The sequence below is a fragment of the Chlamydomonas reinhardtii genome, chromosome 2 (genome assembly GCF_000002595.2).
Source record: "Chlamydomonas reinhardtii strain CC-503 cw92 mt+ chromosome 2, whole genome shotgun sequence".
NCBI lineage: Eukaryota > Viridiplantae > Chlorophyta > Chlorophyceae > Chlamydomonadales > Chlamydomonadaceae > Chlamydomonas > Chlamydomonas reinhardtii.
The window spans coordinates 1833478-1959238 of NC_057005.1; the positions used below are offsets into that span (position 1 = coordinate 1833478).

Genomic DNA, 125761 nt, shown 5'->3' on the forward strand with positions numbered 1-125761 from the left:
ATGGTGAACTCTGTATGGGACACGCGTGTTTGTGCGTGTGTTAGGAAAGCATAAGTGGACGTGGTCGAAACCCGTGTGTGTGCATGTGTAGCTGGCGTTGGGGCTGGACCCTGGGGTTGGACTGTGGGAGGGGCGGACGTGTGAGGCGGTGGGCCTGGAAGCAGGTGTGACAGAGCAACAGCGCGGGGCCAGGCCAAGGCGGCCGTGCCCTTCGTGACCACATGGCCAGCAGTGCAGCAGCGGCAGCACTGCACGGAAAGCTCCCGAGGGCGACTGGCGCCGGGACAGTGCGACCCAAGCACTTCCGCAAGCAGAGTAAGGTCACATGGTCTCGGAGCTGACGCAGCGACACGGCGACGCACCGGCATCGTAGCGCCTCCGTTGCTCTGTCTGTCCAGCATGAAGGTATGCCACTGGTCTCACGACAGCCATGCGAGCCCGCGAGACGGGGCGGGAGTTGCTGCATCTGTAGGTTGGGGTGCCGAGCGCGCGGTCACGCAAGCCGAGCTGGGCCTGCCAACGCAAACAGATCTTTACTTCACATAATGACTTATCGCATGTCAGCACGACCAGGGCAAGACAACCACGCGCGGCAAAGCCCGCGCTCGTCCGCGTCTGGCGCGGCCCTTGGGCACTACACCCACAGCGCACCGTGTGTTGCGCAACCTGGCGCCCGGGAACTTCGCTTGAATGCATGTGGTTGACATGTTGAAGTATAAAAGCTAAGCGGGCACTCCGGAACGAGAGCAACTCAAATTTGCTGACTCGTCGCGAAGCTGGTGTCAGTCCCGGTGGAGGCAGATATGAAAGTATAGGTAGATGTGAATATTGTTGTGCTAGCTCCCGTCCGCCGCCCATAGTTCAGTTCAGTCGGTGTGGCTCATCGGGACGCCACCCCCGCATTGGAGGACGGCCATCCGGGCCCGGACAAGTCGGGTCGCACCGAATTGCATACGGTGGACAGTCAGAGCGCACAGTGTGAGGTCGTCTGCGTAAAGTAGGCAGACAACACGCCTGCCACCAACCTGGTGCGAAGTCCAGCGTCGCAAGCTGCGAGCACCTGGACCACTTTTACTGTGATAGCACTTTTGGAGGAGTGGTAATACTGTAGTTGCAGGTGCTCCAGGTTTAGGAGCACCGCGAGACTCTCGACGGGCCAACGGTGTAGTCGTTGCCGCGCCCCGACTCCCGTAGCTCACAGGTAGAGGCACGCCCCTCCCTCTCACTCTGGAGTAATTTACATACGCATAAAGGCCCACATAAACAAGCATTGCCCGGACACAGTGTCGTGAAAAGCTAATTGTAGCTTCTAATTGTTGCCGATAGCACGAACACTGCACGTAGCTGCGACGAGGACAATTCGGCGTTGGCAGAAGGACTATGGTCTATGGACTGGGCCTTCGGCGGAGCTAGGGGGACGGCGGGCGGGGGAAACCTGCCCCTCGCAACGTACCGTCGCACCTCGAGCAGCGGGAGGGGGCGGGAGGCGGGGGCCCAGGGGCTCAACAAGCGCCTGTCCTCGTCCAAAGTCCCGGACTGGCTTTGTTCTACGCTAATAGAGCCATCTTGTTCATCACTGTGCTGCAGCCACGACAACTCGGCAGGCGGTCAAGCGTGCTTACCTCGGGAGTGATCAAAACTAAAAGCAATAAAACATTGTTGCTTTCCAAGCCCAAAGCTTGCAGTGCCACCATCGGATCGATCAGGGCTCGAGTGCGGATGGGCCCGCCCAAAACATGCCGGTGCTTGATTGTTTAGCACAGACCAGGTGCACGGCTTACCTTAGCTGAACTGCAAACATTGCCCAAACATCGATACAAAGGGCCTTGCGAAGAAACTTGCGCTGGTCAACTCAGTGGACTCGGCCCCAGGTGCGCGCAAGGCCAGGCTTGCTTCATGGTCTCCACCAAATTCAGAGCCGCTGAAGGGCGCGGGGTAGCCGAAAACAAATGCTTCCGGCCGAAAGCAGGTCGGATTTTGCGCGTTGAACAGACCGCTCTGGGGCCGGGCAGCAGTGCCTGTCAACTTTAGTGGCGCTGCAACGTTGCTAGGTAGCGGTTCTGGCCGCTCGCGGCCGCTGCTGGTCCTGCGGCGGTGCAGCACCCAGGCCCGCTTGTGCGCCGCTGCTTGTGCAAGAGCAGCGCAGGCCGCGACCGTGCTCAGACGGCATCATCCTTATATTCAGGCATGGCTATCCTGATATGTGAATGCTGACGCGCCCTGGTCGTGGTTTGTGTGTGCAGGTTTGCGGGCTCATTGGCGCTGGCTTGAGAGCAGCTGCAGCGCTGTACACTGGACCTCTCAGACATTTATTTGAATGCATCACTGTACAGCTCACTAGAGTAGGCGGGTCGAGCAGGTGCAGCCAGGATGCCCTGTGTTAACCGCAAAACGAGCGGAAACAGGGCGGTGTTCACCGTTCCGCCGCCGCCGCCTGTGCCAGGGCAGCTCATATATGATCATGAGGGCGCTGCCGCCGGCGATCTGCAGGGGCAGGAGCCCGGGAAGCCCCAACCGCCTGCCGCTACCTCGACAACAGTCCTGCCTTCGGGCAACATAGGCGGGCCACATGGCCCCAATCTAGGCGTCCCGCCGCATCGGCAGGCGCAGCAAGCAGCGGACGCAGGGTTGCAACCGACTGATCCGCATGCCGGGAGCGGGAGCAGTAGCAGCAGCTCCCGGGCGGGTGGGCACGCGCGGCAAGCTAGCTCGCCACACCAGCAACACCAGCTTGCGGCCAAGGCGGCGTCCGGCGCTCTGGTATGTCCGCAGCATCTAGAACTAGTCTCGACGGTGCCACAAGCACCCAAGTGCCTAGACCCAGGGCTCCAGAGCTACTGGTGCAGCCTCAGCTTGCAGCAGCGGCGGCAGATGCTGCGGCTGTCCAAAAAGGACCTCTTCACGCGCGTGCGGTCGCTGTACTGCTCGGGCTGCTTCGCATTGGTGCAGCTGCAGTACGAAGACCTCTGCACGTACGTCGCGGATCAGGCGGCGGCTGCGTCAGCAGCAAAGAACGGCTCATCCTCCTTGAGCGGAGGGCAGCGCAGCTGTGCAATCTGTGCGTCGGGGCACGCCTGCTTCTCGGGGCTATGGGTGTTGGAGGACGGGTCCGTCACGCTCACAGACGACCTGCTTTCGGCGCACCCGTTCGGCCGTTTCGAGCAGGCGCGGGACTGGGACCTTGAGCGCGAGCAGCACTTCTCGTCCGCCGAGGTGTGCGGTAGCGGCTGGTGCAAGCGGCCGGGCGTGAACAAGTGCAAGCTGCACACGGGGCCGGTCGCGCCGGACGAGCTTCTAGCTTATTGGGCCACGCTACCGCAGCAGCGGCGGGAGGCGCTCATGACGCTGGACGAGGAGACCTTTCTCGGCGAGCTCGACGTGAGCATGAAGCTGCAGCTGCGCATCTGTAAGGAGTGCCGCAGCAACGTGACGCGCGCATTCAAGGAGCTCAAGCCTGGCCGCGACGCGGCGGCAACAACGGTGGCAGCGGGAGCGGCGGCCCCAGCAGCAAACGGCGCACCGCCGGCGCCGCCGCCCGGGCCGACAGGGCTGCTGCTGTGCGACCGGCACGAGCTGCGCGCGAGCGATGGCCGCGTGCGCGTTGAGGGCCCGGGCGAGGCGTGCTTGTTTGAGAAGGCAGAGGAGGTGCAGGAGCAAAAGGTGCGGGAAGGGCGAACGAGGGCACGGTATCATGGTGTCACGAATATCAAGTCGGCTGGTGCATCCGATAGTAGGGCGCGTTAAACGACCAAGTTACGACGGGTTTAAACATGGCTGCCGCTGTCGTGCAGGCGTTCGACGCGTCTGCTGGGGACCAGGACAGCCCGGAGACGATACGGCATGCGGAAACGCCGGAGCTGGCGCGTGAGGCACTGCAGGATTCGGCGCTGCTGATCTTCAAGGCGCAGGTGCGTTCCTGGGTCGGCGCATGCGCTAGAATGGCCGCGGGCGTATGCGCAGGCGTGTGCGTTTGCCTGATCAGAGGGTGCTGCTGCGCGGGCACGTGTGGCGCGGGACACGAGTTGCAGGGGCACGAGGCATGAACATCATGCTTTGCCGCAGGTGGAGGTTGCGTTCCGCGACCAGACGGCATGCCGGAACGCGCTGCTGCTCTTCACCGTGCTTTGCCACGGCCTCCTGGAGCAGCAGCTGGCGAACGCGTACAAGGAGCTAGGTGCCAAGCGCGCGGAGGTGAATACGGGCGCAGAGCGGTGCCTCGCCGTGTGCACAAGGGTACACAGCATGGGCGCGGCCGGTTGGTATCTCCACCGAGCATACTTGACGTGCACATTGCGTTTGACCTGTGCACAGGCTGAGTTGCTACGGCTATTAGAGGAGGACGAGGCGAAGGAGGCGGCAAAGCGGGAGAAGAAGGCCACCAAGGCCGCCACCAAAGCCAAGAAGGCGCCTGCCGCATCTGCAGCCGTGGAGGAGCAGCGGCACCAGGAGTCGGACTCGGAGGAGCCAGAGCCGGAGCCGCCCGCACCGGCACCGGTGGTGGTTCCAGCCGCACCTGCTGCGGGAGCGGGCAAGGGCAAGGAGAAGGAGAAGGACCCGCACGGGGCGAGCAGCAAGCCGCGGGCGGACTCGGCACCCGCGACCGGCATCGCCAGCGCGAGCAGTAGCACGAGCGGCAAACCTGGCAAGCAGCACGCGGGCTCCGGCAAGCAGTCGCGGGCGGGCAGCTTAGATGAAAGCATGGCAGAGGCGGTGGCAGCCGCTGCTGCCACGAATACGTCAGCAACCACTCGCGGCGGCAAGCAGCCGTCGCATGCGCAGCAGAACGGCGGAGCGCCGCCACCGCCACCGGCGCCGTCTGGCAAGGCGGCACCGGCCAAGGGCACTAGCACGACCCCTGCCGCCTCGGCGGCATCAAAGGGCAAGGAGCATGACGCTGCAGGTGGAAAGGCGGGCAAGGGCAAGGACGCGGCGCCGCACGTGCTGATCGTGCCGGCCTCGATGACTGTGGCCAAGGGCGGGAAGGCAGGTGGTGCCGCATTATCCGCTCAGCAGCCGGCCGCAGCTAAGAGCGCAACAAAGGGTGGTGCAGATGCCACCGGCAAGGGCGCCACTGCTGCTGCTCAGCCTGGCTCTCACGCTGCAGCGCGCGGTGCAGCCCCTCCGGCTGGTTCAAAGCAGGCCGGCAAGCAGCACGCCGCGCCGCCGCCGCCGCCTCCCCCACCGCCGCCACCACCGCCGCCGCCTCCTCGGCAAGCAGCGGCAGCGGCACCGCCGTCGTCGTCGCAGCCGCCAGCGCCGCAGCTCAATCACAGCAACTTTCCGCCGCTGCGCCCCAGCGGGGGCAGCGGGACAGGCTTGGCGGGCGCGGCTGCGCCCGCTGCGGAAGCACCCTTGCCGGTGCCGCCGGCAGGAGGTCCGGGTGTTGTGGACCCGCTCGCAACTCAAGTGGCGCCGCAGCAGGGTGGCGCTGCGCACGCGGCTGTGGCCGGCACGGTGGACCAGGCCACTGATGTCGCAGCGCTGCAGCCGCACTTCGGCCGCCCGCCGCTGCCGCCGCCGCCGCCGCCTACGGAGGCGATGTTGCAGCCGCCGCTGCAGGCGGGCATGTCTCCGCTGCTAGGCCCCGGCGCCGACCTGGGCCCGGGTATCGGAACACTCGCGTCGAACGGGCTCGGGCAGCTGCAGCAGGCTGCGTCGCTTGACATGCAGTTCCGCGGGCCGTCGCCCGACTCGGCTATGCGGCAGCTGCAACTCGGCCAGGCGCCTTCGGGCCTGCTGCAACCGCACCAACTGCAGCAGCTAGGTGCAGGTGCTGCCGGCATGCTCGACAGCCAGCAGATGCAGGGACTCGGTGGCGGTGCGGGCGCTCAGGCCGGCGGTCTGCTGGGCTTGGGGTCGCAGCTGGATACAGCGCCGTCGGGTGCGGGCACGTTGCCGCTCACCAGCTCCGGCAGCCTACAGTCGCAGGGGTCCGGCCTGCTCGGCCTGAACGGCCCAGGTGTTCCCAACGGTTTGGCCGGCGGCCTTGCCGGTGGCCAGGCGGGCCAGGCCACTGCGGGTTTCGGGTGGCAGCTTCCGCTGTCCCCGCAGCAGCAGCCGCATGGACCGCAGGTACCGCTGCAGCAGCAGCAGCAGCAGCAGCCTCAGCAGCAGCAGGGCCTGATGCCGAAGCTGCACGCGCAGGCGCCCGTTCCCCAGCAGTTTGCGGGGCTGCACGGGCCGACGCCGAGCCCCTCGCCGCATGCGCCTCTGCAGCAGCAGGCGCAGATGCTGCAGGGTCAGCAGGCGGGCCTGTCCGGTCTTGGTTTGCAGCAGCACGCGGTCGCGGCGGCCGCGGCGGCGGCAGCCGCGGCGGCAGCGACCATGGGCCAGGGCGCCAGCCACCTGCCGCCAGCTCAGCAAGCAGCGCTACTTCAACAGCAGCAGCAGCCACGCGCCATGTTTGGACAGGGTGCTTCGCACCTGAACGCCAGCGGGCAGGTGCGGCCGCAGGGGCAGCAGGGCGGGCCGAACGCCAGCATGGTCGCACAGAACGCGGCACAGCTGCTTGCGCAGGCGCATGTGCAGGCGCAGGCACAGGCGCATATCCAGGCGCAAGCGCAGGCACAGGCGATGCTTCACGCGCATGCTCAGAACGCCTCCCAGCAGCAGCAACACCAACATCAACAGCAACAGTACCAGCAGCACCAGCAGCAGACGCTGGCAGCACTGGCAGCTGCGGCTGCTGCAGCTGCTGCGGAGGATGCGCTCGGTGGCAACGCCGGAGGACCTGGTGGCGGTGCGGGCCAGGGGACAGGCCAAAATGGGGTGGGCGCTTTCTCGCTGTTCGGCGGCAACTTCAACGGTGCAGGCATGGGTGGCAACGCTGCGGCGGCTGCAGCGGTTGCTGCGCGTGAGGCGGAGCTGCGCCAACAGCTGGAGCTCCAGCAGCAGCGCAACCTGCAGCAGCAACAGATGAAGGCGCAGCAGGCGGCAGCCGAGGAGCGGCAGCAGGTGCGCCAGGCCACGCTGCAGCAGCAGGTGCTGCAGGCGCAGGTGCAGCAGCACCAGCAGCAGGCGGTCGCCGCGGCCGCCGCGCTCCAGGCGCAGGGCTCCGGTCTTACCGCACAACAGGCGCAGCAGCTGACTAGCTACCTGCTGCAGCACCAGCAGCAGCAACAACAGCAGCAACAGGCGGTTCAGCAGCAGCGCCAGGCGCAGCAGCAGGCGCAGGTATTGCTGGCACGGCAGCAGTCCCTTGCGGCTCAGCAGGCGGCGCAAGCCCAAGCGCAAGCCCAGGCGCAGGCGCAGGCCAAACAAGACGCACTTGCTAACGCACAGTGGTCCGCCCTGGGACGCTCCCTGCAGCAACAGCAGCAACAGGCTGCCGCAGCGGCGGCTGCCGCGTCTGCATCAGCGGCCGGCAATGCGGGCGGCAACCCCGGTGCAGGCTCCCACCTGCTGTTCTCAGGCCTGTCGGCTGCCGGTGGCCCGACCGGTGCCGGCATGAATGGCCTCGGCGGCGGCGGCGCGGGCGGCATGGGTAATGCCGGCTTCGCAGGTGCGGGCGAGGCCCTGGGTGGCGGTGCGGTCGCGTCGTGGATGCGCGGCGGCCAGGCTGAGGCGCAGGCCGGTGGCGGCAACGGGCCTCTACACGCGCACATGCACGCCACTGCTGTCCAGCATGCGCAGCAGCAGCACCTGCGCCAGAGCATCAGCCTCAGCAATCTGACCTTGGGTGGCGGGCCGGGCGCGGGCGCCGGTCAGGGCGGCGCGGGCGCGGGCGCGGGCCAGGGTGCGCTCGGCAGTGGCAACAACCTGTCCGCCGTGACGTCGCTGGACAGCGGCAATAACTTCTTCGGCCACCACAACCAGCTGTCTGGCCTGAAGTCTGGTCTGGGCGCGGGCATGGGCGGCAGCACGCACGGCGCGTTCGGCAGCCAGGGCAGCCTGCTGGTTGCGGCCACACTTGGCGGCGGTGCAGGTGGCGGCGGTGCAGGCGGAGGTGGAGTGATGGGCACCGGTGGTCTCGGCGGCTTGAGCGGCCTGGGCATGGGCTCAGGCGCGCTGGGAGGTGGCCTGAGCGGCGGCGGCCTCTCGCTTGGCCTGGGCGGCGGTGGTGGAGGCGGCGGGCTGGGCGGCTTGGGCAACCTGGGTGGGGGTAACCTCAACAACACCACATCTGGCAGTGGCACCTACAGCCTGTTTGGCGCCTCGCCCTCGCCGTCGATTGCAACTAGCTTGACCGGCGGTCTTCTGGGCTGATTGGACAAATCACGAGCAGGGTACGAGCCTGCTGATTTCACGAATACCGTACAATGGCGTGCATGATCTTCATACAGAGAGAAGGGAGGAGCAATACTTGACTGTGAGCCGGAGTCCGCATTGTTGGAACACATTGGGCTACACACTGGGGCGTGCGAGCCCGCCCAAGAACACATGTTGGGCTGCTGGGGGTAAACGAAGAGCGCAGCATTAGGCGGTACAGTAGGATCTGGAAGTGCAGTGAGAGCATCTGTCCCATTCGCTTTCGATGGGTACCCGTCACTCTCGTAACGACCCATTGAAGCTGAAAGAGCACTTGGCAGGTGTAAGGGGCTTCCAAGCCGAGGTCAGTCCGCAAGCTGTCACTCGATTGCTCTTGCACACGAAACTAGTACGGCAGTGCTGTTCGCACTTTGCCTGTTTGCGGGCATTCGTTTCCGCGCTTTTGATGCTGTGTGTGTGGCACACCGACGTGTTCACATTCGAACTTTTGCAGTGTTCGAGTAACGGCTGCACATTTGTGCACGCACGGTTGGGTAGTGAAGTTGGCTGACGAAGGGTCCACGTTCAAGCTCCACAACTTGTGGAGCGTTTGGGGGAAGGATATCTGGTCCTGTATATCTACCGTCGTCCGTCGTACGACAAATGCGTGGGAGTGCAATGGCGCATGGTGCCAGTTGGGCTGGTCAATGGGTGGTCTTGTTCGGGGTGTGGCGTGAGAAGCCTAGAAGACGTACTGTGGGGCGCAAGACGAGACTGCAGCGCAACATTCCGTGCACAGACGCGTGCATGCCGGAGAGATTGTAAATGAATGCTGGCTGAAGCGCGCCTGCCCCCGGATGCAACCATGTTGCTGAAATCGAGCCGGCACACGCTGCCTGGCTGCATTCCAGGTGGGTTCAATTATGGATGCGGATGTTACAGAGGGGACAGTCCCAGCTCCCGAAGACGCCGAGCCATCACATGCTATCAGGGCCCAACCCCGACTTTGCTGCAAACTCTCCCGCGGGCAAAGTCCGTGTGACTCCGCGCACAGTGAGTCCTAGCCAAGCCTCAACCCGCCAGAGCCCCACCGCTGGGCCTCAACGCCACAAGCCTAGGCACAGGAGTGCCGGGAAACGTCTAGGCCGCAGGACACACGCACAGCGCACGCACTAACCAGGGCGCAAGCGTCCAGGTACTAGAACGGTCGCCCACACGTGCATCCTGCCCACACACAGAGCCACCAACCACGCACAACCTCTCACGGCGAGGGGGGCGGGGAATCAGCGTCATACGGCAAGCGCAAAACCATGCCGTCACCAACAGCCCGAGACATGAAGGGATGCGCAAACGGCACAGCGTCCCAACCCTTTGGCCTGATACCCAAAGTCACAAACGTCTGGAGACGACCCCAGAAGTCAGCTACGACGGCAAGTCCAATGCTCAGCACCCGGGCCGACGGCAGCTTCGCTCGCGCCGCCAACCCGGCCATAACCACACGCTGCCGACCAAAGTCCAGGGCAGACATAGCAGCGAGACACACCACATCCCACACAGGTGGCGCAAGCCCCGCAGGCGGGCGCACTAACCACAACTCCTCACGAGAGAAGGCACTTAGAGCCTCCTCCGGCATGAAGCCCATAGCCATCCCCATACTTTCCCGCAGTGACAGCGCAACAGTGCAGTCCCAAAACCAGTGACGCCGGTCCCCATCCTGCATGTCCACCCCACACGCCCAACACGGGTCAACAGTAACGCCTCGCGCCCGCTCGCTAGCATGCCGTGGAAACGCCCAGCAAGCGTTGGCGGCCACACGCCACAGCGCTTCCTTATGATGATTCTCCCATTTCAGCGACCACAAGCGGGCCAAGGTGCACACGAAGGCCCCCGCCGCCAGGGCAGCCCCCACCCCCGACACACCCGCATCGCACACATACTGCAAATGCTTAGCCTTCAGGGCGGCTAACTGTGGAGCCATTTGTAGCACGGTCCCCGCCTTCACCGTATAGGCAGTGAGCAGGATGGGCGGCCCCCCGCACTGCAACCATCCGAGTCCCCGCACCACCCGTTGCACCGACGCCGCCGTAGCACTCACGACGTCGGCCACCGGGAGCGGCAGCGCGGCGGCAGGCCCCCGAGCCAGCTGGGCCGCACGCGCGGCGGCAGCCCAGCCAGCGGGAAGAAGGGCCGCCGCCGTTCAATTATGGGGTTTAAGTTGTCGCGACGCATCGCAGCCTAGTTATCGACGTGCGTTGCGGAACCAATGCGTACGTAGACCAGAGCGGAAGGCGGAGTGGGCTTGCAGGCGGCACGAGAGCGGGCAGTCAGTAGCGCAAGGTGCGAATTCACATGTTACCTCGTAACCGACGGTAAACGCCGTGGACGGCCGGGCCCATGGCTGGCTGACGGAAGGAGGCTGCTGTATGGGGATGGCTGGGCTGGACGACGGCGGCCGGGCTGGCGTTGGGACTACCAGAAAATATGCGCCCGAACCCATATGCGCCCGAACCCAACCTGTGCCCGAACCCAAAATATGCGCCCGAACCCAACCAACGAGAACACCAGCACCACCGGTGCCCAGCACGACATGTACCATATGGGAGGGAGGGAGGGACAGGAGGTGTGATGCACTGCAGCGTAGAAGCTATGGCGCTAGGCGCGAGGCAAGCAACGCCAACCCCAAAACAACCTCGAGGACATGGTGCGCAAGCCGGGCTGCGGGCTGTGGCTGCGGGCTGCGTGGGGTGGCTGAACGAAGAACACTAGGTACAGAGAAGTGATGAATGCGGTTAAATGAGCAAGTGCGCCGGGTGGCCGAGGAAGTAACAACAGCGCGTGGCTCAACCCGGTCGCATTGCGGTCGGCATGGGCGTGTGCGGTGCATGCCGTGCGACACGAGGAAGCCACAAGCAGCAAACACAACCGAAGCCTCCAAAGTGCGGCAAGGGACGCAAACAAACGCAAACAACGAGGCAAGGGACGCAAACAGCAAGCAGGTGACGGATGCGGACTAGTTGTGGGCCAGTCCCCTCCTGCCCCGGCCGCAATGGCCGTCTTCAACAGCTGCGTGCCCTAAGCTTTGGGCCGCAACGACTGTCCCGAACGTCCCCCGTGTACCCCTGAACGCGCACAGCCCCCCCATTGACGTTCCATTGCCGCAACGCCTGTCGCGCTGTTATCCCGTCAAAGGCAGTAGTAACCGACGTCGTGCTCTTGCCTTCTCCAATACGCATTTTAGTTCTTCACTTACACGCTGCGTGCTGATGTTCCTGACTGACTGACCAGTTGGTCCTGATTATTGCCTTAGCAGCAGAGGGTACACCCTCCGCCATTCGGCTCATATGCGTACTGTATACACTTACACACCAAGTGCATACATGAGACAGAGAGCATTCAAGGCACTCAGCCATTTACATGCGAGACAGCGGGAGTAGGCGCCCTAGGACCGAAATCCGATGCCGGAAGCCCGGACTCGGGAACTCTCAAGGTGGTCCGCAACATCAGCCCGCATAAGCCATTGAGGTGCCTCACCCAGTCAAGGTGCCCTTCCATTCCCCAAAGTGAAGTCAGGCACACAACATCAACAACGTCAAAATTTCAAGCCGTGACTACCAGTGGCTGTGAGTACTGGCTCGCGTGTGTACATCCGCATGACAACTTGCGTGACACGCACCCTCGGCCGCGGCTGTGGCGCTGTCCTCCTGCCTATCCCATTTAAACGCCGGGCAGCTTGGTGCTTGGCGAGGTTTTGCACTTAAAGATTGCCTTGGGAAGCAGCTTCGCCTCGTCCTGTAGCAGCAGCAACGTGAGGGTACATGGGTGTCAGTGCCGTATGAGCCGGGGCCAAGGTCGGGGCATCCTCCGCTGTGACAAGGCCTGCAAGTTCCTGTGGCCCTTGCATGCTTTCATCCGTGCCGCCCGCTGGGGCCTGCGGCCGCGTGTGTGCTCGTACAGCACCTCTCGGATAAAACCCCAGGCGCCGTGTGAAACCCGTACGCACCGGCGTGTAGCAGCCGCCTCCCACAGCGGCACTGGTGCACCAGACGCAGGAGGGAGCTATGCACGTAGCCTCAGCCTTGCCGTCACACGTGCCCTGGACCGCCACCTCAGTCTGCTGCTGCTCCTTTGCTACCACAACAGCCTCAGAGCCGTTCAGGGGCTTGTCACACTCGATGCCCCACTCTGCGATGCGTGCGCGACGTGCGTTAGGAAAGCGGAAGGGGAGCGACAGCAGCATCAGCATCCACGCCTTTACAACACAACGGTGAAGGCCTGCCACCCTGACTTACTCTTGGGAAGCAGCTTGGCGGCGGAAATCGGGTAGCAACCAGTGCCGAGCTTGGAGTCTGGCTTGATGCACCAGACACACTGGCACAGCGTGGGCGCGGGTAGTTCAGTGCCAGGACAGGGGGAAACGGGGGGCGTGACACGCACAAGTGCACAGAAAATGCATATGCCGGGACTTAACTCATATGTCAAATCAATATCAACAAGGGGCAGTCTCGGGCCCAATGGAAAGGCTGTACTATGTCCCTTGTGCCATTGCCCACGCTCAGCCCCACGTCGCCCTTGGCAGCCCGTGCCTTTGGCGGTCTTCCCGCACCCCATGAGCCATATTCCATAGCTGTCATTGACTCACATCCGAGAGCAGGTCACAGTCGATAGCCGTCTTCTGTTTGACGCAGGTGAAAGGCGACGCGCGGACCGGGGCGTCCAGCGATGCGGATTGAGGCTTGACGCGGGCAGCTTCACCCGACGTCACAGCCAGCAGCACCACGAAGGCAGCGACTAGCATTGTGCGCATTGTGCTTGGTTATGGGCTGCCGTTTGGTGGTGAAGTCCCGCAGTCACGCGCTTGACACACAATGAATGGAACGCCGGAACAGCGAATATTGTAGTCAACTGGTTTGTATCCTGTTACTCGACGTCTCTGTGTGCAAATGTAAAGGAATAATCTATGGTTTGTTTTCGCGTGCAGGACGTCGCTGCGGACATCGAACCGATCATGGCGAAACGCATGCAGACAGTCTCGCGGCCGCGATTGTTTTAATTGAGACGTGCATGCATCAGTATCATCCGGGGCATCAATTACTGTACTAGACGGTTGCTCAAAGAGAGGGGCTGGGCGTGCACGAGGGGTTTCGCAGCACGTTTGGTCACGTCAGCCTCGGCTATAACCCTATGAAATACACACCGCAGCAATATAATTATAGCACTACGGTGCTGGGCCCATCTGCCTGCCCCCGTGCCAGCACAGAGCCACTGGCCCTTGCCACCACATTACTTCCCGCCACAAGCACCCGTATGCTTGGCGCCGCAGGCGGCTTTTGCGGCCGTCGATCCGTGGCTCAGGCTGTCCACGTTTCCAGTCGTTGCGTGTCCCGGCCACAGTTAGCGCACATGGCAAGTGCGTCTGCCCAGTTGCACCAAGCGCCGCCAGGCGCGCCCTCTGTCGCGGGCCCGGGGCAAGTGCTCCTACACTGCAGTAAGCGCAGGGGCGTCTAAGCGTAAATTGTGCATGCGCCAGGAATTTGTGGAGGGCCGCACGTTTGAGTACGTTTAGTTGCTGGTACCTCCAAACTATGGGCATGCCGGAACACATCCGCTTGCTCTTCTCTGAAGCGCGTTAGCGCGCGTCAACCCTGACGGTATACGGTGTGTCCTTCCCTGCCTTTCTCATAAAGATTGGCTCAATAAGCAGCTCTGGTTCGACCAACTCACGGCCGCGGGGATGCCGGTCGCCTGGCCTGAAGACATCCGTGACTGGTCATCTATACAGTGAGTCTGGCAGTACGGTAATGCCACACGAGCTTGATAGTTCTGCGGCTGCTTGCGTGCCATGAAGTGTCACTGTGCAATTGCCAAATGCACAAAGGGAGAAATTATGTGTTGTGGTGGCAGAAGCTCTACCGGTGTTGCGTTTACGGCTATCCGTGTCATCCCCGGTAAGCTGTGATTGTGCACAGGTACGCGGTGGGCTGGAATTTCACCCCCGAGGTCCTGGCCAAGGTGGGCAGGCGCTTTGAAGTGGCCCACACACGCTGACCAGGGCCCAGTTTGCATTGCCTGCTACATCCTTGGATCAGCAACTGTGCTAGGGACCATGTGGGAAAGGGATAGATAGGAGACGTGCGCACACACAGCTCAGCTGCACGCGGGAGCACCTGACCAACACTACGTTAGTCTCGTCCTTGCCCCAGTGCCCACGCGGGCCCACCCGCACACTTTACCGCCGCAGATGCCGGGGCTCCGCGCCATTGCGTCACTGGGCGCGGGCGTGGACCACGCCATGCGTCCGGGGCTCATCCCGCCCGGAGTGGAAATCCTGCGCATTGTGAGTTGAGTGTTTCGAGTGCGGGGGAAAAGGAGAGGCGTTGTGCCTGTGCTGCTGCTGCTGGCATTTTGCTGCAGCATACTAGCCGTGCATCAGCAGCGCGGGACAGCGGTAGGGGTTCCAGCTTCGCTGCCTCCGCAGCAGCTTTGCAGGCACGCCTTCCGCCGCGTGTGTTGGATGGGGCCGGCTTGGTGTGGACGCCGATCTGGGTCGACTTGGTGTCGACACCAAGCCCGCCCGGTCTAGCTTACAGATCGGCGTCCGCACGAAGCCCGCCCGGTCGCGCCTGCCACAAGTCCCAACCGCTTACACGCGTGTATGTTCAACCATTCCGCCGCGACAGGTTGACCCGCTCATGGCTCAGCGCATGGCCACCTGGGTCATGTGGGCCGTGGTCAACTTCCAACGCAAGATGGATTTGTACGCCCGCGCCCAGGCCGAGCGGAGGTATGCATTGGGCAGCTGGGGTTGTTGGCAGAAGATGGCATGCGCGCCGGTTTCACAAGGGCGGCCTGAGGCTTTGCCACCCTCTTGGCGCTCCAACTGAAACAGCAGTAACTCATTGCTGTGCACCCGTGTGTGTGTGTGTGTGTGTGTGTGCAGATGGGATAAGACCATTGAGAACCTGAAGCCATGGGACAATGGCGAGGTGCGACTACGGCGCCGAAATGTGAAGCTGAGGCTTCATGTCTTCTGGTTGTTTGCAACCTGTAGCTTTCCCTGCATGTCGCCTGGATGGGCTGCGGCCTTGCCGTGCTGTCTTGGCCTTATTAGAGCGCACCGTGTTAGAAGATGGTTATTCGGCGGCTGCGCACCTGACCTGGCAGGTGCGAGTGGGCATCATGGGCTATGGTGTCATGGGCCAGGCGGCGGCCGGGCTGCTGCGCGCCGCGGGATACGACGTGGCAGCTTGGGCGCGCAGCCCACATGACAGCGCCGACATCAAGGTGTGTGTGTGGCGACCTCCACGGGCGACCTGCCGACCTCTTTGCTCGGTGTTGATTTAGGAGCGAACGGGCACCACATGTCACACTGGTCACCAAAATGGTGCCAAAACAACACCCACTCGCTCACACGGCCTTCGCGTGACACCTAGCTTGCTCGCAACCAAAGCCACCACATCGGCCACGAGCGACACGCAGCCCGGTTGCCACAGGTGTTCTCGGGTCGTGAGTCGTTGCGCAGCTTTGTGGAGCGCACCGACGTGCTGGTGTGCCTGCTGCCGCTCACGGCCGAGACCGAAGGTGCGCGGCCACGTGCCACTGGCCTGTGTCACTTGCGCAGCTTCGCACAGCAACCCACACCATTTCTCCAACCTCATCCATGTCATTGATTATTCATTGCCGCCACCGCTTGGCGCGAGTGCCACCGCAGGCATCATCAGCGCCCAGCTGCTAACCTGGCTGCCGCGTGGCGCCGGGGTCGTCAACGCAGCACGTGGCAAACACCTGGATGAGGCAGCGCTGTTGGCGGCCATTGACTCGGGTGCGCAAACGACGTGGATTGTGTAGTGTGCCCTGATTAGCGACGCTCGACATTGCGCTTGGGTTGTGCCTTGCAAGGCCTTGGGTTGGCATGTTGTCACGTTTGAGAAGCAGGCGCGGGTCCCTCGCAAAACGCTCGTCACGCTCCCGGTTTACTGCAGGCCACGTGGCGGGTGCCGTGTTGGACGTGTTTGCGACCGAGCCCCTGCCGGCGGACTCGCCGCTGTGGGCGCATCCCAAAATACGCATCACGCCGCACGTGTCCTCGATTACGGACGTGCCGGTGAGCCCACTCTTGTTGGCTCGGCCTGTGCGTGGGCATGTCTTAGCTCTTATCCAGCGCGGCCGGCCTCTGCTGCAGTGTCCCTTCCGCCCGCAGACAGGAGCTAGCACAGCTGTGCGCTGGCGGGCCTGCGCGTGCGCCGTGCTACCGATGCCGTAATGACTTTCGGTGTGCAATTGTGCATGCAAATGTCCACCCGCAGAACGCCGTCGCACAGATCACCGAGAACTATCAGCGCCTGGTTGCCGGGGAGCCACTGCTGCGGGTCGCGAACAAGTCAGTCGGGTATTAGGTTTGAGGGTGAGGGCGTGGGCATGAGTGGACATTGCTACGGAGGGGTGCCCCTGTTGCCACAAGCATCCCAGCTCTTGATGTGGGGCCCAGTGTGACGTCAGCGGCCGACGTGTGCCCGCGTAATAATATGCGTGGCGAGTGTAGGGTAAAAAATAGTATCATGTATGTTCTGGGACGCCTGCGCCTGCGCATACATGGGCACCACCCACGTTAGCGCCCGACGATGGGGCGCTGGCACTGCGGCCTGCATCGGGTTGGGCCCAGGCCTTCAGGTTTGAGGAGTGGGTTGTAATAAGTAAAGCGGCGCTGCCGGGGCGGGCGGTGGTAGGGGCCCAGACGCCTGTGGCGGGTACCAACCGACGAAACCCCCGCAACATTGCGCACCCCGCTCCAGCACCTCTGACCCCCGACGTATGCGAGTAAGACATCCACGGTCGAAGGGGCAAGTGCCTTTTTTCCAGGCCCTTGCGCGTTGTCAAACGGCTGGCGGTGTCTAGGTAGCGGTCCGCGGTGGGGCTGACAGGGCATGCGTAACGGCATGACAAGTACGGTAGTGCGGCTGTTGACAACTGTGCCGCGTCTGGCTGCGGTTGGCTCTGCTGTGGCATCTCGATTGCTAGGCACCTGGTATGGCTATGTGCCTGTGGAAACCGACCCGGCTATGTCCGGGCGATGAGGTAGTTCGGCCTCAGACTGTGGAGGGGCTCAGCCCCTTTTTCCCGTGACCGGAACACTTGTGTCAGGCCCTTACGTGCAGCCTGTCGGGGCTGACATACTTCGCATCTGCCACGCTGCTGTCGAGCGAGGCCCTCTCTTTGCAGGCTGGGTTCGATGTCTGTTTATATGAACCATGATTGAGCAAGGGTGTCTGCGGAGCATGACTAAGTCCATTCCTCGTTCATGAACTGCAAATCCCATTCAGTCGGTGAACTGACTTCGAAAGCGGCATTCACACTACTGCTCAGTAATAACTGTCAGACGGTGCAGTCAATTGGCTTCGGGCCAGCTACACCAGCAAACCAGCAAAGCGATTCTCACAGCCCCTCGTTCCGTGGCCGTCCAATGGAAGCTGTTCTATGTCGTGAGCTGGTAGAGAAGGGCCTTGGCGAGGATGACCTGCGGCTCCTGCGAGACGCGGGGTATGTTAACCGAGAGCGATTGAATTTGGCATCGCGCGAGGGTCTGCGCGAGGCAAAGCTTTTGCCCGCCGTCGTGGATATCATCAAGAGTAAGTAGCACTGCATGGCCCGCAATCAGCGGTGGCAGGGTGACCGGCGGGGCACGGACGGGGCACAGCGGACGCCTGTATGAACGCAGTCTTGGAGGTTCGGCGAATAAGGGTCTTTTCTTGAACTTCTGATGTCTACGTGCCACAGACCCTGGCCCTGGCTCCGGCACCGGCTCGCGCACCAGCACCGGCCCCTCGCACCCAACGACAGCGCAGCTCAGTTGCAGCTCTCAGCGCCGCCGCCGCCGCCGCCACCGACCGGCGCCATCCTGCCTGTTTATGAGGTGTTCGCAAACGACTCCAAAGAGTTCCTGGGCACCCTCACAATCATCAGCGCCGACGGGATCGCCGCTACGGCGCGGCACGTGGTGGTGTGGGGCGACGGCCGCATGCATCCGCGGCGGCTGTTTGTTGGGGACGGCGACGTGCAGGCGCGCCACCTGGCCAGCTTTCCCGTGGTTGACGTGAACCTGCTTCGGCTGCTACGGACGACGGCCGGGCTGCTCGGCGTTGGTTCTGGCGACAGCGGGGGTGCTGTTGGTGGCCGCAGCAGCAGCAGCAGCAGCACAGGGTTCAAGCGGCGCGGCGCCCACCGCTGCTGGCGGCGTGACGGGGGCAGCGGCTCCGTTCCCGCACATGGAGATCGCCCCGGACGAGTCCTTTACGCCCGGTGCGTCGTGACTGCGCGTGACGTGGCGTGGGTAGCAAGAGCGTTCGGGCCCCGCCGCCACCCACCTCGTGCGGCAACTACTGTACACCGGCCCACCAGACTACCCGCGCACGCACTACAGCTTTTACCTGCCGTGAATGAAATGTGAACCTGCGTGAGAATGCACTCGCCACTCACATGCCGGCCTTCAGGTGTCCAGCTGACCGTGTACAGCTATCCGGCGATGGCGGTACGGCATAACCTCTTCAGATCCGGCCCGGCAGTGACCCATGGGCTGTTATCATCTTTCTCGCCGGGCCAACTGGTGGGCCTGGCCGACTACGCCGGGTTCCCAGGCTCCTCGGGCGGTGCCGTGACGTGCAGTGACAAGTTCATCGGCATCCATATTGAAGCGTGAGTGCCTGGGGCCGGGGCCAACAAGACGTACAAGGAGTTCTTGCACCAAGCTGCTGCGCTGCAATAGCACTGCACTGCATGCGCTGCTATGATTGCCGTCGCGGGCGCAATGCCCGGACCGGTCAGCCCATTTGTCTGTGCTCTTAACACGGGCGCCCTTCCACCTACTCCTGGGTAATGACCCCGCAGCATTTCGCACGACAGCAGTATTGGCGATACGACGCAGCCGCCGCCGGCCAACAGCTTCATCGCTGCCCCTCCCATCCCCGCTGCTTCCACCGCCGCACCGGCGGCACCTTCGGCGCAGGAGCTGGGTGAGGCGGTTGAGGTGATGTGGTGAGGTGACACATCCAGTGGTGCCTTCAGCGCTCTGACTCTGACTGACTCTCTCCCTCTCTCTCACCCTCTACCTGGATCTATATGCGACTCGCGTGCTGAGCCAATCCCCGCCCTCCCGGATATCGTCTCTGGAATCATCGCATCCCGCCGCCGCAGAGCGGCCAGGCGCGGGTGGTGCCGGCCCGGGAGCTGGCGACCGCGCTGGCGGCGCCGGCGAGGCGCCTGCCTGCTGGCAAAAGGCTGCGGCCATGCGATGATTCCAGAGACGATATCCGGGAGGGCGGGGATTGGCTCAGCACGCGAGTCGCATATAGATCCAGGTAGAGGGTGAGAGAGAGGGAGAGAGTCAGTCAGAGTTAGAGCGCTGAAGGCATCACTGGACGTGTGGCGAGAGACAACTACTAGGGACGCGGGTATGTCTGGTCCTCTCCCAGTCTTCGGCTTGTGGGATGGTTGCTGTCCGTGAGGTCTTGCGGCAAGGTCTGGGCGCTGAGTCCCGTTTCGCATGATTGCTGGCCAACACGGGGCGCTTACAAAGGCTGGACAACCAACCGAGGGGCAAGCGTGGGGCTGCAAGCGCTGCTGTTGCTCGGCCAGGCGGAAGGTGTACGCTTGGCTAGAGCTTCCGTTAGGTATGGGACACCAAGGCTACTAAGGCAAAGTGGCGCTTATATTGTTGCGCACGAGTTGACAAAGTCTATTGACGTAGCTTGCCCTTGTACGGCCGGCGGAGTTGGGTTGATAATGTAATGAGCCCGGCTGTTCAAGCCTGTCCATGCTACAGTCGTACTGAAAGGCTGCCTCTCGTAGGTGTCAAACCGTGTGGCAACAGCCAGCCACGCGCGCTCGACTGCAGCCCCCAGCACAGCTTCCCAGCCGTCCGTCCGTGCAAATACAAGCTCCCAAGCGCGCAGCCACCCAGCTCGCGTCAACCACCATGCTGGCCATGGCCGTCCCGCCCTGGCACGCAGCTTCCCAGCCGGCTGCTCTTACAACTGCCAGCTCCCACTCGCTCAACTGCCCAACTACCGGCCCGACTCCTGTACGGCTGAGGGGGCTGGGGGTGCCGTCAGGGGTCGTATCTTGTTTTGGGGGTAATGTCTAGCTCCAGACAAAAACGGCCGGGTGGCCGCCGTCTTTTGTCTGGGCACATGGCGGTTCGGCATCGTTAGCCACCTGCGCAATCATGCCCACCTAGTCCCACCCCCCCTCTGGAAACTCAGTAACTTCAGAATCGCCGAACTCGAACCAACCCCCCCATACACGTTCTTGGGGGCTTCTCCATAGGAATTGAGACAAAACCCGCCCCAAACCCGGGCCAACAAAGTCTCGCCCCAGACATTAGCCCCCGGGAGGAATGTCTAGGAAACGGCCAAAATGGACAATTAATGTCTGGAGACATTAAGATAGGAGCCCTGGGTGCCGTGTACAAGTTAGTCGGGCGTTAGTCGGAGCTGTCCTAGGACATACATTATACTATTATTTTACCCTACCGGTGCCGCCTGCAAGCCCACTCCGCCTTCCGCTCTGGTCTACGTACGCATTAGTTCCGCAACACTCGTCAATTACTGGTGAGCTTTAGGAGTATGTCCCGTGTCACTCCCGTCCCGCGCGACGTGGCGTGCTGTCACCACGTGGCGTGCTGTCACGTGTTTGGCCTACGGACAAAGCAGATCAGTAGAGCAGGTGCACGTGTGCGCCAAGCCAAGGCAAGGGTGAGCAAAGGACGTGATTTGTGCCGTGGCCCCAGTACGCCGCATGCACGTACGTCTTGGCTTTGGAGAGGGCGAGAGCTTTTGGTGCTATCATAAGGGCACACTCCATGGGGGCAGATGTCTGAATTTAGTGTGGGGGTTGGCGACCCGGAGCCCAGAGGTGGCAGGCACCCTAGCACTGGAACCTCCGGTTGCCGGTGGTCGCTCGAGGGTTCGAGCCGTGGACTGCAGTGGACAGCGTGCCCTCCCCTGCTGCCCATCAATCCGGCATTGCGAGTCCCCTTTGCAAGGACGTTCAGATGCATGGTGAATCAAGGGTCTCATGTAAACCCCGGATGCACCACATTGCTCAGGCCTGAGCCCTAGACTGAACGTGCCAACGAAGCTGCATGACATTCGTGCATGATGCATGACTGTCGCATTCGAAAGCCCGAAGCTGCGTAGCAGTCAACCCTACATTAAGCAATTCATGTCCACAGTAGATACTATGAACGCATGCGATGACAGATGCGACAAGTTGACCTCCTCAGTTTCTTTCCAGCCCCATAATTCCTGTCTACGTTTTCAATTCGAGGTCACCTTCGCAGTTACAGCTGCAAACTCTTATTGGTTATCTGATCATGTTTAGCACTAGAGATATTAGCGAGGGAGAGTTTTACAGAGAGTTTTAGGATTGCGGACCGTGCGGCAAAATGGGCTCATGTCTTTCGTCACCGGAGCAGGGAAAGCATCAATTAGTTAGTAAAGCTAGTGCTGTTCCAGAGCCCGGAGGCGAGGTCACTGTCAAGGTAAGTCGAGTCGATTGGTTTCTCTACCCTCAGCGTGCACATGACACGCAAGGGCTCCTTGGCATTTCTAAGTGCTCTACATGTATGTTGGTCTGGACAGGCGTACACGACGGGCTCCGCAGCAGTCGGGCATGGGCTGACAGCATCGACCAAGTCCCAGCCTTTCCCTGTGCCGGGGGGCGTCCTGTACACCGGTGGGTTGACAAGAGTACGAGAGAGGCGACTGCGTTTCCCCACCAAGAGCGCATAGTGTGAGGAAGCCAGTGCACTGCACCAACAGGCGCCCACACTCCTCGCCCTACTGTTTGACGTCGTTGTCCGTGTGGCGTGTCTTTATGCAGGCAATGGCAGCCGTGCTTCGCCAGAAGCTCGTGTGCACCAAGCAGCGGCTCCTCAGCAGGGAGGTGCTGCCGAGGACGCGCCCGCACTTTCTTCAGCGGTGCCGAACGCTGCAATGGAAGGGCCTCCCTCCACAGGCTCTCTCAAACCGCACTGTGCCCAGGCATCGCCATCAGCGGACGCCCCAGATCCTAACACAGCAGGCGCAGCCTCTTCCTTCCCGCGCGTGGCGTCCTCATCCCGCCGCCAGGGACCAAACGTGCCGCGGCAGCGCGGCTCAAGCACCTTACGGCGTGGCGGCGGCGCCGCCAGCCGTCGCAGTCCAAACGCGGGCACAGGTGACGGAGTAGCCCTGCCGCTGACGGCGGCGCAGATGAGCGATGCCGTGGAGGACATAGCGGGCGCGCTTCCTCCTCCTCCAATAGTCTTGGACAGTGCTGCCGGAGACAGCGCATCTTCAACGCCCACGGTGCGCAGCCGCAATGCCAGCTACACAGTGGGAGCGGCTGAAGGCGCGGCGGCCGGCGGCCCGAAGCCGCCGCTGGGAAGCGGCCTGTCGCGGCTCGGGTTCGGGGGCCCGACGGCGGCCACGGCGGCTGCAGCGGCGCTGAGTGACACCGGCCCGGGGTCGGGAACGGGGATGGGGTCAGGGGCGGCCGTGGAGGCAGGGCTCGGTAGCGGCGCCGCCAGCACCAGGGACGCCGGAGGCAACCGCGGCGGTGGGCCCGAGGGCGCGTCTGGCGGCGAGGAGAGTGACGCGGTGTCGGACCTAGCTGGCGCACGGCAGTACCGGCTGGGCGATCGCATCAGCGGCCGCGGCCCACCACCTGCCGACACGCCGCTGCCGACCAGCACCAGCGCGCCGCTACCGCCGAATGGCGGGCCGGCCCCAGGACTGCCGCTGTCAACATCCATGCCGCATGGGCCCCGAGCGCCCGGGCTGCTGCAGCCTGTCTCATCGGGGGCTCCGCCGCTGCCGCCAATGCAGCGCGACGCCTCCGCGTTTCGCTTCGACCCGGCACTCCTGGCCTCCCTGCGCCTGGCGCCCTCGGCCTCGGTCACAAACAGCATCACACACGTGGACGGCATCGGCCAGCCCGCCGAGCCGGGCGCGGCCGCTCCTGCTGACCACCCCAGGCCCGGCGCTGCACACCACCTGTCCTTCACGCAACACGCCGGCCGGCCCCAGGGCCATCCCAGCGGCGCCGTGACTTGCAGCGAGGACACGGACACGGACGGCCGGCCCTCTGGGTCGGGGCCGTCCTACACAGGCCCGGCTGGCGCCGGGCCGCGCAAGGCCAGCTTCACCAGCCACCCGCAGCCGGGGCCCAACTCGGGGCGGCGGCGTGGCGTGGAGGGGCCGCAGGCGCGGCCGGGCAGCGGCGCTCATCCGCTGGAGGCGGTGGCGACGGCCGCCGCCAACCAGGTGGCGGCGCTGCTGCAGCACCCGCTGCCGTCCATACCCAGCGGCGGGCTGGCGCCTGGCGCGGAGGACCCCGGCATCCAGACGCTGCTGTCGCTGGGGCTGGTGAACGCGGCTGCCTACCGCAGGGCACGGCAGCGCGCCTCAGAGGCCGGCGGCCCTGGCGCAGGCAACGCGGGGCCCGGCGGCGGCACCGGTAGTGGCGGCGGGGGCGGCGGGGGCACGGGCAGTGGGCCGCAGCACTTTGCGTACCAGCAGCAGGCGATGGCGCAGATGCAGGGCGGCTCGCCGCGCTCTGGCGTGCCGGGGCGCAAGATGCGGCGCAGTTCGTGTACAGAAGCGTATGGGCCGTATGCGCACCCGCAGGGCTATGGCTATGGTGGCCCCCAGAGCAGGCAGCTGCAGCTCCTCGGCACCATGCCTCGGGCGGAGGGGGGCAACAGCCCCGGCGCCAGGTCGCACCTGAATGCGGATGCCGCGTTCGGCATGGTCCGGCGGACGGCTAGCGTGGCAGTCCCCAAGGATGCGCAGGCGTCAATTACAGCAGCGGCAGCAGCAGCAGCAGCGGCTGTGGCGGCGGCGGCGGACGCACAGGGCGGAGGTGGCAACTCGAGCAGGGGCCAGCAGCGGCGGACGTCTTACGGCTGGGCGGGATAGTGTCTGGCGGACTGGCGCCCCCTGGTGTTGGGGGTACTGCACGTGGGTACTTGGGGGCTGAGGCATGGCTCTAGTGTGTTTGTATAGGCCAGGCAGTCGTGTAGGGGTTGCAGGTTGAGGATGATGACTTGTTCGGTGTGGCCAGCGGTGTCCTTTGGGGTTGCGCAGTGCACGTGTGGATGTGTACATGAGCCCGAGGTGACTTGCATGTCATAAACCCGGCTGCTGTAGAGCTCTTGCATCTCAAACTGACGACATTGCTGACCATGTTTTGTATATAAAGCTGGAGAGATCGTTACACAATGTGCATGTGTTGCTGACTGCGGAGGCATATCAGCAGTGGCAGATACTGAGGGTTGACACTCGTGCCGCAGCACCGTCGGCACTGAATTTAATGCTTTGCGGTGGCAGCGTAGTAGAGAAGCATTGCCGCCGATTGGCCCGCATGCAGTATAATTCAACAATGGCACGGAGAAACAGTAGAGTGCACGTGTGCTCGGGAAGTTAGGTGAAGCCGTGTGGCACTCAGGCTGGACCGCCATGCGCAAGGAGGGGTGCCACTCAGGTGTACAGGCGCCGATGGCCTGACCCGTCACACTAGCTAGGCTGTACAAGCGAATTCCGTGTAGTGGGTAGCTGCCATGCACCGTCCTGGGCGGTTGTCTCTTCGGGGTGCGCGTGCGCAAATTCGTTCCGCGTCACCGGTGGGCTGCCGCTGTGGTATGAGCACCCTTGTAGAAATGTAACGCGGGTTGACTAAGCCCTGCTGTCCACCACTCCACCAGCCCACAGGAAAGGTGCCGCCATGTCGTTCTGACATCAGAACCTTGCCAGATCTGCTGGTAAGGTGGAGGTGCATGCACGCTTGCGCGGTAGGCTGGCGGGCTATGTAAGGGTTCTGGTACGGCAGTCTGGCGGACCACAGACCGCACGGGTTGCCGACTTGCGGCCATGCAGGCATGCACGTTCGCCTGGGGCTGCACGTGTGACATGTGCGTGCACGTGAGAGCGGCACCTACCGACGCCCTATAGATTCGCATGTGGGCTGTACGGCAATGACTGTGCATCCACTTAACATCTGGGCTCTCTGAGAACGCATGCATACTTCAAGGCGTAGGCAACCTCCCAAGCCGACACTGGGTAGCGGCAGAGAAGCCTTCGAGATGGATTCTGTCCAAAGCTGAGTTCGACTGGCTTCCGAGGAACCCACATGCTTGAAACTCCCCACGACCCCACCCACCCACCCACCCATACTACATGCAAGCCGCAACCGCGTCTCTGTGCCTTCTTACTGGCTTACCCTCATGATCGCAACACCAAGTCCCTAGCCTTAAGCCATTGCATGCTCCGACCATGTCAGCCATGTGTAACTCTAGGTAAGATGCGCACACTGTTGCTATCAGTACTGCCCCACAGACAACACCAAATCCCACGCATTGCCACCCACACGACACGCCGCTCCAGACCTGGGGTCGCGCAGTCTCCATTAACCAGCGGCTGTCGTACACGTACGAGCACACCCAGTCTGGTTGTGAAATTCATCAGGGTCGTGCATGGATTAGGTACGCTAAGCCCCGCGAACACGCATAATAAACTGCAGGTCCCTGCCCTTGAACCCATTCCGCCACCGTGTACTCCCGTACTGGAGTGGTGTGACTGTCCAAGTGTCATGCTCCGGCAAGCTTGCGTCTGGCGCGGTTCCCCAAACGCCCCCAATCCCACCGATTGCGCCCGCACGTGCCCGGTCGCAGGCCGGCTACGGTTCCATATGAGTTGGCCCTGTCGTGGAGTCGCCAAGTTCTGTATACCCCCCCACGCTTCTGCAGTTCTGCTCCGGTCAAGCCGTCCAAAATTTAAGGTATGCGCGTCAGGCACATGCCTACCAGATGGAGGATGTTGCCAACCCCCAACTGTCACCACAAGCGAGCCTATCACGCCCCACAGCCTCTGCTCAACCTGCGCGCATGCGCACTGCGCAGCATGGCACCTGACACTGCCACCCCAACCCATTCCGTTCCTGCTCACGCAATAGTACGCCTCCTTGCATCGAAACTGAGCACGCGCGAGCATCATCAGACCCCGTCATCAAATGACCAGGCCGCTCTTCGCGTTGCGGACCTTCGCTAGAACACTATCGGCCTTGCCACGCAGCTGCGCATCCTCCACCGACATGCGCCGCTGCCGCCCGCCGCCAGGCGTGCGGCGGTGGTGGCTGTGGCGATCACTCTCCGACTCGTCCTCGTGATGGTGACCGTGGCGGTCATGATGGCCGTGGTGGCCATGCCTCTCGTGGTGGGCATGCCGCTCGTGATGGCCGTCGTGGGGGCTGTGCTTGCCTTGGCTCTGCTGGTCGTGATGGCCGTCGAAGCCATGGTGGGGGCTATGGCTGCGCCCGTGCCCGTGACCGTGGCTGTACCCGAGGCTGTTGTGTCGCTCCATGCTGCGGGCCTGGTGGCCGTGCCTGCCATCGTGCTCGCTGTGGCCGTCGCGGTGGCCATGCTTGCTGAAGTGATCCTCGTGGCCGTGGCCGTTGTCGTGGCTTTGGCTGTGGCCGTGACCGTGGCCGTGACCGTGAGTGGCCTGGCCTTCCATGCTCCGCCGAGAGTGGTGGTGGCCGTGCTTGCTGTGCAGCTCTAGCAGCTCGGGGTCAGGGCTGTGATTGCGGCCGTTGTCGTGGTGCTGGCCGTGGTGGCTGCTGTGGTAGCCGTGCTTTGCATGGTGGCCGTGGTGCTCGGAATGGTGCCCCTCAGAGTCAGAGGCGGCGCTGGGATGGCGGCGCAATTTCTCCATGTGCGCCGCCGCCATGTTGACACGCCCGGTCGCAAGCAGCACCGCCGCCGTCGCATCCATGCCGCCGGCGCCGGCGCCTGCGGCTGCGATGGCGCCCGCGGCTTGACCGTGGCCGCTTGCCGAGAGGCTGTGGTGGGGTTGTTGATGCAGCTCGCCGCGACTGCTGGAGTGGCCCAGCCGCTGCTGCTGCTGGCCGCTGGTCTGGTGGTGCAGGCTGCGAGAGCTGCTGGTGTGGTGGTGCAGGCTGCGAGAGCTGCTGGTGTGGTGGTGCAGGTTGGGCGACGCGCCGCTGTTGTCGCCGCCGTCGGCCTTGGGCGGGCCGCGGTTGGCAGCGCCGTTGGCTGAGGTGGCATTGGCGGCGTAGGAGCTGTCACCATTGTTGTCCGCGCGTTGCTTGCGAGGTGAGGCATCGCCGGCGGGATGCCCGCTGCTGCAGTGCGTGGCGCAACCAGCAGAGCCGGTGTCAGCAGCGTCGGCGGCCCCGGCGGCGGCGCCGGACCCGCTGCGCTTCACAGCCAGTGCCGACAGAGCCTTCATGTCACTGCCTTTTGGGCTGGAGAGGGTTCTGCCACGGTCGGATATGTAGCTGGGCGCGTTGGCGGCAAACGGGGTCGTGTCACTGCCGAGCGGCGCTGACAGATGGGTGACAAGGCGCTCACGCGTCTCTGACTTCCCAGGCGAGCTGGTCCGGGCCGCGCGCGCATCTTTAAAAGCGCCTGCAAGAGCAATGGGACGGAGGAACGGGGTTAAGTGAAGGGGAGAGAAGCACACGTTATCATGCAGGCGGCGAGACCCTAGGGCCAGGCACTGCGAAACCTCGCGCTGCTGCGAAGTGTGACTGCACATGCAGGAACTTGCGCTCGACGCTCACCTTGCGAAGCAGACGGCGCGCCATGTGTGGAAGATGATTGTTTCTGTACAGGCAAGTGGGAGCGCGAATGCGTGCGTTACGTCGGCGACGTCAGTACCCGATCCCTTTAGCTGGCATACCCTACCCCCGCGCTACCTCTGTTTACGGTTTATGCAGCATGCCAAGATAGTGCAGAGGTGCCGCATGCGCGTGACAGCGAGATAAATGGACTTTACCCGGCCAGCCCGCCTTACAGAGAGCGCCAACCCATGATGCAGCGACACTGCATAAGAAATGCAGACTCACGTGTTTGTATTTCGTGGTAGGGTCGGACCGCTGAGGCCCGCCGAAGCAGGAGAAGATGCCCATAGTTAATGGAGTCAGTTCGGCTTCTGCACGCGAACGGTACTGCAGCAATCACACTACAGCTTATAATGAAATTATGCGCGTGCAACGTATACAGACTTTACAGGCGAGCTGGTATCGCCTACGAGCGCGAGCACAAGTTGGGTTGAGAATGATGCGGGTTTATTTCCTCGTAACGCGTGCCTAAGTCGCGAATTGGGACGCCATTTATCGCGGTGTCTGTAGAATTAACACAGCTATGGCATCGTGCTAAGCGAGGCCACATGGTGGGCGTCGCGAGCCGGGCGCCCCACAGGCCATTGGCGAGCAGTGATGTTTCCAGGCGAGTGCACCGTTAGGAGCAGGAGTAGCAGTGCACAACCGAGCAGACGAGCTTGTACGGAGCTACGGAACGCCCTTCACCGGCCCAATGAAGTTCCGTCACGTCAGGTCACGTCCCCCCTCGTCCCCCAAGACCTACCAAGACCCACGGTATCAAAACACATGAGCCCCTTGCATTTGCGGGAGCACCAATCCACGACAACTTCTGGCCCAACGAGCAAACAGCCAGTGCTCAACAAGGGTGGTGGCAGGCTACAAAGGCAGCGTATGCCGTCGCCTACGCGGTGAACATCAATGTACGGTACCGTCGCACCTCACGCCACAAGCACAACCACACACACGGGCAAAGTCGCTCTTGTCTCTCGCTTCCTCTCCTCTCTGACAACCCCTCTTTAGCTGTGCAAGCAGCATCTAAGCTTCTCGGAGTCCTCGCTACAGTCCTAACACTCCTGCGCTTCACTCAGGCTGCTTGCCCACCACGCCGAAGAGGCCCAGCAGTTCGAACAGACCCACCACCACCTGTGAGATTGGGGATGCAGCGCAATGCATGTCGTAAATTGCAAACGGAAGCGGTCAAACGATGTCCGAGTCCAGGCTTGCATTCAATCACATCAACTAGGTGGCGTGCATTGACAGCCCGGGCAGTGCGGGGCGGTTGACAAAATCAGATGTGGTTGGGTAGGACCTCAAGTGCCAACCAACATGCCCCGTCGGCCGTCGGCCCGCCCGCTCACCTCCACAACGATGAGCCAGATGACGATCCACTCCAGGCGCACGCTGTGGTAGTTGTTCTGGTGATCTCGGAGCATGTCCAGCATTTCCTAGATTGGCAAGTTATGAGGTGTTGCATGGCAGCACGACAAGACGTAAAAAAAGGGAGGATCCGGTGTGCATACGGGTCCGGGTTGCGCGGGGGGAGGCCCAGGCGCCACGCCACGCCATGCAGGGCACCCGCTGACGCACAGCCGTCCAGACAAACACGTGGTGCAGGGCGCGAATGCGAGCAACGAAAAGTATACCGTGGATCGCTCCCGCAACCCCATCGCCACCACCCGCAACCAGCAGCACCCCCACGCGGCCCCCATCCACAGGCCCAGCCCTTTCACAAATCCCACACACGTACACACACACACGCACGCACACACACAAACACACACGCCCCGCCCGGCCCCCCACCCGCACTGCACCTGCAGCACTGCGAAGCGGCTGTTGAGCAGCTCCACGCGGCTGTCCAGCTCCAGGTACTCGGTCACACGCGTGTACAGCGCCTGGGGGCGTGTGAGGGTGTGTCACAAAACCACATTGGGAGAGCCCAAACACCGTGCGTGCAGAATACGCACCGTGTGTACGCACGTGTGTAAATGTGTGTGAGGCACGGCCATGAGGCGCACGGAGGTGAGGGCAGGCAGGAAGGCGGAGCGGGAGGCGAAACGACAGTGGGGAGCGACTTGGGCTATGCCTGGGGGCGTGTCCGGGGTCCACTGCACCACTCAAACCTCGCCAACCCCTCCCTCTCTCCCTCTCCCTTCCACACACACACTGGGGCAACATCGCCCACCGCAGAGCTCGGTAACCGGCGTAGGTATTGGTCCGTAACTGCGCACGCGTGTTTGGCGGCTTTGTTCCGTTTGTTTTGTGTTTAACACACACACACACACCTGTACACAACGTGTACACACACACACGCGCACCTGGAAGGAGTCGGGCGCGTGCCAGAAGAACTCGGGTGTGCCCAGCACACTGCCCAGCAGGTTGACGGCGCTCTTCTGCAGGAACACCTTGCCGATGAGCTTGGCGATGTCGAGGCCGCTGATGGCCACCTCGCCGTGCTCCGCCAGCGCCTGTGGCGTTTGGCCGTTTGGGTGTCGGGATGTCGCGAGAGGAGGTCGCGGGGTGTTGCTTTACGTGACCTGTGGGTGAGGCCTGCGCTGTATGCACACAGTGTAAACCCCTTCTCCCTTATGCTTCCAGAACACACACGATGCACACATTGACACAGTGTCGACCCTTTCCCTCTGTGCTCTCTCACACGCACACACACACACACACACACACACACACACACACACACACACACACACACACACACACACACACACACACACGCATACACACACACACACACACACCTCAGGCAAGTTCTTGGTCTCCAGCACAATGTCGGTGACGCGCTTCTCGTACACCGACAGCTTCGTGGATTGAGCCAGCGCGTAGCTGATGGCCAGCTTCATCTGTGTGAGCGGCAGTGTGCGCCGAGTGCGCGTGTTTATGGCAACACGTATGTCAGAGTATGCACGTGTGCTCACGCCCAGGGGCTGCGCGCTGTCAGCCACCGCACTCCCCCACCACATTCGAACCCCTCGTCTTCCCTCCACCCCAGCACACAGTCACGCACCTTGTAGTCCTGCGCGTACCGCCGGTGCAGCGTGACGGTGTCATTCTGCACGTGCTGCTGCTTCTCGTGGCCGAAGCAAAACTGGAACTCGTCCTGCGCGTGCAATACATTTGGATGTTGAGGGCGGCATCAGAACATGCTCCAGTACAGCGACGAGAGCGGCTTTAGCCCGTGCACCAGCATGTCGTGATGCGCACACAACATGCAATACACACAGTCCATGCACCCCACGCACCCGTCGTTACACTCACTGCCCGCCCATCGGCCACCCCGTGAGCAAACACGCACACACGCTGCCCACTCACCACCTCGGTCCACTGCTCCGGCAGCGGCGTCTCCATGCACTGCGTGGCAATGCCGCGCACGATGGTCATCTCCTGCGCCTTGGTCATGCCTGTGCGGCCATGCCGTGGCGTGCAGGGCCCTGCATTATTGTACTGCACTCGTGCCTACTCATGTGTTGCGCGTGCAGCAGACAGGCTGCCGCGTCCGCACATCAAGTACAAGCCAGGCGGCCGGGCGGGCACGCGGAGGCAGCTGACCGCTGACAGGCCACAGCCCAACTCAACATGTCACCGTCGTGCCAGCAGCTGCGCACGAGCCCTGTGTGTTTTGCACTTTTGCTGCCCCTCGTTATGCAAGCACCCCTGCTGTTGTTATCAACGCAAATGGAATGAGGCCTGCCAACACCCGTCGCCGCGTCAGCACCTGCCCCACGCACGCACCCCAGGTGGCAACCACGCCGTAGTCGAAGAAGAACACGTCTCCTCCCGGCCGCCCGTCCGCGCCCTTGATGTACTCCACATAGAACACGTCGGGGAAGGAGCGCACCTACGCCAGCAGAATGAGATTGTGCATGCGAGCTTGTGTGTGCGTGTGTATGTGTGTGCGTGTGTGTGATTGATGGCGGCAAGGTGCCTGTGCTGTGCGGTGCGCAGGCGACCACCGTTCTGAACGTGTGTGGGCGGCAGCGCAAAGTGAAGGCATGTAAGCAACGCATGTGGGGGCGCCGCCCTGTGGGTGGCCACACCGCTGTGCTGGGGCGCCGTGTCTATCGCCGTACCGCGATGTCACGCCAGTGCCCCCTACCGTGCCGGGCGGGTAGGTGAGTTTGAGCAGCTCCTCCAGCTTCTTGCGGTCAAAGCTCTCGGCCACGCAGTAGAACCTGGCGTGCGCGTGATTGCGTGCGTGCGTGTCAGAAGAGCCAACCCGACCAACCCAGGCTGGTCGCCGCCCAGGTCTCAAGCAGAAAGGAGCCGCACGCGGCCAAGTACCCCATCCACTACATGCGGGCTGGCCTAGTGCATCCACCCACATTGTGATCGCTGGTCCCCGCGCGTGCAGTCCAACCAGCCCCCCCCATTACGTCTTGCATGGACGGCTGTCCCCCCACTCTCTCCTCCTTGCTGGAGCTGGCGAATACGTGCCCTCGCCCCTGCCCGTGCCCCCGCCCCTGCTGCCTCACGTGATTCGGCCGCGCCAGGCGCTGTCCATTGCAATGTCCCGTGGCAGGTCCTCAAACAGCCGATGCCCCCCAGACACCGACAGCGAGCCCGCTAGCGCGCCCAGCTCGCCGTCCTCCGGCGATGGAATGGGCAGCACTGGCTCGGCCGGCTCCTCCACAAGCGGCAGCGAGTCATCCTCCTCCTCGGGCAGCGCCACAAACTTGTCTCTGAAATGGTGCGTTCGAAGAGAGGTGCGGAGGTGATGGTGGTGGGCAACGGTGAGCGGGCTGTTGTTTGGGGGTTCGGGTTGAGATTATGTGACCCGTCACAACTTACCGCTGGCGTCCGGGGCCGCCTAGAGCACTGACACCCATCGGTGCGCCGGGGCGGGGCCGAGTGCCGGAGGGGAAGCGCACACGTTCGCGGACCGGCGACGTCGGGCCGCCGATGCGCCGTCCATGTGGCCCCGCTATGAGTGCAGGATGTTCTCGCGGTATTGTGCCTGCAGCGCCAGACCTGCCCGCCTGATGGGCGAGGAGTGGGGCTTGAAAGCCGGGCGGCCCATACTGGTCTCGCTTGCGCCCGTGCATAGCTTGATTATGAATGAGATAGTGGCGTTCAGTTCGTGTTTCACATTCGCTTTTGAGGCATTGTCGGAAAGGTCACTATTTTGCGATGAAAGTTCCGAAAGGGAGTTTCCTGAAGCTTTCAAACACGTATGTCTACCCTACACCGTCTCTGTTGCATATAGGGCATGTAGGTTTTCTTACAGGGGAGCGCACTTGTAAGCCTTGTGTGCGCGGCATGAGCATCACGCCCCGGCACGCCGCCGGGCACGCCGTCTCAAATTCCCGCGGGTTCCGCACTCCTCTCTCTTGGCCATGCAGCGGTGCTGCTAGGGCGGTTCCGATCACTCACGATCACAACAACAGGCAGAAGTGCAATATCGATGTCTGAGCAGTGCAGCACGCACCAAGCACCTCTGGCTGCCCGCAGCCCGCGCAACATCTCGCACCTGGTTGTGTCTATGCCCCGCCAACCGAAGCACGAACACAGGCCACATATCTATTTGTCTAATGTACTATGATGCCGAATGTCACAATTCCACATTATTCATGTTTCCGTCAATCCACGAACGCTGCCGTATGAGTCATGCCCACCCCATTCCGCGACGCACGTCAATAACCTAACCGCGCCCCAAGCACCTCAGCCAGCGCGACCGTCGCTGCCGACACGCAGCGGTTGCAGTACCACACACCTTCAATGGAACCAGAACCTATTTGATCCGCTTAGGAAAGGACCTTGGGAAAGACATGACCTTACCAACCAGAGTGCTTGCGCAAGAATAATTGGCTTGCACAAGACACTCCACCAGTGCTGCATGCGCTGACTGTGCAAACCGTCCCACAACGTGTAAACCTTCGACAGTATCCGCTCGCATATGCCCCCAAACCCTCTTCTGATACCACCCTCGTACTAACCAGCTCAAACTACCGCTGCAGATGACGACCCTGATGCGCCCGCTGATTTCCGATGCGCCGTCAGCACATTGCTGGTGTTTGCTTGGAAGGCTGCTTTCTCCTCACGCCGCTCCCGAGCCTTCTCCGCCTTGCGCGCCTTCTTCAAGTGCCGCTCTGATAGCTGTTGGGAGAGGTGGGGGTAAACGGCGGCGGGGTCCACGGCTCCGGCCGAGGCATGAATTGCGCCCTCACCCACCGGCTGCGGAAGTCCTGCCACCCGGGCTGTCCTTGCCGCTGCAAGCCGCAACAGACAGGAAGGTTGGCAGGGTGGTAACGAAGATTAGGTTGAGACTTGAAAGGAAGGTCAGTCCAGAGGGCACCTGAAACGGTGCACCAAGGGGCTGGGAGGAAGGCGGCCCCCCAGCCGTGCGCCTGCGTGGTCCTCGGCCCGTGCCCCCCGCCCCTACCGGCCTACACATTTGCGCAGGGGCGCGCGCGCTGAGGCTTTGAAACTCACCCTTCTCTGAGTTCCACGAGCGCGTATACCATTTCGTGTTAGCTTGCGTACTGAGCTGTGGCACAGGCAAGCAAGGGCAACACAGGAAGTGAGACGAGGGGCATGTGATATGACAATTCTGGGCCAACGCTGTAGCGCACACCCTCGCCTCAGAGATACAAATCGATTATGCCTAGTCATTACATGCATTGAGCTCCACATGATCGAGAGTTGTCTGTACGTGGTAAACAACACGTTCGCTTACCGATGGCTTCAGCGCTGTGCGCGAGCTCTCGCCGGCAAACCCGAAGCACGCAAACATGTTATCGACTGGCGGAGCGTGCAGCGGAGTCAAGGTGCGACGATGGACGCAACGGGGAAAATGCACGCGCTTTGCCGCCTGTTGCTGCTCGGTGGCTTCACCTGCGCACTGCTTGAGCTCTCGCTGGAGTCTTTGTTGTATTTAGCTTTAAGAGTTACTCGAAATGCGAGACTGGAACCGAGCAACACAGGGCAATTCATGCACCTGACCTGCAGGTGTACGGGGAGCCGTACATGGCGGGCATGCGGGCGTTTTTTATTTTTTATCTTGGCAACTCTTAACATACAACTCGTGCTTTGGCACTGCCTGTCGCCTGCCTATTTCATCAAATCCAACTTTGTTTCTTTCTGGGTAGAGTGCACCGACTGCGTGTCGCGCTTGTCTCGCCTTCTGCACCCCTCGCTGAGCGTCGCACCTAGCCTTCGCCTGCGTCCCGGTGCTCCGCTAACCTCAGCCTTCCCTACCCTGCTCATTCCCTACACTACTTAGACACTCGTCCTTCCCGCTCCGCTCCACGCGACATGTATGCAATGACCAGCACTACAGCAGACTGTCTGCTATGTCGCCGCTGCCGGACTGTCGTATCGCGCTGCCCGGCGTCGCCGCCGCCACCTCCAGTCCCGCCAAGGGGTCAATGAAGACGGACCGTGCAGGCGGCGACGCCGGCGCATCCGCCAGCTGTGACGCCTGCGGCTTGCCGATGTCAACGCCAGGAGTCGCTGGCCCTAGGAAGTGCCCGTCCGCTGGGTGAGCAGGTGCCCGCACCCCAGCAACTGTGGAATTAATGGTGCCGCTGCCCCCGTCTACATTGGCAGCGTCTCCGCCAAAGCCACCGAGGAGGTCCACATGCGGCCCTGTCGCGTCCGCTGGCATCGTTGCTTTTGTCGCCGGCTGTGCGCCTGGTAGCGGTTGTGGCGAAAGCCCGGCATCACTGGAAGCCGCCGCGGGTGCGGGCCGCTCGCTCGAGCCTGAAGCCGCGGCCTCCAAGCTCTGCTCCTCCTGGCCCCAGCCTCCCAACAGGTCTGCGAGATCCACCTCACCAGCGGTTGCCGATGTAGGCTCCACTGTTTGCTGCTGCTCCGCTCGCCCCAGCACCTTGCCTTCCCGCCCCTCCGCCTCCTGCTCCGCCTCCTGCGCCCCCTCCGCTTCTTGCTCGTCGCCCTCACCCCAGCCCCAGCCCTGCTGCTGCCCCCATGCGTTGTTTGCATCCTGTGCCGAGCCTGTCGATCTAGGCTCCTCTGGCTGCTGCTCCTGCTGCTGCTGCCGCTGTGCGACAGCGCTCCCCGATGCAAGCTCCTGCTCCATGTCCGAGCCACCGGCGGCCGCCTCCGCCTCCGCTGCCTCCGCCGCCCGCTCGTTCCCAGACAGCGGAGGCAACGGGTGAAGCTCACCTCCATCCCACCCGCTCGCCCCACTAGCCGCCTCTGCTGATGCCGCTTCGTTTGTTGCTGCTGCGCCGCAAGCTTGCACGTCCGCCCGTGCCCCCGCTTGCTCCGCCTCGGCGCCTAGCCCTGCGCTTGTTGCCTCCTCTGGCGACTGCGGTTCTTGCACCTGACCCCTTGAGTCCGCGGGCGGCGCTGCTGCTGACCCCACCTCCGTCACGTCCACAAGAGAGGTACTTGGCCCGGCCTTCTCCTGCACCCCGGCAGCCACAACTCCTGCGGGTTCCCCAGAGTCGTCACCAGAGGCGGAAGCAACAAACGCCTCGCCCTGTTCTGCCCACAGCTCCGCCTCTGCGACTGCCGCTTCCGCTGCTGCCACCGTCTCGGCCTCAGCTGCAGCTTCCCGGGCGCCTGCAGCAGCAGCCTCAGCTGCAGCAGCCTCCGCCTCTGCAGCTTCTGCTTCCGCGGCCGCTTGATCCAACGCCTCAGCTGCTGTGGCCGCTGCAGCGACGGCCGCGGCTGCAGCCTCCGCCTCTGCCTGTGCTGCCGAAGCTGCTCCCGCAGCTGCAATTTCTGCTGCCGCTGCCGTCTCCGCTGCCGCAGCAGCGTCCTCCCTCGCCCGCGCCTCCGCCTGTGCAGCCGCCCCCGCCTCTGCCTGTGCGACAGTCGCTGCGACAGCCTCCACCTCCACCCGTGCCGCAGCCTCTGCCGCTGCCTGTGCGGCTGCGGCCTCGGCAGAGGCCGCTGCCTCCTCCGCTGCCGAAGCCGCCTCCGCCTGTGCCGAAGCCTCTGCCACTGCGGCCTCGGCTGCGGCCGCTGCCTCCGCGACAGTCGATGCTTTTGCTGCCGCTGCTGCCTCCGCTGCCGCAGCAGCCTCCTCCCTCGCCCGTGCCTCCGCCTGTTCAGCCGCCTCCGCCTCTGCCTCTGCAGCAGCCGCGGCAACAGCCTCCTCCTCGGCGGCTGCAGCTGCCTCTGCCTCTGCCACTGCCTGTGCTGCTGCCGCCTCCGCCTCCGCCGCAGCCTCCTCCCTCGCCCGCGCCTCCGCCTGTGCAGCCGCTTCCGCCTCTGCCTGTGCAGCAGCCGCGGCAACAGCCTTCGCCTCCGCGGCTGCAGCTGCCTCTGCCTGTGCTGCTGCCACTGCCGCCGCCGCAGCAGCCTCCTCCCTCGCCCGCGATTTCGCCAGTTCAGCCGCTTCCGCCTCTGCCTGTGCTGCAGCCGCTGCAACAGCTTCCGCCTCCGCCTGTGCCGCAGCCTCTGCCGCTGCCTGCGCTGCTGCGATCTCGGCAGCGGCTGCAGCCTCCGCAGCAGCCGTAGCAGCCTCCTCCCTCGCCCGCGCCTCCGCCTGTGCAGCCGCCTCCGCCTCTGCCTGTGCCGCGGCCGCTGCGACAGCCTCCACCTCCACCTGCGCCGCAGCCTCTGCCGCTGCCTGCGCTGCAGCCGCCTCCACAGCTGCCGCGGCTTCTGCTGCTGCGGCCGCCTCCGCTGCGACAGCCGCCTCCTCTCTCGCCCGGGCCTCAGCCACCTCTGCTGCCTCAGCCGCAGCAGCCGCCTCTGCCACCGCCGCGGCATGTGCAGCCGCCGCCTCGTCAGCCGCCGCCACTTCCACGGCAGCTCGTGCCTCGGCTGCTGCAGCCGCGTGCTCTGCCTCGGCCGCCGCCTCTGCTGCCGCCATCGCAGCATCCCTAGAGTCTACCGCATCGTCCGCTACAGACGGCGGTCCAGGCTCTAGTGTGGACCCCTGTGCGGCGGTCACACCACCACCCGCAACTCTCCCCTCCGGCGCCGTGTCTACCCCGCCTGGTATCGTCGACACCGCTTCCATTGCCGTACTGCGATCTCGCGTCGTCGCACCTGCAGCCGTCACCGCAGCCTCATCGGACGGCGGTTGCGGTGCAGCCTCCGCCGCGGCAGCCTCTGTCACCGAAGGCCCTATCGCCCGGTCTGCATCCGCTGGAGCTGCCGTCAATGCGCCTCCTTCGGGCACTGCTGCGTCCGTGGCCACACCCGAGGACGGCTCGGCATTCGCGACCGACCCTGCCGGCGCCACCGCTGCAAGTGTTAACGGGGCCGTGGCGGCGGCAGCCGCCGCCGTCGTTGCCGTTGCAGCTGCCGCTGCCATAGCGCGCGCCTGCGGCGTTTGCACCTGCGCGTCGGGCGGCAGCAGCCCGTAGTGCTTGGTGTAGAAGGTGGCCAGGCGCGTCACGTAGCTGGCGGCGCGCGAGGGGTCCAGCGGCAGCGCCACCAGCGTCTGCAGCACAAACAGCGCGTTGGCGCGCCGGCTGGCGTCCCAAGCCGCAAACGCGCCCGCAGCCGCTGCCTCCGCGGCGGCCGCCGCCGCGGCCGTGGCGGCGGCGGCGCCTGCGGCGCCGCCCGCGGCGGCTCCGCGCAGCCCTTGCAGGAGCCCGCCCCGCGCGGGCGGTGGCAGCGGCTCCGCCGCCACCGCCGCCGCGGCGGCGGCCGCCGTCGGCGGCAGCAGGCTGTCGAACATGGCCGCCATGGTCTCGCTGCATGCCGCCGCCACGCGCCCGAAGATGTAGGCGACCTCCTCGGGCTGCAGGATGGGCTGCAGCACCGAGCGCAGGGTGCCTAGCTGCCGCGCCAGCAGGCGCAGCGGCTCTGAAGGCGAGGGGCTGGCCGCCTGGTGAGCCTGTTGCGCGGCGCTGGCGCGCGGCCAGGCGTCCGCCTCCGCCGCCACTTGCCTGCGGAGCGTGCATACACAGTACGTGATTGGTGGTCGAGGACGTAGACAGAAACTCGCAACATCGCCAGCAGAAGGAATGTTACGTGTACAGAAGCCGGCGCACAGCCCGCACACCCGCACGCTCGGCCGCTCACAGACCCCGCGCCCGCTCGCGCTGCCGCACCTGCACACGGCGTGCACGCGTTCCTGCATGATTTGCACCAGCTTGGCGTGGATCTCCTCCACATGCAGGTTCAGGTCCTGAGGCGGAAGGAGCATGAATACGGCACATCTTGTCAGGATGGTGTGTGGCTTCATCGGTGTTCGTCAAGAGTCGCACGCAGCCTCGGTTACGTCCGGCACAAGCCATCCTCCACACCTTGGTGCTTGCCACTGCCGCCTCTCCAGGCCAGCAAAAATAGGCAAAGCAACCCCACACCCGCCCCAATCATCCAACACCCTAGAACGTCCTCACCTGCGCCAGGCGGTCGAATTCAGGCAGCAGCAGCGCCCGCCGCGGCCCGTCGCCCAGTACGCCCGCCAGCTGGCTCCGCAGCAGCGGCAGCGCCGCCAGCGCCGCCGCCAGCGACTGCGCCGCCAGCGCCAGGTGTTTGGCGGAGATGGACTTGAGGCCGGCGGTGCGCATGGCGCCGGCACCCAGCACCTGCGGGCGAGGTGGGGAAGGAGGGGTAGCCGTTCATGGAGACGGGGGGGAGGGCGGGAAGGGAGGAAGAGGACAGGGTGGTTGGGGGGTGGGGGTGCGGAGGGTGCGTGGGCAGGGCAGCACAGTCACCGGCACAGTCAAAGGTAGCAGACGGGGCCAGCTGCTGGCTGGTAGCTACTGTAGAAGCACCGGTGTTCCTCAAGACACACACACACACACACACACACACACACACACACACTGTCTTTGCGCTATGTTGTCCTTGTGCTTTTTAACACACACACACCTGCTGCGCGGTGACGGTGTTGAAGGTGCGGAGCAGCTCCAGGCAGCGCTGCGCCACGTCCGGCCCCAGCGTGGACAGCGCCGCACTGTGCCCGCCGCCGCCGCCGCCACCACCACTCAGGCCACTGCCGCCGCCAATGAAGCCCTGCTGGCCAGGCAACAGCAGCCCGCCCGCCGCCGCTGCGCTCGGCAGGCGTGGCCGGCCGCCCGGGGGCGCGGCTGTAGCGGCGCCGAAGCCGGTATTACTAATGGTGCTGGGCAGTAGCCCCAGGTAGTGCTCGTCCAGGAGCTTGAGCAGCATGAGTAATGCGTTGACGGGCCAGTAGTAGCGCCCGCCCAGCCGCAACAGGCCTGAGAGCACGAGTTGAGCAGGCGGCAGTGGGAGCAGCGAACGGCAAGCGTGAGAGGGGAGGTGCGCACGTTCTTCAAGCCAAACGCTGGTGGCTTCTAGGCAACCCGACATGGGCATGTCGTGTTACGTTCTCCCTTCCAGGCTCGACCACACCGCTCCCACGCCCGCTCCAGGCTCTACCCCTCCGTACCACCCCTGGTCTGCCAGCCCGGCCTCACCCTGCGTGGGCCGCTGTGCCGCGGCCGGCCCCAGGTCGAGCGGCGGCGGCGGCGGCGCCAGCAGGCCGGCACAGCGCTGCTCCATCTTGTCCACGATGGCCTGAGGGTGCGAGTGCGGCAAGAGCGTGTGGCGGTGTGGGCGTGTGGACGCGCGTTGTCACAGAAAGCGACAGAGAAAGGCGCGTTTGGCTTGAGAGAGCGGTGTTGTACGCGTGCGCATGCGCACATGTGTTAGGGGCTGGAGGAACGGCGCGGCGCAGCACCCTGATGCGCCAACACGCACCTGGAAGGACGCGTGCGCCTCCGCCGGCACCCACTGCTCCGCCTCCAGCATGTGCTGCATCTGCGCGCGACAGCAGTGCATTTGGTGTTGAGAGCCTGGCGTGCATTGTCATCTTGTCATACAGAACAGACACACCGCAAGCTTGGATGCGGCGCCAGTCTTCTGACTCCACACACACACACACACACACACACACACACACACACACACACACACACACACACACACACACACACACACACGCACACACGCACGCGGCCCGGCTCCGCAAACACACTCGCGCACCTGCATGGCGCAGCGCGAGTGTGTGGTCTCCAGGTGCGCGCGGCACAGCGCCGTGAGTGTGGGCCTCAGCGCCGCGCCCTGCCGCAGCCCGAACGCTTCAGGCAGGCCCGCGAAGGCCTCGCAGGCTGCCAGCAGCGAGCGGAACTCGTACACCCTAAGGCGGCTGCAGTGCCCAAGGGCGGGGGCGGGGGCGGGAGCAGGTGCGGGAGCAGGTGCGGGTGTGGTGGCAGGTGCCAGGTGGCAGTCAGGGGCGGTACAAGGTACAGGCCAGTAAGCACGCACGTTGTAGTCGTTGCAGTTGAACATGTATACTGGTGAGCGTGCTTTGAACCCATCCCTGCGACGCGTCACCGCCAACACACCGTACACGCCCTCCCGGCTCTGCCTGTGCTCCGCTAGTTTGGCTTGGTTTGGTTTAGTTTGGGTTGGTATTTACTACCCGCATACACACGCCCCACACACCTGTGCACGTCTGACCGCGCGGCCATGAGTTTGGCCCACCGCCCCGTCGCCACGTCCACCACAGCCTGCAGAGCCGCCGCCAGCTCCCGCCGCCAGCTGGCCGCGCCGGCGGCGGCGCCCGCCTTGCCGCTGCCGCTGGCACCACCCATGGTGCTGCTGCTGCTGCCGCCGCCGCCGCCGGCTCCTGCCGACCTCAGCACGTCCTCTATGATGCTGCCCACCAACACCGTATGCGCCAGATAAGCCTCCACCATACTGCATGGCGTGTGCAAATACAAAGTTAGCATGATGGAGCGTGTGTTGTACGTCATATATGTGGGAGCGCAACTGAAAGGAACACGCAGCGTGCATGTGGCATCACCACTGCAGTCCGCTTCCCGCATCCCGACCTCGCCGCACGCCCCACCTGCTAATGACCAGCAGCAGCTGCATGAAGGCCTGGTGCGGCAGGGCACACAGCTTCTCCGCGAGAGACATCTCGCCGCCGCCGCCCGGCCCGCCGTCCGCGCCGTCGCCGCTGCCGTCGGCGCCACCGCCGCCGCCGCCGCCGACGTCAATGCCCGCCGCCGCCAGCTGCACGGGCAGCAGTCGCTCCACCACTTCCCGGACAATCGTCTTCACCTCCGCCTGCGGGCCAAGGATGCATCGTCACACGCATAAACGTGGTTGTTGCCTCATGCTCTCGCAGGCACACACGCCTTGACGTCCGTGCTCTCTCGCCCCCCATCGGCGCCCGCGCGGGAACCTCCCAGCCCCGACCAGCCCCGACATTGCATCCACTGGACAAACCATGACGTTGACGACCAACATTCCTGCGCCCACATCCCCTTACGCGTGACACCGGCCAACACAGCACACGCGAGCCCCTCGCCCCACGCCTCACGCCTCACGCTCCACACCTCCCGCCGCGCACCTGTCTGTTGACCGCGAACTGTCGCAGCGCCACCTCCAGCCGCCCGCAGCGGCTCAGCCCCAGCACCACCGGCAGCAGCCGGTCGTGCAGCTGCTCCCGCGCCGCCGCCATCTCCGCCCCCAGCAGCGCCGCAGACGAGGAGGCGGAGGCGGAGCCGGCGCTCCAGGAGCGGGCGAGCTCGGCGGCGGCGGCGGAGGCGGCGGCGCGCGTGGCGCCGCCGGGGCTGAGGGGGCCGCCGCTGGAGGCGGAGCCGTTGCTGTCGACGGAGGCCAACGCGGCGGGCGGCGGCGTCATGCCCAGTGCCACCGCGGACTGCGGGGGAGGGGGGATACGGTGGCGGCGACGGCAGAGACGTTGGGGCAACGTGGTTGGAGCGCGGGATGAGCAGCGGCACACTGCAGCGCAATCCCGGCTGCACACGCGCGCTGTGCCCGCGACTACACATGTTACCATCGCCTGTTTCCCGCCCTGACACTCCCCACTAGCCCCCCCCCCCACCGCCGCCCCTCCTCCTCGACACCCTGCAGACTCCCCCCCCCCCGCCACCTACCTCCGCGATGGCCCTGTCCAGCACGCCTCCCGCCTCGCCGTACAGCGCCGCACCCAGCATCTCGCTCTGCAGCAGCCCCTCCACCACCTCGCGCTGCTCCGACAGCTGCGGCGGCAGGCCGCGGAACGCCGCCACGCCCGCCGCCGCCAGACCCGCGCTCGCGTGGCTCAGATTGTCCAGCAGCTCCAGAGCGCCTAAGAGCAGTGCCATGATTTGTTGTGTGTTGGATATCGAGCGCATGTGCGTGTTGTATGAGCATGCAAGGCGCGTTGCGTTTGCGTTGCGTTGTGGTTGTGCTTGGCTGGATCGCGTTGCATCTGCATCGTGCTCTCGCGCCTGCTCACAGAAGCCCACACAAGCCCGCACCCACCTGCGTAGTCTCCCGCCTCCAGCAGCAGCGGGATCGCCGCCTTGGCCGCAGCCACCTCTTCCAGGCTCTGCGGCAGGCGGAGCGGGCGCACGCGGGCGATTTGACAAGGGTTGCACATGCCGGCACGCAAGCAGTGAGGTTCCAATGCGAACTGCAGGTAAGACCCCCGTGCATCATGGAGCAACCTCCATGCAGCAAGAGCACGTGACCCGTACAGCCGCAGGCGCATTCAAGCCCACTCGTGAAGCCCTCCGAACCCCTCAGCACAGTGCTGCTCACTTACCACAACACCGTCGACCTCACGCCCAGTCTATCCCCCGCCTTCCGCTACAGCACCGTCCCGCTACAGCGCCCTCCCGCTACAGCGCCCTCACCTTGACCTGCTCAATGGCGGCGTTGAGGTGGTTGCGCCGCCGCTGCAACCGGTTGACCTTGACAGCCGCCGAGTAGCTGGCCGCATCCAACTCGCTCACCTGCACACACATGAGATGGAGTGGTGTAGGCCTTCACCCGATGTGCCTTTCCAACATACCGAGCGCAGGTACTTGTATTCACAACAACCTGAGTTGGTCTCTCGTGTGCGTGCACGCGCGTGCGCCCACCACACGCGTCCGCCCCTTTCCGCCCATCTCCGCCCACTTCCGCCCATTTCCGCACAGCCCTCCCCTCCAGTCACCATTCCTCCCATGCCCACCCACTCCCACCCACTCCCGCCCCGCTGCGCCGGCGCTCACATTCTCCCTCAGCCGGCGTATGTGCCCGAGCGTGCCGCTCAGGCGGTCATGCAGGTCGTGCACGCAGTTGCCCGCCGACACAATGGCGCGGCTGCGGCCGGCGATCTCGCGCATCAGCTGCGTCTCCACCACGTCCTGCGCCGGGGCGGGGCGAGGTAGGGCGCGATGAAGCGCGGTGCGTGCACAACCAAAGTTTGAAGCAGCTTCCCAAGCCGAAAAGCCAAACCGCCGCTGCCAAGCGGTCTCACATCTCCGGGCGCACACACACACACACACACACACACACACACACACACACACAGGCTTTCGTTTTCTGTTTAACACACACACACACACATACACATACACACGCACTACCACCCCGGACCCACCAGCGCCGCGCTGAGCTTCTCAATGCGGCTGTACACCTCGCCGTCGTCCTCGCAGCCGCCGCAGATGGCCTCAAACACATCCGGCCTGTGCGGGTCGGTGTCACGTTGTTTGTCACAAGTGGACGGGTGGTCCGTGCGGGGCAGCATGGGGGCCAGGGTGGATGTGGCTCCTCCAGTACCCACCCGGCAGGAAGCATAGCTAATCTGCCATGTGCCCATGGACCCCTGGCCACATGAGCACCCTGTCAAGCCGCCCCCCCGCCCCCATGTCCCTCCATCTCCACAGCACACGATCCTCCAGCGCTGTACGCACACACACACACACACACACACACACACACACACACACACAGCCTGCCAGCCGAGTCAGCCCGACCCAGCGTCTCTACAACCGCCGCCCGCCATGCGCCCCATGCAGCCGGGCGCTATTTGCAGCCGCGCGGCCCCAGACTCCTTCCCTTTCACGGGCATAGTTAGTGGGTGGGCTTTGGGATGCGTGTTAGGACATTAGATAGCTTGCTTGCTGCACGCCGCCCTCTTCCACCGCTGCCATTTCACATGTCCGTGACACTTCTGTGCTGCCGCCCAATGCCTTTCCATTCCCATGCTTATAGGTGAGCTCGACTACGACCAGCGGGCGGGAATACGGGAATTAGGCGTGCTGGGTAAACGTTGTTTAGCGCGCCCAGGGTGCGGAGCATGGACGCATACAGGTGCATCGCGGGGTCAGGCCGAATGGTCGCCCGTGGGGTTACAGGCTTATCGCGGGTAAGTATGACTACCTGGGTGACGACAACCACGCGACGCTCGGTAAATTGGTAGGTATCCGTAAGTAACTCCGGCGTCGTCTGGGCGGGCTTTCGTTTCGTTTTTTTAACACACACACACACACACACGTACACACGTACACACGCATACACACACACCTGCTGAGGGAGAAGTCCTCCGCGAAGAACAGCGGTGGTACCACCGCCAGAGCCGTCACCAGCCCATCGCCCTGCTTGATGCGAGCAGGCCGCCCGCCGCCGCCGCCGCCGCCCGCCGTGGAGCCCGCCGCCGGCCCTGCTCCCGCTGCCCCTGCGGCCGCCGCTGCCAGGCTGCTGCTGGCGGCGCCGAGGGAGCTGGTGGAGGCGGCAGACTGCAGGGGCAGCCGCGGCCCTGTGCCATCTGTCGAGAGGGCACAGCGGGAAACTCAGCTGTGTGCAGGTTCAGACAATGTATGCGAGGCAGCCTTGCCAGCACAGCCGCCCAGTTCCCATGCCCGCATGTGAGCATTAACACATACACAAGCACGCGCCGTGGACCCGTCGCACGTTGCCCGGAACTGTATCCTGCAGTCCGCCACGGCCTCAGTAACAAGGCCCCTGCTTCTGTTCAAGCTGCTGCTGCGGCTACTGCCGCCATTAGACCGTACACCCTCCACAACCACTCCGCCGCCTCACCCTCAAAGTCGTGGCGTGCCAACTGCTCCTCCCGCAGCCCGCCGTCGCCAGCGCCACCATGGCCACCGCCACTGGCCGCCGCCTCGTCGTACAGTTCCAGATCCAGGTCTGGATCTAGATCCGGGTCCGCGCCACCCTCCCCTGGGCCCGCCAGCATCATCATCTGCTGTGAAATGCCGCCCAGTGCCAGGCTGGAGCGAGCCTGTGCTGGCAACGAATCAAGGGCGTCGTAAAGGAGCAGGAGAGGAGCAGAACAAAGCTGCACGGGCGGTTGTGGCTGTGGCTGGAAGTTAGAGCGCGCGGAGCCAGTGGAAACGAATCGTGTCCAACCAGGTCACGTCGTAAGTTTTGCGACTCACATGCACGCACCGCAAAGCTCTGCAACTCTCCACGAACCCACTCGCCCCGTCCCACCACGTCTTTGCCTCTCTCGTGCCCTAGCGGTCGCCTGCAGGCCTCCCTGAACCCCTCGGCAGAGCCCTCAGCCCCTTCCCTGCTGGCTTCACACCTGCGCCCGCCCCCTCCCTCACTCCCTCCTCTTCTCTCGCCGCCTCTGAGCCCCTGCACTCCCCTGGCCCCGCTCTCCCGCCGCCCAGCCCTCCCCCGGCTCCCAGCTCCCCATCTCCCAGCCTCTTAACCTCTCTGACTCACCGCCTGGAAGGCCGCCCACTGGCCCTCCCCGACCAGCGACAGATACTTTGCCAGGTCCCGGCGTGTAACGGCCGGGTAGCGCATGCTGTCAATGGGCGGAGGCGGCTCCTGCCACGTCATGTCCGGCACCTTAAAGCCCAGCCCTAGCCAGGTGCCCCAGCCCTTGGAGGCGTCAGACACGCGCGGGTCGTTGACCTGCGTTGACCGGGCGTGGGTGGCGGGGGTCAGGAGGGAGGTTCAGGGGGTCAGGGCGTGGGGTCGGAGTGGACGTTGTTGGGGCGTGGGAGGCAGGGGCCGGGATAGGCGCGATTTGCCTGCGAGCTCCGATCGAGGTAAATGATGCAGAAATAATGTAGGCAGCAGGCACGCATGACAGGCGTGTGGGGCCGCGCAAAGTTGCGGGACAGCCGGGCCGCTGCCTAGTGCCGCGCCGGGCACCTACCACCGTGACCAGCGTTTGGCCGGCCGTGTAAGCCGACCGGTCGAAATCCGATCCCAGCCGTTTGCGAGACGTCCCATGACTGCTCAAGCCGGCCACGGAGCTCTGGCGTCGTATTGGCGGTCCGCCAGCTGCCTGTTGCTCGTTGGGCGTCATCCGTCCTCGCTCTCTCCGTCAAGCCGCAGACGTTTTACATTCTAGGTTTGCTAGCTGGAGCTTTTGTAATGTTTAGAAGCCAGGGATGCATCCTTTTATCGCAGAGAAGGACGATGGTCGGACGATCGTTAGCGAGTGCGCTTTGGTTCGCGACGGTTTGTCCAAATCCGGTTAGGGTAATACAAGTCTAGAACAAAAACACCATTCACATCATGAAGCTGGTGGTCTCTCGCAAATTCCAATCGGGCCCTGACTCTTCATCCTAGGCGTGTTGGCAGCAACTACCAGCACTGAATATCGTCCTACGAAACGTAGTTTTTGGCGAATGCAGGGCACAGGCAGGGTTTGAACTGGCAGACGCAGGACAAGCCCGACGGGGCAATGGGCGTGTGTGCTGCCGTGGCACGAGGTTCGGGGTTCTGACTTTCCTCCGTGTCCTGATAGTCACTTGAACTGGGGGCACAATTGCGCAGGAAGCCAGCTGTCCAAGCGCAGATGAGGGGCGCGGGGCTCATACACCGCCCCTCCGTTGACGGTGCGACACGTACATGGCCATGTCCCCGCACTGCTGCAGCTCCTGCTTGCTGCTCAGCTGTCAGCTCCTGCATATCGGGGATGCTGCCAGCTGTGCTGGCGGCGCGCTGGTGCATGAAGCGAGAATGCATGCCTGGTGCCGCCAAGGAGAAGAAGTAGAAATAAGTATCAAAGTCACGGTCTTGGGATGTGGGCCTCTACTCATTGTTTACATGGGCGCACTTGAAGCCAGCCTGACCGCGACAAACAGAGCCACTCGCAACAGCGCTTCCCCCCTCCGGCGTGACAAGATCGTGTGGAACACATATGTGTGCATGCGGCAGCCACTCAAGGCCACGCTCGCACCCGTCTGCCAACGCCTTTCGTCTTGAGCCAGCCCCGGAGCCCCTGCTTGCCGCCATATACCCTGCTTGCCGCCGACCAAGCCGCTGTCCGCGCCCATTCTGACAAGGTCCCAGGATTGCGTTTCCATGCGCATGCGCGCGTGTGTGGCCTCTCATAGCCCCGCAGCCCTTACCAGGCGCCTCGCACCTCTGCAGAGGGGCCAGCGAGCTGCAATGGCGAAGGCCATACACACGCACAAGCGCTGCGATGTGTGCAGACCCGCGACACAACCCTTCCGCACCCAGGCTGACAGGGGCAGCGCCCTAAATACCGCATAGATCTACTACACACAGGGCTAAAGCACGCAGTCTGCGCCAATGCTCAGCCCGCTCGCACTCACTCACAGCAAACGCACAACGGCCCCAGGCCGCGCGTCCTCTGCAAAGACGCACAATGTCGCAACCCGGCGCGCCCGAGTGGCGGCTGCAGATAACATGACGCGAAGGTGTACGGACTTGTGTGCGGACTGTAATGGACACAAACAAGCACACGTGCACACACGCGAGGCTACACAAGGCAGTCGAGAAAACGTTGTAATACCAACCACACAAACGATACGCACGCAAACACACTGCCCGTCGCGGTCACACGTCCCATCTCCAAAATCTTTTGTTTGCACGGCAAACACGCCGTCTGCTGCACCTTTGCCTGGCCGCTCCAGGACTGCTTCAAACTGCCATGGCTAACCAGGCACAAATCGGGCGCACTGTTTTTTGTTGGAGGCGAGTAGTAACATACTGGTCCTCAAGCGCACAATATCATGAACTCTGAACCAGCAAACACGTGCATCAGCATACCCACGTGCGCAGCGGCAGCAGCGCCGCCGCACTGCGCTGCTAGTTACGAACGATACTTGAGCATGTCGACTTCAGAATCATATGACTTTCACGGCGGCCGCCGCATCTGTGTTAACCCCGGTCGTAACCCTGGAAGAAGCAACAATCGCTTAATCCAGCCTCCAGCTCGTCAACAGACCTCACGTCACTGCCTGCCGGCCAACCACGCTTCCCAAAACCGCCGACACGCCACGTTCCCATCCCTTCCCATGCCCACTATCCTCGCGCTGCCGACTCGTCGCCGCAAAGCTGGCACCGACATCACCGATGGCTGACCTGGGTTCTCCCCACACTGTCTTCGCCACCAATCTCACGAACACGCAGCCCCGCGGTGCCCTCCAAAAAGCTAACGGGCCCACCGGCCCGCGCCACTAATACTTACGGGGACAGGATAGCACGCATGCTCGTGCACACCACCTTGTAACCAACAACAACCCGTTAACGGCTGCATGGCTTCAGCCGCTGCTTGCCCAGGTACACGCGCTTACTGCGGCACGCCCGGCATTCCCGGGATGCCCTGCTGCTGGTACTGCTGGTACTGCTGCTGCTGCTGGTACTGCTGCTGGTGCGACTGCACGCCCGGCATGCCCGGGATCGGCGCCATGCCTGCCACGCTCACGGCGCCTGGCATGCCTGGCACGCCGCCCATGGGCTGCTGCTGCTGTTGCTGCTGCTGCTGGTACTGCTGCTGTTGCTGGTACTGTTGCTGCTGCTGGTACTGCTGCTGCTGCTGTTGCTGCTGGTGGTGGTGATGGTGCTGCTGCTGCTGCTCGGCCGCAGCCGCGCCCCCGCCGCTGGTGCCCGCGCCCTGGCCGTGCCCGTCACCGCCAGCCGCCGCCGCCGCCGCCGCGGCGGCTGCTGCTGCTGCCGCTCCCGCGCCGTCCGAGGGCACCAGCAGCGCCGACAGGATCTCCGCCATGTGCCGGGCCTCAGCCGCCGACACGCCGCCTCGGCCGCGACCGCGGCCGCGGCCCCGGCCCGCGCCGCCTCCCTCCACCGCCACGTCGCCCAGCACGGCGTGGTCCAGAGCCAGCTTGCGCTCGGCGATGGCCTGAGGGCAGCAGGGAGGAAGAGAGACGGGCAGGTGACGGACTGCTTCGTAAGCTGGCGGGGGTCTCAATGGTTGGGAGAGCGACAGGGTCAAAGCGCATGATGACTGCGATACAGCTACGAGCCGATGCGACCAGTCAAAAGCGCCAGGAGCAGCGCCCGGTTCCCTCGACACGCACGCCAGCGCCCCCACTCTCCGTGAACGTAGGTACGTGACGCCACCTGCGGCCTGCAGCCTGCACGCCCCGCGCCTGCCCCGCCCACCTGGATGTTGCTGTCCACAGTGCCGCGGGTGATGAGGCGGTACACCGTCACCGTGCGGGTCTGGCCCAGGCTGCGGAGGGGGGGAACACAAAGAGGGAGCGGCAAGGCGCGACGGGATCAGGCGCGAGGATAGTAACAGCACACGGAACGCCATGCCCCGCACCGCCCGTCCGCTGCCACGTAGCCTTCGCCTGCTGGGCCCTCGCAGCGACGCCCCGTCCCCAATCCAGCGCCCCGCTCCGCGGCTCCCTGCCAAGCCCGTGCGCACTATACAGGCCCCCCCCCCCGCCCACACACACATGCACCCCAACGCACGCGCATACACGTCAGCACGCACCGATGCGCGCGGTCCTCCGCCTGGCGGTCGATCTGCGGGTTGAAGTCGACGTCGTGCAGGATGACCGTGTCGGCGCCCGTCAGGTTGAGGCCCTGGCCGCCGGCGCGCGTGGACAGCAGGAACACAAAGTAGGGCGAGTCGGAGGCGTTGAAGGCGTCCACCAGCTTGAGCCGCTCGTCCACCTGCGTGTGCGGTGTGTGTGCATGTTACGCGTCAGCAGTAGTGGGAGAGATCGTACAGGGAGGGTTTGTGGTGAAGGACACGGGCTGCGTGTGTGTAAGTGCGAGTGTGTGCATGTGTTCGCATGTTAGGATTCTGAGTAATGAGAGCGCCATAACAGGAAGGTACTGCATGTATAGTGATTGATGTGGCGCCTTAAAGGCTAGCAGCGCGTCAAGGCAAGCAGCTACGGACAGACAGACAGTCGCGCCGGCAGCAGGGCATCCCGGTGATTCGTGAGCGGCAGGACTCACGTTGGTGCTTCCGTCCAGGCGGCAGTAGGTATAGCCGCGCAGGCTGAGGTACCACTCCAGCAGGTCCAGCACCGTCGTCCATTGGCTGAGGGGGAGGAGGGAGGAGGGAGGGGAAGGAGAAGGGGGGAGAGGAGGGGGTTGCAGAGCGACCAGGAAAAATGGGCAGGCAAGCGCAGGGAAGAGGAGCCAGAGAGATCAGCGAGTGCAGGGAACCAGATCTGAGACTCGAGCCTCAAGCCAGGAGCCCCCCTGAACGCCCTCCCCTCCCCAACAACGGCTACGCCCCCCCCCCCACTCGCTTATGCAGCTGCAGTTCTCCTTGCCGCGCGACTGTTTCATTACGGGATTGGTTCAACGTTAACCCCTCCCCCCGACAGACACACACATACACACACACGCACCTGAACAGCAGCACGCGGCTGCCGTTCTCCTTGAGCTTGGGCAGCAGCTCGTCCAGCTGCTTCACCTGGGGGGCAGAGGGCGGATGAGGGGGGTTACATTCATGACTTAGGTAAGGGAGCGGTCGACGGGGGGCAGGGCTTGAAAGGATGAACGGCCAAGTCGGAGCGCGGGCGCCAGGGCAACGTCTGGTGGCGTAAATGCCAAGCGACATCGGGCGTTGCGACCACAGCCCTGCCTGCAGCCTTTCCACATAGCCCAATCCCGCACGACCCTCGCTTTCGCGGCCCTCCCTCCCCTTACTCCCCTGACAACCAGGCCCGTTCCTGCGCTCCCCGTGCTGCCTCCCCCCGCTCCCCTCCCCCCCCGCCCCACACACACCTTGGCCGACGACAGGATGCTGTCCTGCGGCAGGATGTACTTCTCCAGCAGCTTGTGGTGCGTGAGCGCGAAGCCGTGGATCTGGTGGTCACTGTAGCTGGACAGCTCCTGCAGGCAGCGCTCCACCGTGGGCGCGCCGCCGAACAGGCCGCGCGTGGCGGAGATGTGCGCCAGCTCCTGGATCTGTTGGGGCAGGGCAGGAGGGTGCGAGGTGAGGTGAGGGAGGGGTAAGGATGGGCTGGGAATGACGGCGGGGCAGGAGCAGGCAGGAGCTGGCACAAGATCGTGCAAAACAGCACTGCTGCCCTGCCCTGAGTGCACCAAAGCAGCCGCCGTTACCCGCAACCCCGGCCTACGCCCCTCACCCAGGTCCAAGGCCACCGCTCTCTCGCCCTCTCACACACACAAACACACGGTCGCTCACCTGCTCCTGGTTGTACTTGGCGCGCACCAGCAGCGGGTGCTGCGCGATCTTGCGCAGCTGCGTGAAGATGTGCTGCACGCGGCTGCTGCTCAGCCGGCTCATGTCCAGGTGCCCCTTGATCTGCGCCGGGCTCAGCATGCCCGGAGACGCCTCCGCCTCCGCCACCGCCTTGGCGGCGGCGCCGCGCCGCGGGCGGCCGCGGCCGCGGCCACGGCCGCCGCCGGCGGCTGCGGCTGCCGCCGCCTCCGTGACCTCCTTGTGCACCTCATCGCGCATGCTGGCGATGGTGGACTCGTACAGCGCGCGCTGGGCCGGCACCATGTCCTGTCATGGGCGGTGGGGGTGTCGTGGGTAAGGTTCTGAAGGTTTGGAGGATGTCGTTTGGTCGGGAGGGGAGAAGCTTGCTACGGCATATGCACTGCTGCCCCAAGACCACACACTCGGAGACTGCTTAATTGAACCCGAAGCAGCAGCGGCAGCAGCCACAGCCCCACCCCCGGCCCACCCACCAGCTGCAGGATGTGCTGCTGCTTGGCGACCAGCTGGTCGGCCACCTCGCTCTTCAGGCGGCTGTCCGGCGGGCCACAACAGAAGAGCACACGGCAGGATGCACAAGAATGAGGGAGTGTAGATACGGGGTAGACAACTCGACGGCGAAACGTTACCCCAATCGCCGCACTCTTCACGCGCCACGCCCAGCCCCCACCACCATGCCCGCATCTCCACGCGCCCCACCCACCGCAGGATGAAGGGCTGCAGCAGTGCCTTCATGCGCTCCACCAGCCGCGCCTGCGTCTCCAGGTCGCGGGGCGCACCGGGCCGCGCCGCGTCCGCCACCTGCTCCGCCAGCGCGTCGGCGCCGTCGCCCGTGGTGAAGATGGCGGGCAGCAGGAAGGCCAGCAGCGCGTGCAGCTCCTCCAGGTCGTTCTGGAGCGGCGTGCCTGAAGGAGGGGGAGGGCGTAGGGAGAGGGGGGACGTGGGGGAGGGAAGAAAGAGGCATGGTGGGGTGGGGTTCCAGGCACACGGTAGGCCGGAGAAAGACTTGGCAGCTGCCTAACCTTTCCCGGATGCACCGAAAGCCACCCAACAGCACGACTACCCACTCTCAGCAGACACACGCACACACAGTGTGGCGCGCCGCCGCCGCTCTCACCCGTGAGCATGATGCGCGTGGCCGCCAGCCCCGCCACCTTGCGCAGCTTCTTGGAGCGCGTGCTGCTGCTGTTCTTGAGCGCGTGGGCCTCGTCCATGACCACGTGGCTCCAGGGCCACTTGGACAGGAAGGAGCGGTCGATGGAGTAGTTGGCGCCCTCGCGCTCCCACAGCGTGTAGGTGGTCAGCATCACGTCGAACAGGCCGCCGCAGCCGCCGCCCTGTGCGTGAGGTTGTGTGTGCGAGTGGGGTTGCGTGAGTGGGATTGCGTGAGTGGGGTTATATGTCTTTGCGTTGCGTTGTTCGGGTCGTGTGTTTGCGTTTGCGTGGATGCGGTTTGGTGGGGACGGTACAGCGGTACCAAGAGCTTACGCACAGGAGCTGATTGTGGGTGCCGCTTGCCGGCCACCGCACAGCGCATCCAGGGGCGCCGTGTGCTCAGCTCCGAACCACCCCCTGGGTGACAGCCACGCCGCACACGCTGCTCCGCTTTCATACCGCCCTTCCTCACCCAACTCCTCAACCTCTCATGCGTGGCTTGACACCCCCTCCCCCCCCCACACACACCACCACCACCACCCACCCCACCCCAGCCGACCCTCCAGCACCCCCGCCGCACCCCTCCCGCTCCCGCTCCCACCTTGCCCTTCTGCCTGATGATGGGCGCGGCGCCGCCGTGGTCGTCGTCCTCGTCCACCTCCTCCTCCTCGGTGGGGTCGGCCGCCTCGTCGTCCTCGCGGTAGCCGTCGGCGCCGATGCGGATCTCGGGCACCGCCTCGTCGTCCTCGCTGTCGGGCCCGGGGTCCTGGCCGTTCAGGATGCGCTCCCACTTGCGCTTGATGCGGTGCCGCGTGCGCTCGCGGCTGGGGCCGTAGTAGGTCACCACCCTGGGCGGGGGAGCAGGAGCAGGAGGGGGCAGGGGTGACGGTCAGCGCCAGGTCGACTCGGACGGGTGAGGTGGAGTACCGCCTACATCGTTAGTCCGATGCCAGCCCCGCCAGACAGCCCTCGCCGCCCCGTCGCCTTGCCCCACGCCCGCGCGCCGCTCCCTAGCCGTGTCCCGCGGGTGCGCCTCCACAGCACACGTCCGCATCACACGACCACAGCCCACATCCGCATCACACGCCGATCCGCCGCTCGGCTCTCACTTGAGGTTGGGCGACCAGGACGCCAGCTCGCGCTGCCAGTTCTCCAGCAGTGAGGCCGGCACCACCACCAGGTGCGGGCCCGGGTCCTGCAGCAGCGTCTTCAGGCAGGCTGCGAGGGAGGGAGGGAGAGAGGGAGGAGGGGCGGGCAGGGGCGGAGAGGGAGGTTACAGAGGGCTCTTGGCAGTTCGGTATGTGGCCGAGCCCATATGGGATGGGGGGCAGACAGGCGCGAGAGGGAGCAGGGGCTTGGGTGTAAACGGCAGCGTGAGGAGAGGACGGGCGTGTACATGAAAGATTAGGACCCCTAGAATCAGGAACAGGAGCCAGGCGCGCTCATGGGCCCCGCTGCCCCCACGCACCCATGTACACGCAGGTCTGCGCGGTCTTGCCCAGTCCCATCTCATCGGCCAGAATGGCGCCGCCGACCTGCACCACAGGATGGCGACAATAGGAGGGCCGGGCGGTCAAGGTTTGGAGAGGGTGTGCAATATGGCACTGCCTTGCCGCGCAGTCCTCGGGCCACGCCCTGAGCACCCGCTGACGTGCCGCGCCTTGAGGGATGCCCCCCAGGGAGCACGGCCCTCACAGGCCCCTTCTCCGCCACCCCTCTTCCATCCAACCCAAACCCTTCTCCTCAAGCCTGCTTGGACAAGCCTACCACCCCTTGCCAATCCCACCCACCTTCCCATCCAACTCTCCGCCAACCTCCGCGGCCCCGGCCCCGGCCCCCCGCTCCGTCTTATATGCACGGCCTCCAGGCCTTCCCTGGCCGCCACCGCCCCTACTCCCCTCCTCCTCGCTCCTCCTCGCTCTTCCTCGTTTATTTTGTACCTGCAACCCTCTCCCCGGCTCCTCCTCCTCCACCCCCTCCCCCCTCCGCCCCTGCCCCCTCACCTCCTGGCTGGCCAGCTGCAGCAGGTAGTTGATGCCCACCAGCTGGTAGGGCTTGAGGCGGTTGGCCACCTCCTGGCTGTCAACCGCCACGGCGATGTCGGCGGTGGACACCAGCGGCCGCGAGGCGGCCTCGGCTACGAGCAGGGGGATCACATGCATGATCAGACCAGGAAACGGAAGAAGGTAGGGGAGGAGGGGGAGGGGAGAGGAGGGCGAAGCGGTCAGGGCAAGGGCGTGGTGGCTGGGGCTGTGGGCTGTGGGCGCGCGTGAAGGTAGGTAGGGCATGCAAGGCCAGCAAGGCGGATTCGGCGCTGCGCGAAGGACATGACAGACTCACGCATGCCGTCGGGGCCCAGGGTGGGCGCGATGCCCTGCATCCTCTGGTTGATCTTGCCCAGAGCGCCAGTCAGCTTGGCGCTGATCTTCTCAACCTGGGGCGGAGGGAGGGAGACGACATGGCGAGGCGGGTAGAGGGGCGGGCGGGCGTGAGTGCGGAAGGGCCGTGCGGATGCCTTGCCTTGAGCCGGCGTGCAACGGCCACCGCAAGCAGCGGTACGACATGGAGCATTCTTGCCGTGGCCTCAAGGACAACGCCCTCCGCCTTGCAGCCAGCCACCCACCTCTTCCGGCGCCCGCCAGCCTCGCCTCTTCTTCCTGCACTCCCATCCCACCCCTTCTCCCTTCTCTTTTCCCCTGCTCCTCCTGCCCCTCCCCTCCCCAACCCTCCCACTCCCGCTCCCGCACCGCACCTGCTGCAGCACCTCCTCCGCCGCGTCCTCGTCCTCGCCCTCCTCCTCCTCCTGCGTGGGCGCGCTCATCAGCACGCCCGGCCGCATGCCCGGGATGGCGCGGCGACCCAGCACGTCCTGGCTGCCGTCGCTGCCGCCGCCGTACATCATCATGCCGCCCCCGGGCAGGCCCGGGTGGTGCGCGGTGGCGCCGTGCATGCCCGGGATGCCGGGGTGGCCGTGGCCCGCCAGCTGTGGGTGACCGTGGGCCCCCAGCTGATGCTGCTGCGGCGCCATGCCGAAGCCGGGCGGCAGCAGGCCGCCGCCGTAGGGCCCCAGGCCGGGCTGGAGCATGGCCTGCACGTTGATGGGCGCGCCGCCGGGCGGAGGCGCGCCCATGTGCACGCCCGGCATGCCGCCGAGCTGCGGCTGGCCGTGGCCGTGGGCGGCGGCCAGCGCGGCCATGGTGTTGGGGCCGGCGCTGCCGCCGGCGCCCATGTGCGCGTGCGCGGGGTGGTGCGCGGTGGGCACGGGGTGCGCGTGGTGCGCGCCGGCGCCGATGGAGCGGAACTGGCCGCCGCCGGCGGGCGACGCGGCGGCGGCGCCACCGGCGTGCAGCACGACGGCGGGGCGCGACGGCGCCAGGCCGCCCAGGCGCATGGCGGGCCGCGCGCCGCCGTTGGCAGCGGCGTAGGCGTCGGCGGCGCCTGCCTGTTGCTGCTGTTGGGCGTACTGCTGTTGTTGCTGTTGCTGCTGTTGCTGTTGCTGCACAGCGGCGGCGTAGTCGCCGTGGCCGTTGTACATCATGGGAGGGGGCCCGGTGGGCGCGCCTGTCGTGAATGTTGCGAAGGGGGTTGCAGGCATGGGTGGGCAGAGTGGGCGGGGTCGGCAGGCTTCAGTGTCATTTCAATGAGCTGCAGGAGGGGCCTTGACAAGCTGGGACGAGGAACACATCCAAGAAGTTCGGGAGGGGGAACCGACCGGCCGTGGGCGTTGGAAGCCCCAGTTGGGTATGCAGCAGCTGCCCCGCAGCGCGTCCCTTTCCAGCGGCAAGCAAACATTTACTCTCAAGAGCGTGGAAGTTCACAATGGTGGGGCAACTGCAACCCCCACCCCCTTGCCCGACTTGGCCTCCACCCAACCACCACTCGGCGAAGACTCCTGAGCCAGTTCCCCCGAGCCCGCACGAAGCTGCCCGCTGCTAGCATATAAACATGTGCACCTCCCAGATCTATTGAACCCAAGCTGCTGCGTTATGAATTGCTGTGTGAGCGAAAGCGAACCCGCGAAAACCTTTAACTCACCGGCATCGTCCTCATCCGGTCCGTTTGACTTGTGCCGCTTGGCGTGCGGCTCTGTGTGAAGTTGCTCCATTGTTGCAGCGCTGCTTCCACGAGCTGCACTGCCTCCGATGGCCGCGCTGGAGTCAAATGCGGGTGCACGAACGCCTGCTGCGGACACTGCACCGGCCGCCGGTGCGCTAGGCTGAGCCGAGGAAGCTGACGTTACAGCACTTGCGTCAACCGACTTCGCGGCGACGTTGGTGGAGCGCGTAAACGGGTTCGCGGGCGGCTGCTGTGTGTGGGCAGCGTTCGCTGGCTTGTTGCTGGCGACTGCTTTGGAAAATAGACGCAGGTGAGAAGGCTCTTCACGACGAGGGGGTTCAGGGAGGGAGCTCCCGTCCATAAATCGGTTCCCCCCTTGGTTCTGAGCGCGGCAAGATTGGCGCTCCACCCACAGACACGTCTCCCAGGGTCCTTGCAAATGCCGTGGTTGAAGTACGCTGGTTGTGTTACCTATGTAAACGAGGCCAGGTGCTCCAGCTGCGGTCAAGCAGGACGAGACCAAAAGTTGGCTGATGCGTGCGTGAAACTTAACAGTGGCGAGCTCAGACGCCCCGCACTGGTCTTCTAGAGGAAGTAGTGCTCTAGGTATGTATATTCCATACTGCGGAGCGCTGAGTTCCTGAGAGGTGAGCCTGCAAATTCGCGGGGGGTTCAACCCCCGATTGACCCCCGAAGTCCGCGGGGAATTTACCCCTTCCAAAACCCCTGAGTAATACCTACTTGCATTTGAACCACAAATTCAGCTCACTTCGAGTAAATGCGGGGCCCTGCGCGGAGGCCCCCTAACCCGGCCGACCGGTGGCGCGCGTGTGTTTTGGGCGCGTTGCAACCGAAAGGGCGGTCAACTCTGCGCAAAGACGTCCTTTTGAATGAAAAGGACTCAACATGCGCCCGATACTCGACCAGGCTTGGACGGCCCCACTGACGGCCGCTTGAACCATCCTCCCGCCCGATCAGTCGCTCGCGACAGCCTACCCTCGTCCTCCTTCGCATCCAGTCATTGCAATGTGACAACGGGCATTCAGGTCACGCTGGCCCTGGCCCCTGCGACGCGGGAGCCGGCTGGCAGTCTGCTGCGGACGCAGCGGGTCCGACGACGCCACCGCTGCGCTGGTCCCCGCTCGCGCTTGCCCCTTCCTGCCCGACAACGGCGCCTCCCGAGCCGGCCGTCAGCTCGGCCGGGAGGGGGGCCACTGCCGCTGAATGCAGCAAGTCCTGGAGCGCGTTGCCGCCCTGAGGCCCCTGCTGCTGCTCGGGGTGCGGCTGAGGCTTCTTGGGAAGGCACACCACATCCTGCAGCGGCAGCGGCGACGGCGCGCAGGTGTACTATCATAGGGCCGTGCGCCGTTGGTGAAACCCGCAGCCAGCCCGGGTCCCAAACCCCGCCAACTGCCACCATGCTGCGGGCATGCGAGACACACCCCTGCTTTGCAACCCCACCTGCAGCGGCGTAACGCCCACCACGAAGGTGCTGCTGGAGGCGGCGCCGGTGCCAAACGCGCCGCCCGAGGCACGTGCCGCCGTGCTCTCCGTGCCGAAAACCGCCGCAGACGCCTCGGCTGAACCCCTGCAGGTCCCCGGGCGTGGTGCCGATGGGCGGCGTGCGCCAATGGGCCCAGTGGGGTCAGTCCCGTGGTCGTGTCATGATCACATATGTACATGTACGAGCACACGCAAGCATGCACACGCACGCACCTGGTCCAGCCGAACAGGTTGGTGGCTCCAAAGGTCTGCAGCAGTCCCGCGCTGTTGGTGAGCACGTTGCTGTTGAAGTTGGGCAGGTCGCGGTGGGCCACACGCACGAAGCCGGAGGCGCCGCCGCTGTTGCTGCGGGTGGTGGGTGCGAAGTAAGGAGCGCGGCAGTGAGGGCCGCATGGGGGTGCGATGGTCAGCACAGGGTAGGGAGAGATGGATCGATGGTACGGGTGACCTGGGGGAGGGCTTGACGCAGAGGTTCAGCGACGGGTGTGTGGTGCACCGGAAGACGTATGACGCCGGCGGCATGCATGAGCACGGTATAGGTACCGTGTGCCATGAAGCTGTGGGGGAGTATGTACGTACGGCCCGGCACACAAGGCACTCACGCTCTTTGCGGAGGCTGTTTGCGCTGCGGTCTTGAAGGACTTGCTCCAGTCCCTTGCGGGGGCCCTGGCTGCGCAGGAGGCTGCTGCGGCGGCGGCCCCTGCGCTGGCGGGCTGCTGCCGCCACCCTTGCCCTTGTTGCCGTCATTCTGCAGCGCAGCAAGCAAAGCCTGGGTCGCTCTGTTGCCGCCGCCGCCGCTGCCGCCATTGCCTCCATTTTGTTGATTCTGCTTCTGCTGTCGTTGCAGCTGCTGCCTCAGCTTCTGGCGCTGCAGCTCGGTGTGCAGGGAGTCTAGGGCGGCGGCCTGCTGCGTGGCCATATCCTGGGGGTGGCGGGGGGTGCGCGAGCGGGTGGGTGGGTGGCGGAGGGGTGGCGGAGGGGTGGTGGTGGTGGTGGTGGTGGTGGTGGCGGGGTGGGGTGGCGGAGGGGTGGTGGTGGTGGTGGTGGTTTAGCCTATTCCGTTCCCAAGTAAACCAAGGCCAAAGGGTGGTGGGCGCGGAGGATGGAGGTGGGGACAGGTGCGGGGGTGCATAAAGGGGAGGGGGGTACATTGTTACAAGAAGGTAGGGGCTCTGGAGGCATGCAACACGCCACCACTCCACCAGACCAGGTGTTATTTGGGCCACTCGTAGCCACTGACCTGCGCCATCTGTTGCTGGAGCGCCGCCTGCGACTGGTCCGCCGCCCGCTGCGCCGCCACGCCGCCGGCGCCGCCGAGCTGCTGCTTGGCGTAGGTGGCGAGGGAGGAGGAGATGACCGTCATGTCGGAGGCCTGGCCTGCAGGGGCGGCAGGGAGGGAGGGAGGGAGAGACCTGAAGGGATGCGGCTCACATGCCGGGGAGGCACCAGGGGACGCACCCCTGGGAGTCACACACATACACACACACCTGCGCGCTTCCTTCCCTGTGGCTCTCTTGACGCGCACGGATGCACGCACCTGTGCCCTCCACCGCGGCTCCATTCTGGCTGCTGGCGCCGGTGCGCCGGCCCCCGCTGAACACGTTGAGTACGGGGCCGATGGTGAAGGTGACACGGGTGGGAACCGCCTGTTCGCCTGAGTGTCGTGGGGGTGCACCAAGGTTGTGAAACCAGGGAGAGCTGCAGAGACAAGGGAATGGGGTCAGCACGCACTGGGGCGTAACAGTGTGGGAAGTGGGGAAGTGGGCCGCAGGGGGTGGGGCGCAGAACATGGATTGTGGGGGTGATGGGCCTACTCCTAAGTGTTTGGGGCACCGGTTGTGGAGGCACTGGTTGTGGTGGTGGTGGTGGTGGGTGCACACACACGCCTGTGGGTACGGACGGTGATGCGGGCGGGCGGGCGGGGGGCTGTGAGCGCGCACATCCGTACCTGCCAGCGTAAGGCCGCCGGTGAGCGCCCGCGCGCCCGTGTCGCCAGGTCCGGGGGTGCTGGTGTTGCCCACGGCTATGGTCTGACCCGCGGCACCGAAGCTGGCGGTGGGGGCGCCCGAGGCTGCAAACAGGGGGCGAAGCAGCGCCGCAAGATGCGTTCAAGCGCGTGATGAAGGGATGGCGGCGTCGTGGCCATGGCGTGTGCGAGAGTGGTGTCTTGCAAGCGAGCATGTGAAGTTGGTGCGTGCGTGCGGCGCAAATGCTACAGAGCACAGCACACACTGACGGTGCACCGCAGTCCTGCGGGGCTGCTTCCCTTGTGCTCTCTAACACTCACTGACGATGTCCTTGGCTACAGAAGCAGAGTAGCCGGACGCCAGGGCGGCGGCGAGGGTGGGGTCCACGGCCGCTGTGCCGGCAGTGTAGAAGCCGGCGGTGCGGTTGGGGTTGGTCTGCAGGGCGGTGGTCGTGTTGCGCCGCTGGGAGGTCGACAGGCCCAGAGCCGCGGTGGTGGCGTTGGCAATGGATCCCAGCTGCGGCACGGCTGCGGGCGTGAGGGAAGATGGGGAGCGATGGGGCGTGGGCCTTCAGCGAGCACCCCTGTGTCTCACAGCCCACCGCCCACAGCCCACAGCCCACAGCCCACAGCCCACAGCCCACAGCCCACCACCCACAGCCCACAGCCCACAGCCCACAGCCCACAGCCCACAGCCCACAGCCCACAGCCCACAGCCCACAGCCCACAGCCCACAGCCCACAGCCCACAGCCCACAGCCCACAGCCCACAGCCCACAGCCCAGGCTCCCAGACGCCCAGATGACGCACCCGCCGCCAGGCCGTTCACGAGCCCCAGCAGCTGCGCCGCCAGCCGACCGAAGAAGCCCTCCGGCGGCTCAGACCGCCGCGCCGCCACCGCCGCCACAGTGTCTGACAATCCGCCGCCGCGTCCGCCATTGCCGCCGGTGCTGCTGCTACTGCCAGTGCGGTATGGCACAGCGAAGGGCACCACGCCACCACCCACGTCCTCGGCAGTGCCGGTGATGGTGCCGCCATCGGCCGGGCCGTTAGTGCTGTCGCCGCTGCTACTGCCGTCACCATTGTCACCGCCAGAGGTGTCACCAGGGGGGCTACTGCCGTAGTCGTAACTGGATGCGCCACCGTAGTAGGCGTAATAGTCAGCTGCCGTCGCCAGTATGTGTGCTGCACTCGGAGGTAGCTCACTAGAATCGTTGATGGTTGCGCCAGATGTCGAGTCCTTGCCAGCGCCACCGCCGCTGCCGCCGCCACTGCCACTGCCGCCACCATCTGACGCCAGTGTTACCCGGCGGTTCCTGCCGCCGCCACTGCTACTGCTACTGCTACTGCCGCTGCTGCCGCCAGCCCCGTGTGCCTCGAAAGGATGCACGAAACGTGGCTGCGCGGGACGCTCGCTGCTACTGCTACTGCGACTGCTGCCTCCCCACCCACGCGGCACTAGCCGATCTGCAACGTCCCTGCAGGAACTAAATGCGGCACGTGCGAACGACTTGCGGGACACTGGCTGCTGATCACGACTTGGGCTGAAGCTCGTTGCGCTGGATAGCCGGGGATCACGTGTTTGTGCTTGGGCGTCACTGCTCCCGTCACCACCTGTTGCTACTGCTCCCACTGCTGCTATTGCTGCTGCTACTGCCCGCCTGATAGCCATGAGCCGCGCCCCAATGATAAAGCGCACGCGGTTGCTGGTCACTGTTGATCGCTGGCTCACGTTCCCTCGCACCAGTTCATGATCACCCCTTCCGGGCGCCTCCACTAGTCCCGCCGGTGGTGCTACAGCCACCGACTCCTTCACTGCTACTGCCGCCGTCGGCGCCGCCCCTCGGGCTGGCAAACACGCGTGTCTGTTGCGGCAGGGCCGGCGAGCCTGCCCATGCGTATGCTTTGCTGCAGCTGCAGCTGCAGTTGACGCGGCTGTGGCTGCACCTGCCGAGTGGCTGCCTGTTGTCCGTGGCAGTGGCGACACCGCCGGCAGTAGCAAGAGGGCCAGGCGGCTGCCGGCCGTGGTGATGCTGCGTGGCGGCATCACGGTCGCACCGGCGGCAAGCCGGGTGGCGGTGCCGTGAGCAGCTGCAGCTGACGTAGTGGCAGTGGAAGCCGCAAGGAACGAGCCCATGGCTGCGGCACGGGCGGTCGCGGCGATGAGCGCCAGCAGCAGCAGGAGCAGCAGGAGCTTTGCCGTCGCGGTCGCCGCTGCCGCCAGCACCCGCGGCGCGCCCGGCCGTGCCCGCGACATCTCGCTCCTGCCGGTCCTCAAAGGGGGAAATGCATTATGCTCAGGAAACCAAGGTAGCCAGGACCCGTCGCGAACAAGGGAAAACAAGGAAACCTGCCGCAGCGCAAGTTTTGAGCTTTTCATGCTGCCCGACTGGCGCGGTGTTTGACGGCTGTCAGCTGTCACTCCGCCTTGCCCGCTCCGCTTTCCAACGTAACGAGAGTGCGTAACGAGTCCCAACACCCTTCAGCAGCTGCTGGCACACTGAATTCCGACCCAGCGCCTCACCTCTCTCGCCCAGAACTGCAGCTCCCATACACGCGCGAGTCGCCTTCCTCGCGGGCGCCAGTACAGTCTCTCCCGCGGCCACCTATGGCCTGCTGTTGCAGCTCTGTGCGGCTGCCAATGCCCATGCAGCAACAACAAAGGCGGCAGCGGCAGCCGCCGGCAGCTGCAGCTACAGGGGCAGCCCTGGGCCGACTGCCTGCTGCTGCAGCGCTCGTCGTGGCCTGCGTGCTGCTGGCACTGGCGCAGCCAGGGTGAGCGAGCCCGCCTGGCCCCACACCAGCTGCTACTGCTAGTGCTGCCGCTTGCTGCTGCTTGCTACTGCTGCTTGAAACGGATGGGAGAAGCCTCCGACCACGATCCTGAAGTGCCACATGCCGTGGTCCTTCCTGCAGTGCCTTTGAATGACACGCACACATGTACAGCAGCCAGCTGTTATTGTCAAACTGTGACGCCACGCAACCTACCCACCGCGTGCACACACTCCCTCACTGACCCGCCCAGCGCACTCCTGCCCGTCTTCCTCACCTGCTCCTGCTCCTCTTGCTCCACACGCACCGCCTCCACACAGGCACTGCCAGCCGCAGCAGCTGGCGGGTGTGCCCTCCGTGTCCCAGGTCGCAAGTCAGGTGTCCTCATCAGGCTCCTCATTCATTGCGGAGGCCCTGGCGCGCCGCCGCGCCGGCATCGGCAGTAGCACGCCGGCGCCGACGCCTGTGCCGGACAGCACTACCGCCACCGCCGCAGCCGCGCCCGCAGCCGCACCCGCAGCCGCGCCCGCAGCTCCGGCGGCCACTCCGGCAGCAGCGCCCACAGTTGCTCCAGCGGCTGCTGCGCCTGCCGCCGCGGCTTCCCCCACCGCCGTCACCGATAAATCGACAGCGCCTGCTGCTGCGGCACCAAGCGCCGCGAACACCACGGCGTCCGGCGATGCAGGTGGGCATGGTTTTATACGGTGCGGCTGCAGCTGTGGGCCCAAGCAACATAACTACATAAGCAGGAGGGTCATACGCGGACCCCAGGGCACAGCGCGGTGGGACCCTTAGAGTACCGTATCCTTAGCAGCGACACTCCTTGGCAGCGACAGTGTCGCTACTCTTTGAAAAGGCACCCACCCCACACCCCAAACCCACCAACCTCACCTTCTCTTGTCCGCCATGCATCCAATCATACACGATCAGGTGCGGCCGGCGGGCGACAAGCCGCCGGTGCCGGCGACACCGCCGCCGTCACTACGCCCACGCCGGCGGCGACGCCAGCAGCAGCAGCAGCAGCCGTAGGCGCAGGCGCAGACGCCACCGCACCGTCCAATTCCACTGAGGCAACCGACACCACCACAGAGGAGGAGGAGGGATACCTGCTTGATGAGGGAGCGGCAGCGCCAGGCGCGGGCGATGCCACGGCCACAGCCATCCCCCAGCCTGACGGCGAGGGCGCCCCATCAGTCCCAGCCGCTACAGCTGCTGCTACAGCCCGTGGCAACGGCTCAGCTCCTGCAGATGCGTCCTCCCTCTTCCTAAAGCAGGCGGCGGCGGCAGCCGCCGCCGCCACCAACACCACCGCGCCTGTTGCCGCCGGCGCTGCCGCGGCCCCTGCGCCTGCAGGCAGTAGCAGTGGCAGCGGGGGTCAGGAGAACGTGATGGTCATGCTTTCCGGCAAGACGACAGAGGGCGGCAGTAGCAGCGGCAGCGACACCGCTGGCGGCAGTAGCTCGGGTCCGTTCGCGGACGCGGGGGTGACGGACGAGACGCCCGCGCCGGAGTCGGACTGCAGCCTGTCCCGGGACGTGGGCGTGTGCCGCGGCAGCTTCATTCGCTATCACTTCAACCTCGACACCAAGAGTGAGTACCGGTGTATAGAGTACCACATGGAGCGCACTACAGCAGCACCGACTACTTGCCACGATGCCACGAGAGTGTGTGTTCTGGGGGTTGGTCAGTGCAGTTTGGTGGACCCCCAGCACAACAGCTGCCGCCCACCCGCGTCCACCCGCCACCCGCGTGCATTCCAGTAGATAGGCAGCCCCGCCCACCATCTCGCGCTTGCACCTGTGCCCACGCACTCACCCGCTCATGTGTCACCCCGCCGCCGCAGCCTGCGAGAAGTTCGCCTACGGTGGCTGCGGTGGCAACGGCAACAACTACGCCTCGTTGCAGCGCTGCGAGGACGTGTGCGGTGCCGCCAAGACAAGTGCTGCCGGTGCGGGCACGGAGCCAGCGCCAAGCGTGCAGCAGCCTGACCTGCGGTCCTCTGCAGCCTCCGAGCCCCAGCCAGAGCCGGCCGCCGCGGCGCCTGCGGCGGCGGCGCCTGCGCCAGCCCCATCGTCTGCGCCTGCACCCGCGCCGGTTGCAGTTACGACCGAGGCCGCACCTGCGGACGCCAGTGCTGCACCGGCTGCCGCCGCCGCGCCCGCTGCGGCACCGGCCGCACCTGCACCGCCGCCACCGCCGCCTGCCGGCGGCTCCGCGGGCGCCAGCGTCCGCCCGGCGGCGATGGCGGCTGTCTACCCGGCTGTGCTTGCGACGCTCGGGGCACTGTGCTTGGGATTTCTCTAGGGCAATACCTAAATCACGGAGCACATGTTGTGCTGTAGAGGGGTGTACGTTGTCATAGTGGAAAGCAGAGGCCCGGGAGCAGTCAAGAAACGTAGATAGTTATGTTACATGCCCGCTCACACTGTGGCGTGGTAGGCGTGATGCGTGCAACTCAGCAGCATGTACAATCACGGCAGCGTGTTACGACCAGTATAATTGCATTCATATCCATACACAAGAGTTCAGAAGCACCCGGTATGATGATAAGGGTTCGCAACGTGGCTTCTGCCAGGCTTGACTCATCAGGCAGGACAGGGCACTCCATAATAGCAACTGCCACCCACTACACAACTTTCACTGCAATTGATAGTAATGTGCTCGCAAAGTTGCGTCCAGCAACCATGAGTCCAAGCTCGCGGGGGCCTGCTGGACAGCGAACTGCCTGGACCATGCAGAATGGCCATAACCAAACGTAGCCCACCGCCACACACACGTCTGAGACAGGACACATCTCGAAACCACCCCCAACCCATAAGTTACATAGCGCGCCCTGCTCCCCCGCAGCCCGAATTAGCTCTACAGCCACCCAGCTGCGGCACCAGATTGCAAACAACGTGGAGCGCCATGCCAGGCCGTTGCCGCTCAGTCCAGAGTAACGGGCGCGCCCTCCTCCCACTCCACTCCCAGCTCCGACAGCTTCTGGTGGCTGACGCAGTAGTCGGCGAAGAAGGCCGCCTGGTCGGCCGCGTACTTCTCAGCATAGGGGCTGCGAGGGCAAGGCAGGAAAAGGCACGTGGGGAGCAGCAGCATGTGAGCGGCGAAGCATGCGGGACGGGGCGGGCGGTCGCTTGCGATGCGGTTCGTGGTCAGCGGACGCGCAAGCTTGGCAGTGTTGCTTCAGGCGGGCGGGTGTCGCCGCTTTGCCCTTGTGCTGACCGCGCCGGTCCCCACGCACCGCGCAGCGAAGCTGCTGCTGGCACTCGTGCGCTCGTCCTACCTCAAACCCCAAACCTCCACAGCCGGAACACAAATCCCATCCTCCTCCTCCAGTCCTCCTCCTCCCCACTAACTCACCGGAACTGATCGTCCTCGAAGATGCATGCGTCTGTGGGCAGCACCAACAGGTCCGAGTCCCGCTTGGCCTTGATCTGTTGGGAAGGAGTGGGAAGGAGGGAAAGGAGGCGTCAAGGCGGTGTGGCGGAGAAGGCCTGGCGGCAGCCAGCCGGAGGGCCGCCCAAGATTACACCAAACGCCGCGCGCCTCCGCCCCCGCCTCACTTCCTGGACAGACCCACACAGAAACACGGTTTTCGGTTATAGGTCAGACTGGCTATGGACCGTGGACGAGCCCCAGGGGATTAGGCGTGCCCGGTAAACGTTGTAGCGCGTCGCCGACGCGGAGCATGGCAGCGCATGATGGTGCACCTTGGAGACGAGGCTGAATGCCAAACGCCCGGGTAGGGGGTTCCAGGCAACATGTGCAGGTGAGTATACTCAAGGTGACAACTGGGGCAACATCGACAAACGCGGGGCTCGGTTACTGGCGTAGGTATTTGTGGGTAACTGCGCGCGCGTGTATGGCGGAAATTGTTCCGTTTGGTTTTGTTTAACACACACGCACACATACACACAAAACACGTGTTCCACCCAGGTGTTCTGCAGGTGTATTTCACTGCAGGTGTATTTCACACGCCTGCCCACCCACGCACCTCCTTGAAGTAGGAGTTGTCGAACTCGAGCCAGTTGACGGTCCAGCTGGTGCCCTGCTGCCCAACCGGCTTGGGCGTGACGGGGCGGTCGGTGGCGCCGCTGGGCGAGGCGGTGGAGGTGCCCGGGCCCACGTCTGTGTACTTGGTCTTCTCAGCTCCTGCGGGGGAGATTTATTCGAGGACACGGAAACAGCGGGCGTAAGATGACGATTCTGGGGTACGGGAAGTGCGACAGTGGGCAGAAGGAATTGTACGCCGTTTGTAGTAGGAGAAGCAGTGTAGAAGGATGTCGGGGGAGCGCCTAATGGCCGGGCGGATCCGCAGGTGCTTGTGGGTTGGTTGCAAGGGGGAGAATGTTGCAAGCGGTGATGCAAACTCACCGAAGCCGGAGCGCTCAGGGCGGGCGCGGCCCAGGGTGTGGCCGCCACTCAGCACCACAATGTCCTGCGGAGTGGTGTATGCGAATGCCGGCATGTCGGGATGGGTCGTGGAGTTAACGACGTAGCATGCCTGGTGAGCGCACCCCTGCCCCATTATCGCACGGACGGTCTTGGCCCCCTCTACTCTGCACTGACCGGTTCCCGCCACACACCTGGTCGTTGAGACCCATGCGGTAGAACACCCGGCGCAGGTGCTCCGCAGGGCTGCCGCTGCCGTCAGCGAACGGGTGCGCGGCGCCTGCGGTGCGGATGCAAATCGCAAGAGATGCGTCGTTCCACAGCCCGCCTCACGCGCCATCACACCTCCCCTGCCAGTGGCAAACCGCGGCCCGCTTTTCGCGCTTCTCGGTGATGCTGGTCATGTTGTCCCACCCATTCAGCCTCCCACACAACAACCTCCGGCCAGCACTCCCCCAATTAGCCGAACCCAATCCCCACGCACCCGGCAGGCGGCCATCGGGCGAGCACTCCTCGGGACCCTTGGCATCCTTGCGGCCGTAGCGCATGGGGATCTTGGGGCCACCGGAGGCCTGAGGCGTGGTGGCGAAATGAAATGCGGTGGGGAGTGGCCGCGTGTGGGCGTTTGCGCGATGGCGGCTTGCATGAAGGCAGAAACGCCTTCCTCCCAGACAACAATGCAGTAGCGGTCCGCAGTACGGCACCAATGGGAAGCAATGAGCTCATGCGCCAGCTCCTTAGCCTTTCATCAGTCGTTCGCGTCGCACCACACTCCGCCGCACACACACCTCGATGGCGGTGGCTGATGCCATTTGGAACAGGTCGGCGTACGACACGTCCGGGTACTTCTTTTTGATGGGGTTCAGAATGGCCAGAGCAATAGCCAGACCTGAAAAGCATTAGCATCATTGACCAGGAGAAGCACATGCAAGTTTAGAGCTGAGCATGATGCTTCTACACTGCTGGTTGCGTGTGTCGCCTGCTGTGCTGTTTACTTGCTCGCTGCGGCCCCGCGCCTCCAGCGCCATTCAATAACAGCCCCTTCCGCACCCTTGTTGGCGCCATGGTCAATCTCCGGCTTGAAGCGAATGCTGCCGTTGGCGCCGCCACGGGCCGGGAACTCAGCGATGTTCTGCAGGTGACAAGGTCCGTTAACCCTTAAGTTGCCACCGCCGTTATCTACAGCTCACGTAGATTGCAGTGGGCTGCAGCTCTATGCGCCGTGTAATTCGCACGTGCGCACACACGTGTGCATGCAGGCACTGCGCGTCCTGAATGACGCGGGGCGAACACCCGAGTGCCGCACCTTGTCGTAGGTGCCGGAATCGTGCCAGCCCAGGCGCACAGAAATGGGGTTGCAGCCTGCGCATTCCAGTCGACAGACACAAAGCACATAGCGATAATTGGCCCAAGCTGCTGGCTGCGAGTGGCACCGTAGCACGGGAATGGAGGGGAGCTCTGGGGTTTGGGACTCCCGGGATAGCTTCAGAATTGACTGCAGGCTAAACGCATGCGAGGTAGGCAGGCCTAGAGCATGTGGAGCACTGTTCACTTGCATCATGCTACTCGAGAGCTTGCGTGGCTTTGTGCGAACAGTGCACCATGTCGATCCTACCCCGGCTGTTGATGTAGTTGTAGAGCTCCGCCTTCAGCGCCTTCAGCTGCTCAACATTGACCTTTGCACTAACACGCACGGCCACTGCCCGCTGGGGCCGGCAGCTCGGCCGGGTGTGGCGTGCAGTCCGCGAAACCCGAGCGCTCTGCATGCTTGAAAGCTGTTACTGGTGGCAAATATCTGATAATTAGAGTATCAGTATGACGCTTGTAACAACTGCCGACAACAATTGCTTCGTTAAAAGTCGCGCAAGCACTGATCGAATGCCTTCGGAATGGAATCTGTGTCGCCGCTGTGAGCGTTTGCGTTCGAGTGGTTGCATGCAAATGGTAGCAGTCCATGTAATGTAGGGATAATTGCAGATGATTACGAAGCGCTGCCCGATGATTACCCTGGCCTGACACGCGGGCCTCGCGAAGCTGCAGCTGGCAGCCGGAGGTCCGTGTCACGGAGATCAAAGCTTCACGATGGTCAGACGTGTTTCAGGTGCTAGAAGCAGGGCGACCTTTTGGGACAGCTCACTATCAACTGCCAACCTCGGCCGACCCCTGAGGCCGACCCGGCGGGCCACCTCTCCTGTAGCCCTTCACGCACTTGCGCACTCGCGTGCCTTAGGCCAGCAGTGCCAGGCAGCCCTGGGCGAGCAGTGCCAGGCAGCCAGGCACTAGAGGCTTGGGGCCGGTCGCACGGAAACCGGCGACGGCTAGTCAGCCAGGCACCAGCGTGCGATGGAGCAGGGTGCCCACACTGCCCACCGGCGGGTGACTGGCGTCGCGTGTCCGCAGCCAGCCCCAGCAGGCGTTTGTTCTCAGAACCCCTGTCTGTACTTGACAGAGCCATAGACATTCTTGCACACCGTTTAAGATCCCTGGTTGCAAGCGGACCGCTCGAGGACACCGGTTTGCAATTGCGTGAACATATGACTTACTCCTTAGTGCCACATCAAATGGCATCTGACCGCCGTGGCCGTCTTTGTGCACAGCTTATGATGTCCCCGGCCCCACGCTTGACAGTACGTGCCGCACATGTTGCAGGCACGAGTTATGGGTCTTCTCGATGCACCTTGTTCCGATGAAACATACCAATTGCCGCCGCACGCACACGCGCACCCACACACTAACATTCACACACGCACGCATCCGCATCAAACCGTGTCCTGCGTGTTTCCCTCCTTGTGCGCCCTAACACACACGTACACGCGCACACACGTACACGCGCGGACATGTACACTGTTTCCCTACTTTTGGGGATTGATACACAACCGCATATCTTGCCCTCGAGTTGGTGGTGGTGCGAACCGTTGGGGTCTAATTGGTGTTCATACATGCTAGCCCTGCCTCGCTTGTCCTCGTTGCGCATTTCGAGCACCAACATCCACGTCCCAGGTTCGTTCTCTGCAAACAGATACCAGCTTATAATTCTGACACTAACAACTATACACGGCCAGAGGGATGCCTCAAACGCCCACAGCCGTGCATAGTACAGCCCCGACCATATCCGGTCGTACACCTCCAATCCAAGCGCATGAAGCCTACCCATATTACGAACATGCACATGCTCTCACACGTGAATCCCACGAGATGTCCAAACTAATCTTCCCTTGCCCCCCGCTCTGCCATGCAACGCCCTGGCCACGCAACGGACCGACGGACATCTAGACCCAAGCGCTGTGCCTGGCGCAGGCCCTCGTGCGCATACAGGCGCCCAAGCCCTCTGGCAATGCCCCCAAAATGAATAGTGGGCACTGGGTCAGAACCAGGAGGCACAGCCTGCTGCGGCTGCATGCAGCCCGCACACTGGCCGCGCAATCACCGAACGGCTCGCGGCCACACACCGCCATGACTCACCAGCTGAGCCACAGCATGCCGGTGCCAGCACCTGCTGCGCTATAAAGTTCTTGATGCCTTCAAACGCAAGTGCACATGAAAGGAGTTGTATGCACCGAATTTTACGTCGAGCTCATGCAAACAGCACTGGAAGATGTACACGCACACCGCCACGCTGTGCTCGTCTTGCTCGCTCAAGTACTGCGAAATACCCCCCGCTTGCGAAATACTGTACGCAATACAAACCCTGCCAGACACGGAGAACAGTAGCCGCCCCTGCTTCCATGCACGCGTGCGGCCATGTGAGTTCGCCTTGTTTTCTGAAGCGCTAGAGCCCGCCACACGTCCAAGCGCGGGCTAGCCTCTGCAAATGCTTCAGCGTGTATAAGCCCAGGTCCCCCATTTTGCAGCAGACCGCTAGTGCAGCGGCCTCTGCCCCGAACCCGTGCCCGCCTTCACCCTTGGACAACGCCATGCTCCTCTATCTTTCTACACAGTCGGCTGCCTCAGGCTGCGCCACACCGCAGCCGGCTACGTAGCCGCTGTCATCTGGAACCCGCCGGCCGCGTTGCCCCGGCACACAGGCGGTGAAGCAGCTTCGCCAGCGCTTCCTCCACCTGCGCCGCGACCGGTCGGTTGGCCGGGTGCTTCTGAAGGCAGCCCATGGCTACATCGCGGTAGGCGGCGGGGCAGGTGGTGGGGAAGGCGGGGAACGTGGGCGCATAGCGAGGTCCCTCGGGCGTCTGCGTGCCCGCCAGGCGGCCTGCGACAGGAAGGGTGGCGGCAGGGCCAGGAGGAAAGCCGGGGAGGTCAGGAGGTACCCCTACAACAGCAACCGTGGTAGGTACTGCAAGGCGGGCCAGCTTGTTCCACCGGTACGCCTCGGCTGTCGAAAACGTCACCAGGCCACCGCGTCTTACCGTTGTACAGTTCCCAGAGCAGTACTCCAAGCGAGAAGACTGCACGGTAGCAAGGCAGACATGATGCAGGCCCAAATTAAGTACTAGGCCGGATCTTAGTACGGAATGCATGATTGCATCATGTGGGGAGCCGTCAACCACAACATGCAAGTACGAGCACCACAGCCGTCGATGCGGTCACTCACTGTCTGACGGCGGGCCCACTTGCGCCTGTTGCAGGGAGGGCAGCGGCAGCAAGACTCAGTTCCTGGCAACTGTGAAGCCATCTCCTTCAAGCATACAAGGATTCAAACAGGTGCGCATCAAGGAAGGCACTGCATTACCGTACATCACATGGCAAGCGAATTTGTCCAATCCTCACCTTCAGGACGACCGCTGGGCAGATGTAGAACTGCAGGTATCGCCGCACACGAGGGCAGGCAAAGGCGCAGCAGCGTCAATACATGGCACATGGCATAAACTGAACCGCATCAAGGCTGAGGCGGTGATTATTGCTGCGCTGTCTGCCATGCAATGTCGTCTATCACATTCCGAGTATGCAAAACCCCAGAAACTGCCGGGCGGCCTCACCATTGTGCCCATCCGTATGTTCGACAGGTGGCTCTGATGCTGAGGCAGCATGACACTCAGACCGAAGTCGCCGACCTTCGCTGCGTACCCAGACGGCTCGTTTACATCCTTCTTCAAGAGCACGTTATTCGGGTTGAGGTCTGCAGTGACATTCAGCATGGCATGATAAGCGGGGCCCAAGTTAGGAGGAATGGCGCGCTCCAGTGTGCCTGCTGGATGCCAAGCCCGGTGACGCAATGACTTGCGCGCCGACAAGGACCACTCACCTCCGTGCACGATGCGCTTGGAGTGCAAGTGGGTGAGCGCCCGTGCAACGCCCGCCGCCAAGGCCACCACGGACGGCTGGTGCATTGGAAGCGCGGGCAGCACACCACGGAATGAGAACGAGATATATATTCCAGCTCATATACTGGAAGATATACGGTACCAGTACAACGCTGTTGTCATGCCCGCATGATCCGGGATTGCGTTTCGGTTCGCTGGCTCGCGCCTGAAGCGCCAGTGCGCAACTATTGTTGGCAACAGGTCTGGCCTCCATCTTCAGGCTCGCATGTCTAGCCCTTCAAGACCCACTGAGTATGCAGCATGACGTACCAAGTGCACGTGCCCGGGCGCCTGCCAGATGGCCGGGTTGCCGTACAGCCCACTGAGCGGCCCGCCATCCGCATACTCCTGAATGATGTACAGCCGCCAGTCCTGTGCGGCGGGAGGTGAAGGCATATTGGAAGCTGCGCGTCAGCACCGCTGCGGAAGCGTGCCCAGCTGCTCGCCCTCCTCGTCCTCGCACGTACAATCACGCGGTATCAATTTGTCATTTTGGCCTCTGCCTTCTGAAGGCAGAAGGCTGCACCCCACCGCGTAGCGCCACTCACACACACATGCATTTTTTCACACACATGCACACACACACACACACACACACACACACTTACCTGGTGCGCCGACATGTTCGGGCTGCTGTCCTCGCCGTCGCCGCCGGGGCCGCTGCCGTCGGTGTGCAGGTGCAGGACGCCGCCCTGCTGCTGCCCGCTGTCGCCGCCACTGGTGCGCCCGATCATGCCAAGCTGCCCACCCAGCGGCTGCAGCTCGGTGCAGAAGGTGGCCTGTGCGGGGAAAGGAATGCGGCGGTGCAGTGTTGGTAGTGGTGGCGGTCACCGCGATGCTGGGCCGACGGAATGCACCACAGCTCGGGCTGATATGCATTACAGCAATTCGCGCGCCCTGCAGCGTGTGCCAGTTTGCACGGCATGACCGTTGCGCGCGATGCTTGAAGCCCGAGCTAACCTTAACTGTTCCCTAGCCACCACCGAACAACAATAACAAGAACAACCGCACTCTGGCACTCACGATGATGTTGGGGTGCACGATGGAGCTCGCCAGCGCCGCCTCGTGCAGCGCCCGCTTGCGGTGCTCCGTGCTCGCGCTGAACACCACCGTCTTGATGGCCACAGGCAGGCCCTGCCACGTGCCTGTGGGAGGCGTGGGAGCGGGTGGCCGCGGCAGCGTGGTCAGCGCCAGGAGCACAGCCGGCCGCGCCCGCTCTGCACTGCATGGCGCTGGAGGTCCGTCACCGCACCGCCGACTGGCCCAGTCCTGCACGCCCAGCCCCTCCCGCGCTCGACCCCACATCCGTACCAGCATACATCCACACCTGCGCCCACACCTGCGCCCACATCGGGCCGTAGCCCCTCCCGCACGCACCCCTGAACACCACGCCAAAGGTGCCGCTGCCGATGACGTCGTCCAGCCGCACCGCGATGTCCTTTACCGTGGCACGCAGCTCGCGAGCCATTACGCCCAGCTCCCCCTGCACGTCCGGCCCCGACACCGTGGACACCTGGCTCAGCGGTTTGCTGCTGTCCTTGCGCTCGCGGCTGACGGCAGAGCCGTTGGGGTTCAAGCCGCCGCCGGGGGTGGCAAGACCACCGGCAGCTGTGCCGCCCGCGGCGCCTATTGCGCCCTCAGCCCGCATGATGTTGGGCGCGATGGAGTATGGCCCGATGCTGGAGTTGCCATTTGTGGGCGTCAGCGTCGCAGCTGCCGCGGCGGTAGCGGCGGCGATGCCGAGCGGCCCCGTGTGCGGGTGCTGCGGAGAGCACGGCGCGTGCGGCGAGGCGGTGGCCGCACGGGGGCCACGGCAGGCAGGGCTGTCTTGCTGCCGGTGGCCGCTGGCGTCCCCGTCGGCGCTGGTGCCATTGAGGCCAGAGCTGCCGTTCTTCTTGGACATCCTGTCGCCACCAGAGCCCTTGGAGCCCTTAAAGCTCTTGTCTTTAATGCCGCCGCTGTGCTTGGGCGAGGCCTTGGCCGAGGCGGCAACCGGGTCCTGCAATTGCAAGGACGCAAGATGATGTCGATGCATGTCGCAACATCAACTGCAGAGCCGTAGTGTGCGGCCCGAATATGGTAGTCAAGCTGCTTAAGCACTCGTGTGGCGATGTACCGGCCCGGACGCCAAGGCACCGCACACCGCAAACATGCGGGGCAACCGCACCCACCCCCACGTCCACGTCACGCCACTCCGGCAGCTTCTGTCCTGGCTCCAGCCCAAGGAACACCATCCCCGTGTCGTCCGTGTCAGCGCCGCTAGGAACCTCCACTCCCGAGCCCCCGGCAGCGGCAGGCTTCTTCCTTGAGACGCCGCCGCCGGGCGCGGGCGCCTCCGCATCATACTTGGCGGCCGGCAGGCCGCCGAAGCGGTCTCGGCGCCGCAGAATCACAACTCCCATGACAGCGGCAATGAGCAAAACCGACGCCACGGGGACGACAACCGCTATGATGATGGTCTGCGGCAGGAGAGAGAGGGGATTGCAAGATTGAGGAGGTGCACAGGCACACCGGGTCCCGGGGCACGTGACGGCAAGCCGCGGCGTCTGTCATTGCATGGACACACGAGGACCGGCTTGTAAGGGCGCATTGGCAAGCATTTGGGTTGGTTGGGTCATGCGCCCCCACAATCATTCATCGGGCTCCCAGCGTCGACCGATGCTCATGCCCTTGAGGCCCTACCGTTGTGTTGGAGCTGTCAGCGGGCGTGCTCTGGGCCGCCGCCGCCGCCGCCGCGGCTTGCTGGTCCAGCTCTTTGAGCTTTATCGCCACGCAGTCCGTCGCTGGGGTGAGAGATGCGGGTTGGGAAGCATGAGAGAGAGTGTGACGATAATGCGCGTGGGGAGAGGCCGGCGGCGCAATGTGCAATTTGCGCAGGACCGGCTGCGGCTGATGTCGCACCCATGGGCGGCGCACCCCTGTGCCGTGCCGTACGCCCCCAGGTGTGCCCCGCATAAAACACAATGCGGCAGCCTGCTGGCTTAGGGTCCGCTTCGCTGCCGTCCATGTCTGAGGCCGCCACGCTTGCCAACGGCACGACAGCGTTCTCCGCCCCACGCACCCGTCCGCTCCTTGAGGCACTGCGCGTCCACCACGCTGTCCACCGCGTAAACGGACGAATAGCTGGTGTAGCGGAAGCCGCCGAACAAGTACCCCTGGAAGGCGCTCGTCCTGCGTGTGTATGTGTGTGTGTATGTGGAATCGTGTGGCGTGTGCCTTGCTTGTCAGCGAGTCAGGCGGGGCAGGCAGGCAAGCGACATGCAGGAGACAGGCAAAAGGCTGGCCAGCTCGACCACCGTTCACTCTTGGAAGAGCTCTACCGGTACATCTGAAAAGCGGCACACTCTGGCGCACTCCACGGCGCGAGTGTGCAGAGCCCTGATGGAGTCCTGGACCAGTGGGCGGCAGGCCGGTGCACTCACGTGTCGGGTGTGGCGATGGTGACGTAGTCGTCCTGCATCACCGACTCCGCGTCCACCTTGCGGCCGCGCCCGGTGCTCCAGTACGTCCAGTTGTACTACAGGCGGTGGCGGGCGGTGGCGGGCCGGAGCGACAGGCAGGAGGGTGCACGAGGCTTGCCGCGGGCAGTGCAGGGTGAGCGGGGGAGGTCACCGTGGCGCGGAGCGGAGCGCCGCGGCTCCAGCTGCGAAGCTCTCCTTGTACCGACAGTTCTAGGCCCGGTAGGGTACCCCTTTACAAGTCCTCCCGCGCGCCGCGAAAATGTTTGTTTAGCGTGGCAGGAAAGAAACTAATCGCCCTGGCATTGCCTGCGACCCTCGCCCGCCCCGGGGCTCACCAGGAGGTGGTAGGTGTTGACGCCTGGCACGTCCGGCGGCCTATTGGGTGCAATGAAAGCGAGGCAGAGGGCGCAAACGCAGGGAGGTAACGCCCATGCATCGGCGGCCGGCCTGGACTTGCCACAGCCTGGTGCCCGCAAATCGAAGCGCGAATCGCACATGCCCACACAAACAAACGCAGGACACCCGCACACACGCCTATGCTGAACGGTGCTTCGCTTTCTCCATGGCAGCTGGTCAGGTCCTGCAGCGCGTGCGCGCACACACACACACACACACACACACACACACACACACACACACACACACACACACAAACACGCACACACACACGCACGTGTGTGGGGGTTTGTTGTTCTTGCTTGTGGTTCTGTTGGTGTGAGCCTTTGCGCGACCCGGGCTGGTGGGGTGTGTGGGTGTGCGGTCCTGGCTGTTGGGCGGGTGACGTAGCCGATCCCGTGTCGGTGGCGGCTCATTTAGAGCTCCCGCCGGTCTGTGGGGGTGTCTCCTGTGGTCTGGGGGGTCTGCGGTTTGTGAGGGTTTGCTCGTTGGTGGGCGTGTCTCCGGGAGCGTGGGCCTTGTCGCTGCGCCTTGGGCTGGGGTCTCGTGTGGTCGCCGTCGCGCGCACCGCTGTAACGCCGCGGTCTGCCACCCTGCCTATCCCGCACCCCAAGCCTGCCCCAACCACCGACGCGGCCACTGCGGCCGCGAGCATGCCTAGCCTCGGTGCCGCCATGGAGTGGGGAGCGGGAGGCCAGCTCCCGCCAGCCCATGGCGTCACACGCACGCACACCAGCCTGTGTCTGACACTTGCGCACACATGCGGGATACGGGTTCTGCACGGGTTCGGGCACACGCCCTTTTCTGCCAGCCGAGTCAGCCAGGCCCAGCGTCTCTGCAACCGCCGCCCACCATGCGCCCCATGCAGTCGGGCGCTATTTGCAGCCGCGCGGCCCCAGACTCGTTCCCTTTTCACGGGCATAGTTAGTGGGCGGGCTTTGGGATGCGTGTTAGGACATTAGATAGCTTGCTTGCTGCACGCCGCCCTCTTCCACCGCTGCCATTTCACATGTCCGTGACACTTCTGTGCTGCCGCCCAATGCCTTGCCATTCCCACGCTTATAGGTGAGCTCGACTACGACCAGCGGGCGGGAATACGGGAATTAGGCGTGCTGGGTAAACGTTGTTTAGCGCGCCCAGGGTGCGGAGCATGGACGCATACAGATGCATTGCGGGGTCAGGCCGAATGGTCGCCCGTGGGGTTACAGGCTTATCGCGGGTAAGTATGACTACCTGGGTGAAGGCAACCACGCGACGCTCGGTAAATTGGTAGGTATCGGTAAGTAACTCCGGCGTCGTCTGGGCGGGCTTTCGTTTCGTTTTTAACACACACACATACACACACACACACACACACACACACACACACACACACACACACACACACACACACACACACACACACACACACACACACATACATACACACACACACACGGCACGCGCGCGCGCCCGATTGCCGACGGAAGCTCCGAACCCTGTACTCCGCAAACGCATGTATGGCCACGCTTACCTCGCGAAGTTGCCGTGGTTGATGATGGCAGCAGACATCGGCAGTCCCGCGCGGCGGCGGTGGACCGTGTTGTTCAGCATGAAGATGGCCCCGTCGCTTTGGCGTAGGAAACGAAATTGCGGTCCAATCAAGCCGTAGGCTCCTAGGAGCTGCAAGCAAATGAGGGGGTGTATTGGGCGACCGCGCACCGTACGCGTCTTGGTGTGGTGGTGCCACCATAGCGGTCGGGGCATCAGCGGGCTGAAGAAGCATCACCGGACTCAGCGACAGTGTGGAGCCGCGGCGGATGTTTCTTTCACTTCCACTGTTCGTGCGGCTGCAGTCACCGTGCTGGTCGTACCACGTCACACCCGATCCTGCACGAACCCCAGCGCCCTGCTGCGCCCCCAGGTCCCTGCTCCGCGCGTCTGGACCTACCTCTAGTCCAACGAAGTTCAGAGTGACTCCGCTTGCCATACTGATGGCCATCACCACGCCATTAAAGTCAAGTGTGGCGTACTGATTGTCCCGTGCTAAGTTTGGGCTGCGCTCCAACCGAACTGAACGTGTAAGATTGACAGTATGTGGCCATGTCACGTTGTTGATGGTGATGGTGCTGTCCAGGTAAACCTGGGAAGCGGACGTGCCGTGGAGAGCATTGTAAAGTTCGTCAGCGGAGCGTACTGTGATGGCGTTCTGCCCGGCGACACCCGGCAATATGCTGGCCGCAATTAGAGCAATCGGCAGCCAGAGCGTCGCTGAAGGCAGGGTCCTCGGCAAAGCCCATGACCTCTCAGGAGTCAGAGCCATCCCAGACATCGTCATCATATCTGGGCACAAAGAGATAGGTTTGAAAACATATGCGGCACACGACGGCCTGCTATGTCAGCTCTCGTGTTTGGTGACATTTTCGGCTTTCAGGAGCGCCAAGTACCTTGGGTGCAAGGTGTTGTATTTAGATAATAAGGACTGATAGCAGTATGCGACTGTATCCGCGCTGTAAAATAACTTCATGCTCAGAGCTCACACAAACCGGCGATCGGCGACCGGCCAGCTTTCTAAGCGCGAACAATGCTAATCTTCTACCAAGGGACCTGCTGCATCCGACCGTATTTCGCGGGTTCGACAGACTACGAACTGACCACGCCACGTGGGGCTAGGGAGGGGTTTGACTCGATGCCTCAAGCTGTCAGGCAGTGCAAGCATCGTCTCCTCTTTAACCTTAGCTCTCCTTGGGGGAATTTTTCAGATCCCGATACCACTCAAGCATCGTTCGGACGGGCACGAGCGTTGGTGCCTCCGTGCCTGGGCCCAAAGCCTGGGCGCGTGTCTGGGCTCAGTCATGGGACCGTCGGGCATAATTGCATAAATGCATATCTAACTTTTGCATAACCCAACTACAAGCCTCTAGGGCTCAGCCCCTAGCCTTACGAGCCTCGGCTCGTGAGGGAGCGCACAACATTTTCGTTGGCGGCTTTGGCTTTCGTTACTAACTTTTTGTAGCCTTTTGCGGGCTCTGTGAGGCTTTACGACTTGGTTCCGACTTGGTTTGGATGGCTTCGGCCTTGGGTGGGTGCGTCGCGCCCTGTTTTCGGCATTGCGCGTTCTGTGGCGGCTGGCCGCGTCTGGGTGGCCGGCCGCGCTCGTCCTGCTCTGTGGTCGCTTTTTGGTTTCGTGTGTGCAGGTTACGGGTGGCCCTGGTGGTCGCTCGTGGCCCGGCGCAAGCTTCGATGTTCCGTGGTGCTCCTCGGCGCCTCTCCTCGTGCCGCCTGGCCCGCCGTCGTCTCCACCGGCGGCCTTGCTGGCTCAGCAGATAGTTAGGTTGCGGGTGCCGTTCGTAGCATGGCGGTTCAGGGACCGTTAGGCAGCAGATGACGCTGGTCGGGTAGTCCCGGGTGTCGGGTTGTGAGTGCCTGGGCGGCTGTTGCCCGGGCGCCCGGGCGGCTGGTGCGCCTGTTCGCCTCCGGGCGCGCGCGTGCCTGTTTGTCGGGTCGGTCTAGTTCGCTGGTGGGGCGGGTGGAGGGCGGTGTGCCCGTGGCGAGGTGTTGTGGTGTACTGGTGGTTTGGTCAGTTTCCGGCTCGGTTTCCCTTTGTGGTGCCTCGGCACCGACGTTTCAGGACATGGGCCTCCGGGCCAAGACATTGCGCGTCTGTGACGCCGTCGAGAAAATGTGTGGTGCTTGCGTTTGATGGGGATGTCGGCAGACCTCTGGCCTGTCGCGCCTTGTTGTGCGTTGGTGCTGCCGCCAAAAGACCTAAACGAGATGAGGGGTGTTACGTGGCGGTGGGGCTTTGGCGGGCTTCGGCTTGGCTTCGACTCATGTGCGTAACACTATGAAGGTCGGCAGCCAACCAGGGGGCGGGTGTTGTTTCTCTGGGTCGCAGATGGCCCTTCGCGGCGTGGGTACGGCGTGCCCCCGCTTGTCGGGTTGTCCCTTCAATTGTAATCCGCATCCATAAATGCATGATGTAGTTGATGTCTTGACATGCGGTTGGAAGGAGCGAGGCCATAGATGCTGACACATGTATGTGCAGCGCCTGCGGTACCAGACATCAGTGCTTGACATATCGCACAGCCCAGCTCAGCCCACCCTGACGAGTGGAGTGTGCAGCCCAGTCTCCCCTGGTGCAGCCTGCTGCCTGCCAGCCTCCACGCCCTCTGCGTCGCCGCCTGTCCGCCCTGTGCTCCAGTGGCCCAGCCATCCAGGCTACCTCAGCATCAGGCTGAAGTTCCGGGCGTCGCACAACATTCGGCGTCGCTTGAATGGCAGTCGCCAGTCCAGCAACAGGCACTCTCTACAATAGCAAGTGTAACAACAATTGTCATTGTAGTATTATACACCCGCACAGTGAGCCCGGCCAAGCCGATCACCCGCCCCTTCACGCCGGCACAACAAGGCGTCGCTTCTTCGCGCGCGTCTTCATCCCAGAAGCCAACACATAGGACAGACTAATAGCTGCACTACTCATGCTGCTGCTGCTGCTGCTGCTGCTGCGAACAACATGCTCTGCATAAACAACACACCACACTCCTCCACGCCGCACGCCGCCACGCACATGCCGATGCTACAAGTGCGTTACCTGGCGTTACCACCGCATGGATACCGTGCCGGCACTGTGTCATCGTAGCATCGGCCGCATCAATGTAATACCGTACCGTGCCGGCACGTGTGCAATTCGTTGTAGCGGGCATATGCATGTGCTTATTATGTGCGATGGCGCTCCCCAAGCTGCAAATCATGAATTACGCTTATCTTCCGGCGCCGTGATGCCGCACAGCCTGGTGTCAACCATCACCCCCAGGTGACGTACAGTGTGTGATGGTGTGAACAAGCATCGCTGTACGGCCCGCTCAAGGTCACGCAGTACTACCCCAATCGCTCGAACTAGAGCACTAACAGAACTTTAAGAAGACAATTTTGGAGATACATAAAGTTTATGCCAAGAACAACGTAAGTGGGAAATCAGTCAGTCACACATGTAGAGCAGTAAAACAATCAAGCCACCCCGTGAAGCCTCGCCTTGGTGCCGCAGTGATTCGCCGGCGGCACAGGCAATGAAGGTGCACAACAGGTTCCAGTACTAATGCAGTCCCTGCCCTGACAGCTTTCAGCCTTGACGCCCTAGTGCAATGGAACTACACAAATGTCAGTCGTGAATCACACCTGTCCAGCATTTAGCGCCTACTGCACACGTGGACCGGTTTACCGCGCCGCATGACTCTCACTCGCATTTACACCGTGCATTCACACTGAGCGACAATTGTGATCATTCATGCCGAAGCAGACAAAGATCACCAAGTACATCAAACTCAAAAGCCCACACACAGAGCCAGCGAGACAGAAGTCATACAAATACCTTGGGGCCTTGCACACACTTCTTTAGCCGACTGGTGGAACGCGCGAACGCGGGCCGGACAACAGCGTCTCCGTGCTCACGCGCCGTAAACTGTGGCGTCTTCGACAAGGACAAGATGCTCAATGCGGCTCTGCGCGCCACGCCATTTCAGGGCCCCGGCGCAGCCAGCGACTGCAGCAGCGCGCTGAGGTGCTCTGCCACCACCTCCGCAGTGGGCCGATTGGCCGGCTGCCTCTGCAGAAAAGCGGAGAAGACGACGAAGGGTACATTGCAAAGCTAAGCTCCAAGGAGCACGCGTTGATTGTGGTACCGTATTATGACTAGCCGCGCCCGGCAATTCAGCGAAAGCAACCTAGGCTCCCTCTGGTTGCGGCCTCTGACCGGGGGGGGGGCTACTGTCACGTCATCGCAACCCAGCCGTTTCATCGCGGTAACGTTCTACTCGCGCGCAACTTGGCATCAGCGTACGTACTTGTAGGCAGTTGAGAGTGATGTTGACGTAAGCCCGCGGGCAGCTGGGGGGAAACGCCGGGAAGATGGAGGCATACCGCGGGCCCTCCTTGGTCCGCACACCTGCCCTGCGGCCGTGGTACAGCTCCCTGTGGGATTGGCAAAGGGCGCGAATGGCGCACGTTGCAGTAGGTGGGTGCAGACATCTGGAGCATGGAGCAGCCTTTAGGGCCGCAGTCAAAGAGCTGCAGGATGTCGAGCGCTTTCCGCTTGTGCGCGGTCACGGCAACGGCGCCGTTGTGTCGGCCAATACTAGAGTAGCATTGCCAGATGTATTGGAGATAGAGCTAGACGTACGCACGACTCACCAGAGAATGACACCCAGCGAGAACACTGCGCGCAGCGGGAGGGGAGGATTGGGGCAGTGGCACATGAGATGAGAGGCGCGAGGGGAGATGGAGAGAAGTTTTGAAAGAGGCCATGAGCACGTGTGCATATAGGAACCGCAGCATCGCAGTCGCATAGCCAGAAGCAATCGTCTCAGCGGCGCAGACAACGCATGCTTGTGGCAGCATCAACGTGCTGACTAAGCGTTTCGGGGCCCTGGCTTTGTCCATGACTGTCGTCCCTCATGTAGCCTCGTTCAGCTAAGGTGCCTCGCAACCAGGTGCTATGCAATGCGAGGGCGAGGAGCTCACACGCACCATCCGACGCGGGTCCGACTTGGCCCTGTGAGCAAGTCAGCATGCAGGTAGCCACAGCGACGGGTCAGCGATCATACGGTACACTCTCGAGCCCCTCCTGCATCACCCAAGAACCTGTGCGCCGCCCACTACGTCTGTGACTACGCTGCCCGCTATGTAACGAGCAGCCCTCTCCTCTCCCTCATGTCTGTGCATCCGTGCGGTCATGCCTAGGCGCCGCGCTGCTGCGTTGGCACGCACCTTGAGGATGACTGCGGGGCACATGTAGAACTGCGGCGCAGCACACAGCAGGGGTTAGCAAAAAGCCAGGGTAGATCACGCAAGCAGCACAGAGACAGCCAGCTGGCAGGTGCTGCTCACTTGCGGCAACCTGCACCGGCTGCGGCCGTACAGGCCCCGGCAGCAGCACCCTACCTCACTCTGCCCGACATGCCATGACTTGGGCATCGTGGCAGCGGCCTAGCACTACTCACCATGGTCCCCATGCGCAGGTTGCTCAGGTGGCTCTGGTTATGTGGCAGCATCACACTCAAACCGAAGTCGCCAACTTTGATTGTGTAGCCAGACGGCTCGGAAGAATCGTGTTTCAGCATCACGTTGTTGGGCGACAGGTCTGCGGACGCGGACAATGACCGCCATGCAGCGCAAAAGGCGTGTCAGTACTTCCAGCATCTTGCGGACATCCATAGCGATTGACGCTATCCCCCAGCAGTGTCATGTCATGCCACACACGGGCCTCCGCCCGCATGCCCCCATCCGCCCGGCTCCGCTCCGCCCCGCCCCGCCCCGGCCAGCACACCTCCGTGAATGATACGCTTGGAGTGCAGGTGTGTCAACGCACGTGCAATGCCCAACGCCATGGCAACCACCGGTACCTGTAAAAGCGCATGATGGCGGCATGCATACTTTAGATGAAAAGTCAGGAACGACAAACAGCCGCGGGTGGCAGTGCGTTGGTTAGTTTGGACACGCAAGGACCACTCCCGACGTTTCTGGTAGGGCCCCGCAAACAACGCGCTGCCTCTGACACTCGCTGTTCGAAACGTTGCAGTTACAGGAACGTACCATCTGTGTTGCGGACGGTGCCGGCCATATGTCAGGGCGGCCGTACAGTTTGCTGAGTGGCCCGCCGTCCGCCAACTCCTGAATGATGTACAGCCGCCAGTCCTGTGCGGCGAGGCATCCGAGGTAGGGCCGCAACCATTGTTCTCAAGGGAACGTCCCAAATAATCAAAACGACAACACAAAGTGGGCAAGGCAAGGCAAGTGACACCCAGAGGGAGGGCTTACCACAATCTGAGGCATCATGGATGCTAGGCCGGTGCGGCCCGAGTCGGTAGTGGCTCCGTCACCGGAAGATGCGGAGGCCACGGGCGCGCCGATGGGTTGGAGCTCACACGCGTACGTTGCCTGCAGCGGCGATGGGACAGGAGTTTGCTCAGCACGGCAGGACCCATGTGCTCTCGTACCGTACTAGGTACAACGCCACGGCCCACAACAAACTCACGATGATGTTCGGGTGCACGATGGATTGGCACAACGCGGCTTCATGAAGCGCGCGCTTGCGTCGCTCTTGTGACGCCGAGATAATCACCGTCTTTACCGCCACGGGAATGCCCTGCCAAATGCCTGTACACGCACCGAGTACCGGATCGAGGTCGAATGCGGAATGCCCCTAGTGAAGCATCCTTTGGTGAGTGCAAGACACACATGGTGGCGTATGTGCACGGCCAGCGCCGTTGCCATGCACACAGGGCCGTATACATTATGCAGCAGTTCAGCACACCCTCACCTCCGTACACGACGCCGAAGGCCCCTGTGCCCAGCACGGTGTCGATCCGGATTGTGACGTCCTTGACCTGCATCCGCACCTCCCGCGCCATGCGTGCCAGCTCCTCAGCCACATCCGAGGGCCGCGGCGCCTCCGCCGGCTGCACCACCACACTCTCTTCTGCTGTCCCTTCTGTCAGTGTTGCACGGCTGCTGGGGCCCTGCGTTGCGGCTGCGGGCTGCTGCACGCCCTGGCCTTCCTGCGGCTGTGTGGACTGGCTGCCATTGCCGTTGGCTGCGCCGCCAGTACTACTGACGAGCGCACCTCCGCTGCCCGGCGGCAAGCTCACCAATTTGGCTGTGTCACCCTGTGGCCCCGCCGCGCGGTCCGGCCCCCACTGCGCAGCGGCAAAGGCTGGACGCAGGCCCCCAGTAAGGGTGCGGGTGATGCGGTCGGAGGTACGCTGCCGCGCAGGCGTTGCCGTGCCACCCGGGGACACAGCATCTTTGGCAGCATCAGCTGCGTCCGAGGCCCCTCCGTTCGCCGCGCCTGCCGTGTGCGTGGTGTCACCATTCAACGCCGGCACCTCGTCGCAGGATTCGGCATCCCCTACGTACGTCGCCGTCGCAAACTCTGCAGCGGCCTGCACACATGCCAAGAGCAGTTGCAGGCATTGGACGTTGGGCGCCATGCACGCGGGTACAGCGTGTGGGCACAGCGACAGCGCGACACCTCCTGCAGTGCTGCTTAGTCAGAGACTGGAGTAAAGGCGCTTGGCTATCCGCAAGAAAATGGAAACATGGGCATCACCAACAGTCAAGGCCGGGTCCACGGGTCACACTCAGTCTGGGTACAGCCGCACCCACGCACCTCCTCGTCGTGCTGCTGCGTCCACACCGGCGGCGCTGCGTCCGGTTCAAAGCCCATGAATATGTCAGAGCTCCGGGCGGCGCTGGGTAACACTCCTGCTACCGCCTGAGACCCACTGTTGCTTGCCCCATTCGCCTTCCCAGGTGCGCTGCTGGCGTACGCGGCCGCGCGCGCCCGGCGGCGGCGGGTCAGCACCACCGCCGCCACCAGCGCCGTCAGCAGTACGATGCCCACCGGGACCACCACGGCGACCACGATGGTGTCCTGCGAGAGTGGCAGAGGATGAGAGAAATGGTCCTTGATTGCGGCGACACGGCGACAGAACGAAAAGACAGCAAGAGCGGTGCCGCCACCTTCCATGGACAACATACGCAGTATACATCACAGCTGACCTGTCATTCGAGCCTTGCGTACATGTTGCAGCATGTTGCAGCATGGACAGCATGGACAGCATGTGCACTGACCGTTGTGCTCAGGCGACTGCTGGCAGACGCCGCTGCGGCCTCCTGCGCGGCGGCCTCCTGCGCGTCCAACTGTCGTATGTAGTCAGCCACACACTCGTCACCTGTCGTCGCACGGGATTAGGCCGCACACACGCGCATGGAGACACATCGCATGCATGGTCACCGCAAAGGTGTGTGCTTTTCCCTTTCCTTGTGTACGCAACACATGCACGTAGCGAGGAAACGGGACGCATTGCATCCCATGCTTCGTACTGCGGTTTGCTTCCTTGCCTTTCAGAACACACACACACACACATATGTTTGTTTGTTGTTTTCACACACACTTACACACACTCACATCACATCACAAACCGTGTCCTGCCGGACGGAATTGGAACTCAGGGCGGGCGTGTATCCTTCCCCCGCGCTCCCCGCCTCTAACTGTCTCCCCGAACGGTTGCGCACCTGGACGGCGGTCGAGGCAGGACTGCGCCACGACGTTGTCAGGGTGGTATAATGAGTTGTAGACGCTGTACACGTAGCCGCCAAAGTGAAGGCCCTGAAACGCCAGCGAGCTGCGTCGGAGGGCACATGGGGAGGGAACGCAGCCCGGCAGCGAGCTGTATCAAGGGACACAACGCGAGCGGCGAACTCGAAGCGTGGGCGCAGCCCGAGCTCTGCACGAGTGGCACAAGCACCGAACGTCGCGGCCTCCTTTGCTTCTGTTGGGGATGCAACGCGGATGGCGCTTGCCTGCACGAGGCAGCTTCTCCTGCCCCGGCACAAACGTGCAGCTGCTGCCAACGTACCATCTACCACCCCTGGCCGACACCCAGCTTACGAGTCGATGGGCGTATCAACAACATAATTCAGCTGGAGAACGAGGTCCTTAGTGAGGGTCACCGGCACCCCCGGGCTGCGCGTGGTGCTGTATGTGTAGTTGGGCAGTGTGTACACCAGCTGCGGTCCGGGCTCCGAGGCACTCCGCGCCGCCAACCGCATGTTGGTCAGCGCCGCGTCTGTGTACAGGGCACGGGACACGGCAGAGAGGTAAACACGGGAAGGTTCCCTGCGCAGCACGTAGTGTGTGACTGGGCGAGGGAGGTCCGGCAGAGCGGCAGAGCATGGGATTGCTGGTGAGAGGAGCTTGGGTGCCATGCTCGAGGTTCAGGTGGGGTTCAGGTAGGTGGATTCAGGGGGCTGGGCCGGCAAGCAAGCATTTGTCAGAGTGAGAGACCCGTCGTCATGCTGACTTACCGGTTGGCAACCCAACCCGTCGCCACTTGATGCAGTCAATGAAGTTAACTCTGCCTCCAGGGCTCTGCCGTATGAATGGCAACGTGCTCCCCACAAGTCCGAGAAAGTTAAACAGCTGCGGCAGTTGGTGGCGTGTGCGTACGGCTGGCTGCAGGGCGCTAGGACCACTGGACCACCCACCCTGCGCTGCAAGCTACCACTACTGTTTGCAGGGGTGCAGGGCTCACCCGACTGCAAACTCCGTTGTGACATGACTACGATACAGTCACACTAAACACATGCACACGGTGCATATGTGGCTACATGCATGGGTGCGCCCGTCCGCCTCACCCACCTCGAGCCCCACGAACCGCAGGACGTTCCCCGGTCCGATGCTGAAGACCATGTTCTATACGGCACGGGAAGGTTCGAGGCCAGCAGGTGCAGCGGTGAGGTCAGCATGCTTGCGGATGCGTACAGGGCTGGACGTCCGGAGGGGACGGGCAGAAGGCCGGCCGCCCCTCTTAGCACGTGGCGCACCTGGCTCCTGAAGTCAACAAAAACCTTGATACCGGCGCTCAGCAGTTCTGGCACCGCTTGGATCGAGACATTCCTTGTGAGCGGTATGGTTCCGTTAGGGGGAGCCTGGTTAAGGACCAGCGAATCGTTGAGCAGGATTGTCCTGATGCCGTCGTTGGCAAGCGCTGCCCAAAGGCTATTTACACTGTTGACGACTACTTCTGCGCTATTGCTTTCAGTCAACCATCGACTGGCGTGGTCGGGTGCGGGCGCGACTTGTGCATGGCCAGCGTCGCCCCTGGTCGCTAGTTCCGAGATGCTCCGGGAGGCGCCGTGGTGAGCATTGGCCCAAGCGACTAGCAGCCACAGCACCAGCGTCGGCGCAATTTTAAGGAGAGCCATTTGGCTGGTTGGACCACTCGATTAGCCCTTACTAGCAGTAACGTAGACTACAGCCCATTATGTGTCAGAGTAACTAACAAAGCTTTGGCGCAAATAACGGTTAGCTCACAGTGTCACTCAGAATGTTATTGCTCTCGAAACCCACTCTGTGAAATACTGAAATAGGTTTAGAAAATAGCAGTTATGTACAATTGCTCTGCAGGGCAACATGAGAGTCGCGCGTTGAATCCTGGCCCGTACAAGGAGGTGGCCGCCTTAGGGAGGCAGGAAAAGGGCTGAGCCCTCCCCTCCCGGGTCGTTATCAACCCAGCCACCTTGACGCGGGCGCCTACTAAGCACACGCCTCTATGTTGGGGGCCTTTGGCATCCCCGCAAATCCGGACGTGGCCGGTTGGGTGGGGTGCACAGTCCGTGCTAACCCGCAGCTAACAAACTTGTCACGTCACTCGCCGCCAATCGACACGTGCACCCTCAGCCCCACGCCCTGCTAGCGCCGTTCAGGCTCTCAGCCCGGCCCCGCCGCCGCCGGCGGCCATGGCGGCCGCTGCAGCTTGGTCGGCCGCTCGAAGCCCATCAGCTTCAGCAGGAGGAGCACACGGATCACGTTGGCGGCGGAGACGTCGCGGTTCTGGGGATGGGGAACGGGGAGGAAGACGAGAGCGCACATGAGCTGTCCCAACCGTCAACCTGTCAATCAATCCGTCCCCAGTGCCCAGCCGTCCCCGCACATGCACGGTCCTCACCCAGGTCGTCAAGCAGTCGTTGCAGACTTTGACCGACCAGGGCCGCTGCCCCTCTTTCAGCCCCCCAAGCCGCTTGATGGCCATCCACCGGCGGCCCACCCATCCACCCGCAATTGCAATCCCACTCAACCCACCCACCTTGCAATCCCACTCAACCCACCCACCTCGCAATCCCACTCAACCCACCCACCAGCAATTGCAATCCCACTCAACCCACCCACCCACCCACCAGGCATAAACCCACCCACCAGCAATTGCAATCCCACTCAACCCACCCACCTTGGAGGTCTTGTATTCATCGACGATGAACACATGCTTGGCGTAGCGCTCACGGAGCAGCTTGATGAGCCGCCCCGTCGGCGCGCGCCCGCCCCTGACGGAGATGGGGGAGCCGCCCTTCCCTCCCTGGAAGGCCCACGAACCCCACCCCACCACCACCTCCTTGGGCCTGCCGCCCGAAAAAGTGCCCCCCGCCCCCCCCCCCGCCTCACCCCCATCCAGCACCCCTCCATCAGCGACGCTAACCTCTAAGGAGTAGAGGATGAACGGCATGTTTTACTTGAGTGCGAAGCTTACACGCGTGTCAGATCAACGTACGGTACGGTATCAGTTCTGATTAAATGAAGCAGGTTACGAATGCGACTTTGCAAGGAGGGACAGTCCGACCAACCCAGCACCCAGGTCAGGAGGGAACCATCTCCGGCCCGAAGGGAAACCGGGCTGAGCCCACACCACGTGCACCAGTCTGAGGCCGATGGTTTCGAAATGCCTAATCTCCCAGACAAAGCTGGGGTCGGTTTGTAACCTCAGGCCGCGCTCTACCAAGCACAACACCCATTCACGCCAGCGTTACAACTGAGCTACCCAAACCCCGTGTTAACCCGATGCTGACTGTAATGCATAAAATATGGTTCAGGAGGGCTTGGCAGGTGCCGGAGAAGCTCTCTCTTGTTGTAACACCAACGCGGGTTCAACTTGCGGCGCGCCGTCCAGCGAAATGGACCGCTGCCATCCTGTGCACACGTGTTCTTTATCAGAATGCAGTATCGGAATGCAGTAAGCATCAGCTCGAGACAAGCTGGCAAGACCATAATACTAAGCCTGCTAGACGTTTGGCGTACCCGTACGACCCCGCGCAGACTTATCACATGCCACTTCGGTAATGCTGCATTGCCTGCGGCCCACATTCGGACATCCATCCCGCGCACATTCAAGAAGTTGCCTCACATACCCGCCAGGGGCACCACCGGACACCTGCCCTCAATGACAGACGAATGGACAAACACTGCCTCCATGTATGGGCAGACAGCCTCATTCCGGCGGCGGCTAAAACCCACACACCAAAATGATCAAGCAGTTCGAGCAAGTATCAGGCGCGCTTGGATCCATGGAGTGTACGCAAACGTGCCGTAGCCTTACTTCCTTGACTTCGTGCATTCACACATAATGAAGCCCGTCACGCAACAAATCATCAGTATCCATGTCAACACAGAAGTTAATGCAGCAGAGTGTATTGCAACGTCATTGAGCATGAGCACATGGATCCGTGTCAATGTGGAAATATCTTGCTCCTTGGCAAACGCTCTTTATCGCCAATGGCCAGCAGCGCAGTACTGATCCACCTAACTTCTTCAGTTCTAAGAGCTGCGTGGACGCTTTGCAGCTATCATACATGGAAAGCGGCTAGCTACCTTCCGTACCGTGTGTACTCTGCGCAACGCCACGCAACTATGGTACGGCATTGCATAATGCGAAGGGCAGTGCAAGCTTGCAAAGCGCTAATCATCAGCCGCCGCTTGCATGAAGAGTCTTTCAAAAGAGTGCATATGTACGGTGTACGGTGCGTGCAACGCTTGGTGTAGGTAGACATAATTGGTATCATGTGCGCAACTGTACTGTATCAGTTCCCGGAAGCATGCAGGGCTAGACCCGACCTGCTGCAGGCTAACACGGTGCGTTATGCAGTTGTCGCCACCCAGCAGCACTTCTTTCCAATTCTAGATTTCTTACGGTGTTACTATGCAGCGCATGCGTAGCGTCAGCACTGCCCTGCTTTAAGGCACTGCAGCAGCCCTTCCAAATGCTGCACCACGAGCTCCGCGTTCGGCCGGTTGGCCGATTGTTTCTGCGGGTCAGAAGAGTAGGGCGCGGCAGCAAACATGAGCGGCATTCGGGGGTTGCTGGCGGTGTGTGCGATGCTGGTTGGTGCTTGTTCTTGTGTGCCGCTGCGGTGGCGCCCGCGCCGCGCGGCTGTCGTCCGCCTTCCGGGCGGGCGTGTGGCCTCATTCGTTGTTGTGCGTGTTGTTGCCGCCGTTGCCTAATCGCGGTGTTCGCTGCTTCTTGTGTGCGTCGCGCTCGCGCGCCCTGGTGTGTGGCGGTGGCTATGCGGTGACGCACGTGGTGCGCGCCGCGCACTCGCTTGCGGGTGAGCTGTCCTGCAGTGTAAGTGCCCTTGGCTGTTCGCTATCTCCTAGCCGGCATATCAGCCTCAGCTCCTTTGTCCAGCCCAGCTCTGCCGTTACAGCGTAGGCGTACAGCGCGCGGGCACAACATACTGGATTGAAGTCCTCACAACAATTGCTGGGGCTGGTCAGCTGGTTCGGTTGCACCGCCTGGTGCCGGTGCTCGCCCTGCCGCCGTGGACACCACAGAGCAGGCATTCCCATTCCATTTACCGCTTATTCACCGTTTCGTGCGTGCCCACAGCAGATAGAACTACTGTGCTACTACGCTTCACCCGCTGTCACGTACGTACCTGCAGGCAGTTGAGCGCCACACTCACGTACGCCGGCGGGCAGCTGGGCGGGAAGGCCGGGAAGATGGAGGAGTAGCGGGGGCCACATCGGGTCATCACGCCTGCCTTGCGCCCGTGGAAGAGCTCCCTGTGGAGTTGCAGGGGTTACAAAAGGGCTTGCAGGAGGGATGCGTGGTCGGGGGCTGGGTTTTGCCCGTCGGCGTGAGGGCCCATGCTTGTGCTCACAACACCTGTCCCAGTTTCGCAGATGATAATGCAATGAACCTGTGGTTGCTAACTGTGATCACCATGTAAGCGTGTGTACAGCCCATGTGCGTGCTCGCTTACCACAAGATGACTCCAAGCGAAAAGACTGCGTGGTAAGAGGGCGAGCAACGGGTGGAACCAAAGGAGTGAGCCAAGATTGTGCCTGATGCTCTTATCCATCAGAAAGCAAGCGTCTGAGATTTTCACGCTTGCGTCTCTGCGCGCAGCCCTAACCATCCGGGCCCGTTTTCCCCTTAGCAGCGCCCAGCCTCCAGGTCCGCTGGGGCCCCACGCTGGTGCCCCGTGCTCGGGGTCTGTGCCTGCTACTTGGCTATGCCACATTGCCAAGTGATCCGGATGGACACAACTCACCGTCTGACGAGGGGCCCACTTGGCCCTGTGATCAGCGAGGCACATGGAAACAACGAGCCATTCGTTCAGCTCGCGCAAAAGGCACATGAAATGTAACTACATGGGCTGGATTTGTGCATGGCTAAGTCCAAGGCAAGTGGCCGCTGCCTCTGTTTGGGCCCAAACCGAACGCACCTTGAAGATAACAGCCGGGCACATGTAGAACTGCGCATTGGAAAGTGCGATTGCGCGACGGGACTTTAGCCCCAACGCAACATACATGTTTGCGCTGCATCGGATGAGGTGCTGGCAGTAGCAAGCTTCGTGCAACCGTGCAGGCCCCAGCAGCAGCACCCTACCTCACTCTGCCCCACATGCAGTGCCCTTGGCATGCCCTGGGCATCGTGGCAGCGGCCTAGCTCTACTCACCATGGTCCCCATGCGCAGGTTGCTAAGGTGGCTCTGGTTATGCGGCAGCATCACACTCAGACCGAAGTCGCCAACTTTGATTGTGTAGCCAGACGGCTCGGAGGAATCTTGTTTCAGCATCACGTTGTTAGGGGTCAGGTCTGCTCGAGCGAGAAAAAAATGGCATGCAACAATAATTTGGTTAAGCAGTCAGCAAAACGCTCCGCGGATGCCAGGATCGCAAACAGGTTATGGCACATTCGGCTCCCCGCATTCCTCCCACAGTGCATGAACTTTAGTTGCTCCGCTCCGCCCCGCCCGGCCAGCACACCTCCGTGAATGATACGCTTGGAGTGCAGGTGCGCCAACGCACGTGCAATGCCCAACGCCATGGCAACCACCGGCACCTGTAAAAGCGCATGATGGCGGCATGCATAGATGGAAAGTCAGGAACGACAAACCAGCAGCGGGAAGCAGTGCGTTGGTTAGTTTGGACACGCAAGAACCACTCCTGAAGTTTCTGGTAGGGCCCCGCAAACAACGCGCTGCCTCTATTATAGTTTGCTGTCCGAAAAGCTGCAGGTACAGGAACGTACCATCCGTGGCGCGGACGGTGCCGGCCAGATGTCAGGGCGGCCGTACAGTTTGCTGAGCGGCCCGCCGTCCGCCAACTCCTGAATGATGTACAGCCGCCAGTCCTGCGTGGCGAGGCATCAAAGGGCCGCAACCATTGGTCTCAAGGGCGCAGCGCGTGGGTCCCAGACAATCATATCGACAACACAAAGCGGACAAGGCAAGGCAAGGCAAGTGACACCAACGGGCAGGCCTTACCACAATCTGAGGCATCATGGATGCTAGGCCGGTGCGGCCCGAGTCGGTCGTGGCTCCGTCACCGGAAGATGCGGAGGCCACGGGCGCGCCGATGGGTTGGAGCTCACACGCGTACGTAGCCTGCAGCGACGGTGGGACAGGAGTTTGCTCATCACGACAGGACCCATGTGCTCGTACTAGGTGCAACGCCACGGCCCACAACAAACTCACGATGATGTTCGGGTGCACAATGGATTGGCACAACGCCGCTTCATGTAGCGCGCGCTTGCGTCGCTCTTGTGACGCCGAGATGATCACCGTCTTCACCGCTACGGGAATGCCCTGCCAAATGCCTGTATAAGCACCGAGTACCGGATCGAGGTCGAATGCGGAATGCCCCTAGTGAAGCATCCTTTGGTGAGTGCAAGACACACATGGTGGCGTATGTGCACGGCCAGCGCCGTTGCCATGCACACAGGGCCGTATACATTATGCAGCAGTTCAGCACACCCTCACCTCCGTACACGACGCCGAAGGCCCCTGTGCCCAGCACGGTGTCGATCCGGATTGTGACGTCCTTGACCTGCATCCGCACCTCCCGCGCCATGCGTGCCAGCTCCTCGGCCACGTCCGAGGGCCGCGGCGCCTCCGCCGGCTGCACCACCACAGCCTGGTCGGCCGGCGGTTGCCCCTGACCGTCCTTGAATGCTACGGCCACGCCTTCAGAGGCGCCGCCGCTGCCCATACCACCGCCCCCAGCTGCCGCCGCCGTGGTATGGGCTGCGCCCCCAGCAGCGCCCGCGCTTGTCGCAAGGGCCGCCGCCGCAGGGGACGCAGCCAAAGGCGCCGCAGCCACGAGCGCAGCCGCAGGGCGCATGCCCTCCTCTGCCACGTGCTGGGCAGCAGCTTCACCCACCACCGCTGCTGCCGGCGCACGTGGCCTGGCAGCATCAGCATTTATAAGTTGTGACAACATGCCGTCTACGGCTGTGGCTGAGGTAGCGTCCTGCTGTGTAGCGGCAGCACGGAACTCCACAGCGGCCTGCGCAGATATACACGCCAATTGCGTAATGTAAGCAGCATGCAATATAAGGGTCCTGCGTCAGGTATGAAAGTGTGAGAGATGCGTCACCGTTTTGATGCGCCACCGTCTACAGATGCGGCGCGTGATGAAGGCAGATCAAGCTAGTTGAGTTCTAGCCCCGAGCCCGCCACTCCGCCAGCTGCCGCCGCTGTCACACCAGCCACGCCCCTCATCCCGCCCCACCTCTTCTTCGTACTGTTGTGTCCACACCGGCGGCATGGACCCCTCATCCAGCCCCATGAAGATGTCAGAGCTGCGTGCGGCACTGCTGCTCGGTGCTTCGCCCGCCGGCGGCCGCGCGGCAGCGGAGCTGGAAGAGTCAGACAGCGGCGGCGGGCCCTTGCCGTACCCAGCCGCACGCGCCCGGCGGCGGCGGGTCAGCACCGCCGCCGCCACCAGCGCCGCCAGCAGTACGACGCCCACCGGGACCACCACGGCGACCACGATGGTGTCCTGCGAGAGTGGCAAGTACGACGTGTGTGTGTGTGGGGGGGGGGGGGTTGGGTGCGTGCGTGCGTGACTGCGTGGGCGCCACTGGTGCGTCAGTGAGCCTTGGCAGCGTACCAGCCGTAATTGAGTGGGCATTGGCACGTCAGCGTACGTCCACCTCCAGTGGCCAACGAGCCGCAGGCTACGGGGGCGCGCACGCATGCACTGTGTCGAGCCCTTCCCCTGCCAAAACGCGCACGCATGCACGCGCGCACACACACACACACACACACACACACGCACCGTTGTGCTCAGGCTTCTGCTGTCAGAGGGCGCTGACGCGCCCTGCTGCCGCTGTGCTTCGGCGGCGGCCTCCTCGTTCAGTCTCTGCAGCTTTGCGGCAACACACTCGTCGCCTGCGCATTGCAAAAAGTGGGGAGACCTGTTGCAAGCCTGATCTGTAAAAGTTTTCGTAAGGCACAAGGGAAGAGGCCTCGATCGACACTCACAAGGTTTGCACAGGGCCTGGCAGGGCAGAGTCTCCGGATGGGCACACAGGGGCCGTCTTGCAACTGCTGCACCCGCACCCGCACCCGCACCCACACCCGCACCCGCACCCGCACCCGCACCATAACCAGGACCAACACGCACACGTTTCTAGCGTACATCAACTGGCCCGACACCTGGCTACGTGCACCCATATGCACGCACGCACCCGGGCGCCCCGAGGCCAGACAGGCCGGGTCGACCAGCACGTCCGCAAAGTAGATGGAGTTGAAGGCCGAGTAGGTGAAGCCACCCAGATACAGGCCCTGGAACGCCAGAGAGCTGCGAGGTATGTGCGTGTACACGAAGGGGGCAGGGTTGTGTGTGTACGGGTTTTGTGGGTTCATTCATTGGCACACGCTCGCACATATATACGCAAGCACACACACACACACACACACACACACACACACACACACACACACACACACACACACACACACACACACACACACACACACACACACACACACATACACACACATTCCCTTCTAGCCCCCCTAGAGCACGCACACTCTGCTGCCCACCTGTGCACATAAACAGGCAACCATAAACGCGCACACACGCACACGCACACATACGCACACGCACACACGCACCTGTCAGCGGGCAGGGTGGTCTGGAAGTCCACCATCAACGCCACCGGGCGGTTCCACACCATGGGGTGCTTGGGGCTGCTGCGGGTGGAGTTGTAGGTGAGGTTGGGCAGGACCACCGCCTGCTGCGGCCCCGGCACGCCGACGGGCCGCGGCCAGGACCGCATGTTGACCACTGCCGCGTCTGCATTGCATGCGGTGCGGGTGCGGTTGCGTGTGGGTTTGGTGGCGGGGTTGCATGAACAGCTGGGCGTTTGCGTTCCCGCCATCAGCACTGCACCATCCTCTTTCCCAATACGTAAACGCACACACGCTCGCACACACACGCACACGCAACACACACTCACACACAAACACACACAGTCACACACACGCGCGCACCGGTCGGCAGCCCCGCACGCCTGATGGTCACGCAGTTTTTGAGGGCGACACGCCCGCCCGGGCTCTGCCGGATGATGTTCAGCCCCGGGCCCACCAGCCCGTACATATTGACCAGCTGCATGCATGGGATGTGCGACGACGACGTGTGGGTTGACAGCAGAGCTGTCGTACAGATGGTAACCAGTCAGCAGCACCACGCACCTACCTAGCTAGCTATGTGGTGGAGATGCACAGTGATGCAGTATCCATGCATGAATGGGCCCACAGCTAGACAGCATGCAGCAGCCAACAGGCGCGGCAACCGAGCGAGGAAATGGCAGGCCGGCGGGGACATCGCTCCCTTGTGAGTTCACCCACCTCAAGCTCCAATAGTTGCAGGGTGACATCGGGTGCAATGGCGATGACCATAGGCTGCGGCAGCAAAGGGCGGATCAAGGGTGGTCAGGCCGTTCTTGGCCCTCCATCGCTCCGTCCCACCGCCTGCACTCCATGGCACGGCCTGTCCCCGTGTACCCCTCCACGCCACCCCTGAGGACTGGCATCGCGGAAGATATGCGTGCGATGTTGCGTCCAAAGCATATGGTTCCATAACGCTGCTCTGCAGCCCGCGCGCGTCAGCAACAGCAAAGCAACCTGGCTCCACGATGTCACCGACCTGGTCCCGAAAGTCCACAAACGCCTTCACAGACCCGTCAGCAGCGGTCGGCTGCACGGTCACATTTCTCTTGAGTGCGAGCGTCCCGCCCGGTGGAGCTGTATTGAGGACCAGTGAGCTGTTGAGCAAAACTGTCTGGACGCCGTCGCTGGAAAGCGCTGCCCAGAAGCTAATAGAGTCTCTGACCAGCACCTGTGCATCTGCGCTTGCTAGGAAACGGGCGCCGTGGACGTGCGCGAGCAGCAAAACCAAAAGCGCAACCGGACTGCTTCTGACATGCCGTAGGACTCCCATCGCATTGTGTCTATGGCACTTGCATTACGTTTGAGCTTTATGAGGAGCGGAGCTAGCGTTGAAGCTGCGTTTTGAGCTCTCGCACTGAAAATCGTCTTTGTCGCACAGCGCACACTGGGCGCGATCAAAGGTTCGTGCAATGTTTTGACAAGTTTGAGGCAGCAAACTCTTCAGTAGGTGACAAATTCATTCCCAGGGTGGATAATCGATGCAGAAGTCGGAACGGCCTAACGGTGACGAGGTGCTGCTAGCGGTGACCAGGTCCTGCTTTCGGTGAATGACATGCTGCAAACAATATCTCCTCCCCAGGACACGAGAGCGGATGCAGCGTATGAACAAGCGAGTAACCTGGCAGGCGAGAGAATGCGCAGAGCAATAACTTGGAACGCAATTTAACGAACGACACAGGCTGGCTTACAGGTGGCTTATCAGAGAGCGTTTGCAGTATTTCTCCCGTTTTCGATCGTGGGAGTGAACTTACTCATATCACTGCCCTCTAATGTCAAGGCGCTCCTGCCGATCGGCTAAGATGAAAGTTTTGTGAAGCAGAGAGCCTGTATCCGCTGATATCGTCGGGGCGCGAAGCATTCACAATTGCGGGCTGCGAACTTAACTGTAACTGTCGCCACCGTGGCTTGCCGTGGCTTGCCGTGCGCGTGGCTAAATTCCCCCTAAATGCTATGGTGCCCGATAATGCTAAATGGCCACTGCTAGTCTTGATTGCTGCTGAACACGCCCGGGACTCCCTCAAAGGTCCCCCCTACCACCCGTCCCCCACTGTCCTACAGGCTACAGGGGGCCTGGGAACCTGGGAATCACATACGGGACTTCACCAACCTGCCTTAACACTGTCCCATCGCACACCCATCGCACACCCACTGTCCTACACTGTCCAGGTTTTGTTCCTAGCGCTTCTGTCCTGCGGCGTGCAGCGCAACGATACGTCCATACCGTACGGTACCGTATAACCCGGTACCCCTGATTCAGAACACGTGCACATAGTTTGGGGAGCGGCAGGTTCCTAACCCCCCCCCCCTACTCCTACGTCATGTCTCCGGCACTTGGGTCATATACAGATCTCCCACACACCAAGCCCCCAACCACCCACAACCTCTCACGGTGAAGGAGGCGGGGAATCAGCGTCATACGGCAAGCGCAATACCATGCCGTCACCAACAGCCCGAGAGATGAAAGGATGCGCAGACGGCACAGCGTCCCAACCCTTTGGCCTGATACCCAAAGTCACAAACGTCTGGATACGACCCCAGAAGTCAGCTACGACGGCAAGTCCAATGCTCAGCACCCGGGCCGACGGCAGCTTCGCTCGCGCCGCCAGCCAATATGATTTATGACTGCGACATTACAAGAAGGGACAGTCCTGGACAGTCCGACCAAGCAAGAGTGCCCAGCACCCAGGTCAGGAGGGAAACCGCCCTCCCCCCAGATGGCTGCCAAGTTATGCCAGCCTTCCGTCACCTCAGCTCAACGCCACTGCTTGCATGTGCCTGCTCATTCGCTCAGCCTTACAACACTGTCTGTCGCTTCCCCTGTCACTTCGATTCCCTTGGGGGCACGCCCCATGGATCGCTTGGCGGTCCGCTAGTGACTCATTTCCACTCCATAGCTTGATTCTATCCTCTTGACCACGCCGCAACTCGAAATATGACAAACGACATCAGCCACACCCCGCTGGGCTCCGGCCCAGTGATGAAACAAGCAGTTGCCGCCACCCGTTCTCTGCTGTGATACACCCACAGGGCTGCCTGTCTGATTTAATGATAACATGCACACACCACACGTTCAACGCCCGGAGCTCTTTGCGGCCATTCAATTTAACCATTTGCTTAATTGCTTCTCGCCGCAAGCCCAAGCACCGGTTCCGCTAAGTAGCAGCCCTCAGCAGAGAGAGACCGCCCCAGCACCCTCCACTCGAACCACGTAAGTACCCATCCCAAGCAACACACGACAGCACCATCACACGGTCACGGGCGCGGGCACGGTCAAATGCAACGCGCACGTCCCCCTTGCAACAGTTGAACAAGACGCGGTCTCGCGACGGCAAACAGCAAAAAGCATTCCCAAGACATCGGAAACAATTGCCTGCGCCCGCCGCTCGTGCGTTTCTATGCGCCAGTGTGCAGGCGGGCAGCCTTCTACAAAAGGGTTGGTTTGTGTTTCAGGCTCCAAGGCTAAACACCATGCAGAGCCCGCTAACGAACCCATCGCATGCTTCCGTTCACGAGCCACGTTCTTTATGAGCAACGCAGACCTTACTCGTTCGTAGTGCGCTCCTAACATTGCTTTGGCTAAGCGTCCCCATGGAACACACAAAGCCATGCCAGCCAGCCGCACAACTGAAGGCACGCATGAATCCCACCAACAGTTACTGTCTAGGAAACGTGGACCGAACTGCCACACACCACACGCACATGCAAATGCATTACAATCCGATACGGTACTGGCATTATATATGCGCACCAACATGCATCGAACAGATATATAATAAAACACCCGCATCCCTGCAACCTCCACGGTATCACCCATGGCCACATGTTTTGCAAAGGCATCCGTCAACTACGGCTTCCCCGCCCCGCAGCACCATACACATGCACCTGCGCCATGCGGCGCGACTAACCCACCGCCACAGCCCGCCATGCCATATCCCACAGCAATACTCTACACCGAGAACATGCGATTAAGCTCCGCGGCCGTGAGCGTAGCCAGGCGCTGCGGCCCCTCGGGCGAGCACGTGGCCGTTGCCAGCAGTACCTCCAGTTGCTGCTCCACCTGAGACGCTGTGGGCCTGTTGGCGGGCTGCTTCTGAAGGCAGCTGAGCGCAATCTTGCGGTAGGCGGCGGGGCAGGTGGGCGGGAAGGCGGGGAAGGTGGGCACGTAGCGGGGGCCCTCAGGCGTCTGCCGGCCCGCGCACTGGCCTGTTGACGAGCAGGCAGGGAGGGGCGCGAGTACAAACGGGTGGGTGGCGAGCGACAGAGATTATTGGCATTGATAGCTGGACGAGTTGCGCAAGCAAGCCAAGCTTAATGACAACAAGGGCGACTCGGAGCCATCTGAATGAGCGTGCAGGCGTACGCCGCAGAGGTACATTACTTGGGCGTTTCTTCTGAGCCCATCCGAGCAGCAGGAGCATTCCGACCCCCCGGCGGCTCACCATTGAACAGCTCCCAAAGAACGACGCCCAGAGAGAAGACTGCAAGGGAGCAAGGCAAGGCATGAGTGAGTTGCAAGAATGCATGCGCGCGTGCATGGGGGGCTGACAGGCATACTTTGTACAGGGTACACGTGATGCCGCGAGGGGTCAAGGCAATATCCAAGGGAGTTCATGAGTCGTCCTTAAGGGAGGATAGGTGGAGGGAGTCTCCAGGGGCGCACTACAGGCCGCAGCCACATTTCCCACTCATGGCCTCTCACCATCTGACGCTGGGCCCACTTGTGCCTGTGATGAACCAAGTAAAGGAGGGCAGTTGGGTTAAGCCCCGCAGCAAGCCAGGCAAACAAAAGACACCCAAGCCATCCAGCTATGACCGCAACGGCAGGCCCGCCCTCACCTTGAGCAGCACCGCGGGGCACATGTAGAACTGCGAGGAGGTCCGGGGAGAGGGAAGAGGTCATCACACGGTGGTCGGAGAGACGCGAACATGGCACAGCGCTCAGGAGCAGTAGCAGCTAGCGTCCATTCGGAACCCCCACTTGGCTGCCAGGTGCGACTACAGCATCCCTCACACCGGCCTGGTCATCAGCACTGCTAACCCTACATAGCAAGCAAAATGGACACACCAATCTGTCGCAATGTCTCACCATGGTCCCCATCCGCATGTTGGACAGGTGGCTGACGTGTTGCGGCAACATCACGCTCAGACCGAAATCGCCGACCTTGACTGTGTAGCCAGACGGCTCGGCGTCATTGCGCTTGAGCAGCACGTTGTTGGGGTTCAGGTCTGCAAGGGCGTGGCGTTCCGTGTGGGTGGAGTGAGAAATGCAATACGGTATGCAAGGCGCAGGGTTGCAGTTTCAGCAGCGGCAACGCACGGGCGCGCACACTGCTGACGTGGCGCGCGCCTTACCACCGTGCACGATTCGCTTGGTGTGTAGGTGTGTGATGGCCCGTGCGATGCCGTAGCCCAGGGACAGAACCGCCGGCTGCGAAGGCGGTACAGGGCCAGGAGCAAAACTAAGCAGCAGGCGTGGCGAGCGCGTGTGTACGTAGTGATACCGTTTGCTTGCGAGGTGCTATTGCTGGTGCTGCCACGATATGCGCAATGATGCCTCGGCTCACCATGTTTGCTTCCCCCGGCGCTGGCCAGATGTCTTTCCGGCCGTACAGAGACCGCAGCGCACCCCCGTCCGCATACTCCTGCACGATGTACAGCCGCCAGTCCTGCGTGCGTGTGGGTGGGTGGGGGCATTGCGAGCGTATCAGTTTCTTTCACTCGGGCCATCCGCCCAAGCGGCGCGAGCACTCCATCCTAGTTGCCTGCAGCAGGTGGAGTAGCAGTCAGCCATCCATCTGCATTTATGGACAGGCACAGGCGCCGCTCCGCAATCACGCGACACCGCGACACCACGCGACACCAGGCCGCACTCCGCGCACCATGATGGGCGCCTGCTGCGCAGGCATGGGCAGCAGGCCGTGGTGGCCGCCTATGGACTGCAGCTCACTACAGTAGGTGGCCTGTGGGCGTGCAGTACGTTTAGTGAACATGAACATGACCTCCAACGCCAAGAGTGGAAGAAGATAGGGAAGCGATTCCACCACCAACAAATACCACCCGTACGATGATGTTCGGGTGGACGACGGAGCTCGCCAGAGCCGCCTCTTTGAGCGCGCTGCGGCGGTGGTCGGTCGTGGCACTGAACACCACGGTCTTGATCGCCACGGTGAGCCCCTGCCATGTGCCTGCGCGCCAAGTGACGTACCGAAAATTCATGCACACAGACGACACAGTTTTGTAAGTTTGGAGCTTGACGAGACTCTATGATGCGTTGCGTGTCAACAGCCTCTTCAGCAGCCTCTGCCACGGACGCACCCCTTCAGTTTCCAGTCGCTGCTGGCACCACCTGACCAACACACACCCGCTGAAGCCGCCGCCACTGGCGCTCTCGGACTCACCCTTGTACACCACTCCAAAGGAGCCGGCGCCAATGACCGCCTCCATCTGAATTGCCACGTCCTGCACGCTGCAGCGCACCGCCTTGGACATCTCTAACAACTCCGCTGGCACGTCCCGCGCCGGCGGTGCGGGCTGCGGCGGCGCCGACGGAGCCGGTGCAGCCTGCACCGCGGCTGCAGGCCCGCCGCCGGGCCCACCGACGGCAGTAACAGCCGTGTTGGCGCCTGCTGGTGTAGCCGGCCCGGTGGGGCTCGCGCGGCCGCCGCCTCTCCCGGCCCCGTCCGCACCCGCACCCACACCCACACCTGCACCGGCACCGGCGGCCGTGGCATGCGCCGCTGCTGCCGGTCCCGCCGCCCCGGGCTCCGGCTGCTGCCGCGCTCTCCCCCCTGGATCTGGAGCCCCTGCCCCTACGTCGGCCCCTGCGCCGTGTGCACCTCGGGCTCCGGCGGGTGCGGCGCGGTTCCCCGCGGAGGCATTCTCGCCCGTTACCGAGTCGCCGCCGGACCCCTCCTGTATCTCCGCGGGCGGCGCGCCGGCGGCGACCGGTCTGCTCGCCATGTTTCCATTGGCCATGGCCGCCCGGTGCATCCGCGCGACCTGCTCCGCTGACAGCGTTATAACCAAGCTCTGGTGCACAGGCGCGCTGCCGCCGCGCACGCTTCCGTCGGCGCCCGACGCCGCCACGTCAGCGGCGCCGCCGTCGGGCTGCGGCACCAGCGGCGGTGCCACGCTATCCGGTGTCCGACTGCCTTCCGAGTTGGAGGGGAGGGAGTCCTCCCCTTCCACACCCTTGCTGGCGCCGCCGTTGCCGCCACCGGCGCTGCCGCCCGCGCCGGCGCTGCCACCCTTCGGGTCGTCATCCACGTAGGGCTCCGTGGGCCGCCCTGCACAGGCACGGGGGCAGAGCAGGAGGCACCGGGGCACTGAGGTCATCATGCACACGGTCACGTAACGTGCTGAGGACAGTGCGTGTGTGTTAAACAGCACAAGGAAAACATTGCGCAAAGGCAGTGTGTGTGTGTGTGTGTGTGTGCGGAAATCATCATTAGTCACTAGAGCCTTTTTGTCCAGACTCATCAGGCGCAGTCACGGGCCATCCAGAACGTGCTTGCACATTCCCGCGCCCATACACGCACGGCACTTGCCCTCTCCATCCAACCGTGGTCCCTGCCTCCATCCAATGCGCGTTGCCCACGCCTTCCCGCTATGGCCGGCATGGCGCCGCCCCTACCTCCCTCCCTCTCACATGCGGGAAGCGGCTCGTCCGGGTGGTTTAGTCCCAGGAACAAACCGCCCTCGTCATCGTCGTCGAAGCGCCCGCCGCCCGCGCCACCGCCGAAGCGTGACGGCCGCATGCCGCCGCCGCCACTGCCCCGGCCGCTAGCACCGTCGGCGCTTCCGCCCACCATGCCCATGCCACCGTACAGTTTGTTGGCCGCCTCGAGGTCTGGCTCAGGTCGGGAGGAGAGGTCGGGCGGCTCCTCGCAGGCCCGATTCATACCCAGGCGCCCAGCCGCGATGGAAATAGCCTGGCGCGATTCAGCGAACATGCGTTGGCATTTGTCGGATGTAATCTTTTTGCGGCAACAGCTGCATCAATGTGTACCGCAAGCGGCGTTCCGCGGCTGCTGCACTAGTGTGAAGCTCTCGTGTGCAGTGCATAGCAGCTCCCAGTCCACAGCGCAGTAGCAGCAGGCAGCAAGCAGCTCGCTCACCAGCAGGATCACCGAGCCCGGCAGCACCACAGCCACCACCACCTGCAGGCGCAAGGACACATGGCTTGAAACTGGTCAGCCGCGGCCCCACGCACATTCCAGCAGCTGCGCCTGCAAGTCCCTGCTCCTCGGGTGGCGGCCACAGTCGCCACGTGCACGCATGGCCAGCAGTCCGCCATACACCAGACACACAGACACGCTGATGTTCAGATGCCACTTGCAACACGCGCTCCCTCCTTCGCACCGTCATGAGGTAGGACTCCCCCTTGTTGCCGCTGCCGCTGCCGCCCGCGTCTGTGATGCCGTCCAGGATGCGGATCAGGTCCGCCAAGCACCTGCAGCATTCATGGCGGATGTGCGGCTACAGTCAGGCTGCTGCTGCTGCGCACACACATCATCGAAACCAGCATACGAGAGACGACACCTCCGTGAAACCACCAGCACGCCAACCAGCTCTTCCCGCATCGCAACCAGCAGTCCAGCACCCTTACCCCCACCGCCGAACTGGCCCCCACCGCCGCCACCATCCCCCCGCCTCTGCTTGTACTGAGGTAGCTCCGGTTGATGTCGTTTAGCTTGGGCTGGTAGTTACAGCCCCGCCCCTCCCCCCAAAACGGTCTGCCCACCGCCCCGACGCACTCTGCCCCGGGCTTCTCGTTGAGGCAGGACTGGTCCACTGGGTGATCCACAAAGTAGAAGCAATCCAGGGCAGACCACTGGAAACTGTTGTAGCTGGCGCTGCCGCCGGGCCTGCGCGTCATGTGTGTGTGTGTGTGTGTGTGTGTGTGTGTGTGTGTGTGTGTGTGTGTGTGTGTGTGTGTGCGTCATGTGTGTGTGTGTGTGTGTGTGTGTGTGTGTGTGTGTCGCTGTGTCGCGGGGCATGGGCGTGTGCGGCGTGTACGTGTACAATGCGTGCGAGTTAGGGAGCAGTTGGTGCGCGGGCACACGCCGTGACGTAGGGGCGGTGCTGGAGGTGGCGATGTGGCCCTGCACACCTTGCTGCCGCCCTCCTAGGCTCATACATGCATGGGCTCCCGCAAACTATACACACGGCAGCATGACACACCAGCACACACACACACGCACGCACAAACACATGCACAGACACAGGTACGTGACTCACGAGTACGGCGCCAGCACTGTCTGCACGTCGGTCTGCTGAATCACCATCGCCTCATAGTGCTCCACCCCTGGCTCTGCTGTATAGTTGTACCTCAGCTCGGGGTACAGCTGGCACAGCTGCGGCCCCGGCACGCCCGGCGGTCGGTCGGCGGCGCGCATGGATATGATTGCTAGTTCCACTGACAGCCCGACACGGCGGCGCAGGATGCAGTTTCGGGCGGTGATGAAGGCCCCAGGCGAGGCGCGGAACGGCAGGAAGTAGGACTGGGTCAGGTTGTGGTAGTCTGAAATCTGCGGGCGGGAGGCAGGGAAGGGAGGGAGGGAGAGAAGGAGTTGGGAGATAGGAGGGGCGTGGCTGCTGCTGATGTGGTAGCAGGACGCATGGTGCAACGGCGGAGGGCGGGCCGGCTGTGGGGTGTTGCACGGCGCTGTTACGCGGGCGGGAGGCTGGACCGTCTGGGCCTACACAGCCTGCCGCCGCGACGCAGCCTTGCCCTGGCGTTGTCCGTTCCTAAGTCATAGCAAGGCAGGGGCTTGGCGTTGCGGGAGGTAGGAGACAGCGCGTGCCCGCGCCTGCCCGCGTCGCGACGGGCCCCGCGCCTGCGCTGCATGCCGTGCTGCCTCACCTCCAAGCCCTCAAACACCAGTGATGCCGACGGCGCCAGCCATATGATGCCGGTCAAGTTCGCCCAGTTGAGGGACACGTAGACCTGGGGCTGGGCCTGCAAAGCCCCTGAGAGCTTGACGGCTCTGCCATCCGCGATGCTCACAACCCCCGGCCACTCCGCCCCAACGAGCGTTAGAGTATCGTTCAAGTATATTTGTGATACAGCAGTGTTGTTGAGTGCCATCGCAAGCCCGCGCGTGCTGTTGACGGTCACGCTGCCCACGTCTTGCGCTTGAGCAGCGGCAGCCCGAGCGCTGCCCAGTAGTAGCGCTAGCAGCAGCGCGTACATCTTATACCACCACAGGCTCCAAGGTAGGCGTCAGGTGCGACGCGGGGTTGTCATGCCCTGTCTCTCCCCGGCTTCCTCCCACGCATCTTAGCCCCAACTAAGCAAAAGATGATATTAGGTGAGAACTTCCTTGATGCGATGTGTGTTGACTGGCCAGCTTTTGCGAGTAGACTCGGGCTTCGTTCGGCGAATTACCAATTCCCACCAAACCCTTGTTGTTTTGTATAACTACAGAGAGTAAAAGTAGACGGAAACCGATCTGAGTGGCCGACAACTCGTTTCGGTTGTTGCCATGTGCGCGCGGTCATGTGACCATTTAGAGTGAGCAAATTTTTGCTGGCAGTCCGCGCTCCCAAAATATGTACAAATGTATGTATTGATGACAGGTTACACACACGCGCAGTGGGCCGGTGCGTTGGCGCTTTAACCCCCATAGCACCGCGCCGGCTGGGGGCTCTGCCCGGTTGGGCGCCCAGCGGTCGTGATGGAACATGGCAAGGGGCAGGAAAGCGTCGCCTTTGGTGCACGCCCTTATGTTATCTTTTGTGGGGATTACGTAACAAAGTGACCACTCACCACGCCGCAAGCGCCGCCTGGCCTACGGCAGCACGCCCTGCACGCAGCCGCCGTGCAAGCCGGCATTGGGAGTGGCCCACCACGGCACCACCTCCCCCTGCATTGGGCGCGTCATGTGACGTTGATAACGTGGTGGGGAGACGTCCGACAAAAGATGATTATACTTGCGTGTTGGTTGGCCGGCACGACGCCACGGTTGCCACGACTTACCACCATTTGCCACTGTTAAAATGTCACGCATATGCTGGCTTCGCACGGCGCCGCCACCCGTCCGACTACCAGCGGTGTGGCCGATGGCGTATTCCTGTCACTGGCGCACGCCAGGTATCACGCGCACGCACGTACTGCAACCCCCGCCCGCCTGGCGCCTGCTAGCTCCGCACCGCCTGTACCAATGAGAACATGGGGCGCCAGGCCGCCAGCCCGCCGCCGTGCCTTGACAGACCACAGTCCTTCACAACGGCCCCACGCATCACATCCTCCTGCCTGTTTTACCCGTCCGTGCATCTCACGACTCACGCCTCAACCCTGCGTATCACACACACAGACGGCCTTGCTTGACACGCGCACGCGTGCCGTTCGTGGATCCTCAAGTGCACCTGCTCCACCACACACAACCGCACCTGCACCAGTTCTAGGACCGCGCACCCGCCCTTGACCATTGCCCCTCGCGTGTCGGTCCTTCACCGCCATCCTGTTACTGCGGTCCATACACACAGCTCACGCAAGCGTGTCCATTACGAGGCGTCTCGTTGCACCCCTTAACGATCCGTACCGCGACTCACGCCACCCGTCCAACGCGTCGACCACACCTCGGTCCTCAGCCTCAAGCCGCCTTGCTCACCCACCGCCAGCAGCACTGTCGTTGCTGCCCCACAACCAAAGAGTGAAACTCAGGCACCACACACCACCACCACAGTGCGGGCGCCTGCTGCTGCAGCCTCCCGCGCGCCGCCGCCCCCTTTGCTGCAGCCTCGCGCTACAGCCATACGCCGCCTGCTTTACTTGATGGAGGCGCCGACGATGGTCGCCACTTTGACGGGTCCGGCGGAGGTGGTGAAGGCCGCGCCCTTGTATACCGCCACGCAGCCCGCGTCCGTGGTGAAGTCGGGCTGGATCTGTGTGTGGGAGAGGGGGGGAGCAGGAGGAGTGAGCAGCAAAAGACGAGGATCGAGACGAGCCCTCACAGCCACATGTGGCGGCTGCCACCAACTCCCAAGGTTGCCATTGCAGGGGCCGCAGGCGTAAGCGTGTTGCTGGGTGCGCAGGGAGTAGGTGGCCACGCATCACCTCGCACGTTGATGTGTCCACCACCACCACCACCCTGCACCTATCTCCCCGCCCCCCACCACACACACACACACACACACACACACACACACACACACACACACACACGCACACACACGTACAAACACGCGCGCACTCACCGCCTCGAACACCTTCTTGCGCGGGTTGAGCTGCTCCTCCGGCTCGCCAGGGAAGCCCGGCCAGCTGATGCGCTCGCCCACCTTGGCGCCGGCGGGCGGCTCCAACAGCTCCAACTGTGGGTTTGGGGTGGGGTTACAATCATTGAGAAGTGACGGCGTAAGGGTGGGGTTGCAAAGATGGTTGATGAAAAGCGGGGGTATAGCATGCGGGGTTGCTTAGTTAGAGGGATGAGTGGACGAAACGGAGCGCCAGGTGGAAGCGGAGGAAGAGGCGGTAGCAGTCCATGGAAGACGGGTAGGTGTATCGCCATTTAGTTTGACCGACGCGAGCTTGTTGAGCTGACGTCCAGCTAAAGCCGCACGAGTGGAGACCTGCCAGTCACGGCACATGTGAACCCACCCACCCACCCACCCTCCCACCCACACAACCGCCCACACAACCGCCCAACCTCCCATGCCCAGCCCTCATCCCTAGCCCCCAGCCCCGTATTATTCACTTGCAACTAACGCCTCTACCTTGCGCTCCGCTCGTTATAGCTTGGTTAGGTTTAGTTTGAGCTGGTATTTACAACCCCACCCGCCGCCCGCTCACCTGCGCCCCGTCGGCGCTTGACGCCGCCAGCACCATGGCCTGGCTCTGCACGCCGCGCATGGCCGCCGGCTTCAAGTTGCACAGCAGCACCACCCGCCGGCCCACCAGCGCCTCGGCGGTGGGGATGTACTTGACCAGCCCGCTCACCACCTGGGGCGGGAAGAGCGTGGGCGGGCGGGCGGGCGGGCGGGCGGGCGTCGAAGAGGCGCGGGATGAATACGGTGGTTTGCGAGATTGTTGTGAAGCAGTGAGGAAGAGTGCCCGCCGTTCAGAGCGCGTCGCAGGGGAGGCCTTGCGGGTTTTGAGCAGGCTGCGTGTTATAGCGACTCCTCCTGCTTCTCATTGTTCACGGCAGCTCCCCAACCCGCCGCATCTCACCCCCCGCTTGTCGCGTGCCACTCCGTTGTCAAGCATCGGCCACGCTCTCCTCCTCGTTCTATTGCATTGGGTTTGGTTTAGTTTGGGCTGGTATTTACAAACCCCCCCCCCCATCCCTGCCCTTCCCCGCACCCACCTGTCGCGGCTGGGGCTCGCCCACATCCACCTCCTCCACGTACAGGCTCTCCGCGTCCGGGTGCTTCCAGGCCTTTGTGATGACGCCCACACGCACGTCCAGCCAGCTCACGTCCGGAGTGCCCTCGCGCGCCGCCTTCTTTTCCCCGCCCGCCGCCGCCGCCCCGCCCTGTTTGTCGGCGCCGCCCTTGCCGCCCGCCGCCTTCTTGTCGCCGGGCTTGGCGCCGCCGGCGGTGGCCGCCGCCGCGGCCTCGTCATCCGCCTGGTTGCCGCCGAAGCTGTGTGAAGCGAAGGGATGTGTCACAAACGAGTAAATATTCAAATTCAAGTTGCCGGGAGGGTTGGGCCGAGGTAACGAGCGGGAAAAGGACGCAATCCGATTTGCCCCAGCCAACGTGCAGCTGCCCCACACCGCATATGACATGAAACCCATGAAACCCATGTTCCGGGCAGCGCAGGCGTTGCAGGCAACCGGCGTACCGCTCCCCTGTCTCCGACGCCGTCCCTCCCCTCCCCACTTCCCCTCCCTACGCCGCCCCTTCCTTCCCTCCTCCTCACCGCGCGCGCAGCTCCGCAACGGTTTCGTCGCTAATGGTGCTGATGAGCGGCCCCGGCGTGCCGATGGCGTGGCCGGCGGGCACCAGCGACTGCGGCTGCCGGCAGCCCGCCACCAGCTCATCGCTGAGAGCCACACTGGATTCGTACGGCAGGTTGAGCTGCAAGAGTCCGGTTTTAGAAATGGTCGGTGTTGTGCGGTTACGAACGTGCGAGGGAGGAATGGGCGAGGAAAGGCATGTGCGTGACCGCCGCAATCCTGGTCAGGATGCGGTATGGGTTTGGGGGCTGCTGCTGTCGCCGGCATTGCAAGGCAGCCACCACCACCGCCACCACCAGCAACACCACCACCACAATCACCAGCAGCAACGAAGCCGCGCCGCACCTGCTGCAGGATCTTGGCTGACAGCGAGGGCATGTAGGGAGCCATCAGTGCCGACAGCAGCCGCACCAGGCCCACGCCTGTGCGGAGCGTAGGAGGGGCAGGCAGCGATTGGAGGCGTGTGTTCCGTCGCCGACGTGCCACGAAACATATATCTGCGGGCTACAGGCGGCGCCCGCCGCGGCGCCCACCAAAGTAAGTTGCATGCGCGCCCTCCCTGCACGAGCGCACCCGCTTCCCGAGAACACGCTGGCCAGACACGCCGGTGGGCGCCGCGGTTTGGTGGGGTCTGGAAATAAGTAGCCTGTCCCCCGGTTCTGGCGTCCCCGCCCGCCCGCAGCTGTGCCGGCACACTCACTGGTGGCGACAAGGGTGGCGCACTTGTCCTTGTCCTCCTTCACAGCCACCCAAGGCTTGGTGTCCTGGCAGGGCCGGCGGCGAATGGGTGTGAGCGGGGGCGGGGGCGGGCGGGAGGTGTGAGCGGGTACTAAGTGTTGGGAGGTGGGGATGAGGAGGCACGAGGGAGGCACGGGGGAGAGGAGAGTGGGAGCGGGAGGGAGGCAAAGCTGCAATCGCTGCGTAGAGCTCTCTCCCTGCGGAATGACTGCTTGTCCGTGGCTGCAATGCAATGGGTGCCAGGCTGCCAGCACGCACGTCACGCCCGGGACACGGGAAAACCATCTCGTCCATCCCCTAAGAACATCATGAATGTAACCCCCACACCCCATCACACCCTGCACCACTCACCACAACCTACCTCTACCCGCGCTTGGCCCCAGCTCGCCCCACAATAAAACCCACGCACACGCACCCCCACACCCATACCCACATGCTCACACCCACCCGGCCACCCCCAAACGCCCACGCCCACACCCGCCCTCCCGCTCACACCTGCAAGAACTTGTTGCCGTCTGCCGAGATGGACATGACCAGCCGCAGCCCCTCCTTGAGCTTGATGCGCTCCATCGCCGCAATGTACTCGTCCACCTGTGAATGTGTGTATGGGGAGGTGGATGGGGTTAGGGTAAGGGAACACAAACACACACCCACAACACGTTGTCGATACCCTTCCCCTTGCGTTTAAAACATACGGTGTGGTCTGCTAAGTATTATGGCAAGGCACAACGCATCTTCATTGTTCAACACAGGCTACATACGGGCACACGCACCTTGGGCCCCACGGTCTTGCCCAGCTCCTCCGCCTCCGCCTGCCCCGCGGCAGTGGCGCCGGGCACCACGCCGTCAAAGAACTTGGACACGAACATCAGCGCCCTGGGTGCGGTGGGGAGGTTGGGAAGGGTCGGGAAGAGTTGGGAAGAGTTGGGAAGCGTTGAGCGCAGCACATGAGTGAAGGGACGACGGGGCGTTCGACGTGGTGGCGTTTGAAACAGACATAGGGGGGTTCCAGGCACGATTATGGTAGTCAGGAGGCGGCTCTCCTTTCCCCTCCTCCTCCTCCTCCTCCTCCTCCTCCTCCTGCTCCTCCTCCTCCTCCTCCTCCTCCTCCTCCTCTTCCTCCTCCCCCTCCTCCTCCTCCTCCTCCGCCTCCTCCTCCCCCTCCTTCCCCCTGCTGCCCCATCCCACCGGTTGATGAAGTTGCCCAGGTTGGCGAGCAGCTCGGAGTTGTTCTTGGCCGCCAGGTCGCTCCACTTGAAGTCCGTGTCGGCCTGGGGGTGGCAGTTGTAATGGTGGTGGTTGTGGTGGTTGTGGTGGTGGTGGTGGTGGTGGTGGTAATGGTGGTGGTGGTGGTGGTGGTGGTGGGTGGGTGGGGGGGTGCTGAGCATAAGCAGAGAGTGTTTGGTTGCAACAGGCCCTGTGTGCCACATACCCTGCACCAGGTACAGAGGTACGGACTCCCCCTCCCGCTCCCCACTGCTCCACATCTGCTTCCTTCTTAACACACATACACACACACGCACACACACACACACACACATACACACACACACAGAACCACACGCGCGCCCTCACCTGCTCGGGCCTGTTGGCCAGCAGGTAGTAGCGCCACACCTCCACCGGGATGCCCGTCTCCTGGGCCTGGTTGCCGAACACACCTGGACAGGGGCGGGGGGGGGGGGGGAAGGCGGGGAGGTGGCGGAGGAAGGGGGGGAGGGGTAAAGGGGGTCGAGGAGGAGAGGAAAGGTGGCAGGGAGGAAGCGGTGTGTGTGTGTGTGTGTGTGTGTGTGTGTGTGTGATTCATGCCACAACCAAAGCCGAGGGGTAGGGGGGGTTGTAATTACCAACCTAGCAGAGCACAGGCAGAGAGGGGCATAGCCGTTCACGGAGAAACCCAAACACCACAACCACCATCACCTCCCCCTCCACCCCCTCCTCCCCCTCCTTCCCCTCCTTCCCCTCCACCACCTCCTCCTCCTGCTCACCCGTGCCGCGGCTCTTGGAGAACTTGCCGCCCTCGTAGTTGAGGTACTCGGTAACGCTGATGTTGCGCATCATGGTCCAGTCGCCGCCGGTGCCCAGCAGCGTGGCGGGGAAGATGACGGTGTGGAAGGGCACGTTGTCCTTGCCCATGAACTGGACCAGCTCCACGTCCTGTTGTGGAGAGAGATTTGGTTTGGAATTTACTCTTTTGGAAATCTTGGGATTTGCTTGGATTTGTTTGGGTTTGTTGTGGGTTCATTTGGTGTGTGTGTGTGTGTGTGTGTGTGTTAAATAAAAACAACATTACGAAGCCCGCCCAGTGTGTGTGTGTGTGTGTGTGTGTGTGTGTGTTGTTTCAGTGTTTGCAAGCTGGTTCCAGGCATGACCAGTTAGTAGCAGTAGGTAGGCCATGCTGAACCGGCGTGCGGTGAGAACGGTTGCAGGTTGGATCACTGCGCGTACACCACCGACGTCCGAGCCTCTCACCAACACCAACACGCATCACAAAGCAAGCGCCATGCACCACGCATTCCCTCACACGGCCCGGCGGCCGCACCTTGGGGCTCTTCCACCAGGCCTCCCAGTCGGGTGTGTAGTTGGCGGTGATGGAGATGTAGCCGATGGGCGCGTCGAACCACACGTAGAACACCTGTGCAGTGGTGTGTAAAAGGAGCACAAGGAAAGTAAATGCCGTGTGCGCAGGTGTATGTTCAAGAGCAGAAGGAAAGCAAAGCGCAAAGACAATGTATGCGATGCGGTGTATGTGTGTATGCACACACACCGCCCTACCTTCTCCTCAAAGCCCTCCAGCGGCACAGGCGTGCCCCACTTGAGGTCGCGCGTGATGCAGCGCAGCTTGAGGCCGTCGCGCATCCAGGCGTTGGTTAGCGTCACGCAGTTGGCGGACCAGCCGCCCTGCGCGCTGGTGGTGGTGATGTACTCCTGTTTGGGGTGAGGGGGTTACATTCATGATGAGTTAAGAAGAAGCAAGGTTGTAGCCAGGGGAGGGTGTGGCGGCAGCGGCGCGGCGGCGGCGGCAGAGGTTGGAAAGGGTGTCCTCAGATACAGTACCGAGACCAGCGGAGACGCCGGAACGGAGGGCAGGAGCCGGACCGACAAGCAGGTCATGGCCTGGCACAAGTGGGGCGGCTTGTAGGGCTACCGCTGTCACGCACACGGACCCTGAGTCCCTCATCCCAGGCTCCTTGCACTGAGGCACACCTGTTTAGTTCCCAGCCTCTCCTCGCTCTATTGCATTGGTTTCGGTTGAGTGTGGGCTGGAATCTGCAACCCTTCCCTACCTGCTTCTCCCCAGCGCGCTCGTCTCACACTTCTTGGATTGCTGGATGGGATGTTTATGTAATCACACGCACACACAAACACACACAAACAAACACACACACACCTCCTGCCGCGGGGCGCACCTGCAGCTGCGGGCTGAGCTGGGGCAGGTCCAGGAACACGTGGCGCGTGGAGCGCATGACGGGCGTGGTGCCGGTCAGCTTGCACTTGGGCCGGATCAGCTCCGTGGGGTTCAGCAGGTTGCCGCAGCCGTCGCACTGGTCGCCGCGGGCGTCCTGAGGGGGAGGGTTACATTCATGATTGTTTAAGAAGTGAAGGCGTAGCCAGGAACAGTACGGTAGTATAGCAGACGCGTTGTGTTATCGATGTCCGTGAAGTCCAGGGGGAGGGGGGGGAGGGGCACAGCGGAGGTCATGATGTGGAGAAGGGAGTGGATATTTGACAGCAAGTTTGAAGCGCCGACGTCCAACGGGGGAGGTAGAGCGGGTGTGTTGGTTGGGCTACGCAACGCGCGCACGTGCGTGCTCCAGGGACTTGAGGGAGAGGGACTGCAAACGCGCGTGTACGCATGTCCTCAAATGGGTTTGTGTGGTTTGTGGTCAGAGCCGGAGGGAGTGCTGGGGTGTCTTACCTCGTACCCGCACTTGGGGCATGTGCCGGTGACGAAGCGGTCTGCCAGGAACTTGCCGGCGGCCTCCGAGTACAGCTGCTGCATCTCTTGCTGCACCAGCTGCCCGCGCGACTGCAGCGACCTGCGGGAGGAGGCAGGGAGGCAGGGGGGGTTACATTCATGATTAGTAGGGAGCAGGGAGGCAGGGGGCTGCATTCATGATTAGTAGGGAGCAGGGAGGCAGGGAGGAGGAGGAGGATATAAGAGGGAGGAAGAGGGACAGGAGGGTTGCAAGGTCAAGGCCATGGGAACATGGAGAGGGGGAGGAGGAAAGAGAAGGCGGGGAGGGAGGCAGGAGAAAGAGACGAGGGGCGGAGGAACGATTGGAAGGCTGCGGAGTAGGTGCGGGAGGGTGTAAGGGAGGATGCTGGCAGCAGAGCAGGTAAGCAGCTCAAGGTAAACAGATCGCACACTCAAGCTTGGACGCTAATTGCCTGTGACTAACATAATGACATACAAGCGAGTCGCTGCCTAGCTCCCTAGCCGCCAGTCTCCCTGGCTCCGCCTCACTCACTTGAAGATGTCCTGCGCGATCTTGGTCTGGGCGCGCGTGGGCGTGCGGCCGAAGCGGTCGAACGCAATGTCGAACCACTGGTAGATGCCGGCGTGGATGGCGTGGTACTTGTCGCAGATTTGCTGGCACGTCAGCCCCTCCTCCAGAGCCTGCGTATTCACAAGGGGCGTGGTGGCGGTGGCGGTGGCGGGTGGCGGAAGTTGGGGCGAGGAGGGTGCCTGACGGCGGGTGCCGAGGGCATTACTGCAAGCGCCGGCGCCGGCGCCGGTGCGCCAGCGTGCAGACGCCCCCCCTCCCGGTAACGACTTCGTCTGCAGTCTTCATTGCATCCTGTACTGCTTTTCCAACCACACTTGCAACCCCCCCTACTCCCACCCCGCGGCTGCGCTACAACGCCCCGAAAACCCCGTCTCCTGCCCCCTCTCCCCAACCCCAACCCCGTCCCCACCTTGGTCTCGGTGGCCGTGCCGTACTCGTCGGTGCCGCACACGTAGATGCAGTTGTGGCCGCGGGCGCGGCAGTAGCGCGCGTACACGTCAGCAGACAGCACGCAGCCTGCGTGCAGCGAGGTGGGGGAGTGGTAAGCCGCTTTCACAGTACCCACTTGCACTCCCTCATTTCTGGGCCCCTCCTGCCCCGCCCACCGGCACTACGGCACCCTACTGCTTGACGCCCGGCCGCGGGCACCGTCACTCACTGTGTACACCTGAGCGCATACCTCTTCCCTAGGCGCTTCCCAAACCCTCTCTCCGGGCGCGCGTCCAGCCCCCACGAAGTACCCAGTGCTCAACCCCCCTGTCCCCTGTCTCCTGCCCCCTCTCCCCTTCCCCTTCTGTCCCAATCCCCCCACTCTCCATGAACGGCCACCCCCCTCTCCCTGCCCCCTTTCCCCAGTCTCCCCTCCCCCCTTCTCCCCGCCACCCACCGATGATGTTCCCCAGGTGCGGCACGTTGTTGACGTACGGCAGAGCCGAGGTGATCAAGATGTTGCGGCGGCCGGGGATGGGGCGCTTGGGGCGGGCGGCTGTGTAGGCCGCGGCGTCGTCATGCCACACGCCCACCACTGCGGCGCCGTCGTCGCAGCCCACGTCAGCCACGGCGGACTGCGGGGCGGCGGAGCGGAGCGCGCCCAAAGACAAACCTCAGCGGGCGGTTGCGGCACCGTGCCCTCTGCCTTTCAAAACACAGTGTCCGATGTCCCAGTACACCCGTACACCCGTACACCATGTCTCCTCGGCCTGGGTGCCCTGGCCGCCGTCTGCGCCGCTGTGCCGCCCTCCGCCCCGGCCCCTGCCACGTGCGGCATGCACGCCTCCCCCCTGTCACGGGCGTGTCCATTGGGTTTGCTCCCTCAACACCTCCCCCGCGCTCCGCCCTCCCGCCCTCCCGCTCGCCCCGCCCGCCACACCTGCACCGCCGGCGCCGCCGCCACCGCCCCCACGAAGCTGTCCAGCTGCTGCGGCAGCTTCTTGCGCAGCCCCAGCGGCAGCAGCGTGGCGAACACAAACACCTGCGGCACGTAAGGGTTGGCGGGTCGTCAGGGCGGTCAGCACAGGGCGCGTGTGCGGCTGCGCTCCGGCCTCAGAAGAACGGCCCCTGCTGCGCCTGTGCCTCGCCGGTATCAAGCCTAACGCCTGAAGCCTGGAGGTCTTTAGGCTGCACACACCACACTGCTGTTGCCTCCGGCACTGCGGCAAGCACCCGCACCGCGCCCCCAGAGGAGCCGTGTCTGAAGCCGTGTGTCCAGCCGGCGGTCCGGCCAGTGCACCCCAGTCCCGGCTCCGGCCCCGGCTCCGGCTGTTGCCACCCCACGCCACGCGCGCCCCCTGGGCTGCGGTGCTGCGTCACCCCCAACCGCACACACAGGTTGCTCGCTTCCCAACACCATTCAAACACCAAAACCAAGCGTCCTCACCGCCACCGCCACCGCCACAAGTCGGGGGGGGGGGGGGTTGTAGATCCCAGCCCAGACTAAACCAAACCCAATGCAATAGAGCGAGGAGGAGAGCGTGGCCAATGCTTGACAACGGAGTGGCACGCGACAATAGTCCCCATTCCCGAAAGGCACCGAGTTCCCTGGGGGAGGGGGAGGGCCACGCCGGGTCGCCGCACCCACCAGTCAGGCCCCACAGCCTGCCGACGCACCCACCCACCCCGCCTCCAGACAGCCCGCCGACACGCCTTGCACTCGCCCCCTCGCCTGCACTACCACCCTCACATCACCCAACACCACCCAAGCACAATACATCACCACCCAACACCACCCCAACACACCACCATCACCACCAAACCAACCACCAACCACCGCCACCCTTGCCTCCCGCTCCCCTCCCTCCACAACACACCTCCGCCAGGCCGGCCGCCGCTGCGTTGAGTTCGCCCGCGGTCAGCGCCGCCTCCAGCTCCACCTCCGCTGCTACCAGTGCATCGCCGCCCAGGTAGGTGGCGGGCCGCAGCACGGCCTCGGCCCAGTCCACCCACTTCAGCACGGACAGGGGCAGCGAGGCGCGGCCGCCGGCTGCGGGGGTGTGAGGGGGAAGGGGACGGGAGAAATCGTTGTGAGAGGGCGCGGTGGCGTGGCGGGGTGGGGAAGGAAGGTAGTTGGTGGGTGCTCAGTGGGAGGAGGAAAGTGGGAGGTTCCAGACGTCCCAGCGCAACGTGTGTCGCAGGCGTGCGGGGGCTGCGACCAGCCCCGGCACAGGCCATGGACCCGCGTGCACGTTCGCGCAGGCCCCGACTCGCCCCCGACGCTTCGGCACGTGCCCCTGATCATACGAGCGCCTTGTTTCCCAAAGTGGGCCTTCGAGGTGTGGAGCTCACCGAGGAATGTCGCTGCGGCGCTGGGCTCCGACAGCTGCAGCTCGCCAGAGCTGAAGAGAATAGTGTTGGTGGCGAAGGGGTTGCTACCTTTGCTAATCACATCGTTCACGGAAGCGGCTGCGGTGAAATTGAGCTTCTTGCCATAGAGATGTGCGGCTGCGTCGACCTTCAGGGCCTGCACATCGCCCTTGCGGGCGTGTAGGGCGGCCATGGTTGTGTGGGTAAAATAATTAACTAGAGCTGGCTTGCTATTGTTGAGAAGTTTGGCCCTTCATTCCGCAGCATGAGCGATTGAGCGTGCATTTGCTTCCACGGTTCCTCAACCCAAAACCCAACCGTGTGCACATCGGTGTCAGTAGGTCCATACCAACCTTAGGGATTTAGCTGAGCTTCTAACTCGGCTGAGACATACGGAAGGATGGCAGCACCGAACCCATCCCAACTCGCAGGCGCGCTCGGCGCGGCTCGCTCTATTGCCAATGTCGTCCTATTTGGTGGCGCGACTCTGTGGGCTGGAGCGAACAGTCTCTTCAACGTGGAGGGTGGTCACCGCGCGATCGTGTTCAATCGGGTTGTGGGCATCAAGGACACGGTGCGCATTTTACTTGGTACTTCGAAGTAGAACGTAGATCGTGTTTGGAGGCATCGGAAACCTGCATCGCCTGCCCGCCGGCCGAGTTCCGACGATTGGCACACACGTTATGCTCGAAACCTCACGAAGCGGCTTCGCTGGATGCAGGTCTACGCGGAAGGGACGCACATTATGGTGCCATGGTTTGAGCGGCCCGTGCTTTACGATGTGCGCGCCCGGCCCAGCGTCATCCAGAGCCAGTCGGGAAGCAAGGACCTGCAGATGGTACGCTTGGGCGACGGGAAATTGCATAGATCTAGCACCTTCCAACAATTAATGCGAACAGAAGTATGGAAAAGGTCGCGTGGTATGGTTTTATAGGTGAACGTGGGGCTGCGTGTGCTGACACGCCCCAACGCGGACAAGCTGCCGGAGATTTACCGCACGCTCGGCACCGACTACGCGGAGCGCGTGCTGCCCTCCATCATCCAGGTGAGCTTTCTAGCAAGGGTGACGGGGAGAGGGGAAGGAGGGCAGGTGCGGGGGTTCCGGGGGGGAGCAGCACGACCCGATGCAAAGCTGGGAGAGAGCCCACAGGGAGAGCCGGCGGAGGGCTTCCGGACTCTTCAGACGCCAGCTTGGTGATAAGGCGGCAGGCCAGGGGTACACTGGCATTAGCAGGAGTCAGCGGCGGCCCAAGCGCCTGGCGCCTCGCACGCTGAAGGCGCGCTGGTCCGGGTGCTGGTGGTGTGGGTGGACGACCGGCCTGGCCAAGGCGCCTCTCCACATGGCCTCTGCCGCGGTGCAGCGCCGGCGAGCATGCGACCACCTTTCGCCGCGGACCAGTCCTCATCTCTGCGGCGGTTCTGTATTTGCCCCTCCGTCCGTGTCGCTCCGCGTTGTCAAACGCTCGCCCGACCGCTCGTCGGGTCGGCGGTACTTTGTCTGTGCAGCGCTGCGCCATGTTAATGTGGCCGCGCTCCAACTAGTCATGCCTGCAATCCTTGCAAACACGCAGGAGACGCTCAAGTCGGTCATTGCGCAGTACAACGCCAGCCAGCTCATCACCATGCGCGAGGTGAGACCGGGCGAACGATTCAGCCGGGGCGGGCGGGCGGGGCGGTTGGTGTGCGGGTTCGATCGCTCGGCCAGCGGTGGGACAGCAGCGGGGCACGGTGGTGGGGCACGGCGGTGGGGCACGGTGGCGTCGCATGATGCTGGTTATGCGGCTGCATGTCTAGTGAGGGATGAAGCTGGTGGGAGCACGGCCCAACAAGCCACAGGCGGGGCGTGCTGCTCCGGCGCGTGGCTGTGTAGGCTGGCTGTAGCCGGCGGGGTACAGCGTGTGCGTTCGCATCCAGCAAAGCTACCGTAATGGGCGGCAGCAGCAACCCCAGCACTGCTTCCTACAGCCGTGCATGCCTCCTCTGCTCCTCCTCTCGCTCACCTCCTCCTCCCGCCCACTTCCTCTCGCCCGCCTCCTCTCGCCCACTTCCCCTTGCCCACCTCCTCTCCCTCCACCCACGCACCAGGTGGTGTCGCGCGACATCCGCCGCATCCTGACGGAGCGCGCCCGCTACTTCAACATCATCCTGGAGGACGTGTCAATCACCAACCTCACCTTCTCCAAGGAGTACACGGCCGCCGTGGAGGCCAAGCAGGTGGCGCAGCAGGAGGCGGAGCGCGCCAAGTTCATCGTGAGTGGCAGGGGTGGGGCGGGGAAGCGGCGGGCTGGAGGATTTGCAGGGAAGGCTGGAGAGGTGGATGCGCGCGGGAGCAGAACATTGCGTGGTTATGGTCGCCGGGGCAAGGCCTGTGTTCAAGAGCACATAGAAAAGCGCCAGACAGTGCATGCGATGCAGCAAGGCTTGTGTGTACGGTATGCATCGGCTGGGCGGCGGCACGCGGCACACCGCACCTCCTGAACACCGCTGCTGCCCCAATTCCCTTTCCTTGACGACCCCAGGTGGACAAGGCGCTGCAGGAGAAGCAGAGCGCGATCGTGCGCGCGCAGGGTGAGGTAAGCAGACCGGACACTGAGGCAAAGCCGGAGGCCCACGTTCATAGCGGCTGGCGGAGCGAGCGGCCAAGGGCTGGTGGGGAAACTAGCAATGGCTTGCGCGCGGGCTTGCAGCTGGGATGCAGAGAGCTGAGACGGGGCGGGGGAGGTCAGGGCAAGGGGACATGGGTGAGCAGCGGGACGGCAGGGGGGTCGGCGGTAGTCGAGGAAACGGAGGTGAAGATGTTGGCGTAAGGGCTGGCGTTGGAAGCAAGGCTTGAGCGAGCACGAGACACATGCTCGGGGCCGGTGGAGAGGCAGCTTGCAGACGGGGCTACGTCCGGCGGCTCGGGCGGGCCATACAGCAAAGTCAGCGTTGGTTACCGCTCGGACGCCTTCCCAGCGTCAAGGGGAGCAAGCAGTTGACAGTGGCAGCACCTGAGGCGCGTTCAGCCGTGAATGCTCTGGCCCGCCGTTTCTTGCTGTCTTCTTCCTGCAGGCGCAATCGGCGAAGCTGATCGGTGAGGCGGTGAAGCAGAACCCGGCGTTCCTCACACTCCGCAAGATCGAGGTGGGTGGGACTTTGTCGCGAGCCTGTGGGGGCGCACCAGGCTGCGACATTGTGTCGTAGCGCGTGAATAGCCTGGTCAAGGGACCGGCGCTGGGGACGTTTAGGCTGCTCCGACCTGCAAGCCCCATGCTTCATGGCCCTGCCAACAACCTACACATCCGTCATCCTTACCCTTGTCCCTCAACCCTGCTCCCACACCGCGCCGCGCTTCGTCTGCCCACCCGCACAGGCTGCCCGCGAGATCGCCGGCACGATATCCCAGTCCGCCAACAAGGTGTACCTGGGCTCCGACTCGCTGCTGCTCAGCGTGGTGAGTGATGCGGCGCTGGAGGCGGATGAGGCTGGGGGTTGTGGCGGGTTGGGGCCGCTTGGGGCGGTTTGGGGAGGGGAGCGGCCGGTATAGCGCGGCGTGGAGTGCGCGTGCGCGACAGTGTTAGGGGGGCGCGAGCGGGGGCGCCGGGCTGGGTTGGGGCGGTGCTGGGCTGCCGGGTGGGGGCCTGCATGCGTCAGGGCCAGAGCGGAGCGAGCAGGGCACGGTCGGGGCACTTGCATGTGCACACGCATGGCGGCAGGAGCCGGGGGATAGCATACACACTCACATGCACACATGCATGCAAGCATACACTCGCATGTCCGCATGCTGCATGCATGCACATGCATGGCGGCATGGTGTGCCGCCACGGCGCCATGGAGCGCCACGAACTCACGTGCACACGCACACGTGCACACACGCACGGACCCAGGGCCTGAAAGCCGCCGCGGTGGAGGCCGGGGAGGGGGAGACTCCAAAGGCTCACTCGTCGAAGTGAGCGCATGCGTGGCGGTGTGAGCGTCGGGGAGCCCTGGCGCACACACCGCCCGCATGTGCTCCTGGACTGGACCTGTCTCAGAGCCCAGGTGGGGCGCACAGCTTGTCAGAACAGAAATGGCAACACATCGCGGTGACGTGTGTATGCTACGAGGTCTAAGAGCCTGTTCGTGCGCTCAGATAAGCGCCCCCAGCGCTCGCGCCGGGGCGTGTGTGGCCTGTGCGTGGCGTGAAACTCAGTGGATAGTCACTTCGGGATGGCGGCACCGCCCCCATTGCGCATGCTCTTGTGCACGTGCGCACGCATGTACATTTGTGCATGGCCTTGAAGCGCCAGATTGGCTGACGGCCGTGGCAGTGCGCGTGTTGGGCATTAGCGGGATACCAACGTGTCCATCACACACGCCACGTGCCACATCCGCTGATTCCGGCATGGTGGCACTGACGCCTTGCTTGCAGTGTCGCATGGCACCGCTTGACGCCACGCTTTCACCACGCTAAGCGCTGCCAATGCTACGCACAACACCACACAGGGCAACGCCGGCGGCGCGGACGGCAAGGGCACGGAGCTGAACCTGACGGAGGGGACCTCGCGCCGCAAGGCCTGGTTCTGGCCCTTCTAAAACGGCGGCGGCGGCGCAGCGGCGGCAGCAGCAGCGGCAGCAGCCGCAGTGGTGCGTTGCGGCTAGGCTGCTAGGGCAAAGGCAGCGTTTCGTGTTGCTGCGGTTGTTGCGGCTCTGGTTGGAGATGCGTGGGGCGGGCGCGGACGAGGCGTTTGAGGAGAGGCTGTAGTGAATGGCCTCTGGTGTTGCATTTGGTTTGCGTGTGCTTCCAGCCGGTGGTTGGGGCTGGCAGGATTGGTACGGGCTGGATGCGATGGTGCGGCTGTGGGAATCTGAGATATGGACATGTGGTTGGGCGAAGCGGTACCGTGCAGGTGGTCATGGCCGCAGAAGAGGTAGCGGGTGGGCACGGCCGCGTTGTGACGCATGATCGGTCAGTGTGGTAACGAAATGATCTCCGCGCCTGTGCGATTTGCGTGTGGGAGTCCATTGGGATTCGCCAGTGGAGTCTGTCAAACACCACGTCATCAAAGCGCGGAGAAGTTGGCCCACAGCATTTTACATCTTCCTATCTTCGCAGCTAGCTGCTTCGGGTTCGAATCCTGGAGCTGCACGACACACCTAGGACTGATTGACACGGGTCGTGGGCTGCTGGGCGTCCCTCATGCACCCAGCGCACATAGCTCTTGCCCAAACGCCAGGACGCGACGGTGCGACCTTGGGGCGTTACCACAAACGCCGGGAACACCGCACGCAAAAAAACGAGAGCTGTGACATGAGCCACACCTGCACGTGCACACAATGTACCGGACACGTGCTACTGCGCCCCCGTAGCAGCCGCTGCTTGAGCCACCGCAGGTCTTCCCGCTGTTCCTTCACATCGCGACAGCCCCCACCCGAGTGACTACGCAGCGCGCCTCCACAGTCGCCCTCATCCACACCCCCGTCACCGGCAGCCGCATCCTGCAATACGATGCAAGTACTCTTAGCCATTCACCCAAGGGAGGCAGCGCGGATGCAAGGCATCCAGTGGAAAAGCGGAGGTCCTGCATTGCTGCAGCCACACTTTTCACCAGTCCGCACAGCCGGAATAATTCAAGTGTCAGGCTAGTTGACGCTCACGCAATGCCGTGAGGAAGGACACGCAGTACGGCAGTGTCCGAATCGTTGGGTGCGTCTGGGGCTTGCTAACGTGTAGAGCCCCCCAGGTAGAGAGGCGGCGGCAGTGGGCATGGTGGATGGTGGTGGCTCTGGCGGTCATATGGCAGAGACGCCATGGCGCCCGCACTACACAACTAGTACGAGCGCCGGCGAGTCGATATACTTGCGCATCAGCCGTGTGATTTGTGCCGTCTTTTCGGGCCGGCCAGAGCACTGACGTGCCCTTCCGAGCAATGCGCACCACACCTGCACCCCCCATTCCAATTGCAGATGTATGCCAGGTGCCTATCCAGCTGCACATGGCAGCAGGGCACCGCGGAGCCCTCAGCTCCCGCCGGCCGCACGCTTGCGAGCAGTCGCCGCCGCCCCCACCGCGCCACTCGCGCCGCGGCCTCGCCCCGCCTGCAGCTGCTGCGGCTGCTGGCCCTGCAGCTTGCCGTCCTCGCCCGCATCGCCCGCCGCCGCTTCCACGTCCTCCATCTGCGCCACATTCACGCAGCGGCAGAAGCAGTTACAACAACTCAGTCAGTCGGGCGTCCAGCCGACCAGTCAACGTCAGCTGGTCAACGCTGTACGGGAACGCGCTGGCCCCGTATGGTGCGGGGCAGCCATGGGTGCCCCGTAACTCACGCGGCCTACACAAATGACGCACATCATAGTAACCCACCCACCTCCACATCGCCGCCCGCAGCTGGCGTCGCGGTGCCGACGGCCGCCGCGCCTCGGCCCGCCAATCTCGCAGCCGCATGTGCCAATACCGTCCGCGGCGCCAGGCGCACAGCATCCTGAGGTGTGATGATGGATAGAGGTGTGTATACAGAGGCGTGTGCATAGAGGTGCACAAAGAGGTAGTCACAGAAGTCGCTGCGCACAAACGTCGTTGTGCACAGAGGGGTGCGCAAGGAGGTAGGCACAGAAGTTGTGCACAGAGGTCGGTGCAACGGCAGACAGCGGATCAACATTAGCCGGCAGCTCCGGTGAACATGCGCACTGACGGCTAGCAGCCCTATCAACCTGCATCCTCTCCTCCTTCTCCTCCCCCTCCTCCCCCTGCTCCTCCTCCTCCTTCTTCCCCTCCTTCTTCCCCTCCTTCCCCTCCTTCTCCCCCCGCACGCCCACCTGCGCCTGCTGCCGCGTGAGTCCAAACAGCGCCGCCATGTGCACCAGCTCCAGCGGCGACCGCACCTCCCAGCCCGTGCGGGCAGAGCTGCTCAGCAGGATGTTCTGTAGGCGGCCACACAAGAGGGCGAGGGATTGCACAGGCGGCGGCGGCACGGGGGAGCGGCATCGTGGGGCGACAGAGCGGGCAGAGGGCAGCACCGCAGGGGCGACGGCGGAGATGGCGGCAAGGGGGTCCGGGGCGGGTGGCGTGCAGGGGTGGCGGAGTGCTGTGGCAAGGCGGGGACGCGCCCCTTACCCGGCCTCGAGTGGCGCGCACCAGCGCCTGAGCGTTGCAGAACAGGTTGCGCCGTGCCGTGACCTCGCGCAGGCCGGGGGC

The 125761-nt window shown here is 63.2% G+C and overlaps 21 protein-coding genes across 21 annotated transcripts in view; 6 read left to right on the forward strand and 15 right to left on the reverse strand.

Annotated features, from left to right (window-relative positions):
* Positions 1–1355, reverse strand: part of CHLRE_02g087150v5 (uncharacterized protein) — a 6015-nt gene extending 4660 nt beyond the window's left edge. The window contains exons 1-3 of the mRNA XM_001701888.2: positions 652–1355; positions 363–466; positions 1–10 (exon numbers count right to left, since the gene is read on the reverse strand). The exon at positions 1–10 is cut by the window's left edge and continues 266 nt beyond it. Of these exons, the coding sequence (XP_001701940.2) occupies positions 1–10; positions 363–466; positions 652–707 (170 nt within the window). The 5' untranslated portion in view covers positions 708–1355. The remainder of the gene's footprint in view (positions 11–362; positions 467–651) is intronic.
* A 200-nt stretch (positions 1356–1555) lies between these two features.
* Positions 1556–9024, forward strand: CHLRE_02g087200v5 (uncharacterized protein). The gene is made up of 5 exons (XM_043059355.1): positions 1556–1871; positions 2244–3660; positions 3792–3908; positions 4063–4191; positions 4312–9024. The coding sequence occupies exons 2-5, from the start codon at positions 2371–2373 to the stop codon at positions 8203–8205; spliced, it is 5430 nt and encodes a 1809-aa protein (XP_042926989.1). The 5' UTR covers positions 1556–1871; positions 2244–2370; the 3' UTR covers positions 8206–9024.
* A 1940-nt stretch (positions 9025–10964) lies between these two features.
* Positions 10965–13143, reverse strand: CHLRE_02g087250v5 (uncharacterized protein). The gene is made up of 4 exons (XM_001701889.2): positions 12827–13143; positions 12477–12555; positions 12188–12369; positions 10965–11976 (listed from the first exon to the last, which is right to left on the reverse strand). Exons 1-4 carry the CDS (start codon positions 12989–12991, stop codon positions 11902–11904), a joined length of 501 nt encoding a protein of 166 aa, XP_001701941.1. The 5' UTR covers positions 12992–13143; the 3' UTR covers positions 10965–11901.
* A 112-nt stretch (positions 13144–13255) lies between these two features.
* On the forward strand, positions 13256–17568 carry CHLRE_02g087300v5 (uncharacterized protein). The gene is made up of 11 exons (XM_043059356.1): positions 13256–13672; positions 13872–13965; positions 14154–14196; positions 14426–14521; positions 14865–14968; positions 15125–15170; positions 15349–15468; positions 15678–15765; positions 15896–16006; positions 16167–16288; positions 16491–17568. The coding sequence occupies exons 1-11, from the start codon at positions 13588–13590 to the stop codon at positions 16578–16580; spliced, it is 999 nt and encodes a 332-aa protein (XP_042926990.1). The 5' UTR covers positions 13256–13587; the 3' UTR covers positions 16581–17568.
* A 47-nt stretch (positions 17569–17615) lies between these two features.
* CHLRE_02g087324v5 (uncharacterized protein) lies at positions 17616–19977 on the forward strand. Its single transcript, XM_043059357.1, has 5 exons — positions 17616–17810; positions 17959–18480; positions 18672–18873; positions 19066–19190; positions 19372–19977. Exons 2-5 carry the CDS (start codon positions 18447–18449, stop codon positions 19470–19472), a joined length of 462 nt encoding a protein of 153 aa, XP_042926991.1. The 5' UTR covers positions 17616–17810; positions 17959–18446; the 3' UTR covers positions 19473–19977.
* A 1438-nt stretch (positions 19978–21415) lies between these two features.
* CHLRE_02g087350v5 (uncharacterized protein) lies at positions 21416–25217 on the forward strand. The gene is made up of 3 exons (XM_043059358.1): positions 21416–21718; positions 21819–21912; positions 22060–25217. Exons 1-3 carry the CDS (start codon positions 21623–21625, stop codon positions 24135–24137), a joined length of 2268 nt encoding a protein of 755 aa, XP_042926992.1. The 5' UTR covers positions 21416–21622; the 3' UTR covers positions 24138–25217.
* A 72-nt stretch (positions 25218–25289) lies between these two features.
* Positions 25290–28295, reverse strand: CHLRE_02g087400v5 (uncharacterized protein). The gene is made up of 3 exons (XM_043059359.1): positions 28084–28295; positions 27799–27841; positions 25290–27643 (listed from the first exon to the last, which is right to left on the reverse strand). Exons 1-3 carry the CDS (start codon positions 28144–28146, stop codon positions 26223–26225), a joined length of 1527 nt encoding a protein of 508 aa, XP_042926993.1. The 5' UTR covers positions 28147–28295; the 3' UTR covers positions 25290–26222.
* Positions 28296–28353: 58 nt separating this feature from the next.
* CHLRE_02g087450v5 (uncharacterized protein) lies at positions 28354–32965 on the reverse strand. The gene is made up of 11 exons (XM_001701891.2): positions 32641–32965; positions 32325–32531; positions 31949–32024; positions 31585–31690; positions 31165–31253; positions 30860–30952; positions 30594–30695; positions 30156–30305; positions 29652–29732; positions 29199–29285; positions 28354–28983 (listed from the first exon to the last, which is right to left on the reverse strand). Exons 1-11 carry the CDS (start codon positions 32676–32678, stop codon positions 28921–28923), a joined length of 1092 nt encoding a protein of 363 aa, XP_001701943.2. The 5' UTR covers positions 32679–32965; the 3' UTR covers positions 28354–28920.
* Positions 32966–33058: 93 nt separating this feature from the next.
* Positions 33059–34734, reverse strand: CHLRE_02g087500v5 (uncharacterized protein). The gene is made up of 3 exons (XM_001701892.2): positions 34526–34734; positions 34282–34336; positions 33059–34058 (listed from the first exon to the last, which is right to left on the reverse strand). The coding sequence occupies exons 1-3, from the start codon at positions 34580–34582 to the stop codon at positions 33790–33792; spliced, it is 381 nt and encodes a 126-aa protein (XP_001701944.1). The 5' UTR covers positions 34583–34734; the 3' UTR covers positions 33059–33789.
* A 95-nt stretch (positions 34735–34829) lies between these two features.
* CHLRE_02g087551v5 (uncharacterized protein) lies at positions 34830–47125 on the reverse strand. Its single transcript, XM_043059360.1, has 19 exons — positions 46667–47125; positions 46225–46419; positions 45574–45775; positions 45058–45298; positions 44132–44216; positions 43761–43895; positions 43401–43499; positions 43027–43093; positions 42657–42850; positions 42107–42418; positions 41600–41820; positions 41194–41448; positions 40732–40894; positions 40447–40506; positions 40164–40263; positions 39595–39944; positions 39120–39308; positions 38829–38905; positions 34830–38663 (listed from the first exon to the last, which is right to left on the reverse strand). Exons 1-19 carry the CDS (start codon positions 46817–46819, stop codon positions 35123–35125), a joined length of 6639 nt encoding a protein of 2212 aa, XP_042926994.1. The 5' UTR covers positions 46820–47125; the 3' UTR covers positions 34830–35122.
* A 424-nt stretch (positions 47126–47549) lies between these two features.
* Positions 47550–57755, reverse strand: CHLRE_02g087600v5 (uncharacterized protein). The gene is made up of 17 exons (XM_043059361.1): positions 57128–57755; positions 55845–56653; positions 55433–55526; positions 55096–55229; positions 54561–54627; positions 54202–54310; positions 53694–53940; positions 53055–53274; positions 52641–52842; positions 52411–52471; positions 51902–52225; positions 51478–51660; positions 51099–51163; positions 50698–50782; positions 50225–50406; positions 49888–49957; positions 47550–49624 (listed from the first exon to the last, which is right to left on the reverse strand). The coding sequence occupies exons 1-17, from the start codon at positions 57195–57197 to the stop codon at positions 49058–49060; spliced, it is 3489 nt and encodes a 1162-aa protein (XP_042926995.1). The 5' UTR covers positions 57198–57755; the 3' UTR covers positions 47550–49057.
* A 244-nt stretch (positions 57756–57999) lies between these two features.
* CHLRE_02g087633v5 (uncharacterized protein) lies at positions 58000–62955 on the reverse strand. The gene is made up of 10 exons (XM_043059362.1): positions 62564–62955; positions 61427–62083; positions 60939–61145; positions 60600–60722; positions 60189–60305; positions 59892–60028; positions 59254–59573; positions 58865–58996; positions 58610–58736; positions 58000–58462 (listed from the first exon to the last, which is right to left on the reverse strand). Exons 1-10 carry the CDS (start codon positions 62871–62873, stop codon positions 58196–58198), a joined length of 2397 nt encoding a protein of 798 aa, XP_042926996.1. The 5' UTR covers positions 62874–62955; the 3' UTR covers positions 58000–58195.
* Positions 62956–63085: 130 nt separating this feature from the next.
* CHLRE_02g087666v5 (uncharacterized protein) lies at positions 63086–65757 on the forward strand. Its single transcript, XM_001701699.2, has 4 exons — positions 63086–63391; positions 63709–64073; positions 64319–64978; positions 65232–65757. Exons 1-4 carry the CDS (start codon positions 63225–63227, stop codon positions 65690–65692), a joined length of 1653 nt encoding a protein of 550 aa, XP_001701751.2. The 5' UTR covers positions 63086–63224; the 3' UTR covers positions 65693–65757.
* Positions 65758–65784: 27 nt separating this feature from the next.
* On the reverse strand, positions 65785–69865 carry CHLRE_02g087700v5 (uncharacterized protein). The gene is made up of 10 exons (XM_001701895.2): positions 69393–69865; positions 69084–69139; positions 68828–68909; positions 68566–68666; positions 68262–68349; positions 67972–68057; positions 67760–67823; positions 67380–67537; positions 66746–66819; positions 65785–66437 (listed from the first exon to the last, which is right to left on the reverse strand). Exons 1-10 carry the CDS (start codon positions 69541–69543, stop codon positions 66314–66316), a joined length of 984 nt encoding a protein of 327 aa, XP_001701947.1. The 5' UTR covers positions 69544–69865; the 3' UTR covers positions 65785–66313.
* A 324-nt stretch (positions 69866–70189) lies between these two features.
* On the reverse strand, positions 70190–79345 carry CHLRE_02g087750v5 (uncharacterized protein). The gene is made up of 17 exons (XM_043059363.1): positions 78820–79345; positions 78403–78551; positions 76829–76868; positions 76455–76549; positions 76094–76203; positions 75715–75815; positions 75204–75491; positions 74410–75031; positions 74056–74177; positions 73641–73811; positions 73303–73404; positions 72975–73050; positions 72709–72848; positions 72500–72529; positions 72324–72348; positions 72139–72177; positions 70190–71981 (listed from the first exon to the last, which is right to left on the reverse strand). Exons 1-17 carry the CDS (start codon positions 78856–78858, stop codon positions 71764–71766), a joined length of 2367 nt encoding a protein of 788 aa, XP_042926997.1. The 5' UTR covers positions 78859–79345; the 3' UTR covers positions 70190–71763.
* A 1534-nt stretch (positions 79346–80879) lies between these two features.
* CHLRE_02g087800v5 (uncharacterized protein) lies at positions 80880–88805 on the reverse strand. Its single transcript, XM_043059364.1, has 18 exons — positions 88254–88805; positions 88069–88122; positions 87735–87849; positions 87319–87496; positions 86943–87052; positions 86499–86599; positions 86035–86298; positions 85186–85807; positions 84901–85022; positions 84684–84803; positions 84459–84560; positions 84193–84268; positions 83867–84006; positions 83634–83663; positions 83394–83418; positions 83058–83082; positions 82712–82838; positions 80880–82473 (listed from the first exon to the last, which is right to left on the reverse strand). The coding sequence occupies exons 2-18, from the start codon at positions 88117–88119 to the stop codon at positions 82387–82389; spliced, it is 2295 nt and encodes a 764-aa protein (XP_042926998.1). The 5' UTR covers positions 88120–88122; positions 88254–88805; the 3' UTR covers positions 80880–82386.
* A 1095-nt stretch (positions 88806–89900) lies between these two features.
* On the reverse strand, positions 89901–98506 carry CHLRE_02g087850v5 (uncharacterized protein). The gene is made up of 18 exons (XM_043059365.1): positions 97639–98506; positions 97341–97394; positions 96984–97098; positions 96606–96786; positions 96176–96288; positions 95764–95876; positions 95215–95484; positions 94464–94989; positions 94179–94300; positions 93969–94088; positions 93734–93835; positions 93469–93544; positions 93159–93298; positions 92925–92954; positions 92751–92775; positions 92460–92484; positions 92133–92259; positions 89901–91502 (listed from the first exon to the last, which is right to left on the reverse strand). The coding sequence occupies exons 1-18, from the start codon at positions 97930–97932 to the stop codon at positions 91416–91418; spliced, it is 2520 nt and encodes an 839-aa protein (XP_042926999.1). The 5' UTR covers positions 97933–98506; the 3' UTR covers positions 89901–91415.
* A 114-nt stretch (positions 98507–98620) lies between these two features.
* Positions 98621–107216, reverse strand: CHLRE_02g087900v5 (uncharacterized protein). The gene is made up of 16 exons (XM_043059366.1): positions 106528–107216; positions 105903–106192; positions 105419–105529; positions 105024–105114; positions 104780–104821; positions 104311–104593; positions 103061–103948; positions 102726–102847; positions 102542–102622; positions 102227–102328; positions 102015–102090; positions 101749–101888; positions 101499–101528; positions 101362–101386; positions 101102–101140; positions 98621–100865 (listed from the first exon to the last, which is right to left on the reverse strand). The coding sequence occupies exons 1-16, from the start codon at positions 106855–106857 to the stop codon at positions 100609–100611; spliced, it is 2907 nt and encodes a 968-aa protein (XP_042927000.1). The 5' UTR covers positions 106858–107216; the 3' UTR covers positions 98621–100608.
* Positions 107217–107580: 364 nt separating this feature from the next.
* Positions 107581–118846, reverse strand: CHLRE_02g087950v5 (uncharacterized protein). Its single transcript, XM_043059367.1, has 22 exons — positions 118591–118846; positions 118116–118288; positions 117179–117280; positions 116696–116873; positions 116219–116325; positions 115771–115919; positions 115218–115338; positions 114709–114861; positions 114074–114226; positions 113841–113933; positions 113287–113455; positions 112877–112959; positions 112490–112572; positions 112075–112177; positions 111797–111892; positions 111264–111327; positions 110909–110985; positions 110527–110684; positions 109970–110246; positions 109456–109605; positions 108864–108977; positions 107581–108551 (listed from the first exon to the last, which is right to left on the reverse strand). The coding sequence occupies exons 1-22, from the start codon at positions 118799–118801 to the stop codon at positions 108435–108437; spliced, it is 2931 nt and encodes a 976-aa protein (XP_042927001.1). The 5' UTR covers positions 118802–118846; the 3' UTR covers positions 107581–108434.
* Positions 118847–118943: 97 nt separating this feature from the next.
* CHLRE_02g088000v5 (uncharacterized protein) lies at positions 118944–123630 on the forward strand. Its single transcript, XM_001701701.2, has 9 exons — positions 118944–119182; positions 119330–119446; positions 119543–119653; positions 120180–120239; positions 120694–120858; positions 121128–121181; positions 121660–121731; positions 121961–122041; positions 123073–123630. Exons 1-9 carry the CDS (start codon positions 119009–119011, stop codon positions 123160–123162), a joined length of 924 nt encoding a protein of 307 aa, XP_001701753.1. The 5' UTR covers positions 118944–119008; the 3' UTR covers positions 123163–123630.
* Positions 123631–123648: 18 nt separating this feature from the next.
* CHLRE_02g088050v5 (uncharacterized protein) overlaps positions 123649–125761 on the reverse strand; it is a 3408-nt gene continuing 1295 nt past the window's right edge. The window contains exons 4-7 of the mRNA XM_043059368.1: positions 125681–125761; positions 125383–125487; positions 124935–125048; positions 123649–124743 (exon numbers count right to left, since the gene is read on the reverse strand). The exon at positions 125681–125761 is cut by the window's right edge and continues 9 nt beyond it. Coding sequence (XP_042927002.1) covers positions 124588–124743; positions 124935–125048; positions 125383–125487; positions 125681–125761 — 456 coding nt within the window. The 3' untranslated portion in view covers positions 123649–124587. The remainder of the gene's footprint in view (positions 124744–124934; positions 125049–125382; positions 125488–125680) is intronic.

Coding starts and splice junctions, on each gene's coding strand:
- CHLRE_02g087200v5 (XM_043059355.1), top strand. CDS start 2,371: ATGCCCTGTGTTAACCGCAAAACGAGCGGAAACAGGGCGGTGTTCACC. Junction 3,661..3,791: donor AGGAGGTGCAGGAGCAAAAG/GTGCGGGAAGGG, acceptor GCTGTCGTGCAG/GCGTTCGACGCGTCTGCTGG. Junction 3,909..4,062: donor TGCTGATCTTCAAGGCGCAG/GTGCGTTCCTGG, acceptor GCTTTGCCGCAG/GTGGAGGTTGCGTTCCGCGA.
- CHLRE_02g087250v5 (XM_001701889.2), bottom strand. CDS start 12,991: ATGCGCACAATGCTAGTCGCTGCCTTCGTGGTGCTGCTGGCTGTGACG. Junction 12,370..12,476: donor CGCCAAGCTGCTTCCCAAGA/GTAAGTCAGGGT, acceptor CACGCATCGCAG/AGTGGGGCATCGAGTGTGAC. Junction 11,977..12,187: donor GAGGCGGCTGCTACACGCCG/GTGCGTACGGGT, acceptor CTGCTGCTACAG/GACGAGGCGAAGCTGCTTCC.
- CHLRE_02g087300v5 (XM_043059356.1), top strand. CDS start 13,588: ATGGCAAGTGCGTCTGCCCAGTTGCACCAAGCGCCGCCAGGCGCGCCC. Junction 14,197..14,425: donor CCCCCGAGGTCCTGGCCAAG/GTGGGCAGGCGC, acceptor TTACCGCCGCAG/ATGCCGGGGCTCCGCGCCAT. Junction 14,522..14,864: donor GAGTGGAAATCCTGCGCATT/GTGAGTTGAGTG, acceptor CCGCCGCGACAG/GTTGACCCGCTCATGGCTCA.
- CHLRE_02g087324v5 (XM_043059357.1), top strand. CDS start 18,447: ATGGAGATCGCCCCGGACGAGTCCTTTACGCCCG. Junction 18,481..18,671: donor GGACGAGTCCTTTACGCCCG/GTGCGTCGTGAC, acceptor GCCGGCCTTCAG/GTGTCCAGCTGACCGTGTAC. Junction 18,874..19,065: donor ATCGGCATCCATATTGAAGC/GTGAGTGCCTGG, acceptor ATGACCCCGCAG/CATTTCGCACGACAGCAGTA.
- CHLRE_02g087350v5 (XM_043059358.1), top strand. CDS start 21,623: ATGGGCTCATGTCTTTCGTCACCGGAGCAGGGAAAGCATCAATTAGTT. Junction 21,719..21,818: donor GAGGCGAGGTCACTGTCAAG/GTAAGTCGAGTC, acceptor TGGTCTGGACAG/GCGTACACGACGGGCTCCGC. Junction 21,913..22,059: donor GGGGGGCGTCCTGTACACCG/GTGGGTTGACAA, acceptor GTCTTTATGCAG/GCAATGGCAGCCGTGCTTCG.
- CHLRE_02g087400v5 (XM_043059359.1), bottom strand. CDS start 28,146: ATGGGCATCTTCTCCTGCTTCGGCGGGCCTCAGCGGTCCGACCCTACC. Junction 27,842..28,083: donor CTACCACGAAATACAAACAC/GTGAGTCTGCAT, acceptor TTGCCTGTACAG/AAACAATCATCTTCCACACA. Junction 27,644..27,798: donor CGCGCCGTCTGCTTCGCAAG/GTGAGCGTCGAG, acceptor TTGCTCTTGCAG/GCGCTTTTAAAGATGCGCGC.
- CHLRE_02g087450v5 (XM_001701891.2), bottom strand. CDS start 32,678: ATGGGTGTCAGTGCTCTAGGCGGCCCCGGACGCCAGCG. Junction 32,025..32,324: donor GCCTGGCGCGGCCGAATCAC/GTGAGGCAGCAG, acceptor CGCGCACGCCAG/GTTCTACTGCGTGGCCGAGA. Junction 30,953..31,164: donor CGGAGCAGTGGACCGAGGTG/GTGAGTGGGCAG, acceptor TTGCACGCGCAG/GACGAGTTCCAGTTTTGCTT.
- CHLRE_02g087500v5 (XM_001701892.2), bottom strand. CDS start 34,582: ATGTTTGCGTGCTTCGGGTTTGCCGGCGAGAGCTCGCGCACAGCGCTG. Junction 34,337..34,525: donor GCACAGCGCTGAAGCCATCG/GTAAGCGAACGT, acceptor CCTGTGCCACAG/CTCAGTACGCAAGCTAACAC. Junction 34,059..34,281: donor CTCGTGGAACTCAGAGAAGG/GTGAGTTTCAAA, acceptor TGCGGCTTGCAG/CGGCAAGGACAGCCCGGGTG.
- CHLRE_02g087551v5 (XM_043059360.1), bottom strand. CDS start 46,819: ATGACGCCCAACGAGCAACAGGCAGCTGGCGGACCGCCAATACGACGC. Junction 46,420..46,666: donor GCCAAACGCTGGTCACGGTG/GTAGGTGCCCGG, acceptor CGGTCAACGCAG/GTCAACGACCCGCGCGTGTC. Junction 38,906..39,119: donor AATTCGACCGCCTGGCGCAG/GTGAGGACGTTC, acceptor CTTCCGCCTCAG/GACCTGAACCTGCATGTGGA.
- CHLRE_02g087600v5 (XM_043059361.1), bottom strand. CDS start 57,197: ATGGAGCAACTTCACACAGAGCCGCACGCCAAGCGGCACAAGTCAAAC. Junction 54,311..54,560: donor GCAGACCTGCGTGTACATGG/GTGCGTGGGGGC, acceptor CCTCCCTCGCAG/CCTGCCTGAAGACGCTGCTG. Junction 51,164..51,477: donor GCATCCTGTCGTCGGCCAAG/GTGTGTGTGGGG, acceptor TCTGCCCCCCAG/GTGAAGCAGCTGGACGAGCT.
- CHLRE_02g087633v5 (XM_043059362.1), bottom strand. CDS start 62,873: ATGTCGCGGGCACGGCCGGGCGCGCCGCGGGTGCTGGCGGCAGCGGCG. Junction 60,029..60,188: donor AGCCGCGGTGGAGGGCACAG/GTGCGTGCATCC, acceptor CCGCCCCTGCAG/GCCAGGCCTCCGACATGACG. Junction 58,737..58,864: donor AACCTGTTCGGCTGGACCAG/GTGCGTGCGTGT, acceptor GGGGACCTGCAG/GGGTTCAGCCGAGGCGTCTG.
- CHLRE_02g087666v5 (XM_001701699.2), top strand. CDS start 63,225: ATGGCCTGCTGTTGCAGCTCTGTGCGGCTGCCAATGCCCATGCAGCAA. Junction 63,392..63,708: donor CTGGCACTGGCGCAGCCAGG/GTGAGCGAGCCC, acceptor GCCTCCACACAG/GCACTGCCAGCCGCAGCAGC. Junction 64,074..64,318: donor CACGGCGTCCGGCGATGCAG/GTGGGCATGGTT, acceptor ATACACGATCAG/GTGCGGCCGGCGGGCGACAA.
- CHLRE_02g087700v5 (XM_001701895.2), bottom strand. CDS start 69,543: ATGCAGAGCGCTCGGGTTTCGCGGACTGCACGCCACACCCGGCCGAGC. Junction 68,667..68,827: donor TGACCATGGCGCCAACAAGG/GTGCGGAAGGGG, acceptor AATGCTTTTCAG/GTCTGGCTATTGCTCTGGCC. Junction 66,438..66,745: donor TTCGAGGACGATCAGTTCCG/GTGAGTTAGTGG, acceptor TTGCCCTCGCAG/CCCCTATGCTGAGAAGTACG.
- CHLRE_02g087750v5 (XM_043059363.1), bottom strand. CDS start 78,858: ATGGCAAGCGGAGTCACTCTGAACTTCGTTGGACTAGAG. Junction 73,051..73,302: donor CGCCCGGGCACGTGCACTTG/GTACGTCATGCT, acceptor CCAATGCACCAG/CCGTCCGTGGTGGCCTTGGC. Junction 72,349..72,499: donor GCCCAGCGGTCGTCCTGAAG/GTGAGGATTGGA, acceptor TCCCTGCAACAG/GCGCAAGTGGGCCCGCCGTC.
- CHLRE_02g087800v5 (XM_043059364.1), bottom strand. CDS start 88,119: ATGGTCTTCAGCATCGGACCGGGGAACGTCCTGCGGTTCGTGGGGCTC. Junction 85,023..85,185: donor CTTCGGCGTCGTGTACGGAG/GTGAGGGTGTGC, acceptor GTGCGTGTACAG/GCATTTGGCAGGGCATTCCC. Junction 82,474..82,711: donor TCACTCTCAACTGCCTACAA/GTACGTACGCTG, acceptor GCTTTTCTGCAG/AGGCAGCCGGCCAATCGGCC.
- CHLRE_02g087850v5 (XM_043059365.1), bottom strand. CDS start 97,932: ATGGGAGTCCTACGGCATGTCAGAAGCAGTCCGGTTGCGCTTTTGGTT. Junction 97,099..97,340: donor TGCAACTATTGGAGCTTGAG/GTGGGTGAACTC, acceptor CCATGCATGCAG/CTGGTCAATATGTACGGGCT. Junction 92,955..93,158: donor ACCTGCGCATGGGGACCATG/GTGAGTAGAGCT, acceptor TCCAATGCGCAG/TTCTACATGTGCCCGGCTGT.
- CHLRE_02g087900v5 (XM_043059366.1), bottom strand. CDS start 106,857: ATGTACGCGCTGCTGCTAGCGCTACTACTGGGCAGCGCTCGGGCTGCC. Junction 106,193..106,527: donor TGGTGTTTGAGGGCTTGGAG/GTGAGGCAGCAC, acceptor TCCCGCCCGCAG/ATTTCAGACTACCACAACCT. Junction 100,866..101,101: donor TCTTTGGGAGCTGTTCAATG/GTGAGCCGCCGG, acceptor GCTCGTCAACAG/GCCAGTGCGCGGGCCGGCAG.
- CHLRE_02g087950v5 (XM_043059367.1), bottom strand. CDS start 118,801: ATGGCCGCCCTACACGCCCGCAAGGGCGATGTGCAGGCCCTGAAGGTC. Junction 118,289..118,590: donor CGCCGCAGCGACATTCCTCG/GTGAGCTCCACA, acceptor ACACCCCCGCAG/CCGGCGGCCGCGCCTCGCTG. Junction 111,328..111,796: donor ACGGCAACAAGTTCTTGCAG/GTGTGAGCGGGA, acceptor CGGCCCTGCCAG/GACACCAAGCCTTGGGTGGC.
- CHLRE_02g088000v5 (XM_001701701.2), top strand. CDS start 119,009: ATGGCAGCACCGAACCCATCCCAACTCGCAGGCGCGCTCGGCGCGGCT. Junction 119,447..119,542: donor GAAGCAAGGACCTGCAGATG/GTACGCTTGGGC, acceptor ATGGTTTTATAG/GTGAACGTGGGGCTGCGTGT. Junction 121,732..121,960: donor TCACACTCCGCAAGATCGAG/GTGGGTGGGACT, acceptor CCACCCGCACAG/GCTGCCCGCGAGATCGCCGG.